Consider the following 144,179-nt stretch of genomic DNA (forward strand, 5'->3'; position numbering starts at 1 on the left):
CTTCCAACATGGCTAGAAGGTCAAGGGGAATACAAGTGGAACATGACCGATGACATGACCAGAAGATCAAGGGAAATAGACGTGTCATACAGCCAATTACAGTGTCTTTGATGGGTGGGGATCTGCCGCCCTCCCCTTTTTTAGCCTTTAAAATCTGTAATCTGTGCATAATAAAGCAGACATTCCTCACCAGCATGTCTTGTGTGGTTCTTGCGGCCAAAGGCCACCATCTGTCTCAGCCTCAGTGACCTTGGGGCCTGCTGGCAGGCCTAAACCCCAAGACCATGCAGCCCCCCTACTGTGTTCATTCCCTACCCTATGATCTCACGTGTGCTAGTTGAGCACTGTGGCCCATTCTGGCATGGTCCGTCTCACCTCAGCAGTTGCCAATGGGTACTATCACCTGGCTGGGTCAGGCCACAACCAGCTAGTTCACACTGGAGCTGGGATGGGGGGGGCTGATTGGGTCGGGATAGGCTGCTGCACCTACCAGCAGGAACTGGAACTGAGGATAGGCTGGACTGAGCCAGGCTGAAGCACCCACTGGTCAATGCTGAGATAAGGCAAACCATGCCAGTCTGGGAGTGGTGGGTGCTAGGACCATAAGCCCAGGGAGCAAGGCTACCAGCAGGGTCTGGGTCACCTAGCCCAGGTCCTTGGACCCACATGCATAATGTGTGCCAGGTCAGTGAGCCCCAGGAGTGGGTTGAGAGATATCACAGGGCCCAGGTTGTCTGGCCCAGCTCCTTGGGACCGCTTGTGCTGTGGGTGCTTGGACCGTGAGCCTTAGGGGTGGGGAAATCTGGTGGGGTCTGGGTTGCCTGGCCCGGACCCTGGGGCCTACCTGCGAGAATGGTCCTCCTCACTGGAAAAGACAGAATAGTAGATGGCTGGCCTAGATCCACATAGACGATATGGCAGCGCACTGGGGCCTTCAGAAGATATCTGTTACCATAGCAGAAGAAGGAGAACAGAACAGATTGAGCAACTACTCCAGCTCAATGAAGACAGTAAATATCTAGGTGACTAGAGACTCTAAGGTACCTTTTCAGCCAATGGACATTGAACACATTCCCTCATCCTTGGATCGGCAATTGACAACATCTCAGAATATCGAAAATACCTGGGCAGAAACCTTGGAGCATGACCCACATCAGGACCCTGGGTCGATATTGGGTGGGTCATTCCCCAACCCATTATTGGAATAGTTGGGAGGCTGGGTGTGGCTTCTCCCCTTGTCTCATCCCACCCCCACCCCCGGATACAGAAAAAGAAATGGAAAACTTGGAAACAATGAATACACCCATTTTCCCCTGACCATTGATCCTTCCTACCCTGTTCAACTATGTAATCATCATCTAAAATAAAAATTGAAAAAAATACTCCAAAATCTCCTGTACAGTTAAGTTGTTGATTAGGTTTCTATTATGTTTAGTAAGCTGTACTGAATATGAGAGCTATTCAGCAGAAAAGAGTAGGAAACAAAACTGACAAGTTCCTATCCTTTTGAAGTCTTAGTCTCAAGCGAAATCAAAACAGGCAATAATACATATATTATGTGTATATATGTATAAAGACAGATATTTAAAAACTGATAAACATAGGGAAGCAGTGAAAGAGGATGATCAGATTTAAAATCCTTGATTCAGAAGAGAAAGACAAGAAAATGTCTAAAAAGAAAATGTCATTTAAGCAGAGACCCATGGGATAAGATGAGCTTGTTGGACAAAAGAAAAATCTGGAATTGGTCAGTAGAGAAAAGGTTGTGGGCACGGCACGGTGGCCTAATGGCTAAAGTCCTCACCTTGAACTCACTGGGATCTCATAGGAGTGCGGTTCTAATCCTGGCGGCCCTGCTTCCCATCCAGCTCCCTGCCTGTGGCCTGGGAAAGAGGACAGCCCAAAGCCTTGGGTTCCTGCATTCACATGGAGGACCCAGATGAAGCTTCAGGCTCCTGGCTTCGGATCGGCTCAGCTCTAGCCATCGCAGCCACTTGGGGAGTGAATCAATGCATAGAAGATCTGTCTCTCCTTCTCTCTGTATATCTGACTATCCAATAAAAATAAATAAATCTTATCTTCCATCCACTGGTTCACTCTCCATGTGGTCACAGTGGCTGAAGCTGAGCTATTGTTGCCTTTTGGGGACTGAATCACTGAACAAAAGATCTTCCTCTCTGTCTCTTCCCCTCTCTGTATATCTGACTTTGCAATTAAAAAAAAAAGAAAGAAAGAAAAGAAAACAACAACAACAACAAAAAGGTTGCATGGACAAGACCTAAGGTTGAAAATATATTTTAACTCAGAAAGTGAAAGAAGGTGCATTTTTTGAAAATTGCTTTTTTACTTTTAATTGAAGGGCAGATTTTACAGAGAGGAGAGGGTATCATGGCCTAATCGGGGTGACCCCAATAATGCCAACAAGGCCTACCCACAACCCGGGTTTTTGTGTGTGTTACCATGTGCTGTGGCCTAACCCAATCCATCCTGCACCCTATGGGGTCACCTGCACACCCATGGGTACTATAGTTTAGCTAAGCCTGACCCACTCCCAAACCCAGCTCACATGTATGTTGACAGGTGCTTCCACCTTGACGAGCTTGGCCCACACACTTCGCTCCATAGGCCTGGTCCCAGCCCTAGATCTTGCATCTGCCAGTGGGGTACTGCATTCTAGCCTGACATGACTTACACTCAGTCCCAGCACTTGCCAGCAAGTGCAGCAACCTAGCTCAGCTTGCCTTGCATCCATTCTGACTCTCATGAGCACCAGTAGATGCTCGCACCTAACCCAGCCTTGCCTGGCCCCAGGCACAGCTCACAGCAATACTGACGAATGATGCAACCTTGCCTGACCTGGCCTGCCCCAGCTCAGGCTCTTATGCTCCCCAGCTGGAGCTGTGGCCTAGCAGGGGCGTTCCCTAAGTGTTCCTGTCAGGCCCACTCCGAACCCCAGTTGTCACTCGTATCAGTGGGATTTCAGGTTTTTGACTGCAGTTCATATTTGTTAAAGAAAATAATTCAGCCTCTGATTGCACCTGTTTCATTTCATGGATGTGAAGTCCATCAGAGGAAGAGAGTAATCTTGCTACCAGGCCATCACAAACAGACTTGGATCCCAGAGGATAATGAAGGGAAAACATACGTACACGCATCACACACACAGATACACACAACACACACCCTATGCTTCTGCAGCAAAACTGAGAGGGGGAGGGGCAGGCAGAGTCCAGCAACAGAGGCTCTTACCCAGGGGATACTCAGCAGATGGCGGCTGTGAGCTCAGGGCAGAGAACAGGAGGACAGAGGGAGGTTCCTGGAGAGACGCTCCACGTCAATACACACAGAGGCAACGCAGCGAATACAGGCTACAATGGGAGTGTGTTGGAAAAGTACAGGAAAAGCACAGGCAGGTGGCAGATTTTATGACAAGTGAAAGAACTATAGTTACAGAGTCATTAAAATACAAACCTAATTTCCAGTTAAACTAAAAAATGGACCGTAGCACATATGGGGAGGGAGGGTGGTGTAAGAGTGCTAAATGCTTAGATCAGTACTGAACTACAGTAAATGCTCTCTACATTTGATAAAACAGTAGGTAATATAATAAGCATATCGTTTAGAAATCCGGGGTTGGTGATAAGATGGCTCAGTGAGTTACCCGAGGTTGCCTTGGGAGTTGAAGCTGAGGGAAAGTGGGACACATGATATTTTTTAACAACTTTGTGCATGTTTTAGTTTGATGAAAATGTACTGAATCAGTGATTTACAAGGAGTTTCTTGTCTGTGCAGAGAGAGCTCTCGCTTACTTGGTGAGCTGGTTCGTCCTGGCCAGGGAAACCGTCCTTCCTACTCCTTGCTCCTTGTCGAGAAGGGGTACGAACGCCAAGTGACCAACTAGGGCTGATGACAGTGGCCCTGCTGGATGTATCTGAGCAGCTTGTACCTAGTCTTGGCAGCAGGTCTTTAAAATAGCGATTATCCCCATTTTACAGATAGAAATAGACACTCGGAGATGGCGATTTACCCGCCATTGATACGAACCTGACCAAATTGTTCTGCTAATTGAAGTGAAGTTGCAGTGGAACAGGGACTCGAGCTCCAGAACACAAGCAAACCAGTCTGAAGTCCTGCCAAACGTGTCCCCTGCACTGCCGTTCACCGCCTTGCACTGCCTGCGGCCCCTTCCGCACCCATTGCTTGTAGCTGAGAGAGGCTGCTTCCAGGCCTGATGCTCCTCCTCTGCCTGCCCACATCCTGCCTCTGCCAACTCCGGCACTCCGGACCAACCCTGGCATATGTTACTCCATTTATCTCTCTACAGGTACAAATCTCTCTCTTTAAATACAGGAATACAGGTGGTGTTTTTTGTTCACTTCTCATTTGTCTTGTTTTTCTACCTCAAGATCATTCCCCTCCCACCTGGCCCCCTCACTCACAGTCTGTTTTCTTCCGCAGCACAGATTGCCTTCGTTCATTGCATCACCTTTACATTTCCAGGAGATTGTCAGCATTTAACATTTGAATACTTCTTGGAACGCTTTTAGCAGAGGTATTAGCGTTTTCGCTTGTAAGGATGGATGATGGAGGCTTAAAGAATGAGCTGCTTGCCATTATCCAATAACCCTATGAGCCACTCTCCAAAAGCCATGTCCAAGACTCCAAAAAGCACAACAATCAGAACCAGTACCTGGCAGCTGTGGGGCTATAAGAGCCTGGCATTGCCTTAGTTTGGACAGCTCTGAAGGTTCCTCTCAACTGCAGCATTAAATGCATGCTAAACTGCATTTAATGTGGCTCCATTCTTTTTTTATTTTCCCTAGATTTGTTTATTTATTTAAAAGACATAGCTAAAGAGAGAGAGAGAAAGAGAGAGAGAGAGAGAGAGAGAGAGATCTTCCATCTGCCGGTTTGCTCCCCAAATAGCCTCAGTAGCTGAAGCCAGGAGCATCTTCTGGGTCTCATGTGTGGGTGCAGAAGCCCAAGCACCCAGGTCATCCCAGACACAGTAGCAGGGAGCTGGGTGGGAAGTGGAGCAGGGTGGGAAGTGGAGCAACCAGGGTTTGAACTGGCAACCATATAGGATGCTGGTGCTGCAGGCAGTGGGTTTATCTGCCATGCCAAGGCACTGGCCCCTGTGGCTCCATTTCCTTCTCTGCCCAATCCTGCCATCCTCTCCTTACAGTTGGAGTGTGTCAGCAGGCTTCCCTAACATAACGTTAGTCTGTGTGCAATTCCAGGTGCAGTGATATCTGCAGAGAACCCTGCCTGGAACACTAATGATCTGGGAACCAGTCACATTTAGCCTTTAAACGGTGCTCTCCCTAAGACGCATTCTACTTGTGCTCTAGCACTTAGGGACATGTTACGTACTTGTTTATATATTATGTGTCTTCCTTGGTCCCTAGAACATACGCTCCATGTCAATAAGGATTTCGCTTTATTCCTTTTGTGTCTCCAACATCTAAAAAGTGCTTGGCAACAGTCAGCAATAAAAAGATACTAAATTAATCAAACAAATACATCCTGTGAGAATTGTGGAGGCAGCATAAAGAAATGGATTTTACCACACTTCTTGTTGGCAGTTACACCTGCCATGGAGTTGTTGTTCAACCCCACTGCCAAACCTAATTTTGTGCTAGTTGACTGTGCTTCTTCATTACTAAAATGAAATAAATAATAGTACTGAGTTCCTGGGATCAAATGAGATAAATCATATATAGCTTTCTGAGTAGAACCTAGCCCATAGTAAACTCTCCCATCTGTGAGATGATTATGTAATTCTGAGCAGACTTCTCAATAAAGGTAATTATAGAAATCATAATTTTAAATTATGTTTCCAGACCACTGGCTTAAAATACTGGGGAAAAATACAATGAGGCAGTGATTATCTCTACCCCCTGCTGCAGCAATATTTCTCCTAATTATAATCTCAATGTTATTAGCTGGTTCTTCAACATTTAGCCCAGAACACAGGAAGTTCACCAGACAAATCATCTGCTATTCTCAGGGGACATGGAGGCTTTCACTGGGACAGCAGGAGCTCCCGGGGCGTTCACCATGGTCATCACTCCCTGGAGCAGCCTGCAGGCAGGTGTGATGGGGACACCTGGGAGTTTGGAGCACTGGTTTGCTTTATTATTATTATTATTATTATTATTATTATTATTAATTACATTGTATTATGTGACATAGTTTTATAGGCACTGGGATTCCTCCCACCCCTCCCCAGCTCTCCCCCCATGGTGGATTCCTCCACCTTGTTACATTACCACAGTTCAAGTTCAGTTGAGATTCCTTCATTGCAAGCATATACCAAGCGTAGAGTCCAGCATCTTACTGTCCAGTTAAGTTCAATGGCTTCTTAGGGGAGACCTTTTCTGGTCTGAAGTTAGAGCCAGCAGAGTATCATCCCGATCAATTAAAAGACCCAACATAACATCAACAGTTTAGGTGCAGAACATATTTTTTTTGGAGGGTTGTGCAGAGAAATCCCCGATACCCCAGTGAGCACTGGTTTTAAAGTTAGGTGACCTATTATAAAGCCAGGTGTTTGAATATGGGAAGAAGTTTTGGCTTTGGCTTCTTATGACCACACAGGCAGTGCCATGTTGAACTTCTCATCCATCTGTCTGTCCGTCCATCCATCCATCCATCCTTCCAACACTGACTAAGCACTTGTTGCATGACAAATGCTACCTTGGACCCTGTGAATACAGATAAACCATTTCAATATACATGGAAGTACCCCCTCTAGTGGAAAAGAGAGAGAGAAAAAAAATCAATTTCATATCCAACTTTGAAGTGCTGGTGTTGGAATTACAAAAATGTTACAGGATTCATTTCTGTGTTGGGAAAGGAGAAGCCAGGGAAACTTGTTGAAAAATCTGATGCTGAATTAGTTGGGAGATAAGAGCAGGGATTCAGTTCTAATTCACCAATCAGAACAAGTCTAGATTTCTCCCTTCTTGCCTAGATTAGAAGGTTGTGATGGGCTCACTAGAAAGCCTTCCTGGGTACCCTCTCCAGCCACTCCCAGGAAGCTGTGTTAGGGACTGGATCCTAGTCCATCTCAGATAACCATTTATCATTCCACACACTGACACAGAAGGCTCAGGAAATCTTCAACAGCCACAGGACACAATTTTTCTGAATATTAAGAGTTACTTATTTGTTGGTTTTTCCCATGATACAGATTTTTAAAAAAGATTTATTTATTTTTATTACAAAGTCAGATATACAGAGAGGAGGAGAGACAGGGAGGAAGATCTTCCGTCCGATGATTCACTCCCCAAGTGACCCCAACGGCCGATGCGCGCCGATCCGAAGCCGGGAACCAAGAACCTCTTCTGGGTCTCCCACATGGGTGCAGGGTCCCAAGGCCTTGGGCCGTCCTCGACTGCTTTCCCAGGCCACAGGCAGGGAACTGGATGGGAAGTGGAGCTGCTGGGATTAGAACCGGCGCCCATATGGGATCCCGGCACGTTCAAGGCGAGGACTTTAGCCGCTAGGCCACGCCACCGGGCCCCCCATGATACAGATTTACAGGCACAGGGATCATCCATCTGTCTCCCTCTCCCCTCTTTATACCCCCCTCAGAACACAAATATTTAACCAAAAAAATTAATTGTTAAAAAGTTTTAGTCCAGGAATAGAGAACCTTGTTTTTTTATATTTTATTTTGAATTTTTGAATTATGTGGTACAATTTTGTGTAGACTGGATTCTTCCCAAACTCCCACCCCCGACAGATTTTCCCCATTTTACTACAATGGTGTAGTCCTTCATAAGGAATCACAATTCCATCAGTCTCTTATTTAAGTGTACCCCGACATTGCTGGTACAGACGACGTCAGACAGTCCAGCATCCCATTGTCTACACATGTCCAACAGTTTCATTGGGAATCCATCTTTTGTTTGGAAGCAGGGATGCATGTTGCATTGTACCCTCACATCTGTATATGATAGACCCCAGTACTCTATCACTATACATTACCATAAATGAGAAGCCATGAAACAAGGTCAACAACTGGTATGAGTTAGAACAGCCACAACCTCAACAACAACAATAACAACAACAAAATACAGCACCATGAAAAAAACACGCCACTGAGTGACCAACACATGGGTGACAAAAAGGAAACACAAAAGTCTCTTTGGAAAATGATGCTACCGTGTAATCCATGAGCCAGCAATGAATTTGACAAAAGAAAAGAAAGCATTTGGAATCAATAAAACTGAAATAAGAAACATCAAAGCACATGGGATGATGGGATGCAGCTTCCCCGCCCCCCCCCAAAAAAAAAGCCAGTATGGATTGCATTATTGAAGTTACATTTTCCATGCTGGTTTTTTTATATCAGAGAGAACATGTGGTATATGTTTTTGTGATTGACTCATTTCACTGGGCCTAATTGTCTCTAGTTGGAACCGCCTAGTTGTAAATAGTATAATTTCATTCTTCTTAATAGCTGAATAATATTCCATGGAGCCTTTTTAACTTGATAAGAAATATCTAACAAGTAAATCTTAACAGTAAATATGAGGAAGCTTCAAAATGTTTATGAAAAGTGGACTTGGGCCCGGCGGTGTGGCCTAGCGGCTAAAGTCCTCACCTTGAAAGCCCCGGGATCCCATATGGGCGCCGGTTCTAATCCCGGCAGCTCCACTTCCCATCCAGCTCCCTGCTTGTGGCCTGGGAAAGCAGTTGAGGACGGCCCAAAGCTTTGGGACACTGCACCCTTGTGGGAGACCTGGAAGAGGTTCCTGGTTCCTGGCATCGGATCGGCGCGCATCGGCCCGTTGTGGCTCACTTGGGGAGTGAAACATCGGATGGAAGATCTTCCTCTCTGTCTCTCCTCCTCTCTGTATATCTGGCTGTAATAAAATGAATAAATCTTTAAAAAAAAAAAAAAAAAGAAAGAAAAGTGGACTCAAAAGACACTGTGGGGCCCGGCGGCGTGGCCTAGCGGCTAAAAAGTCCTCGCCTGGCACACCTCGGGATCCCATATGGGCGCCGGTTCTAATCCCGGCAGCTCCACTTCCCATCCAGCTCCCTGCTTCTGGCCTGGGAAAGCAGTCGAGGACGGCCCAATGCCTTGGGACACTGCACCCGCGTGGGAGACCCGGAAGAGGTTCCAGGTTCCTGGCTTCGGATCGGCGCGCACCGGCCCGTTGCGGCTCACTTGGGGAGTGAATCATTGGATGGAAGATCTTCCTCTCTGTCTCTCCTCCTCTGTGTATATCTGGCTGTAATAAAATGAATAAATCTTTTTAAAAAAAAAGACACTGTGAATTTTCTGTGAATTATCTGAATTCACGCCATCACTGTTTCTAGTGAAACACTAACGTCAGTCTTTGACATCGGGTCATCTGTTATCACCTCTTTCTCAGAATTCTATTAAAAGTCCCAGCCAGAATGGTAAGGCAAGAACAAGAAATAAGATGTATAAGGTTACAACTCAAAGTATCATTAATCTAAGATGATATGATTTTCCTAAACTCAAGAAAATATGTAAATTATTGTTTAACAAAGCGACTTATGAAACTTAATATGTAGAAAACCCATAAGTGAAAATCACTTGTGGCTCTATACATCACCATCAAGTAGTAAAATATAATAATAAAAAAAGATTTATTTATCTGAAAGGCAGAGTAACCTATAGATACAGGGAGAGAAGGAAAGAGAACATCTATCCACTGGTTCACTTCCGAGATGCCCATAACAGCAGGAGCTGGGCCAGGTCAAGGCCAGAGGTCGGGAACTCCTATAAGGTTTCCTAGTGGGACCACTACCCAGGTGACAGGAGCCCAAGTACTTGAACTGACATCTGCTGCCAACCAGGTGCATCAGAAGGAAGCTAGACTATAAGTACAGAGTATGGGGGACCCAAACCAGCCATTTTAACATGGGAGTGGGCATGTTAATTGGCATCTTCACCTGGATGATGTGGCTTTGGATAGTCCTAACTCTGGATAGGTAACAGCTCCAGCTGTTGTAGAAGCACTCTCTCTCTCTCTCTCTCTCTCTCTCTCTCTCTCTCCTTTTTCTGTGAAACCTGCCTGGGGAATAGTAACTATAAAAATGAGGGTAAGTATATGAATAGGAGTATTGCGGTGAATCATGACATTAACAAAGTTGATATTAAAATTCATATAGTAAAATAGGAACATATGCTATGATTTTAGATAATACATATTTTTAATGATTTACTTTTATTTGAAAGGAAATTTTACACAGAGAAAAAAGGTCTTCCATTTGCTGGTTCATTCCCCAAATGGCTAGAATGGTTAAAATGGCTGGAGCTGAACTGGTCCAAAGCCAGGAGCTAGGAATTTCTTCCTGGTTTCTCATGTGGGTTCAGGGACCCAAGAACTTGGGCTATCCTCTACTGCTTTCCGAGGCCCTAACCAGAGAACTGAATCGGAAGTGGAGCAATTAGGACATAAACTGGTGCCCATACGAAGATGCTGGTGCTGCAGGCAGAATTTAGCTTGGCACGCCACCTCACCCCACTCCCCTTTGTCCCAGAAGACAACACTCTAAAGCTAGCAGTTCTCCAACAGTTTGTGTAGATACAAACTCTTTGGAACCAACTCCCCAAGAGCTGGCTATGGTTGTTGTTTTAGTGAAACTTGTCAAACTGGTTCTAAAAATAGTATGGCAAGCTTAGCAAGGATAAGTGAAGTAGGCAAACTTCCTGCACCATCTCCCAGGATTTATTATAAAGCTCCAAAACTAAAGCTGTGAGGAACTGTCAGAAGAACAGACAGATCCAGGGAGGCCAACAGCCCCGAACAGACAAGCACATGGGAGAAGTTGATACATGGTAGAGGTGTGACCAGAAGTCAGAGAGAACTGGAGTGGCCTACTCAGTAAAAAGAATGAGACAATGCATTGCAAGGATGGGGGAAAGAATCTATGCAGAGAATAACTTTCTGCAGAAAATTTTACAATGTACTTTATGGACTTTCAGGCAGGAAATTGGATCTTCCCACTTAAAATCACGAAGTCACAGAAAAGAAAATAAGAAAAGTGTTTCAATTGATTCAAACTGTTAAAATGATAGATTCAATAGAACGAAACCTGGAGTGTCCTGATAATACTACCAAGAGAATAGCAATGGCCAGGAACACATGTTCCTAAGAGATCTCGTTTCCACCACCAGATGCAGGACTCCCTGGCCCCTCCACCATCTTTCCTCATTCTAAAGGTGTTTTATTACTTAATAGAAAACCAGTAAGATATGATGACAGAACACATAATCTCATTATTATGACTCACACTCAATCTCTTCTCAGTATCTGTGTTACAAAACTGGCTCAGCAAGTTCCAGATACGGTCTTCCCTAAATAGGCTCTATGTCAGCCATAGGGAAGTTTGCATGTTGATATTAGCAAGAGGCCTTGACCGTGGCTAGGTCTGGTACAGTGGTCTCAAGTGAAGCATGATTCTTTGTCCTACTCCACAAGTCTGCAGGAGAGGAGGCCATGCTGGCTGTTGCAGGTGCCTCTGGGAGCGTGCCAGGGCAGAGCAGGACTGCAGTTCCGCATGGATGGATGTCTGGACAAACTTGAAGGGGATGTCAGAAAGAACCTGCAGCAGCCACAGCAGGGCTGGGTGCTGACGTGGACAGCAGGCCCTGGTGGGAGGCACTAGGGACAGGGAGCAACACAGGGACTTAACAGCGTGCTGGAGTAGGCGAGTGTACGACTGAGGTTTATGGATAGCAGGATTTTGCTCACATGATGGTTCCTGGGATGGGGAGTGAGTCAGAGCAACTTGTGTTTGGCCCGAGTGGATGTTAAGATGTTCCGTGCCCTGCTGCTTCCCCACTGATCTCAGAATACAGTTAGAGGGACTCTTCAAGTGACTTCAGCTTTTACAGCCAGGAGACATCTGGGGCATTCGGTCAGGCCCTGGGCGATACAGTACATTGCCTTGCTCACTCTGGTAAATCCATCTTTCCCCATGTGTCTTAGCAGGTGAACACCTCCAAAGAAAGGAGTGACGTAACCAGCTGATCACCATCTGACCTGTTCCTGGTAACTGACTCCATCTCTCTGACAATGGCACTCTGTCCCCATCAGGCTAACTCACACCACCCTCCTGTCTGGCCTCTCATCTGCTTGCAGGTAGTCTCAAATTGATCTCCCAAACTCTCCATCCCCTTCCAACTCCACCAACCCTCTCCCAAGCATAAAAGATGAATACTAACCAGGGGAATTTAGAAACACTCGATGGGCTTTGGTTAGAGAGGAAAGACAACATTAACAACCCTGTCCTCCACTGCAGCCCAGCAGCGAGGTGGGAGGTTTAGCCGACAGATGCGACAGCAGGTGAAAAGTGTGTAGTGGGTCTGACTCAGCAAATCTGGAGAGTCGGGGAACAAACAGGACTCTTGCTGTTGGCAAAGTCAAGATGGGATCTGACTTGCTTTTGGACCCTCCCCAGTCTCAGAAGACCACAGCCACAGGGGGCACATGAGCGTAATAGGTTAGAGAGCTAAGCCTTAGAGTCATACGGATCTCACTCTGCGTTGTATTTGTACTTCTGGCTCTGTACCACTGTGTAAGTTTCTTAAATTCTCTTTTGTTGGTACTCAGAAAACTCTTATTGCAAGGTTGTTGGGAATGGCACTAATACTATATTTAAGATTAGTAAATATCCATACATGGAAGGTTGCTATTATTATAAATGACTTCAAAACTAAAGATGGCTAAGCCAGAGAGCAAGGAAATTCAGTTGGTACAATGTCAAAGGACTGGAAAAGGGAAATAAACCACACTGTTTGTAAATTCAGTTGCTGTGCAACCTTTTCTAATTCAGGCCAACCGCATGGCTTGGGTAGACTGATTTTCATAGGGACACACTGATGACAGACTGCCCTCTAGTGGCTGCAGACATTAACATTTTCATTAAGAAGATTGAAGAGCAAGTAGCTCTGAGCAAATGCAGACGATCTGGGAGTTCGTTAATCTTCGATAAAACTAATAAAGCTGATCTTACATAAAGCTAGTAAAGTCCCATTAATTATATCCCTTCTAATGCTAATTCCTTAGTCAATTTTTCCATAAAAGCCATTTCTGGGCACTTATAAGAAAGATCTTAGAGTTCTAAAGGAGAAAATTACGTTTTAAAATTAAAGCATAAATTACATTGAACATTTGAATTGCACATAAAACTTTCAGAGTCATTCTTTACGCCCTGTGACTGAAAATAATTTGGGATCACTCAAAAGGACAGTGCATCAGCCCGTGGGGGCGGGTGGCAGAACTGGGCTCTCCCTAGAGGTGACGGCTACAAAGTCGCTGTGTGACCTCAGCTGTTTCACATCTGTGGGCCTCCCTTTCCTCTCATAAATACAGAATGTAAGGCCTGAACACTGCTAAGGTCTTTTTTTTCCCCAGCTCTAACACTGGAGGCGGTGCTAAACCATTTATTTTGTTATACTGGGAGTTCTGGCTGATTTCAAAATACTTTTGAAAAGTAATATTTATTTATTTGAAAGACAGAGGAAAGAGAGATGCTCCGTCTCCTGTTGAAGTGGAGCAGCCTGGACTTGAACCAGCACTCTGATGTTGGATGCCAGCATGGAAAGTGATGCTTAGTCTGCAGTGCCACACCCATCACTGCGGTTTAAGACAGAAAACACTGTACTTGCCCACAATATCGCTTAGCTACATTACCCTACGCCCTGTAACCTCCGGCAGTCAGGAGGCACGTCACGCACATGGCTTCAGTACCTATTTCTTTCAGGGAACACTTCCAGAGACTAACAGTACTCTTCTCTATGTTTGGAACTAAATCTGACTATATTTTTCATATCCATATTTTTCTTTTTTTTTTTTGCTCGATGGATAACTTCCTGGAATTCTAGTATATTATAGAGAGTCTGAGGTTGATTTTAGTATTCTGTAATAACTAGCATACTCTGGTTGCCAAACCTTCCCAGGTAAGTTGTGATGCAGTAACTTTGATGTCATCACCCCTGTGCACCACGCCCTAATGTTACCGGGAACCACCTGGCGTCACGGAAGTCTAGTTTCCTGCTTTGCTTGGAAGAGTGTGAAAGGCTGTCCCCAACAGGACAACAGTGACTGCGCATGGCTTCTGACATGTGACTACAGCAACTGCTCATTCGCAGTGAGTATCTCAAACTCACACAAATCTGGTTATCAACTTAAAAAAAAAGATTTATTCTACTTTTATTGTAAAGTAAGATATATGGAGAGGAGGAAAGACAGAGAGGAAGATCTTCCGCCAGGTGATTCAGTCCCAAGTGACCGCAATGGCTGGTGCTGCACTGATCAGAAGCCAAGAGCCAAGAGCCTCCTCCAGGTCTCCCACGCGGATGCAGGGTCCCAAGGCATTGGGCCGTCCTCGACTGCTTTCCCAGGCCACAAGCAGGGAGCTGGATGGGAAGCGGGGCTGTTGGGCACCCATATGGGATCCTGGCACATTCAAGGTGAGGAATTTAGCAGCTAGACTACTGTGCTGGGCCCTGGCTATCAATTTTTCCTTCCTAGGAGGGAAAGATAAGGAAGCAGGATTTCTCCGAACCACGCTAAACCCTTCAGTGCCAACACTGATGGGAGGTATGTGGAGCAGTAGGTGTCTGCCTGGTGGTTCAATGCCTGACTCTCACACTGGAGTGCCTGGTTCTTGTCCAGCTTTCTAAGGTAGAACCTGGGAAGCAGCAGTGATGGCTCAAAAGACTGGATTCCCATCAAGCAAGTGAGACTGAACCGAGTGCCCTGTTCAGCTCAAGCCTGGCCTCTATGGACATTTGGGAAATAAACCAGCAGATGGGAGTGCTCCAGCTCAAATAAGTGTAAAAAAATATATAGTACTTGTTTTTAGTAATTTTTCACTTTTGAGACAAGTATTTCCATCTGCTGGTTCACTCTCCACAAACCTAAGAGCAGGGTCAAGACTAGAACTCAGGCACTTCACTAGGGAAGATGCCCAAAGCAGTGGCTAAACCACTGGGCCAAATGCTCACCGCAGCTGCACACCAATGTCCGAGCTACATCACTAAATCAGAAAACACTCTACCTGCAAGAGTGAGATGAGTCATTTGCACGTTGCCCAGTAACAGGGAACAGTTGTTGCCTGATGGGTACTGGGTGATAGCCAGACAAGACTAAGCTGTTCTGGCACTCTGCTGCATAGCAGAATGGCTATAAGACCAACTAAAAACTTCACATTTTCATGTCTTAACATGCCATTTCTAGAGTTAAATCTCATGAACTTATCCAAGTTAGTTTTATTCAACTTGTTTGTATAGTCTTCCTGCTGTCTTTCGACCCTCATTTATTTGGGTCTGATTTTTTTTCTTCTACTGAGTTTCACTAGGTAAATTTTGTTGCTTAGTTACTCCTGTCGTGTTGTTTACATGAGATCTTTGTTACGCAATTATTGTTCACAAACTTGTCTTACAGTTGTTCTTTAGTACATATTTTAAGTTTTAGGGTTTTGTATTTTCTTTTTCATTTTCCCATTTTATTTGTTTAGGAGCTGGAATTATTTTGACATTTTAATTAGTTGAATAGCAAGAAAATTTGATAATTACAAATAAATAGCTGTGAAGAATTTAAACGATTTATTTTCCCTTTTCTTTTTTTTTTTTAAAGATTTATTCATTTTATTACAGCCAGATATACACAGAGGAGGAGAGACAGAGAGGAAGATCTTCCGTCCGATGATTCACTCCCCAAATGAGTCGCAACGGGCCGATGCGCGCCGATCCGAAGCCGGGAACCTGGAACCTCTTTTGGGTCTCCCATGCGGGTGCAGTGTCTCAATGTATTGGGCCGTCCTCAACTGCTTTCCCAGGCCACAAGCAGGGAGCTGGATGGGAAGTGGAGCTGCCGGGATTAGAACCGGCGCCCATATGGGGATCTGGGGGCTTTCAAGGTGAGGACTTTAGCCGCTAGGCCACGCCGCCGGGCCCGTTCCCTTTTCTCTTTAAACCCCTTTCATTTAGTCCTCTGGATAGCCAAATAGTCTGTAGTCTAACACTGCTACAGGACACGTATGAGCCATTTTCACCGGTCTCACTCAACAACAGGAACAGTGCTTTTTTGTTATGCATTAGTATCCTAACAATATCACCGGCAGAACACTAAACTTGGAACTGATAGGAACACGTCCAGAAATCACCTTTATGAAAAGCTACATTTGGGCCTGGTGCAGTAGCCTAGAAGCTAAAGTCCTTGCCTTGCACGTGCCGGATCCCATAAGGGCACTGGTTCTAATCCTGTCAGCTCCACTTCCCCTCCAGCTCCCTGCTTGTGGCCTGGGAAAACAGTCAAGCACAGCCCAAGGCCTTGGGACCCTGCGCCCATGTGGGAGACCCAAAATAGGCTCTGGGTTCCTGGCTTCAAATTGGCTCAGCTCTGGATATTGTGGCCACTTGACGAGTGAATCAACGGACGGAAGATCTTTGTCTCTTCTTCTCTCTGTATATCTGACTTTTCAATAAAAATAAATAAAATCTTTTAGAAAAATATATGAAAAGGTACATTTTCACAGCCAGTACTCGTTTCGAAGTCAATTTTCAAGAACGTGGGAGTCTTGAGCACAAGAAAAGTCACCCAAGCTGCCTGTAGCAGAGACAGTTAACAAAGATTCATGTCTCCCTTCCATGGTGTCCCATCAGGAACCTACTTAGGAATCCCCAAATATCACAGGAACACGGGCGAAGCTGGTATGTCTAACTGCAAGTCAAAGCAAGTACGAAGCAGCCGGGTGAGCCTCCACTCTTCTCTCTTGACGACTCTTGGGCTGCATTGGAGCCACAAACGGTTGTGGAAAAACCTGGAGACCTGATCACTTCTTAGAGATGAGCCTGCCCAGAAGCGTCGTCCAGTCAGGATGAATGAGGAAAGACACTGAAAAGGCTTAATGATCCTAACATACTGTCCAAGTTTATGATGCTGGAATCCAATTTGGAGCATGACAAAAAAGCAAATCATTCTATCAACTGATTCATTAAAGTTTTGTGATTACAACAATATCCTGTTCTGGGAAAGGACATATGCCAAGACTTCCTAATTGGTACACAAAAGGACTCTGGTGTACACAATCTTCTAATCACATTGTGTGTGTCAGGACAGTGTAATAATCCATAATGTAGATAAAATAAGCTTGGTTTTCAACTCTTGTGTTGTACAGTGGCCTTTTCAGTGAGATGTGGGTGGATATGGGAAATCCCTATATCCAAGGTACGGGTATTGGACGTCTGAATGAGGTTTGCTTTAGATAACAGGAAAAATAGGAAAGACAAAAAAAAAAAAAGCATTCTATTTAGCCATAGTTTTCTGCAAATGAAAAAATAACACTGCACTTAATTTAGTCTTCCAGGAAGGATTTGAGGATCAGTGATGTAGAAAACATCAGCAGGAGTTAAGAAAAACCATTGCAGTGTAAACAGCATGGCTGCAGGACACACTGGCCTCGGAAGCCACGGGCTGAGCACGGTGCTGGTCGCAATCAGATCACATAACAAGTCTACAGACGAACAAGCTTTCCAATGAAAATACTGCATGAAGGAAACAGAACTTGCAAGATATCACTGTGCTTTGCCACCTAAATTATTCAATCCATGATTCAATCGGTCTGTATGTAAGATGAATCTTACTTGTACTATCATGATACTAACAGGAATTATAAACATTTCTCCATAGATACTGGCAACATTTAAAGGAATATATAGCTCCTGATCTAGCAACTAAGCTAGAAGTAGTAAGAGTGTGGAGGAAAAAGGGATCTCATTAAAAAAAAAAAAAGCAGACAAACTTACAGGAGAAACCTATAAGTTTAACTGAAAACCAGTCAAATCAGTTATGGCAAATCTGTACCATACAATATCATCTACTGCAAGAAAGAAATCAATTCATCTTGACGTCCTAAGTGAGGGATGTTGAGAAGTTGTAGGTGTAGTGTCCTTTCAAACATACAGCTTTGTATATGTTAGAAAAAGAATTATAAAGATCAGTTAATGAGTTAATACAATCATAAAGTGGGAGATCACGTCTATACTTCCCATAGCCTTAATATAGTGGATTCATAGTGTGTTATTTTCATGATTGAAATTTTCAGCTGCCCTACCTGTGACAGACTTTGACCACTGGCTAAATAAGCCTCGTTCCTTATCTTTGAGCCTGCACACAGTCGTCTTTTCTTTCTGGAACATCTTCACCAAAACAGCATTTAGCCAAATACTGCCAGGTGACCTCTTCCATGAGATGATTTCATTGAGAATTAGTCTCTTCACTAACTATCTATTACCTCAGAGTCTTATGAGGATTAGTAACTGCAGCCTGTATCAGTGTTACTGGCTATTCATGATCTGCTTTCCCAGTAGACTGCAGGCATGCTGGGAGAAGACACCATCACTATTTGCTTACCTCTGAGTCTCCTGTAGTGTTCAACAAATGTTTGTTGAATTTATGTGGGAATTTCTTTTTCCAATTCAAATATGCCCATTACTAATAACTTAAAAAGAGACCAAATATTGAGCCCAGTACAGTGGCCTAGCAGCTAAAGTCCTCACCTTCAACACACTGGGATCCCATATGGATGCCGGTTCTAATCCCGGCAGCTCCACTTCCCATCCAGCTCCCTGCTTGTGGCCTGGGAAAGCAGACGAGGACGGCCCAAGGCCTTGGGACCCTGCACCCGCGTGGGAGACCTGGAGGAAGTTCCTGGTTCCCAGCTTCGGATCGGCACAGAACTGGCCACTGCGGCCACTTGGAGAGTGAATCATCGGACGGAAGATCCTCCTCTCTGTATACCTGACTTCGCAATAAAAATAAACAAATCTTTAAAAAAAAGACCAAATATTAACTTTATTTTCACCTTAAGATAAAATTCCAAAACTTAAAATCATATATTTTTTAATATGTGACAAGTAAGTACAAGGCTGCAAGAATCCAATCACTTCAGAGGAAAACCTTTGATAACTCTACACAAACATCGATAATTCCATTATTCTTTAGTACAGATGTATACAACATGGCATTATATTTAATGTACAAAACAGTCGAATTCATGTTATAGAACATTCAAAAACTCAAATGAGAAGTAGTAACAATAGGTTTATCAACAGCCATGCAACGCTTATACATCTACAAAACTTACAATATATAATTTACAAGGCAAATTCACAAATTCAAAGATAAGACATCTTTAAGTCACACTAGAATCTAAACACTATGTTACAACTCATAGGTTGAAGTTAAATGTTTTGTAGCAACCTACGAAACAGGAATAGACAACAGCAATATATTAACAAACCTCTTAATTCTCAGAACATTGTAATTGAAAACCCCCAAAATAGCATATCTGGTATTCTCTCCCCAAATTTAATTTCTTCTATGTTCAAAAACTAGAAAGAAAACAAAAACAATACAAATAATGTATTGAGTTCCACATAGAGCCCTTGGCATAATAACACTTTCTCTATTTTTATTTCCTCCTGATTTCGTGGGGATAACACATTTATACCCTCTCTCGTTCCAGGACGGACTTCAGGTAGTTTAGAATACAGAAAGCACAATGAGAGGTTAAATGGGGAGGAGGGTTTGGAGAGAAAACAGAGATTGAGGGAACAGAACCCCGTTTAAGAAAAGGGTTAAGCTAAAATGTATTACATATTCTCCTAATAATTTTCTGGAAATATTACAAAATACATTAATTTGCAAGAAAACTGGTAAACTGGAGATACAGATCAATACTGTCACATTTTGCTATCCCTGGTGGATCACATGTTTATTAAAAAATATTTTTTCTTTGTCCTTACATGAAAGTTTTCCTAAATTCTATAACGTAAGGTATCAGATTTAGTTTCCAGCTACTGGCAAGAGTATAAATGCAAAAAAATTGTTTAGATGCTCTTATTTCTGTTGGGGTACCCGCCAATGGATGGGTGCTGATGACCTGTAGATAAGCTGGTGTAGTTCAGGCAGTTAGGTCAGGTAGGTGGCATTGGCTCTTTTTAAGCCTAAGCATCATCCTAGGACATGCTGGGCCTGTCGGTTCCTGTCACCTTCACAGACCCGCAGAAGACAGAGGAGCAGGAGGCCTGCTCAGGCTGGCACACAGACCACCATCCCTTGTGCCACCCAGGAAGCTGCCGAGCCTCACTGAGCTTCAGTTGTCACCTTACTCTCCCAGCAGCAGAGAGCTTCAGAGAAACAGTCACAGGCCCATCGCCTCGCCTCCAGGCCTAGCTTTCGACTAGCGACAGAATGACGGTGTGTCTAGATACTGTCAGCTAAAACCCAGCGAACATGAGGACGAAGGGAAGGGTGCGAGGGAAGTGGGGAGAAAAGAAAGGCGGTAGGATGTTCCTCTGAAATTAAGCACCACCACTACAACAGAATGTCTTCCTGACAACTAAAACCACCCACTATCGCCTATCTTGTTCTAAGGATGAATGGTTTTGAGCCATGCTTGTGAGTTTTGCCGAGGCAAGAAAATAATGAGGTGCAGTACTAGACACGGACCAGCAGGGTCTGCAGAGCTCCAGCCCGGCGTGCCAGGGGCTGCCCCAGAGCCTGCAGTGCTGTGGTGGACAGAGTGCTGGCTTGTTGTTCAGTGACACCCACCTGAATCACCAGCAGAGCCACTTACACGTTAGGCGCTGTGCTTCAGCCCACAACGCGCATCTGCAGGAGACCCACAGAGCGGGCAGCTCACGACCTGGTAGGTAAAGTTGCTGCCTGCGATGACTCATCCCTTGAGCAGCAGTTCAAGTCCTGGCTGCTCCACTTCTGATCATGGTCCCTGGTAGTGGACTGGGAAGAGCAGCAGATGGCCTTGGCGCAGGGGGCCGCTGCCACTCACACTCGGTGTCCCGGCTGTCTGCAAGGCGACCTAGCTCGAGCCTTTGTGGCTGCTTGAGAGTGAGGCAGAGGGTGAAGATCTCTCTGTGTAGTTCCGATTTTGGAGTCAATGAATACATCATAATGAAAACAACAACAAAAATGTTCTAATTTTTTTTTAATTTCATGAGATAAAAATAAAGTTTTTAAATTGCAATGTTTTAAAGTATAATAGTAATAAATTTATTTTATACATACACAATTATAAGATATAATCTTTAATTTTATATGAAAGAAGGAACCAGGAAGGCAAAAGTGCCTGCCTGTGGTCTGTGGAAATCATCATGCGGTCTGAAGAGAGGGGTAAGCCAGTTAAGGAAAGGAAACGGGAGATTATTCTGAAGGATCAGAAGCCAGTGACTCCAAGCTAAAACAGTGGAAGAAGAAGGGGGTCCCAACTGATCTGTTTCACTGACTTATTTTTCCTTTTTGAAAGTTACTTTGAAATCAAACTTTTTTTTAAGATTTATTTGCTTTTATTGGAAAGGCAGATATACCTTTCCAATAAAAATCAGAGTCACAGAGGAAGATCTTTCATCTGATGACCCACTCCCCAAACAGCCGCAATGGCTGGAGCTGAGCCAATCCAAAGCCAGGAGCCAGGAGCCTCCTCTGGAGCTCCCACATGGGTGCAGAGTCCCAAAGATTTGGGCCATCCTCGATTATTTTCCCAGGCCACAAGCAGGGAGCTGGATGGAAGGAGGAGCTGCCGGGGTTAGACCCAGCATCCATATGGGATCCTGGCGCGTTCAAGGCGAGGACTTTAGCTGTTATGCTATCGCACTGGGCCCGAAATTAAACTTTTAAAGAAAGTTAGATAACAGTCTCAAGTTCCATTAGCTAGTCTGGAAAAGGAAAACAAAACAAAACAAAACAATTAAGCTCTTTTAGTCACCGTGTAGTAACAGTAAGAACACAATCAGGCTCCACATTTGTGTTCTATTAGAAAAAGGTTTCTGAGCCACTGATTCCTGTGTTACTCTCACGTGGTTCTAGATATCTCTGTGTTTCTTCCAAGCCCTGCTAACTGCCTTCCATGTAGGCTGGCAGTGCCAGGAGAGTGTGTGCTTGTTATTGGGAACATAACAAAACAAAAAGCAACAGGAAGGGAGAAAAAAAATCTGATGTTGTTTACACTGTCATAAAGAAATAAGGATTAATTAATGTTGACTGTGGCTTTCTAAGTAGAATAATGGAGATATTTATATTTATTTATTTATATTTATTTATATTTATATTTATATTCTATTCAAAAATATTTTTATAAGACAAATTATAGATTACTATAATCAGAAAAAAAAAACCATCGTAAGTATTTTTAAAAATTTGTACTCTCAGGACTGATGTTGTATAGTGGACAAAGCTAGCAACTGCAATCCATCCAGCGTCTCATATGGGTGCTGGTTCAAGTCCGGGCTGCTTCACTTCTGATCCAGGTCTCTGCTGACGCACCTGGGAAAGCAGCAGAGAATGGTCCAAGAGCTTGGTTGCCTACACCCCACAGGAGATGAGGAAAAAGCTTCTGACTTTCATCTGGCCCGGCCCTGGCTATTGTAGCCATTTGGGGGGAGTGAAACAGTGGATGGAAACTCTTGTCTCTCTCTCTCTGACTTTACCTTTCCAATGAATTATGTATCTGTGTTATTGGAAAGTCAGATTTACTAAGAAGGAGAGAGAGAGAGAGACAAACAACTTCCATCTGCAGGTTCACTTCTAAAATGGCCAAAATGGCTGGAGTTGAGCTGATCTGAAGCCAGAAGCCAGGAGCCAGGAGCTTCTTCTGGGTTTCCCACATGAGTGTAGGGAACCTTTGGACCAGTCTCTGCTGCTTGCCCAGGTCACAAGCAGGGAGCTGGATGGGAGGGAAGTGCAGCAGCTGGGACATGAACCAGCACCCATATGGGATGCGGGCATTTGCAGCCAATTGAGCCATCACACCAGCCCTAACATAGATTTGACAATTTCCACTGCTCTCCATCAGTCAAACTTATCAACGTTAACAGAAATGTAAGAAAACTAATAGCAGCTAGCAGTGTTTATTTCCCACTGCACAGTGAGAAAGTAGAGCAAAAGAGGAGTAAAAGGAGTGAATTACTGCCTCCCACGTAGACATTTGGTGATGGGAAAGCAAGAAGCCACAAAATTTAGACTCTTTGATTACCAGTGAGGATCCTGACATGCAGAAAGATTCTGGGATTTGACCAAGACCACACAGGCTCAAGACAAGAATGAAGGTTTCCAGATTTTTGGTATAAAACTCTACTCTTGAGCCTCATTATTACATCGTGAGCAACTTTCCATTGCCTACCCTACATGCACACGGAGGCAGAGAATATCAGCGGTTTTCTTTAAAAATATGTTAATTAGGGGAGGCATCTGAACTATCTTAAAAAAATTTAAAGTTATGGGTGAGTAGTTCAATAATTACAATGGATTTGGAAGGATATTAGAAGATAATTTATGTCTCAGTTAAATTTAGGACCAGTGAAAGTAAACAGTATCTCTCAAAATTACGAGTTTGAGACACGAAGCAGGTCACTTAAAGCTGGGGCACTGCTTCTTTCAATACCACCTTATTTTTTCTGGTATACTGAGTGCAATTAAACAAAGCAAAACTACAGAATCCTATCAGGTTTAGATATAAGGAAACTGACAGAAATAAGAATGCATTGAGAAATGATGTAAATTAATTTAACAGAAATAAACTGCAATCTATTAAATTTCAGTGAGCCAGTAATGTGACAGCTTACTTTCATTTAAAAATGACATACAACCATGTGGCGGCTCAGGTTCATGAATCTGAGATCCACTGTCTGCAATTCCCTCGCTCTGCGGCTGGAAAATAATGACCAGGATTCTGTATCTCCTGAAGGCCCTGGGATACAAATGGCTTTCCATTTGTAAAGAGCTTCAAAAGAGTACAAAGAATATCTGACTGGACAAAAACAAATTGATTACACACTGGTCCTCTACATAAAAAGCATTTGCAGGTCCTTGCTTAGGGTCCAGGGAGTGTAATGACACTGGGCTGAGTATATACCATGTCCTGGAAGCTTCTGTTTTTAAAAAATTCAATCTGAATCATCCAAGCTTTACGGTGATTTGCCTGTTTATCTTGATAGGAATAAAACTATTTTTGAGGGTCTACTAGTTCCAGTTAAATGAGTTTTTTTTTAAATAACACCAACATATACATACAGTTCAATGTAATTATTTTATGTATGTGAAATCCATTAAAAAAGCAGATAGTTGAAAAAAATGGCATATTTTATAAAATGGAAATGAGCATCTGTGATTAAACACTGGTATTTGATTCTTTTCTCTGGGCCTGTTTTCTTTTCCTGTCCTCTGCTTTTAAGATTGCTCCACATGCTTCTCCTGCCCTCATAAAGCATGTTGTCTGATTTATTAATCTGTAGTTCTCAACCATGTTAATTTTCTCAGTGGTCAACCATCCATATCTTATTTGCAATCCCAAAAAGCAAATCTCATCAGATCATATTGGAAGAATGGAAGTGCTTCTAATAAGATACCAAAATAACCAGCACAGGGAAGAAGTAACAAAGACATATACCTCATTTGCCAATCCTAATACAACAGTGATGCACACCACCTTCCATTTTCACAGCCTTGTGTTGCATAGGAAAGGACTGGAACACTGTGGAAGACCCTGATTTACAAATATTCTAACAATCACAATATAAAACAAGTCCCCACCTCCTACTTTGTACATGATTTATGTGGCAAAGTTTAGATTTTATAAGCCAGAGAAAATATACCAAAGCTGTGCTACTTTTAGCCAAATTACAATGATTACAAGGGTATAACTTTGTAAATTAGGGTCTATCCTATTAAGATTAAGATGCCTTTTTAAAAAAAACAATCACATTGATAATTCCTTTGTACAGTTAGTTCTCTTGAGACACTCCATTTTCTTGCTTGCTTTTATAATTGGCAAGGAACAAATTTTCTATTTGAGTCAAGAATTCTTCAGCAACGAAGCAGTTGGCCACTTTGCTCAGGGTTTTCCTGAGACATTCCAAAAGCTAGTTGAAAAGAAAAGTTTTATGTTTAAACACATACAAAGTTTAAGAAGTGGGATTACATTACTACTTTCTTTTCCAAACCTCACATTATCTGAAGTGGGAGAAACAATCTCCTTAAATGTGGCTGTAGATGAACTTATGCTTAATCGTACAGCTGAAATGTTAGAAAACAGTTTGGGAAACAGTTTAGCTCCGTTACCATTTTACATAAAGAAACAAGCCTGACTTGTGCAAGGCTTCCCACTTTGTGACTCTGCTTTTGCTTACAAGTTAAACTCACAGAACAGCATAATTCTGTAAGCTAAAAAAAAGAAAAAGAAAAAAAACCACATAGATACAAACACAGGACTCCATCAGTTCAAAATGAGTCTATTTCCTAGGAAATACATCTGTTAATCATTCAACACACAAAGAAAAAGTGGATAAAGCAGAAGCAGGTGTTAAATACTAAAAAAAACACACTGAAAATTTCTATTCCCAAAGAGCTACCCACCCCTCCTAAAGAGGCAAATGTTGTGTCTCAATAGATGACAGAAGCAAAAGTAGAAGTGAAATTTAAAATTCAAAACTCCTACTACCTACTAGAAAGTTAAATAAAAGACCATTTGAATTTGCAAGATTTATATCATCATTCTTACAAATAATCAATTGCTAAGTCTAAAACAGAAACATGGTGCTTCTGAACTTAATGACAACAATGTCCTCCACTGTGTAAGAAATGTGTCAACACTGACAAATTCATTTGAACATAGTGTTATTTCTATGTGCAAGCTTGAGCAACAAAACACATTACTAATCATCTTCTGAAATTAATTTTAGAACAAAAAAAGCAATAAAGGAAATATACAGAAAATGTATCCATAAAGCACCATGGGAAAAACACACTATTCATAGCTTTGGAATCTGTGAACAATGGAACGAATTAAAGTGAAGGCAGCTTACCTTCTGCAAACACGTCAGGTCAGAATCCCGGTGAAAGATTCTATCCATGGGGACGCTGCTGTAGGAAGAAATATGAAAACAAACTGAAGAAACAAATACCATAAACCCATCAGAGGTGTAGTAAGCCATCACCAACGTTATACATCACCATTTTATATTTAAGTTGGGTTTTCTCGGAAATATAATTTAATGAAAAACACTGCAGATGTGCAACCATCTCAAAGCACAGTACATACCTATGGGATAGTCTGTATTTTTCTATTATCCATCTTGTTTTTTCAAACACTAATCCCCATCGAGGTTCTTCTAACATCTGTTGTACTTCAAATTTGTAAGGTAAACCTAGAAGGCATAAAGAAGCACATTTTCATCAGCCAGCCTTTAAATCTCTAGACTCCTTTTAATTACTTAAAACCCCTTCAGTATTTTTATATTTTGCCAGACCAGTTTGAGTAACACGGTAAGCACAGTGGGTATTCATTAAATCTTTACTGCCTGACTGCACCTAGTCTACCAGGCATACCAAGGCCAAGGTATTCATAATAATGAAGTAAAAGTATCACTTGTACGACAATTTGCAAACCATTGTGAGAGGCAGGATGATCACCTAACTCACCATTCAAACTAAGAGAGACTTTTTGAGAGGAAATGGACAATGTTGATAGTTACAACAAAATATCAGGCCCTAATTAGGACGGTCCTAGACAGAACAAGACATTTAGTCATCTTGGTGATTTATTTTTTAAAAAGTTAAACAGGCTGTTAAGCTTACAACAGTGCTATATGGTAGGCAACATTAATCCTATTTGCAATAATAAAAAAAACCTAAAGTAAAGCTAAGAGGTTTAACAATGAATTCCAGTTAAAGTATTCAAGCTCAAATGTGAAGGCCAGCAGCTCTGTGTGACTTCTGTCACTGTGCCCCTTTCACTCCCCTGCAGCTGGTGATAACTTAAGGACAAGACAGATAACAGGATTAATTTTTGAGAATCAACTGTACTTGAAGCAAAACTATCATGCTGATTGATTTTATTCTTATTGGAAAGTCAGATATACAAAGAGGAGGAGAGACAGAGGAAGGTCTTCTATCCGATGATTCACTCCCCAAGAAGCCACAACAGCCAGAGCTGAGCCAACCTGAAGCCAGGAGCCTGGAGCCTCTTCTGGGTCTTCCACCTGGATGCAGGGTCCCAAGGCCTTGGGCTGTCCTCGACTGCTTTCCAAGGCCACAGGCAGGGAGCTGGGATCCCAGAGCGTGCAAGATGAGGACTTTAGCTGCTCTGCCACCGTGCCGGGCCCAGGGCAGACATTTTTAACACATCTTTCAAGACTGCTACATAAATGCATTTGAGTGAACTAAAAGAAAAGCTCATCTGATCTATACTACAGGCCAAAATCATCTCCATCATGATACGTATATAATGCTCACCATGTCACCAAGCTTGACACAGCTGAAGTGATTTTAAAAGGAACCACCATTATTGGACTCATGGTTTGGATGAGGACACTGAACACAAAGGATTAGATAACCCATTTATGGTCATACATAAGAGGTTCAGGCAGAGCCAGAATTCAGGCAGTCTGGCTGAAGAGCTTATGTTTACCTTTTATTTAACCCTCTTTCATTTTTTTTTCTTTTGGTGGCTATGATAAAGATTTTTAAGTAGATTAAATGCTAGCAATTAAGACTATTCGAAATATTAATGAAAAAATTACAAATACACTTCCTCACAGTGAAACAAAGCACAGCTTAACAGTAATTTTTCTACACAACATTTTTGAGGTGTTCTACCCTGACTGTTAACTTGTCAGCATTTCATTTATCTACACTTATTTCCCCTGCCTTAGGTCTGATGAAGTTAATATTTGACCTTGTTTGCCGAAATTTATTTGCAGCATTTGGATTGGGAATTCTGCCATGCTCTCCCTTCCTGCCAGCTTCCCTGGCTGAGCTCTCACCCGCCTAGCCAGCCACACGAGCTCTTCCCAACCCCCGTGGCCACTGTGCCTTGGCTGTGCTTCCTGGATATGAGACAGATTATGAGGGCTGAGTTCATGGAGCTACACAATTCATCTGCTCACACCTTCTTGTTCCCAGAGTGGACACTTACTCTTTATGTGTACTTGGTTTGTACTCCGCTCTCCTGCTAAAACTTTACTTCATTCTTTGCTTTTTTCTTCTTCCCACCTTTGCAAAGTGCCTACTCCAGGTTAGACTTTATGCTAAGTATGGGGCTACAGAATAAGAAGGAAGAAGATATCATTTCTAAATCTTCTCCCTTATTTTTTGTCTCTTCTCTAACGACTTAAGAATGACACATTATAGTATATGGGCTATTAACCAAACATTGAGTGATAATTATGTACCTGACATACTCTGATCATTTACTAAGCACAGATAATCAGTTAAAATCACAACTGCTGAAAGTCTGTTCTTTGGTAAACGCTTCTTCTACATTGCCAACAATCCCTAGCATTACCTGCACGGTAAGCAAGACAGTACTGTTTTCTCAATTTACACAAGTAGAAAAAAAGAAATGAAAGGTCAATTAACCCACCTAAGCAATGATAACCAACAAATATCAGAGATATGAATCCAATTGAGCACATCCTACTCACCATGGAAACAGAAAATTTTGGAGTAAGAAAGCAGAGTGAAAAAAGTTTTAGTCTACGAATGAAGCAATCATTCTAAACTACAATTATCTACAGCTCCACTTGTTACCACTAATAGTTGAAAAAAATGAACTGAGGCATTCTTTTTGGGCAGACTCCTTTCATTCCTATGTTACAATGAAACTAATCTCAAAGTACAGTTCCAGACAATCTGACAGAAAAGACTTACTTGTTACAGGTTATTTTAGACAGGACCTGATTCAAGCTTGTGGAAGATCTTAACTCTTACACCAGAGTTTCCAAGAGGAGCCAAGAGAAGCAAAGCAAAGGATGTAGGATTCAGATCTAATATGTTAACAATGATGAATCATTTATGAGACAGCTCTGTCCAACAGAACTCTCTGCAATGACAGCAACACTGAGTACTCATGTGCGCTCCAATGATAGCTTTCTTCTTCTCGAGTGATTTATCTCCCAGCCTAGACTGTTTCTTCACTCACATGTGCTGGTGTCTACTTTGCTAAATACTTGCAAAATACTTCAGATAAACCTCTGGAATTAATTCTTTATTCAGTTTTCTGCCTTGGTCTCCTCACTCTCACACCTCATTCCTCTCTGCCAATCAAACAGATAACAATAACTTTAATTTAAAAAACACACACAGGTGACCATGAAGGCAGGAAAAAAGTGATAACAGATATACAAAGAACAGAGCAGAACAGTTATCAGTAAATGACATGGTGAGTAGTGCTGGGAAGCCTTTAACACGTAGAGTACATCAGTAAGACTAATTTTAAAAAGGAGGGGGGGCGGTGATGTTATGCCTTCAATGACATATTGGAGGCATAACGGCTCCAACCATATTGGAGAGCTGGTTCAAGACTCAGCTGCTCTACTTCCATCTAGCTCCTTGCTAAGGGAGCCTGGTAAAGCAGCAGAATATGGCTTAAGTATTTGTTCCTCTGCCACCCATATGAAGGATGCAAATGGATTTCCTGGTTATTGGATTCAACTGGCCCACCCCCAGCCATTGTGGCTATTTGGGGAGAGACCAAGCAGATGGAAGATCTTTCTTTGCCTCTGTCACTCTGCCTTTCAAATAAATAAAATATTAAGCATTCATTTAGAACCTACCTTTATGCCAGGACTTGTAAAAATAAGGTAGAAAAATGAGTTACCATTTAGTATCTAGTCTCTAACAATTCATACTTACCAGGGGAATTCAATATGGCATCCACAGTGACAGTGTTTAGAGCTGACCTGAACTACAGCAGTGCTATTACAGACGGAGTAGAAAAAAAATACCATGCTTTTGAGGAGACAACTGTTTCATTCAACCCTTTTCCTTTCTACCCTCACTCCCTCTTCCCAGTCTGCCACACTAATTCCCTATGCACATACTGTAGACTGGACCACAATGGACTAAACCTCAGAGGAATCAAATCTTGTGATAGGGCCTGGCATGGTGGCCTGGCAGCTAAAGTCCTCACCTTGAATGCGCCAGGATCCCATATGGGTGCCGGTTCTAATCCCGGCAGCTCCACTTTCCATCCAGCTCCCTGCTTGTGGCCTGGGAAAGCAGTTGAGGACGGCTCGGGGCCTTGGGACCCTGCACCCACATGGGAGACCTGGAGCAGGTTCGTGGCTCCTAGCTTCTGACTGGCTCAACACCAGCTGTATGGTCACTTGGGGAGTGAATCATCGGACAGAAGATCTTCCTCTCTGTCTCTCCTCCTCTCTGCATATCTGACTCTGAAATAAAAATAAATAAATCTTCAAAAAATATCATGTGATAAGTTGTATGAACTAAATTCTTGAGACAGAATGAGAACAAAACGGCATAAGATCACAGTTACTCATTAAGTCCGAGCAGGGAGGTGATGAGGGACCGGTGGTCACTTTGTTTTTTTCACTTGCATGCTAGTGCAGAGAAAGCCAGGTTGTATTCACAGAAAAATTATCACAAACATCCAGATTTTTGCCTGTTGTTTATCCCAGTATTGTCAGTGCTTACCACAGCCTGCTTATCAGTAACTTTTCCCAATAACTTTTTTGCTTATCAATAACTTTTCTCCACATTTTCATTCTTTTGCCTGGAGGCCAAGTGGCTACTTGAATATGTCAACACATCATGAAAGCTAAGAGGCAGCTATATAAAATAACACATAGCAAATCCCTACTAGAGGATATATTTTTTTCATCAAATAATTTCAAATTTATATATTCTTCAATTTTATAAATTCAAAGAAGTGAACAGGATGAAGTTGTCTTCAGTGGAAAAACTTACGATAGGAACCATCTGGGCTGATTTCTTCACTTATAACTAGACAGGTTATCTGAGAATATGGTAAAGGATTGTTTCGATTATAGGGACTAACAATCATTCCAATGAACTTTGCACCTCCTCTGGAGAAGTAACTCTGCAATTATAAGGAAAGTATAACAGCTTAAACTATATAAACGTATGTCAGTATTTCTCTATATAAACATTTAAAGTATGCTACAGGGTAAAAGAGAACAAAAAGCACACTAAAAACAAATCTAAGTAACCACTAAGTAAGATTCCTTATTCTCAGTACACTCACTCATTTCACATTGTAAAGACTATGTACTAGTTAGACTATCTTTTGGCTAAAACCCTTTTATATAGTAACAATTTGCAAACAGCTACTCATAGCAAAAACATTCACCTGTTAAACTGTAGAATAAATCACAACTTTCTTTTACTCAGAAATGCAAAACACATCATCCCTGATTAATTTATTTATTATTATACCTAGTCCCTGTCCACACTGCTCCTACCATTTTTAAGTTTTGAAGTATTTATCACTGTTACTTTCCTGGCTTGTCATGCTAGACAAATTCCTGACTTTCCAATATTTACATAAACACATACCACTTTTATATTAGGAAAAATCAAGTTATTTCAAAATCCTATATATAAAAAATACTAGAAATGCAATGCTAAAACCATTGCAATATGTTTATTTAATAAAAAGCAACAGGAGAAAGGATGTACAATCACAGAATATCACACACAGTGTCTATAAAATCTTTATAAACACACCTGGTATTTGGCTTGTGTGTCAATATCGCGTAAAGAAGGATTAGGATCAAATGCAGGATGTGAATGATACCATCCAATAACACTGTAGCCTCTAGCAGCCAAGGCTTCAGAGGCCTGTGTCTGTGATACTGGATCCATTTCACACTGCAGGCCTGTACTCAGACTGTTACATGGTTCTGCTGCAAAGACCTACAAAGCATTGATCAAGTGATTATACTAAAATTCTGTTAATTATCTGCAAATGAGATATATTCCAATACCATGACTGTATGCTAGAAATAAAGTATGCAATACCTTACCAAGATAAATCATAAAAAATGGTTAATTTTCCAGGTCAGTCCACATATTAACTGGACGAAGGCATTCTTTCAATGACTCCAATTTCAACAGGATGACGCATCTCTCTACTACAAGTATTAACAGGTGTTTCTGGTTTTTTAGGAGCTGTGGCTCTTTACTGATACAAGTGTTAAGAAGTGAAGGTCAGGACTGCACCATGTGGTGCAGTAGGTTAAGCCACTATCTATGACATTGGCATCCCAGATGAACACAGGTTGGAGGAACTAGTTTTTTCACTTCTGGTCTTCCATTCTAATCCAGCTCACTGCTAAAGTACCTGGGAAAGCAGCAGAACATGGTCCAGGTGCCTATGTCCCTGCCACCAAGTGGAAGACCGGGATGGGGTCCCAGCCTCCTGGCTTCAGATCAGCCCAGCCTGGGCCATTGTAGCCACCTGGGAAACGAACCAGTAGATGGCACGCATATCCACTCTCTCTGTAACTCCAACTTTTTTTTTTAAAGATGTATTTGTTTTATTACAAAGTCAGATATACAGCGAGGAGGAGACAGAGAGGAAGATCTTCCATCCAATGATTCACTCCCCAAGTGAGCCGCGACGGCCGGTGCTGCGCCGATCCACAGGGACCCATAGTTTTGGGCCGTCCTTGACTGCCCACCCAGGCCACAAGCAGGGAGCTAGATGGGAAGTGGAGCTGCCGGGATTAGAACTGGTGCCCATATGGGATCCCGGGGCATTCAAGGCGAGGACTTTAGCCACCAGGCCCGTGTGTGTGTGTGTGTGTGTGTGTGTGTGTGTTTTCAAAGATCTCCCATAGCGGGTGCAGGGTCCTAAAGCCTTAGCCCATCCTCTATCGCTCTCCGAGGCCACAGGCTGGGAGCTGGACCTGCCGGGATTAGAACAGGCACCCTTGGACCATCCTCGACAGCTTTCCCAGCTTTCCCAGGCCACAAGCAAGGAGCTGGATGGGAAGTGGAGCTGCCGGGATTAGAACCGGCGCCCATATGGGATCCTGGCGTGTTCAAGGTGAGGCCTTTAGCTGCTAGGCCACGCCGCCGGGCCCCCAACTTTCAAACAAAAAATGTTTCCTTCCTTCCTTTTCCCTTCCCCTTCCTCTCCTTTCCCTTCCCTCCCTTCCTTTCAAGTAAAAGGTAACAGGCAGTGTATTCTATTCCACGATTTCAAGGAAACAGTATTCAGTATATACAATAAGTCACTTCTGGGAATATATAACCTTCTACAATTGCATACTCTCATGTATATTTGCATTATAAATAGTTTGTATTATAGGTTGCGAATTATATTAGAATATTTGATATGACAAAAAGGAAACACAGAAGTCTCTTGGGAAAAATGATGCCACCGTGTAATCCATGAGCCAGTGATGATTTTGACAAGAGAAAAGAAATTATTTGGAATAAACAAAACTGAAATAAAAAACATTAAAACACATGGGATACAGCCAAACAAACAAAAAACAGTATGGATCGGATTATTGAAGTTACACTTTGCATGGTTTCCTTATTTCCTTTTTGTCACCCATGTGTTGGTTACTCAGTGGCACATTTTTTCATGGTGCTGTAATTTGTTGGTGATGTTGTTGTATTTGTGGCTGTTCTAACTCATACCAGTTGTTGACCTTGTTTCATGGTTTCTCAATTACGGAAATGTATAGTGATGGAGTACTGGGGTCTATCATATACAGATGTGGGGGTATAATGCAACATTCATTCCTGCTTCCAGACGAAAAATGGATTCCCAATGAAACGGTGTAGACAATGGGATACTGGACTGTCTGACATTGTCTGTACCAACAATGTCAGGGTACACTTAAATAAGAGACTGATAGAACTGTGATTCCTTATAAAGGACTACACCATTGTAGTAAAATGGGGAAAATCTGTTGGGGGTGGGAGTTTGGGGGGGGGAAATCCCAGTCTATACGAAATTGTACCACATAATTCAAAATTCAAAATAAAAATATATTAAAAAAAAGAATATTTGGTATGGTAGCAACTTTTTAGACAAAACTTACTTCAACTATCTTATCAGCTTCTGAGTATCTTCCTCCCAACAGACCGATTACTTCAGCCATTGAAACATGAGCGTGCTAAAAGAAACACAAACCAGACTCACCCAAATTCACCTGATAAAAATCAAAACATCAGTCACTTTCATACAAGAGTCATCACTCTAAGTATGTCAATATGCCATTCTAAAACAGAGTACCCCAGCAGGAGAACTAAATGCTAACCTCAGCCCACAGGCTTAGAGTTCAGGCCTGCCTTCATTCCCAGCTCAGAAGCTTTGGCCCAAACACTTGAACCCTCCAAGATACCACTTTCTCAATTGGAAAATGAAAACATCATTTGATTTCCTTTTTCAAGAGAGGATGCAAAATAAAAATTATGGAGACTTATAGAAAAATACTGCAAACACAATTATTAGAAATTATCAGTAGTTTTAGTGTAAACAAGGAACTCAAATTTCAGGAGCTGTTCCTTGTTTCAATGATTTAAAAGGGAACAGACACATCATATAAGGAAATGAAAACTAGGTTAATCATGGTAAACAATCTGCAAAAACTCACATTAATTTATTTTCTTTAAAATATGGGAAAATGCAATTGTTCGGCTTTTCTCCAAAACAAAATAAAACAAAACAAAAACAACAACAACAAAAAGACTTATTTTTAATTCCTTGTAAGAGAGGACAGTTAAGATCCAAAATACGCATCTTCCATACTCTGTCTTATGCCTGTAATAAAAATATACAAGAACAGAAATCAGAATAACTGTAGACATAATAGATTATCCTTACCAAATCCATTATTAAAAGAGCTTCTGAAGCCACTTTGACCTGAAACGGCTCCTGAAATAAAACAAAAAAACAACAAAAAAATGGGGGAGCATAGATTTTTTTCCCCACCCCAACTGGAATATCCACCCTTTTTTCTTTAATTAGCCCTTTACAATAATCCATCAATAAGCAAAGCTCAGTAGATTTTAAAAAATTATTATTCAAATCACTCTTCTGACCGTTACTATGCCTTGCCTGGTTCCAGGTTTTCAAGTATACATGCCTCACACAAACAAGAACACCTCCTGTCTCCGGGAGTCGTCATTGATGCATACCTGCTTTTCTTCACTGAAAAGATTACAAGGTATCAGCTTGAAGGGATCAAATGAGCTGAAAAAGAGTACTAAGTTTTAATATAAACTCAGCAAAATCAGAATGGCATTTACATACAGATTTTAAAATATAAATCAATATGCTAAACCCAAATTTCATCTGAATGAGAAAAAATATTCAAGTACAAAAATTTCTCAGGACACTTCACATAATTCTTTCAAAAGTAGCACATTTCAACAGACAAAAAGAGAAACTTGGGGAGAGAAAAATTAATATTGCCTTAATTTCATTTAACATCAAAAATGAACCCTACATAGGCAGACATGTGGCCACAACTGAAAACATATTCTAGTTTACTGAAACAATGAAAATTTTACATACTCAGAGAAAAAAGAATAAACAGAATATGATCACATTAATAAAGCTGTAAAGAACAGGATACCCAAGTATCAAGAGGACAAATCCTGTATTGCTTAATATTGTATCCCAACTACCCAGAACAGTGCCTGATATATAGTAGGCATAAAAAGGCATCTGCCAAATGAGGAAGAAAGAACAACAGCCAAGATGAATGAGAAGATAGAAAGTAGAGGATGAACAAGTACTCTGACTTCGCTGTGATTTGACTAAATGTTAAACAACGATGCCTCAGACTGACATTTATCACACAAGCACAACAACCAGTGATTCATGGCAGAAAAGCCAAACTGAATGAAATCTCAATGATTCATCCTTCCAACGCAAGTATGAGGAAAGTGGATCTGGCTTTAAAAAGATCTCCTTAAGCAGGAACAATGACTTGAATTCACAGTAATTATACATTTCACCTACAGATTCAGAAAATCAACTGCCTGGACACAGGATGAATCGTCCTGGTTCAAGGATGTCTGCATTTTCTATAGTTTAATTTATTTTCTCAGCAATTATGTGGCATATAGTAGATATTAAGAGGGTACTTCAAATATTTATAGAAAAATAGAATTAAAAGGCTTCTTTAGTCCAAATAATGGACTAAAGAATGGTTGAAATCCATGCATTATTTTCTCATAACAGACTTCCATGAAAATATTCTGTAACTTTGTATATTACCAAAAGTACAAATTCTTAAGTTTTAATGCTTGGACTTAGGTCACAATGTCATCACTAAACAGTAATGATTAAGTTATCAAGCCTCTGCATGCCTCTCAGTTCTCTCATCAGTAAAAAAAGAGTAGTAATATTAACCACTGCATGTTTGTCACAAGAACTAAATGAGTTAATATACATGAAGTGATTAAATTAATCACTGTTTATAAATGAGGACCCAAATTTTACCCAAAAACCCTGATTAAAAAAATAATAATCTAATGGCTTTCCTAGGTAACTTGTTTTATTTACTTATTTATTTTAAGATCTGGAAAGGCAGATTTATAGAGAGAGAGATACAGAGAGGAAGATCTTCTGTCTGCTGGTTCACTCCCCAAACGGCCACAATGGCTGGAGCTGAGCTGATCTGAAGCCAAGAGCTTCTTCCAGGTCTGCCACATGAGTGCAGGGTCCCAAGGCTTTGTGTCATTCTATGCCTCTTTCCCAGGCCATAAGCAGGGAGCTAGATGGGAGGGAGAATAGCTGGAACATGAACTGAGGCCCGTATGGGATTGCCATGCTTACAAGATGAAGATTTAGTCACCGAGACATCATGCCAAGCCCAGGTATCTTGCTTTAAGAGATAGTACTGGGCCCGGTGCAGTAGCCTAGTGGCAAAATCCTCGCCTTGCATGTGCTGGGATCCCATATTGGCACCAGTCTTCATCCCGGCGCACCCCGCTTCCCATCCAGCTCCCTGCTTGTGGCCTGGGAAAGCAGTCAAGGATGGCCCAAAGCCTTGGGACCCTGCACCCATGTGGAAAACCTGGAGGAGGTTCCTGGCTCCTGGCTTCAGATCAGTGCAATTCTGGCCCTTGCAGCACTTGGGGAACGAATAATCGGGAGGAGGATCTTCTTCTCTGTCTATCCTCTTCTCTGTATATCTGATTTTGCAATAAGAATAAAAATAAATCTTAAAAAAATAGTAGCAAAACTACAGGCTGTTTAATCGGGTGCCTGCTGAAAATGACAGGTCTGGAAACTAAAGGCCTTTGATTAATTTGGTTAATTCTTAATTTTACAAGTTACATATTTTAACTTATTATATACACACTTAAAAATTGCAAATTCCACAGCCAATCATTTTATGAGGTTACCCTGCCCCAATACCTAAACTGTAATAATCACGGCCCCTTTCCAACATGTTTAACTTTATGTTCACTGAACCTGAATAAATTTTTTAAAATTAATTACTGCATTATGTGACACAGTTTTATAGGCACTGGGATTCCCCCCACCCCTCCCCAAATCCTCCCCCACTGGTGGATTCCTCCACCTTGTTGCATTACCACAGTTCAAGATCAGTTGAGATTCTTTCATTGCAAGCATATACCAAGCATAGAGTCCAGCATTTTATTGTCCAGATAAGTTCAACGGCTTCTTGGGGAGACCATCTCTGGTCTGAAGGTACAGCCAGCAGAGTATCATCCCAATCAATTAAAAGCCCCAACATAACATCAGCCACAATTTACATCATTATGGAATTAATTGACATAGTATTGAGTAACCAATATGTTAAAAGAAGAAAGAAAAGAAAGAATAGGAAAAAAAAAGCAAGTTCTTAACTACATCCTATGCCTTCTTCATTGACATTTCGATTTTAGTTTATATACAACCGGGTTCTATACACCTTAAAAAGGTTATAGATTATTATTCAGCTGTCTCGTGTCTGTTTTCATTGTAGTATTTAGCATTTTATAGCGTTGAAGCATAATTTTGCTGAACCTGGCTGTTTTTCGGGTAGTCTAGACTGGCTTATAACTCTAACAAGACCTATGTCAACAGTTTAGGTGCAGAACAGTTTTAGGAGGGGTGTGCAGAGAAATCTTCAGTACCCTAGTGAGGAGTAACTAATCTTTGTGTCCCACCTAGTAAGGTATAAGTGAATCCACACTGCCCGTTTCCTGTCTGATTCTAAGTTTTCCTTGTTGTTCTCTATCTATTCTAGATATTTGTTTGTTTGTTTATTTGTTTTGAGGGTCCTGATGGTCATTGCTAGAGAGGGTGGGGACCCAAAGTTGGAACCAAGCAAGGACCAGAGAAAGCTCCCTTCCCTAGTCCCGAAGGAAGTTTACTGTTCTTCTGTTAAGAGTTTTTCGCAGAAGGGCTCACAAACATGATCAGTACAGTACAATAAAAAAATTATAAAACTTTGAGCAGTGTTTTTTCTCATTATTCAGGATTTTTAAAAACTCATACTTATAGAAGACATCACTGTACCTTTTGGCTGCCCTTGACACTTTTGAAGATTTAACAGGTTTGTATTTCTCCTCTTCTCTTTTTTTTGCCAGTTCGTCAGCAGAGAGATGCTGAAACAAAACACCACTTGATCAAAGAATTCATTAACTACCACGGGGCAGAATCAATAAAAACAAGCCTTAAAACCAAATTGAAAAGCATGTAAGGACACATTAAAATGATAAACTTTTGTCTTCTTTCTGCTACTAACAAAAGAAATATTTGATAATATTAAAAAAAAAATTGTTAGTAGCTGGTCTTGAGGTACAGTAGGTACATGCTGCTGCCAGAGACACTGCCATTCCCTATGGGCACATGGGTGCTGTTTTGAGTTACCTCAGCTCCAGCTCCCTGCTAACTGCCTGGGAAAGGAGAAGAGGATGGCCCAAATGCTTGAACACCTGCCACCCACTTGGGAAACCTAGATGAAGCTCCTGGCTTTGGCTTGGCCCAGTCCTGGTCACTGTAGCCCTCTGAGGACTGAACCAGTGAATGGAAGATTTCTCTCCCTCTAACTCTGTCAAATATATATACATACATAATCATTATGGGAAGAAAAAAAAACTGTTTCAAATTACAGAGCCATATCAACTAGAATGCTATGTCCAGAGATATGGCTAAGTGGGTTAAGCTACTGGTTTTGATGCCAGCATCCCATGTCAGAGCACAGATTTAAGCTTTATCTTCTCTGCTTCTGATCCAGCTACCTGCTAATGCACTGCAGAAAGGTGTGGAAGTGGCCTAACTACCTGAGACCCTATCATCCATGTGGGAAACTCACATGGAATTCCTGACTTTTGGCTTCAACCTGACCCAGCCCTGGTGCTGCAGCCCTTAGGGGAGTGAACCAATGGATGGAACTTGGTTCTCTGTCTCTCTTCCCTCCCTCTGCCAATTTGTCTTTCAAATAAATAAACAAAGAAACAACGAAACAAACTAAAATGCTTGGCTCTGCTAGTTACTACCTGGGAAACGTGAGCAAGTGCTGAAGCTTCTGTGCTTCAATTTCTTCAGCTCTAAAAACAGGAACAGTAACAATAACAATGTCACAGTGTTACTGTACACATTAAATGAGCTATGTTTAGAAAGTACTGGCAACAATATCTGACACATAGTAAACTCTACATAAACATTATAAAATACATTTTTCAGTTCATTCGACTACATACCAGTTATGCAGCTCTTCTAGCCTACGTGTAATACTTCTCCATGTCTGCACTTTTATTCATTAGTCCTTTAGCCTGCAACGCTTTCACACACTTTAAGACTCAGACTGATCCTTCAGCTCAAATAGAACATCTTCTGGGAAACCTTTCACCGCATATTTAGGAGGACCTTCTAATTCTTGGAACCACCTTTACAGAATTTAGAAGAGGTTCTTTCTGTCCTACTGCACATATGAATTCCATATTGTTCCTAGAGTAGGGCACAATACTTTCCCTGAAGGCAGGAAAAGGGGAGGGAGTCAGAGACTTAACCTTCACTGATCACTTTGTACACATAAGGCTAAGTATCAAACTGTTGACTCTATAATATTACTTCATTTCTTCCCTTGTGAAAATCATTTATTTATTTGAAACGTAGAGTGACAGAGAGGAAGAAATAGAGACCTCTCATGTGCTGATTCAGTCCCCAAATGGCCACTACAGCTGGGGCTGGGTCAGCTCAAAGCCAGGAACCAGGTGGCAGAGGCACTTGGACCATAATGACTGCCTTGGCAGCTGCACTAGTAGGAAGCAGAATCAGAAGGAACAGCCTGGCTTCAAGCTAGCTCTTCAATGCACCACGTTAGTGCTGCCATTTGGGTACTAACCTTCTGTGCCTTCAACCCTGGACCTCTCAATTATTTCTTACAACAACCCTTTGAGGGAGCTTTATACTTCATAAATTTAAAAACAGCTATGAGATTCAGTGTGGTTAAGTACAGTACACATTTACACAGCTTTCATATTCTGCTACTGTGGTTGTCTGCAAGTAAGCTATATGTTTAGAATACACATACACATGTTCACCAACTGTTTTCTTTTAGAACCATAGTTTTTATTGGTAAACTTAAACTCCAGTTATAATTTATGTTTAATGCTTAGAATAATACTTTAACTGGGAAATCAACTTCTTTGCACCTATCATACACATACACATTTATATGAAGATTTATTTATTTGAAAGAACAGTGACAGAGAGGGAGAGATCTTCCACTCCCAAGTTCACTCCCTAGATGGTCACAACAGCCAAGTCAGGGCCAGGCTGAACACAGAAGACAATTATTCCATCCTGACCTTCCATCTGGGGGGCAGAATTCCAAGTACATGGAGACACCTGCCAGTGCCTTCTCAGGTACATCAGCAGGAAACTTGATCAGAAAGGGAGCTGAAGGAACTTAACTTAAATGACACACCAGTAAGGGATGTCCACATCACAAACAGTAGCTTAACCCTCTGTACCACAAAGCCATCCCCTGCCAGACAGCTTGAGAAAGAAAACAATAGTAACAGGGCAAGCATTTGCCCTAGCAGTCAGGAGACAGCTGCCTGTATCCTCCATTGCCGTGCTTACGTTCAGCCCTTCACTCTACCTCTGATTTCTAGCTTTCTGCTAATGGGATAAGCCAAACAGCTGGGTTCCTGCCACTCATGTGAGAGATGTGGACTGGGTTCCTGGTTCCCAGCCTGCATCCCTCAGCCCTTACAGATATTTGGGAAGTGAACCAATGGATAACAACTCTGTCCCTCAAAAAAATAAAATAAATATGAAAATACAAAATGAAAGCTGTGGGCCCAGCATGATAACTCAGTGGCTAAATCCTTGCCTTAAGCATCCAGGATTCCATATGGGCATTGGTTTGTGTCCCAGCTGCTCCACTTCCTTATCCAGCTCCCTGCCTGTGGCCTAGAAAAGCAGCCGAGAATGGCCCAAAACCTTGGGATCCTACACCCACAAGGGAGACCCAGAAGAAGCTCCTGGCTTCAGATTGGCTCAGCTCTGGCCATTGTAGCCACTTGGGGAGTGAACCAGCAGACAGAAGATCTTCCTCTTCGTATCTCCTTCTCTCTGCAAATCTGCCTTTCAATGAAAATGAGAGCAAATCTTAAAAGAAAAAAAAAGTTATGTCAGCATGAGTCAAACTCCTAGTTAATTATACCACCAGTGCCTTCTAATTGGTTTATTGTAACTTATAAACAAAAAAAATTACTAAGGAAATGAAGACACAAAAATGAAAATGTATGAAACATGAGATCTTAAGATGCTCAAACATGGGCCCGGTGCACTGGCTCAGTGGCTAAATCCTTGCCTTGCATGCGCCACGATCCCATGTGGGAGCCACTTTGTGTCCCGGTAGCTCCACTTCTCATCCAGCTCCTTGCTTGTGCTCAGAGAACGTAGTGGCCATCCTCCACTGCTTTCCCAGGCCTTAGGACCCTGATCCCATGTAGGAGACCCAGAAGCTCTTAGCTCCTTCAGGTTGGCTCAGCTCCAACTGCAGTGGCCATTTGGGTAGTGAAGCAGTGGAAGAAGGATCTTTCTTTCTGACTTTTCTTCTCTCTGTATATCTGACTTTCCAATAAAAATAAAAAGGTCTTTAAAAAAAATCCAAACCCATAAAGACAGAAGTCTTCAGGGATGAGCCACATGGAAAGTCAGTTACCTCAAATGTCTGTCCTTCCAAGTCCTTCGCATCACACCAGTTTCCCCATGGATCTCGAACCCTGCGTCTTCTTGTGCGCTGAAAAACGATTAAAATAAAGCAGAAGGTAAGACTAACTTGAAAGAAGTGACATAACCTTAATATGTAAAATAAAAAGATAATCACATAAAATATATTATTTATTAACACTTTTAAATACGGCAATCTGCTCAACAATGACCAAGTTTTATACATTTTTGTTCAAAAATTAGCACTCTGCCACTAGAGATGGCAAGCTAAGTACAGAAATAGCAGTGGACTCGCGGTGGTATGGAAGGTTATTGTTAAAAAAATCAGCCATGATTTTCCTGTATTTTACTTGTATTTCACATGTATTTTCATGTGTTTTTACCATTTAGGAGCTTAAAAAAAAACCTAGGAAAAAAATTTCTAAGATAAAAAAACTGGTCTTAAGAAAATCTATTCTTGGGCTTGGTGCAGTACCCTAGTGGCTAAATCCTCACCCTGCATGTGTCAGGATCCCATATGGGAGCCAGTTCGTGTCCTGGCTGCCCCACTTCCCATCCAGTTTCCTGCCTGTGGCCTGGGAAAGCAGGAGAGGAGAGCCTTGGGACTCTGTACCCGCATGGGAGACCTAGAAGAAGTTCCTGTCTCCTGACTTCAGATCAGCATAGCTCTGGCCAATGCGGCCACTTGGGGAGTGAATCAGTGGATGGAAGATCTTTATATATCTCCTTCTCTGTATAGCTGCCTTTCCAATAAAAAAAAAATACATATTAAATAAATAAATAATGTTAAAAAAAAAAAAAGCAAAACAAAACAAAACAAAACAAAACTTTTTTAGTCACCTGTAGTGAAAATCTACAAGGAGACAAAGCAAAGGATAGGAACTTGGCACAGTGTTAAGATACCACTTGGGACGCCTGCACCCTATCTCAAAGTACCTGGGTTTGAATTGCAGCTGTGCTCCTGTGCTCCTGATTCCAGCTTCCTGTTTATCCATACCCTGAGAGGCAGCAGGTGACAGCCCTAGTGACTGGCTTCTGGCCTTTATGGTCAGACTCATTTCTTAGCCCTGGCTTCCTCCTGCTCTAGGCCGAGACCTAGCTGTTGAAGGCATCTGAGGAGTGAACAGTGGATGGAAATGGGTATCTGTCTCCTTTCCGAATACAGGAAAATAAAACGCAATACACACACACACACACACACACACACAGAGCAAGATATCTCAGCTTTAGAAAGGAGATTATTAAACTTGGTGCCATAGCCTAGTGGTTAAAGTCCTCACCTTGCAAGTGCAGGGATCCCATATCGGCACCAGTCTTCATCCCGGCGCACCCCGCTTCCCATCCAGCTCCCTGCTTGTGGCCTGGGAAAACAGTCGAGGATGGCCCAAAGCCTTGGGACCCTGCACCCATGCAGGAAACTCAGAAAAGGCTCCAGGTTCCTGGCTTTGGATTGGCTCAGCTCTGGCCATTGTGGTCACTTGGGGAGTGAATCAATAGACAGAAAATCTTCCTCTTTGTCTCTCCTCCTCTCTGTATATCTGACTTTTCAATAAAAATAAATATTAAAAAAAAGAAAAGATTATCCAACTAACAAACAGCTGCATCACTAACATGTAGCTCTGCATTTCAGCAATGAAGCTGTTAGTAAGATTGTATACACAACACAATCTCTAACACCTCCATATGAAAGAGCCTTTTCAAAATGAGTTATAGGAAAAGAGGGAGAGAGAAACAGAGATAGAGCTCTTCCATCTGCTGGTTCACTGCTCAAAAGGCTTAAATAGCTTGAGCCAGGCAAGGTCAAAGTGAGAGGCCAAGAGATTCTCTTCTATGTGGATGGCAGTGGACAAAACACTCCACCGATTTCTGTTGCTCGTTCCGGGCAATTAGCACGGAGAGGGGACACAAGTGGAGTAGTGGGGACACAAACCAGTGCCTGTGTGCAATGTGGGTGTCACAGGTGAAGGCTTTACCTGATGTGCCACAATGTCAGCCCTGAAAGATCCTTTCTTAAGACGACAGTCTAGGGAGAATTAGTTTATGTCCTAAATAGTCTGAGAGAAACAACTAATACGTCACCAATACTTTTGTCTGATTCTCCACTATCAATTCAATCCACCAGTAAAACTAGCAAGACTGTATTCTGACTTCGCCTTACACTTATCAGATCATTTTATCATTATTTATTCACTTTTTAAAAGATTTATTTTTATTAGAAAGATTTTTTTTTTTTACAGATTTTTATTATTATTGGAAAGCCGGATATACAGAGAGGAGGAGAGACAGAGAGGAAGATCTTCCGTCCGATGTTTCACTCCCCAAGTGAGCCGCAACGGGCCGGTACGCGCCAATCCGATGCCGGGAACCTGGAACCTCTTCCGGGACTCCCACGCGGGTGCAGGGTCCCAAAGTATTGGGCCGTCCTCAACTGCTTTCCCAGGCCACAAGCAGGGAGCTGCATGGGAAGTGAAGCTGCCGGGATTAGAACCGGCGCCCATACGGGATCCCGGGGCTTTCAAGGTGAGGACTTTAGCTGCTAGGCCACGCCGCCGGGCCCTTTTATTAGAAAGATTTACAGAGAGGAGAGACAGAGAGAAAAATTTTCCATCTTCTGGTTCACTCCTCAAGTGGCCGCAACGGCTGGAGCTAAGTTGATCCCATCCAATCCGAAGCCAGGAGCCTCTTCCAGGTCTCCCATGTGGGTGCAAGGCCCCAAGGCTTTGAGCCATCCTTGACTGCCTTACCAGGCCTCAGGCAGAGCTAGAAGGGAAGTGGAATAGCTGGGATATGAACCAGCTCCCATACGGGATCTCGGCACATGCAAGGTTAGAATTCAGACACAAGGCCCAGACCACTTTATTTATTTTTTATTTATTATTTTTAATTCATTAATTACATTGTATTATGTGACACAGTTTCATAGGTACTTGGATTCTCCCCACCCCTCGCCAAGACCACTTTATTTTAAAAATAAGATTCCCAGATTTAAAATACAGTATTAGAAAACTCAGTGACTACAAAAATTAAAAAATAAAGGCTGGGAATTCTAAAAAGCTATCTCTCAAATAAGAATATAAGGAGAAAAATCAAAAATAAAAGAGAGAGAAAAAAGAACCATGATAGTTTAGAAAAACACATTGGATTTATAAATCAAAAGCAAGCAGCCCAAACCAAACTTCCACCAACCAGGCTACTGCACATTCAGGTAAACAAGAGAGCTGATAGCAGGTGGTTTAGAGGGCAACTAGTAGACCTTCTAGGGCCAAACCAAAACACCCAACCATGTGGGAGAGCTGAGCTGGGCTAGTTGGTATTGACCCCTGTCTGCCAGCACACAAGAAAGCCACGGCCGGGCAGCCTGCCTGGCAGGGTTCAACCACAGTACCCACCAGTGAGCGTGGATCATATCAGGCTGGGCTCCGACACTAAAGAGCTCACAAGAAAACTGGGTCTGGGAACAGATTCTGTGGGAGATAGGCAGGATCAGTCCTGTGGAACTTCCATACCAGCTGGTTTGCTTGAGGGTTGGTAGTGGTGATGGGTCAAGCTAGGCATGACCATGGAACTCACCAACACTCGTGGGTACTAGGGATGGGAACAAGCTGGGCTGGTCCAGGTTGTAACACCAACAGGTATATACAAGAATTGGGTGCAGGGTCAACTGGGCTGCAACATCCATCAGCACGCACAAAGGCCAAGACGCGAGGGCAGACTGTGCTGGGTAAGGGCGTAGCACCCACTGGCACATGACAAATCTGGGAATGAGCCAGGTGGGGGAACTTAGGAAATTTCTCTGTTGAGCCAAGCTACCGCTGGTGAGCACATGAATCACAGTTAGGTTTTGGTCAGGCTGGGCAGGCTGGTTCACTTGTTGGAACCTCTGTGGGTTGCTCTGAGGGGACAGATTGGGCAGAGCCAGGCCAAACCTTACCATACAGGCATGCACAAAAGCCAGGATGGGGTGTGGGCCATACCAGGCTATGTTATCACACCTACCAGTTGGCATAAAAGCAAGGGATAGGGGCCCCCAGCAAGGTATCCTAGTGATTAAAGTTCTCACCTTGCTTTTGCAGGGATCCCATATGGGCGCCAGATTCCAGCTCCCTGATTGCAGCCAGGGAAAGCAGTAGAGGACGGCCCAAAGTCTTGGAACCCTGCATCTACGTGGGAGACAAGAAGCATCTGGCTCTTGGCTTTGGATTGGCTCAGCTCCAGCTGCTGTGGCCACTTGAATCGATGGATGGAAGATCTTTGTCTCTACTTCTCTCTATAAATCTGACTTTCCAATAAAAATAAACAAAACTGGGGGAAAAAAGGGCAGGGATGGGGGCAAGCTGGGCAGGACTATGCTGCAGCATTCACCAGCAAGAGCTGGGACTGGGAGCAGGCCAGCACAGGCCAGAATGCAGCATCTGATGGTAAAGGCCAAGCTGCAGGATGGGTTATGCTGGCCTGGGTTAGAGCAACCACCAGCACATGCAAGATCTGTGATTAGGAGCAGGTATTTTTGGGGAGCTAAATGGATGCCCTTGCTTGAGCTGCGGTCCCCATTTGTGAGCTCAAGAGCTGCAACAGAGGTGGCAAACTGGGCTGGACATGGTTGTAGCATTGTTTGGCATGGGTGTGGATTGGGTCTGGGGTATGCCAGACTGGACTAGGTACCAGCATCCGCTGGTGTTCGCAGAGCCAGGGTGGGAACAGGATGGGCCGGACTAGGTTTCAGCACTTGCTGAAGCACATGAGACTTGGGTCCAGAGGTAGACCAGGCAGGTCTAGGCTGTAGCACCCAATGGTAAAAGCCAGAGTGGGTATGGCCAGTTGGGTAAGGCCACTGTTCCTGTCAGAACAAGAGGTGGGCCAAGCCAGGCTAGGCCAAGCACCATTTCTGCCACAGGGAGGTGACCTGACAGAAGAGCTTGGAAAACTCCTCTGTCAGAAGGCAGTACCTGCAGGTGAGTGCAAGAACCAAGGCTAGGAGCAGCCCAGAGCAGGCCAGGTTACAGTACCTGCCAGAATACATGTGGATCAGGTCTGGGGGCGGGCCAGGCTGGGCTAATTTGTAGCACTCACTGGCAGATCTGAGAACGAGGATGGGGTGTAGGACAGGTCAGGTTGGGCCGTAATGCCAGCTAATTCACATTAGGGCTGGGATTGGGGACTGAGTGGCTGCCCTAGGCTCTACCACCCACCAGCATGAGCTGGAACTGGGGCCAGGCCAGACCAAACCAGGCTGCAGCACCCATTTGAATGCTGAGGTGAGGCAAACCATGCCAGGCTGGGTCACAGCTCAATTTAGCACATGAAAGACCCAGTGAGTGGAGGAAGAGCAAGACCAATAGGGGAGCCCCTTGCTGGGCCACTGCTACTCCTGGTGAACAGGAAAACTGGGACTGGGGGCAGACCAGGCTGGGCAGGACTACAACATTTGTTGGCTTGCATGCTGGCTTAGACAGAGCACCAGGCTGGGCTAAATAACCTTATTCTTTGATGTATGCATAAATGAGATTAAGTGCAGGCTGGCTAAGCTTTGCTTTAGCATCAGTTAGCAGGTGCTGGGACTGGGGACAAGTCCTATCAGGCTAGACTACAGAACTACTTGGGAAGCACAAAATCTGGGGCTCGGAGTGGTTCCAATAGGGAAATTGTAAGCACCCCTCTGATAATGCTGTAGTTGCCACTGAAAAGCATGAAAACCAGGGCTGGGCGCAGGCCACAGGCAGTGGCACTTACCAGCATGAGTGTTGGCTGCATAGTGGGGTCAGTGGGCTGAGCTAGGTTCCAATGCCCACTGTTGTGTAGGAGAGCCAAATATGATGCAGGACAGACTGGGCTTGTCTGGAGTACATGTTGACATGTGTAGCAACCAGGGCTTGGGGTGGGCCTGGTAGGGGTTCTTAGGGGTCACTCCAAATGGGCTGCAGGCCCCACTGGTATATGTTGAGGGTCGATTGTGTGGTGGGCAGGGTGATGCTGGGCCGTAGCATCCACTGGTTTGCGTAAGAGATGGGGCAGAGGACAGAACTGACCAGGTGACTACAACCACCAGTGTTTGTGTAGGCTGATGTGTGTGATGGACTGAGCTGGATCCCGCACTGGCTGGCACACACAAGAGTTAGGTTGGGGTCACCTCTAGTGAGGTTCCTCTGGGGATCCCCCTAAACTGGATCACTGGACTCAGAACACCAACCATGGGCAAAATCACAGAATCTGTGGTTTGACCATGGATTGCATGTGTCAGAATTATGTCTTCACAGTTGTTGAAGCCTGTGTTAACAGATGGCATGCTCACACGCTAATGGGGAACACCACAGCTCATTGAGGCTTACAGAGGATGTCTAGTACCATGGAAGGCAGAACAAATTGGACATCTCTCCCAGTTAAGCTTTGACAGTGAGTATCTGGCCAAACAGACTCAAAGGTGGACTCTGTCAGCCAATGGACTTTGGAAGGATTTCTTCAACCTTGAAACAATGACATCAACAGCATTTCAGAACTATAGAAACCACTTAAACAATATGCTCAGAACATGCTCCATCAGGTGGCCGCTCCCCATCCCGGGTACTGGTGCAGCTGGGCTGCTGGGAGTGGCCTTCTCCCCATTTTCCCCACACAAAGAGGAGATTGGAGGCAGGTGTCTCATCCATTTACCCCTTCCTTTACCCTCCCTACCCTAAACTAGTGGTCCACATGGGTGTGTATCCCTCTCAAGTAAGTAAACATCATCAAAACTAAATGAATTAATTATTAAAAAAATAAAAAGCAAACACTCCAACATTCTTTAAAGCAAAAATATTATACTTTTATATAAAACTGGCTAGTGAGTTTTGAGTTTTCAAATTTGATTTCACCTCATAAACCAATATGAAATTGAACGGAAACTCAGAAAGTGAGAGGCCAAGGTGAAATACACTAGAAGACTTCCATGAATCTGCCATTATTTATGCAGAACAGTACGTAAATCTTACAGCGAGGTAAACAGCAATGTACGGAAATCACGTAGTAAGAGAAATGACTACTCACCATAGACTGCAGACGTTGAGCAAGCTGGTACGCTTCCACTGCATCTTTTCTGTCTCTGTTTCGTGCTTTCTCAACTGGCTGCGGCCTATTATAAACAGCCTGTTCTATTGGAGTTTAGGAAAATGAAAACAATCTATTATTTCTGAAACTCACGTAACATAGGAAGACACATCTACACAACTGAACATGTCTATGATTTTCTTAGTCTACAATACTTTGGATGTGCTACCTGGCAGTTCCTAATACCATAAGCAAATCTCAGTAAATGGAATTATTTAAGAAATTGGTAACTTCTTTACTTTCTTACTAAATAAGCGCTAAGCCCACTTGCTGATTTCAGTAGTCTAATACAGAAAACATGATTTCACTTCTCTTTTAGTAGCTAAGGAATCTAAAACATCCAATTTTCCTGAAAAGCTTAGCCTTAGCATACAAGGCTCTGGGAAATCAAATATAATAAAATAAAGGACAGCCTGTAAATTGTATCTCTATAGGAAATGGAATCATCTATGATAGGATGTTTTTTGGTTATGTCCCTTTCTCAAATAACACAGAATCTACTCCTCTGAAACCATTAGTAATAAATCTCTCATTATCCTATCATTTGTAATTTATACCTATTAGCATCGTTCGGAAGCTTGTGGCAAGTTAACTCAATATAAAAGGATAGAATGCATTTTAAAATATGCATATTCACCACCCTTAAATCTGAAAAAAAAGTGAAAGACATTTTAATGAAAAACATTTCAATGTCTTCATTAAAACATAATCACAAATTATCTGTTTTAAACACTGCTAGACAGAATTTCTAGCACCAATACACTATCTGCCAAATAAATGGACTGCTGGACTTTTTTCATAAAATGATTTTACATCGACCTGATAAGGAATTGTGATCATAACTTAGTTTGAATATTTTTCCTTTAAAATTTTGTTTTTGATTTTCATTGTAGATCGTATGGGAAAACTTATGTAACAAATGTCTATTGTGTAGCAAAATCTTCATAACTTTTTTTTTTTATAATATTACACATCTCTCTGAATTCTACATATCATAATCTACTTGATTCTAACCATCATAGAAACTAACGGGTGCTGTAAGTATAAAAAAATGTTGAGTAAAAGATGTTGTTGGGTTTTTATTTTTACCACATCCAAAATTGATTGCTCCTATCAATTCGAGGTATGTATGAATCCGTCCAATACAATTAACATCCCCACAGTTCTTCAGGCCAGGACGTACTGAAGTCTTATTTAAGTATTTCGGTTTGCATATCTCCCTAATTAAGAGATGGAAGTACAATTATTTTGGATAAATTAAAACATAAAAAAGATCCTGGGGAAAACTTTAGCATTAGCTTAAAATTTTACCCCCTCTAAAGGTATAGATGTGTAATAAATATAGTATTAATACATTATACAAGTAAATTTTTCCAAAATATTTTTAAGTGTTGCAATAACTTATAAGTGCCTGCGTACTTTTACAAGTATCAATTGCTCTCCAAAATTAAATTTAACAAAATACCAAATTACAGTTCTCAAGGACTTTAATTTCAAAGTTTATGTACACACAGATCTAAATTCAAGTATTAATCTTCAGCTAGCAGGTAACTTTGCTAATATAGCAAAAAGATTTAACATTAAGACTTTCCCAGTGTTTAATACAATACGAAGTTCACTACCCTCACTTTGCTGGACAATGTCTTTTAACTATCAGCTATCTTATCAATGCTAAAAATTTTTATACTTATTTTTAATCATAATTCTAAAAGATGTTACATGCTTACACTCAATGGAAAACTGAAATTGAAACAGGAGAGTTCAAAGGAGTCAAGAAATTCCCAAAGATTAAGAAAGAAATATGAGGCTTACAGTAAATCTCATATCAATTGAATATAAAGTATTTCACGAGATGGCACAATAAAATATTTAACTGTAAAATCTTCACCTTCACAACTCTATAAGGTAGTTTATTATTTCTACTTCAAAATGAGGAAACAAAAGGGTCAAGTGATTAAAGCACGTAAGTGATAAATTCAGAATTTAAGTATAGATCATAGGGGTATGCCACATTATAAAGATATAAATTATGTCATAATTTTAACCTAGAAATAGTGTTCTACTTTCTATAAACCAGGTATCTTTTTAGGCTTTACGGACAAGAAGTAATACAAGGCTTCTGACCCCACAGTGAGGGAAATCATCAATATACATACACTGTGTTGTCAGGCAGCACTAGTGTTAAGGAAAAGAATTATGGAACACTGTGTGTCACAAAACAGGCACTGACTGTTTTAGATAGTGTCTAAGAGCCTTTCTAAGCAGAGAACAGAGAACAAATCATTAATTCCATAGAAGTTCTGGGCAGGTATTAATTAGGAATATGGGAGGGTATCAAAACCTCCATAATGAAGTTGAGATTTCAATGTGTCTTGAAAGAGAAGGAAACAAAAGGCACACCGAAACAAGCAGGAAAAACAGAACACTAAAAAAACCGCATGAGCATGAAAACTGGCTTGATCTAACTGATCACCCAAATGAAAAGGCTTCCAACAGAACTCTGTAATCTAAGCATAGCACTGAACCCATGTCAGGATTGTACATAAAGTTATTCATGAGGATTCAAATGTTCAGTCTTCTAAATCTTACAAATTGAGTGTCTTCTACAGTTCAAGCATTGTTCTAAGCACTAGATATTTAACAAACAAAAATCTGCCTTCACGTTGCCTGTGTTATCACAATGCAAGAGGAGAAATGACTGTATTTTCAGTGGTGATAAATTCTGACTAAAATAAAACACAGGCTGAGAGAACAGCGAGGGAAGAGCTATGTGAACTATTACAGGTAGGGTGGTCAAAGAAAGCTTCTTCCCTTGAGCAGGTATGAATGGAAAGGAAACAATACTTGTCAAGATAGGAGTAGAAAAGAACATCCACAATATTGTGAAAAGTCAGGATCAGACCCTGATCTGAGTATGAAAATATCGACTCCAGACTACAGACTCTGAACTATCCTTACCTAGCCTGACTGGGAACAAGATTCAAATCCTCCGTGAACCTCATCTTTCTAATCTGCAGAATGAGGACGGAGTTGTCTGAAGAACTGGAAATGATTTAAATACAACAAATACAAGACATGACACCTGGCAGCCATTCAACCATGGAACCGGTTACTTATTTAAAAAAGAGAAACTCCATTAAGCAATGAGTCAAGTGCATCTGCTTTTACCTACTGATAAATCCAGCAGGCATAGTTTTATTTTTAAAACTTCAACCACTCTCCTTTTTTCTGGACAGATCTGACTTATTGTTCAAAACATTTATTTTTGCACCCACACCATTTTGCAAATCATATTTAAACAGCAGAAATATACTGATTTCACCAATTAAAAGCATACTGCTTAGGACATTACTGCCATTTAATTTATAATATCTGTACAAATTATCCTATCTCATTGGGAATACGAAACTCAAAGTAACAGAGCTGATTAAAATACATGTTGTTGTTGAATTATTCTGAAATGCTTTAATTTTGGTTGTCCTTCTAGTTATTTCTAAAAAGGAAAGCATATTTTGTTAAGAGAGATAATTGTATTAGTCTTTGTAACAGTGTGATTTATGAATAATCAACTGATTACAGTCAAGACCAGTGCTGAAATTTTACAGGAGTCAGTGCATGATTGCAGAAACTAAGAAAAATTCTGGGCTTGGCATGACGACTCAGTGGCTATATGCTTGCCTTGAATGCCCAGGATCCCATATGGACACCAGTTTGTGTCCCACATGGCTCCACTTCCCATCCAGCTCCCTGCTTGTGGCCTGGGAAAGTAGTAGAGGATGGCCAAAAGCCTTGGGACCCTGCACCCCCGTGGGAGACCCAGAAGAAGCTCCTGGCTCCTGGCTTCAGATTGATTCAGCTCTAGCCGTTGTGGCTACATGGGCAATGAAGCAGCAGATGGAAGAATTTTCTGTATCTCCTCTCTGTAAATCTGACTTATCGATAAAAAATAAATCTTAAAAAAAAAAGAAAAAGAAAAATAGACTCCTTAAACCTTTCCTGTTGTCAGATTCTTTATCAAAGACTATCTGCCTCTGTCCGAGGATTGTGGTGAGACTAAAGCAAAGGTTTCTGTAAACTGCAAAGGCCATGTAAGTTACAGCACTTACTCCTTTAGGTGGCCTTTACTATGCTGCCAGCTTTGCTCAGAGCTGTGACTGTAGTGTCTCAATCATCTGCAAGAGATCCAAGTATCAGGAACAAAAATTTGACAGTTTAAAAACCTGACAGTATTGTGTGAGTAAAATGAAGACTACTAATTTAGCAAGTTACTAATTTTTCTTCAGGTAATCTCCTTAGGTTATAGAAGAAAGTTGCTGCAAAGGAAAGGAAGACAGAACAGAACAGAAAAACGAGGGACAAAGCAGAATCTCTACGCAAGGACTGTGAAGCTTTCTGTAAAGATGACCCTATATGAATAAATAGTTCATGAAGTAGTAATGAGTGCTTAATGACAGCTTAATTAAGCTTTCATGATTACTTCAAATTACCTTTAGAATGTTCAGCTTAATGAATGTGAGACATTTTTTTGGTTTGTTCCCTAGCCCTGGCTAAATAATTCAAGTAAAAAGTAGCATCAATTGAGAGAGTAATTTCACATTTTAGAAAATTGATGAGGCTGGGAGAAGGGATTATTAGCATATTCCACCACAAAATTTAAAGTTGAAGTCATTTAAGAATATTGTTTAGGTGGAGACTTTGTGCAAAGTGATCACATTTAACGATACTATTCCCTGTCACCAATCTTTCCTTGAATTTAAGAACAAACCTAGGAAAATCTCTACTTCCAATACAATTATGCTTTATATCTACATCTTTCTGTCCCAAGAAATTGCTTCTTAAAGCAATCATCCACCCCTTTCCTTTCCAGGCACAAACATTATGATGGACAGGTAGGTGTGATAGCAATACCTGACCATGTTTATCACAATTTCAGAAAAGTTTTGTCTGAGAAGTTTTAATCTTTCTTAGTGAAATGATAACATATTAAAACTCTTATCTCCAGCAAAACGCTAAATCCCATAAAGGCCTAAAAAAACTTATAGTATTAGATTTTTAAAACAGTACTTGAACTTTAAAAATAAATTCACTGTATTTATTTTAATACATAGTAGTATAAATTCTTAAATGTCATTCTTTCTTACCACTGATCCAAAATATAATTTCTAATTTTCAAATAACGTTCTGGTGTTTTAGCTGGGCGTCCCTCAAAAAACTCGGGAATTGCTTGTTTTTCTTCTTCTTGAATGGTATTTCTATCTATTTCTATTTCCTGTTCTGGTGGCTTCAGTTCTTCTTCCTCTGGGCTTTCCTCCACAACATGGCAAGAATGATGAAAAAGCGTTTCACTGTCACTCCAATCTTTCTGAATTGCACATGGCTCGGGACAAGGCCACTGACCAGCACCATCTGTTATTCCATTTTTTTTGTGCTTGTTACAGCTTTTACATTTCTGATCATCTAGTTCAACTGATTCTTTGTCATTGTTGTTCTGTGTTTCGGGACATAACATAATCTGTGAGCTTGAAGGTGTTTCCACTTCCTCTTGCTTTCTGTTCTGAACATATTCACCAAAAGATTCAGAAAAGGCCTCTCCCCGGCTATCAGAAGCAATGCATTTTCCCTGATTGGTTACACGTGTTTTACCGCCAGGACTGTCTAATAACATAGCACTGCTAGAATTCTTCTGGGGTGTTTCAGAAACAAATTCATCCACTTCATCTGTGATGTCTACTTCTTCATCATCAGATAATTTTTCAATTTTCACAGCATTTAAGTTGGGGTCAGTACGTCCCCTGAAACATGATGTCCATGCCTCAGTCCCTTTATCTTCACTTTTAAACCGAAGATCACTGTTGCTTTTCTGATGGGGTGCTTCTTTCTCTGGCTTCCATTTTATCTTTTTTAAAAAATCAGAATAAAATTTCTAAAATAAGATTTTAAATTTAATCCCAAACACACAAATATAAAATACACACAACAGAATTCAACTGAGTATATGCTCACAATACGTTATAGTTTTCCTCTGCTTCTCTTTGAAGGATTTACAACTTTATTTATTCATTTAATATATTTTTATTTTGGATTTTTGAATTATGTTGTACAATTTCATATAGACAGGGATTTCCCCCCCCAAACTCCCACCCCCAACAGATTTTCCCCATTTTACTACAATGGTGTAGTCCCTCATAAGGAATCACAATTCCATCAGTCTCTTATTTAAGTGTACCCCGACATTGCTGCTACAGACAACGTCAGACAGTCCAGCATCCCACTGTCTATACATTTCCAACAGTTTCATTGGGAATCATTTTTCGTTTGGAAACAGGAATGAATGTTGCAGTATACCCCACATCTGTATATGATAGACCCCAGTACTCCATTACTATATACATTTCCGTAATTGAGAAGGCATGAAACAAGGTCAACAACTGGTATGAGCAACTTTATTTTTAAAGTAAAAAAATTCACCATTTAAAATTTCTCTATATATGATTCATTTGTGGTATGGTGATTTCCATTAATTATGGTCTACACAGAACTACTATTTATCTGTCAGTATTAAATTTAAAATAGGAGTCTGGCTTAGATTAGTCAAGAGAATCAGTAACTATCATGCTAAGATAGTCTATAAAATATTAAAATATTTATAAAGGTTCCATTTCTTAATTGCCTCATAGCTGATGATTTCAAATTTTTTTCCTAAAAGAATACAACATAGTAAATAAAACAATCTTTCCCTTAGATACAATAAAAACAGTTTTTTACAGGATCATTTAATGCAGTTCCAATGTTACAAAGCCTATATTTTAAGTCATGTAATTATTTTCCATATCTGTTACCATAGAAATAAGTATTATTATAACAAGAGAAAGATATTACAAGTTAATGGCCTGGAAAAAGCAACGGAAGATGGCCCACGTCCTTGGGTCCCTGCCACACCCCTGGGAGACCCAAGTAGCTCCTAGTTCCTGTCTTCAGTCTGGCTGTTGTGGCCACCTGGGGAGTGAATCAGCGGACAGGAGACCTCTGTCTCTCCATACCTCTCTGTATTTCTGACTTTCAAACAAATCATCTTTAAAGCAGAACAAAGGACACACACGAGTTGATACCTGGGGGACTAAGGAATTAGAAAATGATAGCATTTTTCTGAATATTGCAATTTATTAAAATCTTCAATTTTCCCAAACTATAAAATTTTTCTTGCTACTTAGATTTCAAATTTTTATTAACATTTATGTTCCCAAAGCTCTGATCATTCTTAGAAGTTGTTATAATGCAAATATTTTTTTTTTCAAATATTTCTTTTAAAAAGATACCTTCAAAGGGAATAAACAAGGCATCTAGGTTTTTCTCTTTGGGATTAATATTTGCTTTATTGGATATTTTAAGCAAACAGTATCTTGTCCTTCTGCTTAGCTATATGAAATTAATGCTAATATTACTAAATTGAAGAACACTTCTGCTTATTAATTTTGCTCATTTCAAATATTATTAGTTAATAGGATATTTATATTCTACTTACCTTATTTTTAAAGTACTGTCTGGCGTAACTCTTCACTTGTAAAACAGTGCGACTTCCAATTAGCTTTGCAATTTTGGTCCACCTTCGGCCAAATTTAGCCTACATTACCAAAATGAATAAAATAATTTCTGATTAACTTATTATGGCAAGTATCAGATTTTAAAACAATCAACTGGAATAACAATTTATTTTCTGAAGCACACATGAAGACTACTACGTAGACTATGTCTTAAAATGAAAGCTATGCTCTTCTCTTGGAAGCTGAACACTTTTGAAAAGCCGCCAAAAGGATTTAGAAATTAGCTTTTCATACAGCTAACCGAATAAAATGTATCACGTCCACTATCTATATATTTATATTACACATCACAACAGTTTAAATCAAAAGATAACATCTTAAAATATGTAAGATAACATCTTAAAAGATCTAAGTGCCTAAAGGAAACAGATTAGTTATTTATTTATAGTATTAACTAAACATCTTCTGCATTAACTTCAAAATAGTATTTTTACCCAGATGCCATATTTTGCAGTATTCACTACGTGCCCCACAGCAGTTACCTGTAATGCTGCACCACATGCATCACAGAATATATTTATGTCATCCTATACGGGATTGAATCATAGAACAGATCCATGACCAACACCTCCCCGTCTCTAGCGTCATAGGCTTTGCTCTAACACTGAAGCTGTAGTGAGAAAACACTGAGAACAGCAAACTAGACAGTTCTGAACAAGACAGTTCTGAAGCACAAACAAACAAGCAAAAAACCAGAACTTAAAAGTAGAAAGGGGCCCAGCGTGGTAACCTAGTAGCTAAAGTCCTCGCCTTGCACGCATTGGGATCCCACAGGGGCACGGATTCGTGTCCTGGCTGCTCTACTTCCCTTCCAGCTCCTTGCTTGTGGCCTGGGAGGGCAGTCAAGGACGGCCAGAAGTCTTGGGAGACTCAGAAGAAGCTCCTGGCTCCTAGGCTTGGATCAGCTCAGTTCTGGCCATAGTGGCCACTTGGGGAATGAACCAGCAGACGGAAGAGCTTTATCTCTGTATCTCCTTCTCTTTGTGTACCTGCCTTTCAATAAAACTAAATAAATAAAAATAAAAGAGAAAGCCTCTACAAAATCCATAACATAACTACTGGGTTTCCCATGATCAATCAATATAACTCTTGTTTTTTTTTTTAGGGTTCTTAAAAATATCAAAAACAAAAATCTAGTCACAAATCAAAAGAGCTGTTCCTAGACAGACTGGGTCATCATGCCTTAGAACAGCAGAGCATGTTTGAAGAACTAACTCAAATGATAAGCCGTAATTTACAAATTTCTGGAATTTACAAGAAAACGTTAACATGAACAACTTCTTACAACTCAAAGTACTTCCATGAAAATTACCAGTTAAGTATAAAATACTTAAAATTTCTCTTAAGCGCCATCTAGCTGAGATGAACTAAATGAAACTCGGTTATTTTTATCATAGGACGAAGGCAAATAAACAACTTAGTAGCATGAAGCATTTTTGGAGTCAGGAATGATTCGAATAAAGTATGATAAATTTGAACATTAGGGGCTTGGGTACTGAAAGAAAACGGGGGAGGAAATACTAACAAGGGAAACAAAGAAAATATTGGCCAATTTCAAACTACCCTGAAGAGGTAATCCTATGCTTCAAAAAGGAAGGAAAAATCTTTCCTCAACAGTTAGAACCCTCTTCCAGGCCCGAAAAAAGTTATAATCAAACAATATTAATGGGTTTTGGAATGCAAAGAGTATAATCACTAATTCAATATTTTTTCTATGTGGAAAAAAATTCTAAGTTTACATATTTCTTAATGTGGATAGGCAAATTTTTGCATATCTCTAAACGGACATACATTTTTTTGTACAGACAAGAGAGGATACTGGCTACCTTAAGCAGGAGAACTGTAGATTGTGCTGAGGGTGATAAGTTTAGGTACCTTCTGATTTTGAACTATGCAAATGTAGTACTTGTAACTACCACCAATGGTGACAAAACACACAGCTTACTTGCATATGTATTGTAAGGAAATGACAGGTGGTCCGCTGCGAACACAGAATGGAAAACTACTATTGACTTGCAGATTTAGCGAAAGTCAGTAGGCAAACAGGATATTATGAAGTAGCTAACTCACAAGAGGAAATTAAATGAACTGGTGAAACAAGTTTTAAAAATCCTCTTCCATCAGAAGTGGCTGTAGTTCATGCAAATGGGCATTAAAACGAAAGTTCTATGGAAATTAAAGGAGATGGTTCCAAAGGAAGTTAAAGGTGAAACTGCTAAGCAAGCCTCCCTACAAGAAATTATCCAATCTACCCCTACACATCCTAGAGTAACAATTATCAGGGTCCATTCAAATGGAAGTTGGAAAATGGGTACTTCTCAATGGGAAAGAAATGGTAAATCAACAGAAAAAGAATTAACGTTCATGTTACATAAACGGGCCATCGGGGTCTCCAAGCTATGTGCAATGCAACATGTAGATACTACGGATGTGTGGGAAGCTGTATCATTGCTAAGCAGGTGTGTGGCACTTGTATAACATATCAGAGGATAAATAAAAACACAATTAGAAAACCACAGGAGTTAGACTTCCTGGGTTAAGGTCATTTCAAAGTGTTCATGTAGACTACATATGTGGGGGACTTAAAAAGAAAAATAGTTGCTGATGAAACAAGATCATGTTTCTGGTTGGCTGGTTGGGAGCTTTCTCACAATTGCCACGGCCAAAATATCATCAAAATAATATAACAAATTGTATCTGGATTTGGATTTGTAGAGAATTCTGGTTCAGACACTCAGAATCATTTTACAGCAATGATACTGAGGGGGTTAGGAAAAGTTTGGACGTTAAGTGGGACTACCACATTTCCTGGCATTGTCCCTCTTTCAGAAAGATAGAACAGATGAATCAAATTCTTAAAAAGCAGACTGCTTCTCTTGGAAACTAAACTACTTTGGGCTAAGTACCTCCCACAGCACTCTCTTGGATTAGCATGGCACCAAAAACAGGGCTCCAAGAAGAGAGGTAGGATTGGTCCCCTATGAATTGCTATATGGGCTCCCTTATTTAGGTACGACTGTAGACCCCCCACCATGGAAACCAAAGTTCAGTTCCTAAGGCACTATGTACTGTCCATATTCTCTATCACCCCTAAGGTTAGGACTCTACGCCCAGAATCCATCTCCTGGGTGGGTGGTTCATTGCTTTCAACCCAGCGACTTGGTGCTGGGTTAAGACATGGAAGGAAAACAAGTTGCAACTTAACTGAGAGTCCACAACAAAGTGATTTTGACTAGTCAGCTGTATGAACAGCAAAGGATGGATTCATTATACTTAGGTAAAAGTATTAGTAAATGAAATCCTGGGACAGAGACAAGGGAACTAAAGAAAAGTAAGTCATCTAAAAGTAACTCTAAAAAGAATTCCAATTCCTCCTTCCTGAGCTTCTACCCTGATTAAGGCCATGGAATTTGGTCGGGAAAGTGGGGTGGGCTGCTGAAGGAGGAAGCTGGAAAGGAATGTCTCAATATGGATATTTGCTACACTGAAGGAGGCTCCACAGGGGAAGGCTGGTCAGTCAGCTCAATCACACTACGAAAACAATCAAAATAGGTATGATTTAGAATATTGGAAATGAATGAAATTGTTATGGGTTGGCTAGAAAGGTATTTTGGAAGATGGAAGGGTAATGATTTTAGAAAAAAAGAGCTAAAATGGGACAAAAAGTGTAAAAATGAAGAGATTTGCAAGAAAATAAATGGTGATTCACTGCTAACACAGAATGGAAAACTATTATTAGCTGATTTGCAGATGTAGCAAAACTCACTAGCCAAACAGAATGTTACCGAATAGCCAACTCACAGGAGGAAATTACAAAGAAGGTAACTCTTGTCATTCAGACAAGGTGGGAAGACTGTACACCCCATAGTACTCAGCCCATGAGAAACCTGCGAAGGACTTGTGTTCTAGGAGAAAGTGCTTGCTGTAACTGCTTCAGCAGTTGCCCAGTCTTCCTTTTACTATACTTCCTGAGTTCAAGTCCATCTCTTCAGTGAACAAAGATATTTCCCACATGCATACATATGTATTTTTTGATAGGAGGCAAGACACCAAAACTGTTAGTAATTGTAAAAAAAAATGGTTGAAGTTAATTATAAAGATGGTAATCATGCAACAATATATAACTAAGTACCAATAGAAAAAACAGTACCAGTACAGAGGATAACCTCAGAGAAAAATTCAAGACAGCTAATGCAAAATGGTATCATACGGTCATGTTGCTGACTAGAAAAATACACATTTATTTCTTCTTATTTTATAAAAGTGTTAACAATTACATTTCAATTAGTATTCATGAGTTTTACAGGTTACACAAATATTCTACATATAATACATAAAAATACGTAATTTCAAATTAACTAGTATAATGTTGGGTAACATGTACCTTAAAGGAAAATATACCACCTACTCTTGATAGTTAAAATAAACAAATTAGTTCCTGAATATTTTGTTACAGATTTTTCATATTAAGAATTTTCAAAATTAGTAACTAGTATACATGTAATAGATTATGCATTTTTTCCATTATGTAACCTCCTATAAAAACTTTAATAGATCTCAGTGACATATTCCTATCAAAAATACCCTGCTGTATTTACACTATGCAAACTAATGCCAAATATCTAAAATTTTAAAATTCACTTGGGGTGGATATTGTGGTATAGCAGGGTAAGCCAGCACCTGTGAGGCTGCCAAACCCTACTGGAATGCCAATATACATCCCAGGTGCTTCACTTCCAATCCAGCTCCCTGCGACGTATTTGGGACAGTAGCAGACAATGGCCCACGTCCTTGGACCCCTGCCAGCCATGTGGGAGACTGAGCTCCTGGCTTCAGCCTAGTCCAGCCCTGGTCATTGAGGCATTTGGGAAATGAACCAGAGGATGCAAAGTCTGTCTTTCCCTTTCTTTTTCTTTCAAATAAATAAAAAATAAAATCTTAGACAATTTAGATAATAACTCAGTTTTAAAAAAATTTTTTGAGAGAAAACATCAAAGAAATAAATAGCTTTTTGTCTTTTACCCAGGTAGTTGGCATCACGCATACAATTTACCTCAATCTCTTGGGTTATTATCAAAATAACTGTGGTAACTATTTAAAAGATTGATCCAGTTCTATTTTTGGATGTTCATACCCTGGATATTAAAACAAGTTCCTTGTACTACACTAGAAACCTCAGTAATCTAACTACAGAAGAGCTAAAAGTGTTATGACTGTAATTAAAAAGAAAATTCTGGTTGCTACAAATTAATCTTATAACTTTATCAATATTGTCTTCTAGAATTATTTTACTATAAATTAAAAATTGCTCTATTTACCAGCCCTTGTTCAAACAGCTCTTTTTCTTCTATCGTCCACTTTATTGAGTAACTGGCTGGTTTAGTAGGAGAGTGTACCCTGAAGGGAAAAAAAGGAATTGCAAAAAAATCTCTGAAATGGAACATTCCATACTTATGCAGCTAAAGGTTATAGAGAACCCTGGGCTAATTAAATTCAAAATTGTGAATCTTAAGAATTAGAAAGCACAAGAAGAAAGGCTGCAGCCTCTACCTGAGGGAAGCAGTTTACCCTGCCAGTTCTCTAGCTCAGAAGGATAAGAGCCCCAGAAGACATAATCCTTGGGTCTGAGTGAGAGTAACACAAAAAGACATCAAAGGAAGTCAAGATTCCACACAGGCTTCCTTAGACTGCACACAAAGTACTGGTGTTAAAATCCTGTAAGGCATGTGGCAAGCTTAAACTGGTTCCAGAAATATTATCTTTAATTCTTTCATATAAATCCATGTAAATACTGAGCCAGGAAAGGAGTCACAAAACTATGGCTTTACATTTATTGCTTTTATATAAGCTCACAATCTTAAGACATTAAGTTTATTAATCAAACAAGAGATTAATCTTTCCATCACTTCATTTTGCTTATTCAGCAAAAGAAAAAGCCAAAATGTATTCCGTTCTCAAGATGTTGGACAACTGTCAACATGCAATTACACCTTGTAAGGCACCAGACTTGCAAATTTATATATGTTAAACAATATCAATTCTCTACTATAAGGAAAGGACAGTGAATTTATCTAGATAAAAGCTGCTAATCCACTAAATTTTTGTTCAAGATAACTGAAAATGAACTGACAAAAAAAGAGATCAGTTAATATATACTGATATATTAGATAGCAGCTTCTTAAAACTTTCCTATAAACTTTAAGGAAACCATCTTTTCCATAATCTTATGGAATTTACCAGACAGACCATGAAAGAAATTCTGGCTAAAAAGTAAAATAAAAACAAATAGTCTTGTGACATCCCAACATTTGTTCAAAACTTTTGGTTTTATTCTTAATTTCTTTGTATATCTCAAGAGTCAAGAAGGATTTTCCACGGGCCAACTAGAACTTTGTTATTCTCCTATAATTCACAACTAATTAAAAATTAAAAAAATACATACATGATTTTTGTTGTTTTCTGTAGACTGCACCACATGAAAAAAGAAAATAAGGAAGCTTATGAAGAAGTTTCTAAAAATATAATTTATATTTTGAAAGACTTTACAAGCAGACTTTACCTTTTTATGTATTTTTTATCATCCTTCTGATCAAGCCAGAATTTTTCTGGAAGTGATTTTTTAGACAAATAATATCTTTGCAATATTAAGGAAACCTCTAGGTTATATTAAAGTCATACTTTTACATGAATTATATAAAATAATCAGACTCCAGGACATCACACTAGAATTCAAGCTAAAATTAAACCTCTTCAAAATTCTTTTCATTATAAAAATCCCTTTATAAAAATGTTTATACTTCACAGGAGTTCTAAATTTGTTACGTCTGAAATCACGTAACATAAATTGCTTGCTATGTAAATGGTAGTTTCTCTTACACTTCCCTTTTTGAAACAGCTAAAAGAAATACACTTAATGTTGAAATCTTTTTTTCTAAATTATGAAAATAATAATAGATAAATGTGATTGGTGTTCCAAAGTAATTTGATTATATTTCCATATTTCTCAAGATAATAGGGAAAAAGAGTTGGAGGCAGGGCCGGAGTCCCACAGCAACCTCCAGGGGCTAAAGTCCAGGATTTAGCTGCTTCACTTCCATCCCAGCTCCCTGCTGATGGCCTGGGGAAAGCAGCACCAAACAGCACAACTGCTGGGGACCCCAACACCCAGAAGATACTGGCTTCCGGCTTCAGGCTAGCCAAGCAAGACAGACGGTCTCCCGTGCTGTGTGATCCTTTCAAATAACTAAATCTTTCTTTCCAAAGAGTTGTTTATTTTTATTGGAAAGTCAAATTCACAGAAGTCAGAGAAAAAGATATTCTGTCCGATGCTTCGCCTTCCAAATGGTCACAATGGCCAGAGCTAAGCCAATCTGAAGCCAGGAGCCAGGAGCCTCTTCTGGGTGTCCCATGTGGGCACAGGATTTCAAGGCTTTGGGCGCATCCTCTACTGCCTTCCTAGGCCACAAGCAGGCAACTGGATGGGAAAGGGAGCAGCTGGGACACGAGCTGGTGTCCGTATGGGATCCTGGCTACTCCAGGCCCAAAAAGTAAATCTTTTTTTTTTTTTTCGCAAAGTCAGATACACAGAGAGGAGAAGAGACAGAGAGAAAGATCTTCTGTTCGATGATTCACTCCTCAAGTGACCACAATGGCCAGTGCTGCAATCTGAAGCCAGGAGCCAGGAGCTTCTTTCGGGTCTCCCACATGGGTGCAGGGTCCCAAGGCTTTGGGCCATCCTCCACAAACAGAGAGCTGGATAGGAAGCGGGGATACTGGGATTAGAACCGGCGCCCATATGGGATCCCAGTGCGTTCAAGAAGAGGACTTAGCTGCTAGGCCCCCGTGCCAGGCCCCCAATAAGTAAATCTTAAAAAACAAAAACAAAAATAAAAACAAAAGTTCAGGGCTCTTCTCTAATCTAATAAAAATACAAACACTTGGATTAAATGTCTTAAGGAACCTCCTACTCAGTTTTTGAAATTAGCCAACTGTAATACTTTTAAATTAGTTTAGAATATTCATGGTTTAGCAAATATTTACTGACTGTACATAGTATATATGTCAAGTGCTATGCTAAGTGCTGGATACTACAGAAAAAGTTACAAAACAACTGTATTTTCTAAATGGTGAAATGTTAACTCTTCTCCTCATTGTTTCTACATGTGAAAGTGAGATCATTTTGTTCAATCATCTTTCATTGTACATACTGAAAACTGTATTCCAAAGAAGTAAAACTGGGTGCCCCACGCAGTAGCCTAGTGGCTAAAGTCCTCGCCTTGCACACCCAGGATCCCATGTGGATGCCGGTTCATATCCCGGCTGTTCCACTTCCCATCTAGCTCCCTGTTTGTGGTCTGAGAGAGCAGCTGAGGATGGTCCAAAACCTTGGGACTCTGTACCTGCATGGGAGACTAGAAAGAAGCTCCTGGCTCCTGGTTTCAGATATACTCAGCTCCTGCGGTTGCAGCTACTTTGGGAGTGAACCAGCAGATGGAAGACCTTTCTGTTTCTCCTTCACTCTGTAAAAATCTGACTTTCCAATAAAAATCAATAAATCTTAAAAAAACACCCCCCTTTGTTTTCCTCCCTGGCTGCATGAGGGTCTACCACCATAATTAATGACACAGTCACCGTCCAAACCAGGAAGTTCATGACTAACCGACTACTTCAGAGGAAACAAACGGTCAACCATCACCCTGGGAAGGCAACTGTGCCCAACACAGAAATCCGGTAGAAGCTAGCCAAAAAGTACAAGACCACACCCAATGTCATCTTCATGTTGGATTTCTAACTCACTTCAGTGGTGGCAAGGCAACAGGCTTTGACATGATGTAGGATTCCTTGGATTATGCCAAGAAAAATGAACCCAAACACAGACTCCCAAGACATGGCCTGTATAAGAAGAAAAAGATCTCAAGGAAACAGCAGGAGTGGAAAAACAGGAGGAAAAAGTTCCTGGGAACTGCCAAGGCCAACGGTGGTGCTGGCAAAAAGCTGAAGGAGCAAAGACTTTGCAGTGATTATCTGCAGAGATTTGTGGGTTTTTCGTGGGAATGAATAAACTGTAATAAAAAAAAAAAAAACAAAAAAAAAAAAAAAAAAAAAAAAAAGAGAGAGAGAGAGAACTTATGCATACTCTAATTCTGTATCCTTGTGCAAATTAACATCTCTGGGTTTCAGTTTATACAACTTAAAAATGGAAGCCTAAACTTAAGGTTCTGAGTTAAAAGTTCCGTAATTTCTACTAAAAATTCAGTACTACAGAAAGTTGGCTGACAACAGAAAACTTAAAAATAGTGAATCAGATTTTAGGCTTAGAAGTGAAACAGAATGATAATCTTTTTTGCACAGACATATGCGTATGGTATAATATGACAGTTACTAGCAAATAACAACAACCTCTTTTTTAATTTTATATAAAAATTTATATTTTTAATCATGAAAACTCCAGTTTCTCGTAACATTAAAGGATACTCTTCTTCCAATAACATTTTCTCAATGACAGCTCTGTTCTCTTCACTGATGGTACTATCCAGAGTCCAAGGCTATTAACAAAAGGAACATATTATTTACTCAATGCTTTTGAAATTCTTTTATGTTCTACTAAATAAAAACAGAAAATATGATATAAATAAGAACAGCAACCGTTTTGCTAAGCACAGACATCTCTGATTTCCTAACACCCACAGCTAGGCAGTAACACTTCACAGATGCCAGCACTGCTAGTATTTTAAGACAAGGAGCAGAGACCACTCATTCTACTGGACTGTAACTCTCTCACTCCAACTCACCATGAAGTAACAATGATTAGCATATTTGAGAAACTACTGGATGTCAGGTGTTTCACTAAATAGCTACCTATTTCTAAAGCTTATCACAATTCTCCCACCCACCGTCACCTCACCCTCGGTCTCAGCCACAATCTTTCTGTTAGAGGATATACTGATTTTCAACTCAATTTTCAGCTCATGTCTCATCTCCATGCTCTAAATCATTATATTCTACCATCCTTTCAAGAGTTCCACTGGCTTCTTAAATTTAATATGAAGAAAACTAACAATAACATAGCTCAACCAACTCTCTCTGCTTTTCCAACTTGATACAAGGCACTATTGGTCATTATGTCACTATATCTATAAATCCGGGAATTACTGTAGGTTCCTTCCATTTTCTTCAGCCTCCATACCCAAGCTACCAACAGTTCTACTTTCAAAGTACAATTCAAATCTGTTCATTTCTATTTCTTCTGTTACACCTCAAGCCAAGTCACCATCATCAAATCTTGCTTAGGACTGCAAATGTTTCCAATCTTGTCTCTTTGATTCGAATCTAATCTTCATCACAGCATCCAACACAAAAATTCCGTAAGAATGAAGTAATTCATCTGTATTAAACTTCTCAAACAATATTTCGATGAGCTGCCAATGAACTTACAATAAATTTAAACTCTTTAACATGATCCAACCTATAAGCATTTACAGTAGAGCTCTTACTTTTCCTTTCTCCATCCTTGACACATGTTGTCACTCTCCTCTTTCTACAGTACCCTAGACACAGGCCTTCAAACACAGCTTTTACACTTGCTGTTCCTTCTTCCTAGAATCCTTTTTCTGATCTCTTCACATACCTGCCCTTGCTTCCCAGCATTTTTCAACTTCGCTGTTATCTCCACTGACAACTCCACCTAAGGCATTTTCCCACCCTGGGTTTCTCAGCCAGCATCATGCTTACTTCCCCCAAAACTATCATCAGTTTGTCCTACTGACTCAACCAGAACATGAACTCCTTTAGGGCAAGACTATGTCTGTCTTCATTATACTTGCATCCCTAGCCTGGTTGTCAGTCTGGCACACTGCAGTACTCAATATGTAACTGCTAGAACTGTGATAAATCTCTACTTTGATGTGAAGACACTGAAACTCATGAATCCGAGACGTGCTACAGTACAGATTTGTGCCTAAATCCAGGTAGCTCCAAAGTTGTTTCTTAACAGCCATTTTTCAAAGTCAAAAGAAGAGAATTCTGCTTTTAAAGTAAGAAATACATTCCAACACGTAAGTGTAAGGACTTCTGAGAAATAGCACTAAGTAAAAAGAAAGAAGAGGCACTCTTGGCAATGAGTAACAACTTAGAGCGGGTGACACTTTCACAAAGTACTTACAATAAGGCCGTTTTCATTTCTCCACGATGAATCAAGAAAGTGATCTTGTTGTACAGCCAATGCTGTATTTTCTTCACTTCTGTGACAATTAAGAAAACAGGCATAAAGGCGGTATTGTGTCAGCTAACGAACATAGTTCACACAGCATGAGGACTGGCAGACTGTAGATGTGAGACAGATATTTGGTCCCTTTCTCTCCTTAGCAAGCACATTTAGCACTGCAGAAATGTCTGCTCCATATCTTTGGCCTGTGAAATATGTAGCAGCTTTACATACACTAACGAAACTGCAAAACATCAAGACTGACTACTTACAATTTCTTGAGAAGAATATTTCAGAGTAGCAAACCACAATATGTTTATTGAACCAATACTCTAGTTTTGACTAAGGAGTATCCATACATACTAGGAGCTTGTTTAGTTTTATGTATTCATGAGGAATCAAGCTCTGTTCATTCTCTTACTCCTTTTACTGAATAAGAAAATGGGCTGGCTGGTCATGTGTGTGTGGGCCCAACCTATGCTACAATCCAATGTAGCATTCTGTTTTTGTGTGCTTCAGGTCATACATTTCCTAATTACCCAGTTATCTAGACTTAGTCTAGTAGAGTAATATTATACCTAAGACTGTGAAAACCTATCAATAGATTTATACATTTGAATTTTAAATAGTCCGAGAGCAGCTATGATGACTGTATGGTCAGTGGTTTACTTGCCACGACGAACTGTCAGCAGTAATTTCTCTAAATTACTGACAGCAGAAAGATTTAAATTGAACTGTAAACTCTGATCTGAGAAAGGCTAACTGGAAGGCAAAATCAAGGAGTCTAAGACTCACATCAGCAGAAGGAAGCCTCTGCTCAAAGAACCAAGTCTGCCAAGTAGAGGTGCAACTACTATAATTGTACATTCATTACAAAAATATTTTCATATACTATTCTTCAGTAAAAATGATTAGCAACTTCCATATTCTGGTATATGCATACAAACACTGACATGAATCCTCAATTATCACACACTGACACCTACGGCCTGTAATCATCTTTCCTCACAAATCTGCTATTCTTGCACTGTTCTAATGTTCTCAGGTAATGAATGGCACTTCCATCTCCAGTCAGAGGCCCAAGTCAGAGAGCCAAGCCTGCTCCTTTCTTCTTCATGATTCACAGTTGGCTGCTAATTCTGCCGTTTCTCCCTTTCAAATCCTACCACCTCCCTACTCACCTCCGAGGTCCCATCACTTCAGACCTTATGATTTCCCTGCATGAGTGTAAGACAGTTGACCATTCACCTTCCCTCCTTTTTTACCTCTCTACTTCCTGCCGCTAACACACTTACACACAGTGTACTGTCACATCCAACATGAACACAAGTTCTAGTAAAGCAGCAACTGGGTTCTGACTTTATATACCCAGGGCTTGGCAGCCAAATTTTTTATACTGTTCTTTTATTCTCAGTCATTTGAGAGATAGCGAGGGAATAAGGGAAAGACAGAGAGGAGGAAAGAAGGAAAGGGAAGGGACTGTTAAAGGGAGAGAGGAAGAGAAAAACAATAGGGTTCACCCATTAATTCACTCTCTGACAGTTGCAAGAGCTAGGCGTAGGTCAGGCTGAAGTCAGGAGCAAGGAGCCTCATCCAGATCTTGCACGTGGGTGGCCATGACCTAGTACCTGAACCATCCTCTGCGGCCTCCTAGAGTACACACTAGAAGGAAGCTGGGTCACAAAAGCAGGAGTGATGTGACCCCATTCACATTCACACTGAGATGAGATGTGGCCATCCTAGGTGGCAGATTAAAGTGAGGACATGTTTAATGACGTGAACCAGGTAGGAAAGGCATGAGCACATAGTTCTCCAGCATTTAAGGAACGAGGACTCCATCTATTTATATTAAACAACTGGCGAATAGAGGAAATAATACGAGATTTATATAAAACAAATTGCAAGAGGGTCAAAGTAATTGAGGAGTAAAGGGAAAACAATTACAAAAACACTGTAGAGAGGTGACAGTAACTTAGCCCTAGGGAATGAGCGATATAACAAGATGAGTGAATATACATAAAAGGATATGCAGACAGAATCAACAGGCCCCTAATCATCAACAGGATGAGGGATGAAGCTTGGATCTGTCCTAGGTGACTAGCTGGATGCTGGTAGGACATAAGGAATCAAGGAAGCACAGACATGTTTGGTGAGCAAAGTTGAGAGCTGAGATGCTCGTGTGAAGTCCAAGTGCACACAGATTCAGAAAACTGGGCAAATGAATCTGAAGCTAAGAAGAAAGATATGGGTTGGTGCAAGATCAGGGAAATACCAGCACATATTACACAGAACTTAGGAAAATTATCAGTTTCATTGGCAAAAAAAAAAAAAAAAAAAAAAAAAAAGAAGAATAAAAGAAAAAAAAAGGGGGGGGCACTCACCAGCAAAATTTCAATGGCTCAATCTAACAGAATGGTTTCACCAGGAATTGTGTGGGCAGTAGACACAACTCCTACAGAAGGCCCCTTGCAATGCCCTGAATTTTAAGAACAAGCCAAAGGAAAGAGGATGGGATTGGTAGTAGCAAGACACTCAAAGTTCAAATGCTATATTAAGATTTCTTTATTTTTACTGGAAAGGCAGATTTGTGGAGAGGAGAGAAACAAAGATCTTCCATTTGCTGGTTCACTCCCTAAATGGTCACAACAGTTGGAGCTGAGCTCATCTGATGCCAGAAGGCAGGGGCTGTTTCTGAGTCTCCCACATGGGTACAGGATCCCAGGGCTTTGGGCCATCCTCTGCTGCTTTCCCAGGCTACAAGAATGGAGCTGAATGGGAAGTGGAGCACTGGGACATGAACCAGAGCCTTTATGGGATGCCAGTGTTCACATGTGGACAATTAGCAATTGAGCCATTGTGCTGGCCCCTAAAATGCTATTTTTTAGTCACTGATATCTAGCATTTAGCAAGTATGTAGAGGAAGCATGTTATAAATCAATCCTCATAGGTTCCAAAGACACTATCACCAGCTATAACTATACACTTCACCGGGACCACTCACACTAAATTCCATAGGATTGGAGTCCCAACACTTTGAGCACCATTCATCAGAACATAATCTCATTGATACTCCTGGGAGCTGCTTAGGCAATGGGTATACTCATCAGAACTATAATCATCTTTGTATGACACTAAGATGACCACTGCCACCATAAAACAAAAAAATGAAAAAGGGAGAGAAAAATTAAATAAACCCCAGAAGAGGCAAGCAGCCAGCATCCTAAGATAATCTTTAGAATTTTTTTTAAGATTTTTATTTGAAAAGCAGATTTACAGAGAAGGAGTGACAAGAATGAGCAGTCAATATTCTAGGTTCCAGTTCACTCTCCAGATGGTTTCAAGGTCCAAAGCTGAGCTTCTCCCCGGTCTCCCAGGGAGGTGTCTGGGCCCAAGCACTTGATCCATTCTCCACTGCTTTCCCAAGCCATAAGCAGGGAGCTGGATCAGAAATGGGACAGCCAGGACCCAAATCAGTGTCCATACAGGATGCTTACGTTGCCAATGGAGGATTAGCCTATTACGCCACTGTGCCAACCCCAACCTTTAGAAATTTTAAGAAGAGAACTCACTTGTTTTCTGAACTGCAGATAAATATCCTGCCTGCCATAGCTTGTTGATTAGTTGTGAAATATAAATTATATGAAACATGCAAAAACATTTAATCACAATTTAAACACTATATTATATGAACAATTATTCTTATTAGAGGCTTGGATTCTTTTGCCTGAAGATTTGAGGGAGGGACCCAGCACGGTAGCTTACTAGCTAAAGTCCTTGCCTTATATATGCCAGGATCCCATATGGGCGCCAGTCTAATCCCGGCAGCCTCACTTCCCATCCAGCTCCCTGCCTGTGGCCTGGGAAAGCAGCAGAGGACGGTCCAAAATCTTGGGATCCTGCATCCACCTGGGAGACCCAGATGAAGCTCCTGGTCCCTGGCATCAGATCGGCTCAACTCCAGCCATTGAGGCCGCTAGGGGAGTGAATCAATGGATGGAAGATCTTCCTCTCCTCCTCTCTGAATATGACTTTCCAATAAAGTTAATCTTAAAAGAAAAAAAAAAAAGAAATCTCAGTGAGATTTACAGATGGCTGTAAGAGTTTAATTACTTTCCTAATACAATGCTTTGGCACTGCAGACACTTTTTGCTCCTTGGAGCACTTAGAGTACTCCTAATCAGAGACGCAGAAATCTGGCTGTGTTATAGGAAGCTGCCTCTTTAAACCTCAAAAATGGCCTAATACTGGGCAACTTCATATGGTTCACAGTTCCAACAAGTTGATAATTTTATAAGCAACATAGCTGGCAGCACTTAGACGCTGTTTTACGATGCCCACCTAGTGCAAGTTCATTAATGAAAACAACTCATTGCTTACAGAAGCAAACAAAGAGTTGTTTTAAACTGCATGAGCCTACTTAGCAGGGATCGGCGGCGTTCAGCACATTGTGGTTCCTAACTGGGCCTTCACCTCCCTTACTGGTAACGTGTTGGAAATGCACACAGAGTGCCTGCCGCCTGTTAATTACTTCATTTGGTCAACAACAACATTCTGGGATACGTTTTCCTCTCAATGTCAATGCATGGTCCTGAACTCTGACAAAGTAGATTCCTTGTCCAAGGTCACGCCGTTAAGCCCAGCACAGACAGAGGCAAAATCCTGAAACGTCAAACTCTTCAAAGCCGGTTCTCTCTCTTTTAAGCAGCGTCTCACAAAGTTTCTAACAGCTCTCTCAGTGGAAGAAGGAAGAAACGACTCGTCCAAGATCACAGGGGTTGTCAACCGCGGAACAAGAACCGCTGAGCTAGCTCCCGTGCGGTGGCCGGCCTCGCTGCACGGATTAGGGGCGCTTCTGGGGAGATGCTGAGGCAGAGGGAGCCAGTGCAATGCGCTAAACTGCACGCTCACCCCACTGCGGCTCAAGTTCAGAGCTGTCCCGATAGTTGGGTGCGCCAGGCCCCCGGTGACCAGGCACCGGACAAACCCGATGGCACAGGCGGCGCGGCTCCGTACGGCCGCCAGGAGACCCTGGCCCTGCACTGTGTTCTGTTTCCCTCTCTCTTGCCGGACCTGTGGCTCCCAGGGCCCTCGCCTCCGCGCCCAGCCCAGCCCCGGCGAGACCCAGGCTTGACGCCTTACCCCAGGTGTGTCGCCGCGGCCGCGACATCCCCTTCCACATCCACATCCGCCTCCTCGGCCGCCATGTTGAGCCCTGACCCCGTCAGTCCTCCCCAGTAATCTCGCGAGAGGTGGAGAGCCGGGGGGGCGGGGGGGACAGGGCCGAAGGCGTCACGGGGCGGGGCGGAAGCCGCTTGGGAGGCGGGCTTCCGCAGGAAGGGCGGTCTCCTTGGTGGGCGGGGGCGCAGTCCTGCCGGGATCGTTGACGTTGTGAATTCTCTGCTGAATTTAGAGTAGGGTTAACGATCGTTAGAAACATGTAGAAAGGCCAGCTTCGCGAGATAAAGGTAGAATGAAAGTGCCTGTGACTGAGCTTGACAGCAGGGTGAGGAACCTGACAGGGCCGCCAGGGTAGACCGAGGGAGAGCGGTGCCTGAGCCGGAAAGGTGTACCGCCATCGGGACGCTGTCCTGCAGTGCAACTCGGAGACTGCCCAGGTCCACTGCTGGGCATCACTGCGCATAGAATTCAAGATGCCCCGAGTCACTTGTTTGTCCACGGAGAGGATAGTTTGAAGTACTCCCGAACCCAACCTGCCCCCTGCCTCCCCGCACACCCATGTATACCCCACACCATGCTCTGGGCTAGTTAGCTTGATGTGAAACCGGCTCCCTCAGTGTTTGGCTAACCTCACGCTGCAGGGTGATGATAGAACCTCAAATTCTAGTACACTCCAGAGGCTTAGAATGGTACATTAAATGTTCTGTTCTGCAGAACTGCAACCCTGGATTTTGCTGCAAGACCCATTTTTATCCTCAGGCAGTTTGGAAGCAGAATCAGTTACTGTGTTAGAAATACTTGTTGCGAGCCCGGCAGCGTGGCCTAGTGGCTAAAGTCCTAGCCTTGAACACACTGGGATCCCATATGGGCGCCGGTTCTAATCCTGACAGTCCTGCTTCCCATCCAGCTCCCTGCTTGTGGCCTGAAAAAGCAGTCGAGGATGGCCCAAAGCCTTGGGACCCTGTACCCACGTGGAAGACCCATAAGAGCCCCTGGCTTCTGGCTTCAGATTGGCTCAGCTTCAGCGGATGTGGCCACTTAGGGAGTGAATCATCAAACAGAAGATCTTTCTGTCTCTCCTTCTCTCTATATATGTATATATCTGACTGCAATAAAAGTAAAATAAATCTTTTTTAGAAATAAACAAAACCAAAAATAAATTTTAAAAAACACAAAATTTTGAAGTTGGAACCTCTACATACTGAGAAAAAAAGGAAGTGATCTCGGGCCTGGAGCAAGAGCCTAGCAGCTGAAGTATTCACCTTGAATACGCACTGGGATCCCATGTGAGTGCTGGTTCTAATCCCAGTGGCCCCACTTCCCATCCAGCTCCCTGCTTGTGGCCTGGGAAAGCAGTCGAGGACAGCCCAAAGCCTTGGGATCCTGCACCCGCATGGGAGACCCAGGAGAGCTCCGGGCTCCTGGCTTCAGACTGGCTCAGTTTCCACTGTTGTGGTCACTTGCGGAGTGAATCAATGGATGAAAAATCTTCCTCTCTGTCTCTCTTCTCTCCGTATATCTGACTTTGTAATAAAAATAAATAAATATTAAAAAAGGAAAGTGATCTTGACTGGAAAATCATGCTCATTGAAATAAGACAACCTCAATCTTTCTAACATTTATTTAAAAATTAGAGCTAGAGAGGCAGAGGTTGAGAGGGAGAGAATATCCATTCTTGGCTTCACTGTCCCAGTGGTCACAACTGCAGACATGGTTCCAGAACAAAGCCAGGAGCCAAGAGCATCCTCCCAGATCCCCTTAGGGATGCAGGGACCAAGGACTTTGGACTGCTCTCTGATGCTTTTCCAGCCTACCATCAGGAGCTAGATTGTTATGTGCAGGGATTGGAAGTGGAGCAAACAGGTCACCATTCCACAGTCCCAACTCCTGTAAGTTTCCTAAGTGTGCTTCAAGTAGCCCATGTCACCCTTTTTTTTTTTGAGAAAAAGATGAACTGACAGGCCCAGTGCGGTAGCCTCGCGGCTAAAGTCTTCAACTTGCACACGCTGGGATCCCATATGGACACCAGTTCTAAGCCCAGCAGCCTCGCTTCCCATTCAGTTTCCTGCTTTTGGCCCACATGCACAGGTAAGATCCGCAGGGCGGGGAGCAGGAGAGCCTGATAGGGGAGCAGTAAGGACTCCCCTGCTGGGCCACTGTTCTTGAGCGTGAGAACTGGGGCTGGTAGTGGACCAGGCTGGAAATGGGCTAAAATACTCATTGGTCTGCATGTGAGCTAGGAGGGCTGGGCTGAGCAGCTGTGTTCACTGGTGCATCCATGAGCCAGAGTGAATTAGGCTAGTAGAGCTTTAACATAGCAGTAGCTGGCAAGTGCTGGGGATGGGGGCAGGTCTTGTCAAGCTAAACTGCAGAATCACCTGGAAAGTGCAAGATCCAGGACTGGGAGTAGACCTTGTAGGGAAACTATTGGTACCTCTCTAATGGGCTGCAGCTGTTACGGTGAACATGAGAACCAGGGCTGGGGTGAACCTGGCTGGATAAGTGGTGGCACCTGCCAGCATAAGTGTGGGTTGGATAGTGGGGTTGGTAGGCTGAGTGAGGTGAGGCTGCAACACCCACTGCTGTGTATAAAAGCTGAACAGGATGCAGGACAGACTAAGCCAGTCTGCTGCATATACCAGCATGTGTAGGAACCAGGGCTAGGGGCGGGTCTGGTGGGTATTATTGGGGGGTTCTCTGGGATGCAGTTCACACTGGTAAACATGAGGACTGAGTGTGTGGTGGGTGGGATTGGACTCAGCAGCAGTATCCATAGGTTTGTGTAAGAGATGGAGCTGGAGATAGAACTGATCTAGCAACCGCAACCACCTGTGATGTATAGGCTGATGTGGGTGATGGACTGAGTCAGACCCTGTATTGGGTAGCATTCATGCAAGTCAGGTTTTGGGTCACCTTAGATGAGGTTCATTTGGGAATTCCGTCCCCTCCTCAACTGAACTGCTGGATTCAGAACTCCAACCACGGAGAGAATCGCAGGATCTATTGTGACTGTGGAGTGCATGTGTGAACTGGGCCTCCTTAGTTGCTAAAGATGGTGCAGTGGACAGCCTGTCCAAATGCACATGGGGGATAAGGCAGTCCACTGGGGACTGCAGAGGTCATCTAGTACCATAGCAGATGGTGGAGGACAACTCTCCCACACAAGTGTTGACAGCAGGTAACTAGGCAAATGGAGACTCTAAGGTGGACTGTGTCAGTCAATGGACCTTGGAAGCATTTCCTCGTTCTTGGAGCAATGAAATCAATAGTGTTTCAGAACCATCTAAACCACTCGAGTAGAACCCTTGGAGCATGCTTCACCTCAGGGACCTTGGGAAGACACCGGGTGGACATTTCCCATTCCTGGATACAGTTAGAACACTTGTCGTGGCTTCTCCCCTTCCTCCCTCCCTTCTGAAGATTCAGGAAGAAAAGGGAAATTAGAAACAATGATCTCATCTAATTTCCTTTATTCCTTGACTCTTCCCACCCTAATCAGTGGCTCACATGGGCATGTATATTTCTTAACTATGTAAATATCATTAAAAATAATAATAAGTAGTAATTGAAATTCTGGTTTCTTTGGGATTTTTAAAAAAAAATCTTATTTACTTTTATTGAAAAGTCAGATGTACAGAGAGGAGGAAAGACAGAAAGGAACATCTGTTTGATGATTCACTCCCCAACTGACCACAATGAATGAAGCTGCGCCAATTTGAAGGCAGGAACTAGGAGCCAGGAATCTGGAGCCTCTTCTGGGTCTCCCACATAATTCAGGATCCCAGGGCTTTGGGCCGTGCTCAGCTGCTTTCCCAGGCCACAAGCAGGGAGCTGAATGGGAAGTGGAGCTGCTGGGATTAGATCCGGTGCCCATATAACATCCCAGCATATGCAAGGCAATGACATAAGCTGCTAGGCTATTGTACCAGGCCCCCCTTTAAAGTCTGAACAGAGTAGAAATTATGCCTTGAAGGTAAACTTTTGTGTGGGAGTCACCAATTCCTTTCCTGTCACTTTCAGTACATGCTCTGTCCCCTGTTGATCCTAATCAAATCATCTGGAGATGCCTTACTTGTAAATCCTCATGGATGCTGGAAGGGAAGCATTCCATGAATAAGATATCTGCCTCCTAATATTTCAACTACATTCTATTTGAATCCATTGGGGAGACAGCTTACTCATTTTTGTTCTCAATTTCTAGTGAAAAAAAGATCACTTCATTTTTATTGAAAAAAGTACAATGTCAATATTAATCCATAATAGGCTGTCATGTTAGCATCCATGCTAATTTGCTCAGATTTGTAAAGTGCTTTAAAAGCAGGAAGTGTCAAACAACAACTCCTAATGTTATTATGTTATGATCTGAACTGTCAGCTAAATGATTGCCAGGGATTCGAAAGATTTTCCATTTAAAAAATACAATAGCCGAAGAAGAGTCTGAGGAAAATCACTTTAAGTAGGTAGAGGTGAGATAATAGATGAACGCAGACGTAGACTTACAGGCTAAACTTGGCAGGCTTTGAGCATGGCCTGAATTGTTCCAGGAAAGCAAGCTGCATTTTATTCTTTTTTCCTTTCCCAATTCCCTGAAATCACATAAGGTAGCTACTGAAAAAGCTGTTCTCAATATGTAGTAAGGAAAGTCTGCCAATGTGCTTCTTACATTTTAATTACACTAATGCAACATCCATCTGACATTATTTGGAAGGGAAAGAAAAGATGCCAGCATTAATGGGTTCCCACTGTGTGCCAGACATTTTACATACATTATTTCTCCACAGCTAGGCAACATCCCTTTGAAATAAGAACTGATAGTAACCAAGGCTCAGAAAAGTTAAGTGGTTTACAGAATGAAGCATCTTTTCATTGTGCAATGCTTTCTAAGATTGGGTACCAATAGCATAGTCATTCAGAGCACGTCTTTTCCTTTCAGCAGTAGTTGTCGTGTTTCTCTTCCAATGCTGCAAATAGATGGACAGACCTGGATAGCATGCCATCCATGAAGCCAAATAAAATTATTTGATCATTGAACATTGCTATTGCAAAACAGGGGAATGAGATTATTGGGGCTTAAATGAGTTTTTGTAGGACTGACTGGCTAGTTAAGTAAATATCACAATTAAAATATTCCCTCTTTTTGAAGTCTATACCCCGCTCTCACTCTCAGCCCAACAACCTTCTTAGGTGTATTCAATCTTCCTCATTCCCTCTTGAAGGGCCAATTGTGATTCATCCCTCCTACTGTCGTCTTTCTGGAACTCTGGCTCAGAGAGGCTATAAGCTTTTCTTTTAAAGGAAGCCAGAAATCAAGATTAACTTGTGACAGCCAGTTCAATTTTAAAAAATGCCGTTGAATCAAATGCACGCTAGACAGCTTAGCTCGTGACTGTTGGCTGACATTCTTCTCCTTAACCACAGGTAATGCTTCAGTGCTCTTATCTAATGATGTGCCTGTCCTATTATTAGGAGCTTCTTAAGCTGTTCTGGAGCTGGCATTGTGGCACAGCACATAAAGTCACTGCTTGTGTGATGCCAGCATCCCATATGGTACTGGTTTGTGTCCTGGCTGCTCCACTTCCAACCCAGCTCCCTGCTATTGCCTGGGGAAAGCAGCAGAAGATAATCCAGGATTTTGGGCGTCTGCTACCCATGTGGGAGATAGGGATGATGCTGCTGGCTCCTGGCTTTGACCTGCCCAGCCCTGCTGTTGCAGCTTTTCTCCCACTCTTTAATTCTAACTTTCAAATAATTATCTCTCTCTGTCTTTTTGTTTAAAGTGGGTTGTCTTTTCTTGGACTTCCTAGAATCTAACACAGTATCTGTAATGGAAGAGAGATCTAATAATTTTAAAATTTTATAACTTATTTTTAAATTTCATGATACAATTGGATAGGGTCTGGGATTTCCCTACCCACTCCTCAAATTCCCAACCCTAGACTGATTTTCCCCATGTTATCACTTTAGCATAGTCCTTCATAAGCAGTCATAGGATCCATCAGTCTGTTATTTAAGTGTGTCTTAACATTGCTAGTACAAACAATGCCAGACAGTCCAGCATCCTATTGTCAAGATGCATCCAAATTCATTTGAAGTCTATCGTTGATTTGGAAGTAGAGGTGCATTTTGCATTGTATCTTCACATCTGGGTACAGATAAATAATTTTTAACAGTTTTTATGAATGAATCAGCTAGAAGGAATAGGGTAGGGTTTTTAAAAATTGGACACAGAAAGACTATTTTATAAACAAAGAATTGATTGATACTTTCAGTGAGTAAAAATATAAAGGTAGACAGATTTGATAAGTTATTGACATCCATTAGGATGATACCAGAAAATATGTGGAAAAATTAGAACTCTTGTATGTTGGCAGTGGTTAGAATGTGAAATGATGCAGTTGCTATGGAAAATAATATACTTCTTCCTCACAAAAATTAAAAATAGATCTACCATATGATCAGAAATTCCACTTCTGGGTATGAATCCCAAAGAATAAAAACCAGAAACTCAAAGATATTTGTGCACCAATTTCCACAGTGGCATTACTACAATTGCAAAACAATAAAAACAATACAAATACCTCTTAACACTTGTATGAAAAAACAGAATGTAGGATATACATACAATGAAAAATTATTCAGACTTGAACTAAATTTTGATAAATTCCACAGCAGGAATAAGCCTAGGGGACTAAGTGCAAAAAAGCCAGTCACCAAAGGAAACATGCTGTGTGATTTCCCCCCCAACCCCTTTAAAAAAAAAAGATTTATTTCTATTGGAAAGTCATATATGCAGAGAGGAGAGACAGAGAAAAAGATCTCCCGTCCAATGATTCAGCAATGGCTAGAGCTGCACTGATCTGAAGCCAGGAGCCCAGAGCCTCTTCTGGGTCTCCCATGTGAGTGCAGGGTCCCAAGGCTTTGGGCCATCCTCGACTGCTTTCCGAGGCCACAGGCAGAGAGCTAGTTGGGAAGTGGGGATGCCGGGATTAGAACTGGTGCCCTTATGAGATCCTGGTATATTCGAGGTGAGGACTTTAGCCACTAGGCTACCACGCCAGGCCCTATGATTTCCCCTTTTGTTAAATTCCTAGGGAATGAAAGCCAAATTGTGATTGTCAGGGATTAAGGGAAGAAGACATGGGGGATTGTTATTTAATGATACAATGTTAGAGTTATATGACAGCATTCAATGTGAATGCACTTAAAGCCACTGAACTGTATACTTAAAAATGATTAAGGTGTGTTTATGATTAGGATATGTTTGAAGCTTATTTCCGCATCCATACAGTGATGTGATTTGGAGGTGGGATCTTTGAAACGGAATTGAGGTCAGATGAGATCATCAGAGTGGCTTGTCCACTACTGTGGCTTACATTGTAAGAGGAAGAGACACGAACTGGTGCACTGTCTCACCGTAGGATACCTTCTAGCATGTCATGATGCAGCAAGGAGGTCCTATTAGATGCAACCCTTGACCTTGGACTCCCCAGTCTGTAGAGCTGTAAGAAGTAAATTCACTTTTTTAACATACAGATTATCCAGGCCATGGTGTTGTGTTATAACAACATAATATGAAGTAAGACAGTTTTATGTTGTGTGTATTTCACCATAACTTCTTTTAAAAAAAAAGACTAAAACCAAGCAATTGAAATATGGCTTTGATTAAAAATAAAAGAAAAAAACACAAAACCTTGCAGAGAAGGAAGATTTGTAAACTTAAGCTGAATTCCAAGGTTCCTTTCCATTGCTGACAGAAAGACACAGGAAGTTCTACTGCCTAGTTGTTTAGAATCCATTCTATTGAGGAGAAATAAAGAAATGCAGAAGAAAAAATGCTAAATTTATGGAAAGAGTTCATCCTTTGTTGATTCTAAAGGATGTTTTGGAGCTCAAATGTAACTAGTGGTGAACTTCATTCCTATAGCTGATGCACAACAGACCATGTAAACACAAAATCTAGCTCAATGACTATCCGTTTGTTGTTCAGCTTCCTTTCCAAATGAAAATCCAGCTTTAGTATCGTCACCTTGAACTATCCATGCATCTCTTTACAGCCTGGGACGTTGCATGCTCATGTCAGTGTGCCCCCCCGTCTGCACTGTAATTGTCTGGGGGTGCACTAGCCTGGGAGCTCCCTCAGGAGAGCTATGTATCAGTTAATCATGCCTAGCTCTTAAAAGCTTCCATGATCAATGTTAAGTAATGGATGAATGATAAGTCCTTCACATTGTGAATTGCATCGTGCTCTCCAGGGCTTCAAGAGGCTTAATTCAAGAAGTATCTATTGAATACCTGTTATGTACAAAGCACTGTTCTGTATGCTTGAGGTACACACATGAATGATAAAGTTCTTTATGCTAGTTGGACTCACATCCTGGCAAAGGAGGGGGAGAAAATAAACAAAAGATATACGTAAAGTGTAATAATGTATTTCTAAGAGATGATTGAAAGAGAAAAAGAAGTAAGGTAGGAGAAAGAGACTGGGAGTTCAGAGTGGCAGGGGTTGCTGATTTAAAATAGAATGTTTAACAAAGGAGGAACTAGAGTGGGGTCTCGCTGCGGGACAAAGCATACCAGGGAGAAGGGCCCGGCAAGATAACCTAGTGGTTAAGGTCCTTGCCTCAAATACACCAGAATCCCATACGGGCGCCGGCTCTAATCCTGGCGGCCCTGCTTCCCATCCAGTTCCCTGCTTGTGGCCTGGGAAAGCAGTTGAGGACGGCCCAAAGCCTTGGGACCCTGCACCCATGTGGGAGACCTGGCAAAGTCTCCTGGCTTCAGATTGGCTCAGCTTCAGTCATTGCGGCCACTTGGAGAGTGAACCATTGGACAGAAGATCTTTTTCTCTGTCTCCTCTCTTCTCTGAATATCAGCCTTTCCAACTTAAATAAATCAATCTTAAAAAAAAATACCAGGGAGAAGATATAGTCTGTTGAACAGCTTGCAACTAAAGTGTACCTTGACAGAGGCCAATACATGGAGGAAGTGACTGAATAAGAGGAAAGGAGAGGAGGAAGTCAGGTAACACAACCCCATTTTGTAGGACATTAGGTGTCATCCTAAGGGCACTTACTTTCATTGTGAGTGAATCAGGGAGTTGTCACAGGAATATAATGAGATTAAAGAGAGACTTTAGCAATATTCACTGAAATATACTTAGGATTATATACTGAATTACAAGATGATCATACGTATATAGATGTGTATATATATATGTATATATATATATATATAATTTGTATTTTATCAAATTTCTTAAGAAAAATTTCACCAAATTATTTTGTTAAATAATTGCCTTCCCTCATGGTCACGCATGATTACATCTTTCTCTGTGTCAACTTCATTTTTGATCCACTTAGCTTTCTCTTCTTTTGCATTATATTTCTTTCCATCATAAAATTTTCATTGAACATTCAACTGAATAAGGAACAGACTGGTCTCCATAAAGTTACTCATTAATTCAAAACCTGTAACTTTATTTTGTTGAGAGGGCTTCTATGACCTAAAGACAGCCAGAAACAATAAGGACATGAATAGTGCAGGATGCAGCTGATTATCAATGGAAAGCAACAGCCGGTGGGTAAGCGCTCCCCTTTCCCTCCCCACAGACAACAGCTCTGGGGTGTTTCCTATATAGAATCTCAAATGCTCCTGGCATGAAACTTCTGGAAGGAGCAAAACAATACTTAGATCTTAAATGGACTATTTTCGCTTCGCTGTTTCCAGTCTTCCAAACAAGTTACTTTCTGCATGTGCTGGCTCAGGCTCTACTTTGCTGAGAAGCCCACACTAAGCCAGTGATGTTTACCTGGGCTTTGAAAGTTGAGTGTGAGTTTCCCAAGTGGAAAGATAGAAAAAGAATATCATAGGCAATGGGAAAAGAATAATCAATGGGAGGTGAGTTAGGATACAGAGGCTTGGGTGCTCGGCCCTCCCGGCCGCATAGTGGCTACTAGGGGGACCTGGGCTAGGTCAGGCTCAAGGCTTGGGGCCCTAGCCCCGGCTACCACTGCCAGGCAGGGAAAAATCCTGGGCAGGCATGAGACCTTGCCTGCTCCCACCACCACCATCTTGGTGGGGGGAATTCATGAGAGTTTGGACCCAGAGGCACAGGCACTTGGCCCTCCTTGCCACATGGGGGCTGCTGGAGGGACCTGGGTCCATTGGTGCCCCAGAGCAGCCCTGGGCCACCCAGCAATGTACTCTGGGATCTCGGGGGTGTGGGTTTACAGGGAGTCTGAGAAATGGCACAGGTGGGCATTAGCAAGAACCTTAGGGTCAGGCCCAGATGAGAAATGACTTCTCTGGAACTTCCATGGACAAGGTCACTCTACTTGAAGGGCTATATCATGGATCCCATCAGAGAGTATCATCAGAAAAGGTAACAAGCTCTGTAAGACTGGCCATGAAGTTGACAAATGCATGAGTCAATCAAGTCTGGGGGTAGAATCTGCAGGGAATATGTGGGCTTACCCATGTAGAATAGCAATCTTCGTTGGCACACGCAAGAACTGTCGCTGGGAATAGGCCTGGTCAGGGAGCTAAGGAGATGCCTCAGCTGGGCTGGAATTCCCGTCAGTGAATGTGAGTGCCAGAATCAGTGCATTGTTCTGGGCTGAACATGGCTGCAATCTCCTTCCACACAGGGTGGGCTGGGTCTGGGGAGGGCTGGGTTGGGCTAGACTCCAACACCCACTGGTACTCGTGAAAATCAGGATGGGTATAAAACAGGCTGGGCTAGATCACAGCTCCTGCTGAACCATGTGAGAACTGTGTCTGGGTACGGACCAAGTGTGGATGGATGGGTTGCAACACCCAGCAGTAAGAACCAGAAAGGGTACGGAATGACTGAGCAAGGACACCGTTTCTGCCAGGACAACAGGTGGTCAAAGTCAACTAGGGCCAGGGAGCCATCAGTATGTGCAAGATCTGCCACTGGGAGCAGACCAGATAGAGGAGTTTGGGGAATTCCTTTGTTAGGTTGTATTCCCTGCAAATATGTATAAGAACCAAGGCAAGGAGCAGCCTAAACCAGACCAGATTAGGGTACCTGCCAGCATAAATGTGGGTCAGGTCAGGGGGTGGGCAAGGCCAGATGAGTTCATAGAATCCACTGACAGATTTGAGAACTAGGATGAGTGCAGAAGGGGACAAGTTGGGCTGCATCACCAGCTGGCTCACACTGGAGCCGAGACTGAGGTCTGACTGGGCAAGGATAGGCTGCAGCAGCAACCAGCACAAGCTGGAACTGGGGGGAGGTTGTCAAACTAGGCTGAAGTACCCACTGGTAGATGCCAAGGAAGAAGAGCCATAAATCAGTCTGGACGTGGTGGATATCGGGTCCAGGAGCCCTAAAGGTGAGGGGTCTGGAGTGCATTGGGTCTCCAGGCCTCCATTTCAGGGTCTACCTACATGGTGGGTGACTGGTCCATGAACCCTGGGGGCGGGTGGGGGTCTAGCGAGTCCCAGGTCACATGGCCTGGGACCTTAGGCCTGCCTATGTGATGGGAACTTGGATCCATGAGCCCTGGTAGGGATAGGGGAGCCTGGAGGGACCTAGGTCTCCTGGTCCAGGTCACCGAGCCTGCCTGCCTGGTGGGGGCCGGGTATGAGCCCCAGGGGAGCGGGGTGTCTGGCGGGTCCTGGGTTGTATGGCTCAGGGCCTTGGGCCTGCCTGAACAGTGGGTGCTGGACCCATGAGCCTCAAGGTGGGGGGGTCCAGTTTGAGGCCTGGGTCTCCCTGGTACGGGATCTAGGGCCTACCTACATAGTAGGTGTCAGGTCTGTGAGCCCTGGCAGTGGAGGTTCCAGTGGGACCTGGGTCTCCTGCCAAGGTCCTTGGGCCTGCCTGTGCTGGATCTGTGAACCTTAGGGGTGGGGTTCCCAGAGGGGTCTGGCTCTCCTTGTCGAGGTCACCAGACCTGCCTGTGTGGTGGAGGCAAGGTCCGTGAGTCCTGGGGGTTGGGGGCCAGCACGTCCTGGATCACATGGTCTGGAGACATGAGGTGGTTGCTAGATCCATGAGCCCCATGGGTGGGGGATCTGGTATGGCCTAGGTCGCCAGGCTCAGATCCATGAGCTCATCTAGGAGAACCCATCCTCCTCAGCGTAGAGGATAGAGTACTGGACAACAGACCATGGTGTGCATGGAGAACATGGTGGCTCATTCGGGCCTGCAGAGAACATCTGGTACCATAGCAGAGAACGGACAATGACAGCAAATATCTGAGCAAATGGAGACCGTAAGGTTGATGGTGTCAACCAATGCACATGGGAAGGGATTCCTCATCCATAGATTGGCAAGATCAACTGCGCTTCAAAACTATTGCATTCATCTGGGAAGAACTTTTGGAACATGCGCCATTGTCACTCTTGGTTGATAGCAGGTGGCCTTTCCCCATCCTTGGGCACTGGGATGGTAGAGAGGCTGGGTATGTCCTCTCCCCTTATCTCTCCACTCCCCCCCCCAGAAATGGGAAGAAGAAATAGAAAGCTTGGAAACAATGATCACACTTCTCCCTAACCCTAGATCCTTCCCTGTTTGGCTATGTAAACATTACCTGAAACTAAAAAAGCAGAATAAGCAAAGACCAAGAGGCATGAAGTGTACCAGATGTACTGGGGGAGCAGCAGTACACTGGTGTGGCCGAAGCATGGGTTATTAAAGAGAAGAGGAGGAGAAATCAGCAGGAGGGAAGGTTTGCTGATGGAGAAACATCTCTCAGCAATGCATTGAGCTGAGTATATTGAAAACATATTCACCCCAAGTGACGTTTCTTTGTTCTTCATCTCAAGTTTCTATTTTGTTTTTATGTCTGGGAAGTCAGTGTCTCCCATACTGGATGATAATTTTGAGCCATAAAATTCAGACAAAATTGAATGTAAGTATGCAACTTCAGGTCATGGAAAACAAAACATGTTTTGTTCGTATGTAAACAAAACATGTATGTATGGTGTGTATTGTCTATAAGTGATTAAAATGAATTTAGATTCATCTCATTGTGACCAAAAAAAAAAAAAAGAGGGAAAATGGAAATCTACAAAAAGTGGCAGTATATTTTTATGGTTTTATTGTCATGAAAAAATTTTAAGTGCTTTTGTGCGATTGCTTTTTACTTACAACCCTATTTGACTGTTAAGACTTAGGTTCTTCAACTTCAACAGTGAGAGATGGCACTGCAAGGTTTGAAAACATTTGAACCTATGCGTTTCAGCATTGCCCATGTTCAGTTCTATGTAATAATGTCACATGTCATCAAGCTGAACCACTTTAGTAAGTTACTCTAGTGTTTTATGGGCCTCTCACAAACAAAGAGCTTTGTCAATTACATTTTGACAGGGTGTCAGTGTTAATACATGTCCTGATTTCGAAGACTTGAATTGTAACTTACATTTGATGCCTGCAGTTACATTTTCCCCATTTGGTGGAGTTCTAGTGGCAGAGCCCTAAATAGTTTCACCGCTTCTAATATTTGGTGCAATTTTTGGCACATGTACAGTTCATACACAGATATTTGTTGAGTTACAATGAGCAAGTTTTTATTTTTAACCATTTTGTCATAACTTCTGATATCTTATCTCAAATATAGAATGTTTCATGTTTGAGAATTTCATCATCCATCTCAGAACCCTTCCTAGTATAATGAAATATATTGACTAATCAACAAACTCAACAAAAATATCACATTACCATCTTTTTTGCCTGTACTAACTTGGTAAAATATTGTGTTATATTTGATGAATATTTATCTCTGTGTCATAGGTTGGATTCTTGTACCTTTATTTTTTAAAAAAATGTCCGTCCCTTTTGAAAAAAAAAACATTGTTTAGGTAAACTTAATAGTACAAATAATTTAAAAGTGCAAACACTGTGTTAATTATTTACATGTGAGGGTGTGACTGGAAAACCACATGCTGTTCCTAACTGCTCAAACCCTTTGAAAGGATTAACTTTAGAAGAAAAAAAAATTGACGTCAAGGGGTTATCCATATTATTTTCTGCGGTTTTCATTTAAGACTGGAAGAGGTATTTCAGGGTTTTTCCATGCCTTTATTGATTTAATTTCATGCTCACTGAAGCCCATTTCCATCACAGTCACCAATACCTTGAACTGGCTTTGATTTTCTTCTGTTAAGCAGCCCAGATGATATTCAGTAAGATTCTTGGCTTTTAAGCCTTATGTCTTGGAAACAGACCTAACTGCATTATTGAAGATTCTGAGGCATTTTTCTTATGGCTCCAACCAAGCATTAAAATATATACTATGGCCACTAGGATTTTTCAAACTTAAGCTACAGCTGGCACATAAAAAAACTGGAGACCTTATGTGACTCCAACACGTGGAATGCAGGAGTGACATCCTATTGACCCTAGGACAGGGGCTCCATTCCATCTTTCTCTTGGGTTCTGCATTTTCTGGACCTTGTCTGGGACCCAGAAGGCTTGTGTCCAAGAAGGCAGCAGAGGATCATTGGAGGTGCTTCTCATGAGGTTGCTGATGCACAGTTACTCCCACACTCTTGCAGGGATTTTTGTCTTGAGTTTTATTGTGTTTGCTCATGGTTTGTCCTAATTTATGAGCAGTGGTAGAAACTTCACATGGAAAAGGAGATGTGGTTGGAATCAGTTGTGAGTGGTACTAGAGTAGAAAGTGAATAGACTGGGCAAGCATTTTGACATATGCTGTTGCTTGCAGTGCCAGAAGCCCATCTGAAGGCCGGTTAGAGCCCCAGCTGTTCCATTTCTGATTCAGCTCCCTGCTAACATGCCTGGGAAGGCAACAGAAGATAGTCCACATACGTGGATTACTACTGCTCATGTGGGAGACCTGGAGGGTGTTGGCCCAAGTCTAGCACCTGCCATTGAAACTATTTGGAGATTGAACCAGCAGATAGAGGAGCTCTATCTTTTCCTCTCTGTAACTCTACTTTTAAAATAAATTAAATACTTTGTTTTTACAATAAAGAAAATGAACAGACAACAATTCTGGCTTCTCCACTTACTAGCAGTATGCCTTTGGCAACACAGGATTTCCCTCTTATGCCTGGGGAATACATTCAAGGCTACCTACTGGATGCCTGAAGCCATAGATAAAACTGAACCTCATATATACCACGTTTCTTCCTATGCATGCATAGCTATGGTAAGCTGTCATCTTTTCTCATACAGGTATCTTTTGCAAGCTTCTCTTTGGCAAATTTGAATTGCTAGTATCTCTACGCCTGCACTTTGGGGTCAGTACACAGCAAAAGCAAGGTTATTTCTACACAGCATTGTGTTACCTTGACAGTGGCATAACCACAACAACCACTCAGGAGCCCATGGGCAGACCAGAGAAACGGCTTGGAACCTTTGGACAAAGAGAGAATTCATGTCCAAGGCAGGACAGAATAGAATGGCGCAAGATTTCATCATACTACTAATGATACTCAATTCAAAAGTTACAAATTGTTTACTTCTAGAACTTTCCACGTGACAGTTTTGAATAGTATTGATTGCTGGTTCTAAAACTGCAGACTAGCCAGGGATACAACGGTCCTTATCCTCACTGAATTTTCAGTTTTCATACTTTTAATATCAGGAACGAATCTTCCTCAGAAGACTGTTGGAAGGCTGCACTGATGAGACAATATGCTGGGTACTTAACACACTGCACTGCCCCCAGACAGCAGTCTTTGTTGACTGCACTTCATACACACTGCATCAGGTTCTTAACATTGACTATACATCTGTGTTCACAACAGCCCTTCCCTAACTGGTACAAACTCTGCCTGCGGTGGGGGCGAGGGGGTCACTAAGGAGAGCCCAGGAGCTCACACCTCTGTTGTTACTCAAGGAAGGAGAGCTCTGAGATTCCTGGTTGCAGGGTCATTTGGCTGTCAGTTGTTGCCTGAAAGTAGAAGGTTTTGTCCCTTCTCTCCTTCTCTCCTTTCTCTCTCTCGACTTGAAAAGGAGAAAGATTATTTTCTATTTACTAGTTCACTCCATAAATGGCTGTAACAGCAGGGGCTGGAGCAGATTGGAGCCAGGAGAGGACAGGTTCATCTGGGTTTCCCACGTGGCTGCAGGGACACAAGCATTTGGACCATCTTCTGCTGCTATCCAGTTGCATTATTCAGGATCTGGATCAGAAACGGATCAGCCAGAACATGAACACCTGCCCTTATTAAATACTGGGGTTGCAGGCTTAACCCATTACGCCACAATGCTGGACTCTGTTGCTTTATTATTTTTCTTTTTAAACTGGTTTGAAATCTACATAGAATTTCTTCATAATATTGTCCATGAATAATTTTAAGTATTTGTTTTTATTTGAAAGGCAGATTTACAGAGAGGAGAGAGAGAGAGAAAGAGAGAGAGAGAGAGAGAGATCTTCCATTTGCTGATTCACCCCAACTGTCAACAAGGGCTGGAGCAGGGCCCAAAGACTTGCCATCCTCCACTGCCTTCCTGGATCTTTTAAGCAGGAAGCTGGATTGGAAGTGGAGCAGCAGGGACATGAACTTGCACCCATATGGGTACCAGTGCCACAGGTATAGGATTAGCCTGATATGCTAGCACTCCATGACCCCTGATGCCTTTTGTTTTAAAGATTTATTTATTTTATTGCAAACTCAGATATACAGAGAGGAGGAGAGAGAGGAAGGTCTTCCATCCGTTGATTCACTCAACTTGGGGATTCACTCCCCAAGTGACTGCAACTACCGGAACTGTGCCGATCAGAAGCCAGGAGCCAGGAGCTCTTGCAGGTCTCCCATGCAGGTGCAGGGTCCTGAGGCTTTGGGCTGTCCTTGATTGCTTTCCCAGACCACAGGCAGGGAGCTTGACGGGAAATGGGGCTGCCAGGATTAGAACCAGTGCCCCTATGGGATCCTGGTATATTCAAGGCAAGGATTTTAGCCACTAGGCCACCGCACTGGGCCCCCTTGCTGCTTTTTTTTTAGAGCTAAGATTACCTGGCCCAGTCTACATCTTCCCTTGCTAAGTGAGTAGGGCAGACTCTAAAGCTTCAGACTGCTTAAACAAAGTATAATAAATAATTAATAATCCCCCTTTAGTCTGTGCAAGCAAGAAGGTTTGAAATCATACAAGCATGATTTGAGGGAGCAAAAACACAGTTTCTGCTCCAAAAACAAGTATAGGCTCCATAGTCTCTCTTCTGTATTTTAAATGATTTTAACTTATAAAAACATTGTTGATGCAGAAAGAATAAAGGGTCTGGAATCTGTCAGGAGTTGGTGACTGGCAGCAGCTCTTTGCTCCCTGAAAAAAAATTTTTTTTGGCCTTCTTGTTCACTGACACATTAGAACATAGACTAGGATCTGGTGTACAACAGATAGCAAGTGTGTGTTGAATATTAGATTGATTGAAGAGAGGAAGCCACGGCCAGTTCAGATGACATGATTTGGGTGATGAATTCATTGTCCGTGAAGCAAGACTAATTCTGTTTTTCACATCTTATTAAAATATAGTGTAGGTTTATACTAAGAAATGCACTAAGGTGGGAAGATTAATGAGCCTCTTTGTCATTTAATCACACTCATAACCAATAGCAAAATTAAGAACAAAGCATTGCCATATCCCCAAAGTCCTCACGAATTTCCTCGTTCCATTTTTTGTTCAAATGTCTGACATAATTGTTTGTTTCTTTGCACAGTATGATTCAGTGAAGTCAATATTTGTGATTATATAATGAATGATTTGACATCCATCCCACTTTTGTCCTCTCTCTTTATTAATTATCACAAGCAAGAGAAAACCTATCTGTCTTTTGAGTATGGCTTATTTAACTTACACTGATCTCCAGTTGCATCCATTTTGGTGCAAATTTCAGCGTTTCATTCTTTTTTTGTGACTGAGTAAAATTCCATCTATCTGCATATATTTTTTCCACATTTTCCTTATTAAGTCACAGCTGATGGATATCTAGATTGCTTCCATATCTTAGCTATTATGAATTGAGATGCTCTAAACTTGAGAGTGCAGGTAACATACTGCTTTAATTTCCTTTGGAGAGAGATAACCGGGTCATAGGGTAGATCTATTTTAAGTTTTCTGAGGCATATCCATACAGCCTTCATAGAGATTGTAACAGTTTATATTGTCACTGTCAATGTACTACAGTACCTTTTTCTCCACATCCTTACCAATGTTTGTTATTTTTAAGTTTTTAGATGGTAGCCATTCTAACTGGGGTGAGGTGATACTTCGTGGTTTTAGCTGACATTTCGCAGATAGGTAGTGGTCCTGAGAATTTTTTCTTGTGTCTGCTGCCTATTTGAATCACCTACTATGGAAAATGCATGTTCATGTTCTTTGTCCACTTTTTAAATAGATTGTGTGTTTTGTTGTTGTTGAATTTCTTTTTCAAGATTTTTTTTTTAATTTGAAAGGCAGATTTTATAGAAGGAAAGAAGACACAGAGAGAGGAGTCTTCTACTTGCTTGTTTACGCTCCAAATGGCTGCAATGATCAGAGCTAAGCTGATCCAAAGCTAGAAGCCAGGAGCTTTTTCCAAGTCTCCCCTGTAGGTTCAGGGTTCCAAGGACTTGGGCTATATTCTACTGCATTTCCAGGTCACAAGCAGAGAGCCAGATTGAAAGCAGAGCAGCCAGGACATGACCCAGTGCCAGGTGGGATGCTGGCACTGCAGGGCAAAACTTTAGCATGCTGAGCCACCACACTGCCCGTTGTTCAATTTTTGAGTTCCTCGTGTATTCTGAGTAATAATCCTTTATCAAATGCATGGTTTTCAAATATTTGCTCCAAGTCTGTTGACTGCCCATTTACTTTGTTGATTGCTTCTTCTGATATGCAGAATCCTATTAGTTTGATGTAATCCCATTTATTCATTCTTGCCTTAATGCCTGTTCTTCTGGTGTATTATGCAAGAAGCCTTTGCATAGGACAATGTCTTATCATTTTTCTTATATTTTCCTCTAGTAAATTGTTGGTTTTAGAGCTTACATTGAACAATAATGGTGAAAGTTACATTCTTATTTAGTTCCAGAACATACTAGAAATATTTGCAGATTTTCCTCATTCAGTATGCAGCTGGCTGTGGATTTATTACATATTGCCTCAATTTTATTGAGGTATGTTACTTCTATATAGATTTTTTGAAAGATTTATTTATTTTTATTACAAAGTCAGATATACAGAGAGGAGGAGAGACAGAGAGGAAGATCTTCCATCCGATGATTCACTCCCCAAGTGAGCCGCAACGGCCGGTGCTCTGCCATCCCGAAGCCAGGAACCAGTGCATTGGGCCGTCCTCGACTGCCTTCCCAGGCCACAAGCAGGGAGCTGGATGGGAAGGTGAGCCGCCGGGATTAGAACCAGCGCCCATATGGGATCCCAGTGCATTTAAGGCGAGGACTTTAGTCGCTAGACCATGGCGCCGGGCCCCTCTATATAGATTTTTTAAAAAAGATTTTATTTATTTTTATTGGAAAGTCAGATATACAGAGACAATGAGAGACAGAGAGGAAAATATTCCATCCTCTGATTCACTGCCTTAGTTGCCGCAATGGCTGAAACTGAGCCAATTCGAAGTTAGGATCCCGGATCCTCTTCCAGGTTTCCCATGCAGGAGCAGGGTCCCAAGGCTTTGGGTAATCCTCAATTACTTTTCTGGGCCACAAGCAGGGAGCTGGATGGGAAGCTGAGCTGCTGGGATTAGAACCAGCACCCATATGGGATCCTAGCACGTTCAGAGCAAGGACTTTTGCTGCTATACTATTGTGCTAGGCCCTATATTGAATTTTTAAAAACAGATTTATTTATTTTTATTACAAAGGCAGATTTACAGGTAGAAGGAGAGTCAGACAGAAAGGTTACCATCTTCTAGTTCACTCCCCCAATGGCTGCAATGACTGGAGCTGAGCCGATTGGAAGCCAGGAGCCAGGATCCAGGACCCAGAAGCTTCTTCCTCTGAATTTCCCATGCTGGTGAAGGATCCCAAGCTTTAGTCTGTCCTTGACTGCTTTCTCAGACCACAAGCAAGGAGCTGGATGAAAGTGGAGCAGCCGGGACTCGAACCGGTTCCCATGTGGGATCCCAGCACATACAAGGTAAGGATTTAGCCATTAGGCTAAGGTGCCAGACCCATTTTCATTAACTTCAATGAATTTTTAAATTTTGCTTGTGATTTCTTCAAGTGACCAGCTGTTCATTCAGGAGTATGTTATTTAGTGGCCATGTATTTACCTGTTTCATAGAATTTCTTTTGTTGTTAGTTTCCAGCTTCATTCCATTATTACTAGAAAAGATACATAATACAATTACAATTTATTTGAATCTATTGAGACATGATTTATGCTCTAGCATTAGAGAATTAGGTTTTATGAGAGAATGTTCTGTGCAGTAATGAACAGAATGTGTGTATTTCAGCTGTAGGATGAAATGTTCTGTAGATATCTTTTTTTAAAAGATTGATTTATTTTATTACAAAGTCAGATATACAGAGAGGAGGAGAGACAGAGAGGAAGATCTTCCATCCGATGTTTCACTCCCCAAGTGAGCACAATGGCCAGTGCTGCATTGATCCGATGCCGGGAATCTGGAACCTCTTCCAGGTCTCCCACGTGGGTGCAGGGTCCCAAAGCTTTGGGCCGTCCTCGACTGCTTTCTCAGGCCACAGGCAGGGAGCTGGATGGGAAGTGGAGCTGCCGGGATCAGAACCGGCGCCCATATGGGATCCTGGTGCGTTCAAGGCGAGGACTTTAGTCGCTAGGCCACTGTGCCGGGCCTGAAATGTTCTGTAGATATCTTCAAGTGCAGATTAGTTCCATTGTTTCTTTATTCATTTTATGTCTAGTTGATCTGTTCATTGATCAAAGTAAGATGCTAATAAAGTCCTCCTTTATTTTTGCATTGGAATTTATGTTTCCATTCGTATCCATTGGCGTTGATTTTACATAACTGGGTTCCCTTGGAGGCTGGCATGGTGCCATAGCAAGATAATCTTCTGCCTATGATACTGGCATTTCATATGGGTGCTGCTTTGTGTCCCATCTGTTCCACTTCTGATTCAGCTCCCTGATAATGGCTGGATAACACTGGAGCACAGACCAAGCCCGTGGGGCCCTGCACCCATGTGGGCTGTCCTGAGAAGCTTCTCGTTCCTGGCTTCTGATTGGTCCAGTGGTGGCTGTTGCAGTCATTTAGGGACTGAATCAGCAGATGGAAGATCTTTCTCTCTGTATCTCCTGCTCTTTTCAATAAACAAGTGAATCTTTTAAAAATATTTTTATAAAAGCAGACCATATTTACAGACAGAAGGAGAGACACAAAGATCTTCCATCTGCTGGTTCACTCCCAAAATGGCCACAATGACTGGAGCTGAGCTGATCTGAAGCCAGGAGCCAGGATCTTCTGCCAGGTCATTCATACAGGTACAGTTTCCCAAAGCTTTGGACCATTCTCCTCTGCTTTCCTAGGTTAATACGAAGAGAGCTGGATGGGAGCATACAAGACACACACTGGTACCCATATGGGATCCTGGTGCTTGCAAAGTGCAGATTTAGCCAATTGTACAAAACCAAAAGCTGGTTTTGTAAAAATGTATATGCATCTCTGGCATTGGGTGTATATATATTTCAATAATAGTCTTGTTGAGGGCCCGGCGGCGTGGCCTAGCGGCTAAAGTCCTCGCCTTGAAAACCCCGGGATCCCATATGGGCGCCGGTTCTAATCCCAGAAGCTCCACTTCCCATCCAGCTCCCTGCTTGTGGCCTGGGAAAGCAGTCGAGGACAGCCCAATGCATTGGGACACTGCACCCGCGTGGGAGACCTGGAAGAGGTTCCTGGTTCCTGGCATCGGATCGGCGCGGATCGGCGCACATCGGCCCGTTGTGGCTCACTTGGGGAGTGAAACATTGGATGGAAAATCTTCCTCTCTGTCTCTCCTCCTCTGTGTATATCTGGCTGTAATAAAATAAATAAATCTTTAAAAAAAATAGTCTTGTTGAACTGATTCATTTATCATCACATAATGATCTGCTTACTCTCTTTTATTTATTTATTTTTCATTTTTATTTTTATTGGAAAGTCAGATATACAGAGAGGAGGAGAGACAGAGAGAAAGAACTTCTGTCCGCTGATTCATTCCCCAAGTGAGCGCAACGGCCGGTGCTATAATGATCCAAAGCTAGGAGCCAGGAACCTCTTCTGGGTCTCCCACATGGGTGCAGGGTCCCAAACCTTTGGACCGTCCTCAACTGCCTTCCCAGGCCACAAGCAGGGAGCTGGATGGGAAGTGGAGCTGCCGGGATTAGAACCGGCGCCCATATGGGATCCCAGTGCATTCAAGGCGAGAACTTTAGCCACTAGGCCATTCTGCTGGGCCCTGCTTACTCTCTTTTAATAGTTTTTTTCTTAAGGTCTATTTTATTGATTTGAAAATAGGTCTCTTTCTTCTTTTTTTCTTAAAGATTTATTTATTTTTCTGTTGGAAAGGCAGATACACAGAGAGGTTGACAGACAGAGAGGAAGATCTTCCGACTATTGATTCACTCCCCAAAAGGCTGCCACAGCTGGAGCTGAGCCAGTCCGAAGCCAGGATTCCCCTATGGGCCTCCCATGCACAGTCCCAAGGCTTTGGGCTATCCTCTATTGCTTTCCCAGGCCACAAGCAGGGAGCTAGATGCGAAGCGGGGTTGCTGGGATTAAAACTGGTGCCCATATGGGATTCCGGAGCATTCAAGGTGATGACTTTAGCCACTAAGCCATTGCACTGGGCCCTGGTATCCTGCTTCTTTTTGATTTCCATTTGCATGGTATATTTTTCTACATCTTTTCAGTTTCATCAGTGTATGCCTGTATTAGTGAAGTGCATTTCTTGCAGGCTATATATAGATAGATCTTACTTCTTTTTGAACAGTCACAAAGTTTATATCTTTTCGTTGCAGAATTTATTACATTAATATTCATCATTACTATTGATAATGAGTTGGTCTTGTCATTATTTCATGAATATTTCTATTGTTTGTTTCAAATCTTTGCTCTTTTACTAGGAAATTTTCTGCTGCAGCAAGACTGCTTCTAAACCTTTCAGTTACATAAGCTAGCAAATTTGTTTTTTTTTAACTTAATTTTAAAAACTACTTAACGAAAATCATTCAAGTTAGATTTCTGATAACCACAAGAAAAGGTTTCTAGCTTCCATAAGGAGGTAAGGTAGATTAACTAACCATTTTTGAAGAGGTGACATTTAAGCTGATGGCTGAAGGAAGAAGTGAAGCTGGCCCAGGGAGGCTAGGCAATACAAGGTAGTATGTGGCAGGCGCCGTAAATGTGCATGAAATGAAAGCTGGAGGAGAGCTGAAATTCAGTAAAAGAGGGGAGACCAGAATAGAATGAAGCCGAGAGACAGGCTGAGGTTAGACCACAGGATCTGTGGAGGCAGCAGGGAAGGTTGCTAATGATACCCTGCTGGCAGTGCAAAACTACATCTGATTTTAAACAGGATCATGGCATGGTCTAGCACAATTTTCTAAAGGATCGCTTTTGGTAATGATGTTTAGTGAATTATGGTTTGTGTGTGTGTTTGGGTGAAACTATTGTGTAAATGTGGAGGCCCAGATACATACGTGAATGGTGCAATGAAATGGAGATCTGTTTTAGAGGCATAGTCAGCAGGAGCGGTGACAGATTGGATGTGAGGCTGAGGAAGAGACAGACAACAAGAATAGCTCTTAGGCTTTTGGCTTGAGCAATGCAAGAGGTGGAGATGCCATTCACTGAGACCCAGAAGAGTGGCCGGCAGCAGGTGGAGGTAGAGTCCCTGGATAGAGGCCAACTGCCCTGATACAAGATGAGGCCCTTAGACAGCTTGAACAGGTTGGATGAACACTTTGTTACAGAACATTAAAATTCCTTTTCCATGAGAGAAATGCAAACACAGCACTTTTTGTTGCAGATGATTTTGTGGTAGTGTGTTCTCTCAGAGTTGGAACAAACCCTGTTAACAATAGTTAACTGGGATGAGGGCAAGGAAAAACAGGGAGGTTTTTATTTTGTCTGTAGAGTCCAACAGGCCTGAAATCTGAATTGTTGTTCTGCCGTACACCAGCTGGGTGGTTATTAACAGGCTACTCAGCTTTTTCAGGTTCCATTTTCTCTCATGTAAAATATGGAATTGATAATTCCTATCTCATGGGCTTGTTTGAAGACCCAGTAAAACTCTGGATCCTGGTACGGATTAAGTGCTCAATAGATGTTAGCTACTAATAGCTGTTGATAAACATTACAAAGTTAAGGACATTAAAATATTTTCAGCACTTAATGAGAATGGCATCAGTATTTTAGTCTTTTATCCACATGCTTTTGTTATGGACATTTATACTATATAGTTATGATTGGGTTTTATTGTGTAACCTGCTCCATCTGTCTGCTTGAGTGACTGTACAAGCTACCAGAAAGTGGGGGAGTTAAACAACAGATGTAAACTTCACAGTTACAGAGACTGGGAAATCAAAGATGAAGATGCTGGCAGGTTCAGTGCTTGGTGGAGACGTGCCTCCTGGGTCATGGACAGCACCATCTTGCTGTGTCTTCTCTGGGACCTGTTTTATAAGGTCATTGATACCACTGACGATGACTCTACTCTTATGATCTGACCACCTCCCAATGGCTCCACCTCTCCATTGCATCACCCTGGGGGTTAGGGCTGTGACATATGGATGAGTGCTTGAGGGACAGGGAGGGAGACACATGAACATTCAGACCACACACCTGTTTTTTTACTTAATATTATTAGCAGTTCTCCATCTCCCTATGTTTTGCTCTTTCCTCTTAAGAACTTTACATTTAGAAATGTTGTTAAACTATTATCTATCATAAAATTCACCATTTACAGTATACATTTCATTTGCTTTTATAATATTCACAAAATTGTGTAACCATCACTACTATCTAATTTTGGAACATTGTCTTTACCTGGGAAAGAGACTTTAGCAAATATTCCCCTATTTTTCTCCTCCTCCGAATCTCTAGCAACCACTCGTGAGCTTTCCATCTTTTTAGATTTTCCTAGTTATAGCAGTTTATATAAATGGACTGATACAATGTGTGGTTCTTTGTATCTTCTCTCACTAAATGTAATGTCTATAGGGTTCCTTAATATTGATGTAAGTATAAATTCCCCTTTCCTTTTCGTTGGAAAATAGTGTTCAGTTGATTTATTTGTCCACTCATCAGATGGACAGACATTAGCGTTGTTTTTATTTTGCTTACGATGATGAATAGTGTTGCTATGCTCATCAGTGTACATGTTGATCCCTATTATTTCAAATGCTTTGTAAACATTTTTTCGTGGTTGTGTAATACTTGTAAACAATACAAACTAAACTGGACTAATACTTTTGTGGCTAGATTTGTATTTTTACTGCTCCCATGATTGATAGAGCTACAACAATTTATTCGCTTTGTCTTACAAGTTAATCTTGCCAATCACATTTTATTTTTCTGCTGCAAAATTTACTTTCATATGCCTCTTTTTCTTGAGTTAAATCATCAGCCTATATCTATAATCCAAGCAAAACTCGTCATTTCACTCCCTTTCTTTGATCACAACCACCTGAAGTAGGTCATTGAAAACCCTTCTCTGAGACTTCTTGAAATTTTCTCTTGGGCAGGAGCCCACCAGTCTATGGTTGTGTAGATACCAGGTTATTTATTGATTTCTGCTTGTAGGTCATTCTTACTGGAGTTAGATGGAATTTCATTGTGGGTTTTATTTGTATTTTTCTAATTGCCAGAAAAACCTGAGCATTTTTCAAGTGTCTATTAGCCCTTTGAAGTTCATCGTTTGAAAAATATCTGTTCATGCTATTATCCTGTTTTGCTGTTGTTGAGTTTATGGAGTTCCTTGTAAATTCTGGATATTAGTCCTCCATCTGTTGTGTAATTTCTGGATGTTTTCTCCCACTCTGTTGGTTGACTCTTCATTTTAAAAGCTGTTTCGCTTGCAATAAAAAGCTTCTTAGCTTGATGCAGTCCCACTTGTGTATTTTGCTTTAATTGCCTGTGCTTTGGGGATTTTCTCTAGAAAGTCTTTGCCTACGCCTATGTCTTGCAGAATGTTCTGACCTTTTCTCTAACAGTTTGATGGTTACAGGTCTTACATTTAAATCTTTGCTCCATTTAAAGTTGATAAGGTGAAGGTAGAGGTCTTGTATCTTACTTCTGCAGGCATATACCCAATCTTCTCAGCACCATTTATTAAAGTGACAATCTTTACTACCTGGGTTAACTTAGGTTTGTTTGCCAAACGTTGATTATAGATGTGTGAGTTCTCGAATGTCTACTCTGTACCATTGATCTTCATGTCTGTTTTTGTACAGGTACCAGGCTGTTTTGATTACCACTCCCCTGTTGTATGTCTTAAAGTTTGGTATTACAATACTTCCAACTTTGTTTTTATTATTAAATTGCTTTAGATATTCTGTATTTTTTGTATTTCTGTATGAGTTTTAGCATAAACTTTTTGTTAGCTCCGAGAAAAATGTCATGCAATTTTGGTTGGAATCGTATTGAATCTGCAGGTTACTTTTGACAATATGGATGTTTTGATGCCATTGACCCCATCAATTCAAGAACATGGCAGATTTTCTCATGATTTGATGGCTTCTCTTTGTTTCTTTAATGTCCTTGCAATTTTCATCATAGAGATCTTCCACATCCTTGGATGGGTTTGTCCTAAAGCATTTGAGATCTATTTTTTTCTCTCTGCTGTTATGAATGGGAATGATCTTGCAAGCTCTTTCTCCACCATGGACTTATTTGTAAACACCAAAGCCATTGATTTATGTATTAGTTTTGTATCCTGAGACCTTTTCAAACTTTCCAATAAATTGCAGCAATCCCTCAATTGAGTGCTCTGATTTCCCTCCACAAAGAATCATGCTATCTACAAACAGGGACATTCTGACCTTTCCAACCTGAATTCTCCCAATTTCTTTTTCTTGCCTGATAGCTCTGGTAAAGATAGCTCTGATAGCTCAGTGAAAATGCCTCCAGCTTTTCCTGTTCAATATGATGCTGACATTGGGCTTTCCATACATTGCCTCAACGAATGGTCCCTCCGTATCCAACCTGCTCAAGGTTTCGAACATGAAGAGATATTGACTTTTATCAAATGTTTTCTCTGCATCTATCAAAATAGTCACATTGTTTTTATCTTTCAGTTTATTGCACTGCTTTGTCTTTTTCACTCGCAGGCAGGTCTAAGGACTAGGGTCAGGCTACCTGAGCTCCTCCAGATCCCCTGCCCTTGGAGCTCACAAACCCAGCACCCACCTCACCTGGGGGCCGCAGGACCCACTCCAGGTGACCCAAGTCCCGCCAGATCCCCCATCTCTGGGGTTCATGAACCCAGCACTCATCAAACAGGTGGGTTCCAGGACCCAGGCCAGGTCACCCGAGTCCCACCAGATCCCCCATGCTTGGGGCTTATGAACCCAGAACCCGCCTCACAGGCAGGCTCCAGGGCTCAGGCCAGATGACCTGAACCTCACCAGATCTCTTGCTCCTGGAGCTCACGAACCTGGCTCCCACTGACCCCAAGCTGACATGGCTTGCCTCACCTCAGCATCCCCAGTATGAGCTGGCTGGCGTTGCAACCTCACCTGGCCCTTCCTGCACCTAGTCCTGGTTCTCAGATCTGCTAGTAGATATTATAAACTGGCCCAGCTTGGTCTGTCCTCAGACTTGATCCACATGTATGCTGGTGGGTACTGTAATTTGGAATGGTCAGGGCTGCTCACCTACATGAACTGTTTCCCTATGAAGGAGTTCCTCAAGCTCCTCTGTCAGGACTTCTCCCAGCATCAGATCTCACACACACCAGTGGGTCCTTGGTCTGTTGATTTTGTCCACTTCTTGTCCTGGCAGAAACGGTGGCCTTGCTCAACTGGTCCACATCCATTCTGGTTCTTACTATTGGGTGTCACAGCCCAGTCACACCTGGTCTGTGCCGAGACACAGCTTTTGCATGGCTTAGCAGCAGTCAATACCTAGTCTAACCTGTTCTATATACACCTTGGCCCTTATGAGTACCAGTGGGTGCTGGAGTATAGTCCAGTCTGTCTCCATGTCCAGTCTGTACCAAGTCCAGCCCAGCTTGCTGCGTTCAACCCAGCTCTCGTGCTCACTAGTGGGAATCTCAACCCAGTTGGGGTATCCCCTTAGTTCCCCAGACAGGCCTGTTCCCATCCACAGTTCTTGAGCGTGCCAGCAGAGACTGCAGTTCCACAGGGGTGAACCCACACATCCCCCACAGATTCTGCCACAAGACCTGATTCTCTCACATGCTAGTTATTATCATGGCCCATCCTAACTTCACCCTTCCCCCGATCCAAGGCTCACTGGTAGTTACTGTGATCTTGTCCTGTCTGGTAGGCCCCAGTCTTAACTTTAGTGTGTGGCAGTGAGTGGTGCTCAGTGATGGTCAATGCTAACTACCACAGCTCAGGTCTCCCGGTGTGTTGATGCTTCAGATTCATCTTTAAAGGTCTTTCTGTTTCCCCCTCCAAACCACTCAGACTCAACTCCCTTGCTAAGCTGAAACTGCAGTGGCCTTGTCCATTGATGTCCCACAGTAGTCATTCCTCTCCTCGACATGAACCCTGAGGTCCTGCTCAGCCTCACTTGTGATAGCCCATATCCCATGTAAGTCCACATGCCCAAGTCCCCACAGCGTATCGCTGCTGGGCAGCCTGAGGGTTTCACCCAGCATTGTTGGTACCCAGGGTGCCCAATCTGGAGCCACCTCTGCCACTGCCAGCTGGATGGGGGCAAGAAGACTCTGAGCAGGGACCCTGAAGCCACCCATTGCTCCTGTGGAGCAAGTAGGATCAAGGTGACTCCAGGCAGGCCCAATCTGGAGTCACCTCTGCTACTGCCAGCTGGGCAAGGGCAAGAAGACTCCAAGCAGGACCCCAAAGCTGCCTACTGCTACTGCGGAGCAAGTGGGATCAAAGTGTGGAGTCTATTCTTGAAATGTTTGGCATAATTCAGCAGTGAAGCTGTCCCATGCTGAGACTTTTCTCACTGGAAGAGTCCTCATTACTGATTCAATTTCTGTCCTAGTTATTGGTTTATCCAGTTTCTCAATAGTCTCAAATCCATTTTTGGCAAAGTGTGTGTGTCCAGAAATTTCTCCATTTTTCCGGATTTTGCAATTTGTTGGCATAATCGTTTGTAGTAATATCCAATGATTCTTCGTGTATCCATAGTATCTGCCATCATATTTCCCTCCTCATTTCCAATTCTGTTGACTTGGTCTTCTTTCTCTTCCCTTTTGTCAACTGGGCTGATAGTGTATAATAACGTCAATTTTTTGGATGCAAAATAATTACAGATTTATTTTATTTCTTCTTCATATGTTTTTTAAAATTTATTTTATTTTTTTAAATTTTTATTTATTTTATTATTGTGTAATACAGTTCTATAGGCTCCAGGATTTCCCTTCTCCCCTCCCCAAATACCCACTCCCCTACTGATTAACCTCCTGTCATTGCAACTAGTATAGTCTTTCACAATCAGTCACAAGTCCATCTTTCTGCTATTTAAGTGTATTCTGATATTGTAGGCATGGACAATGGCAGAGTCCAGCATTTTATTGTCAAGATACATTCAACAGTTTCATTGGGAGTCCATCTTTGATTTGGAAGTAGAGATGCACACAGGATTGTATCTGCACATCTGTATGTGATAGTCTCTATTACATAGTTTCTATACATCCATGTAAATGAAAAGCCATAAACAAAACCAACAATAGAGAGAAAAATAGAAAATTTACAATAACATAAAGTTAAATAACATGCTGCCGAATGACTAATACGTTGCTGAAGGAATGAAAAAGAAAAAGACCTTCCTGAAGTAAATTATGCTGTTGTGTGACCTATGAGTCTTGCCAGTTTTTTGAACAATCAGCTCTTTGATTTATTGAACCAATCTATCATTTTTGTTTCAATTTTAAAAGAGCTTTATTTATTTAAAAGGCAGAGTGACAGAAAGAGGGATACACACACACACACACACGCACACACAATGAGAGCAAGAGCAAAAACCTCGCATCCACTGGTTCAGTCTTAAATGGTCCTAACAGAAGCCAGGAACTCCATCTGGGTCTCCCACATGAGTGACAAGGGCCCGAGTACTTGAATCATCTCCTACTACCTTCCCAGGCACATTAGTAGGATACTAGATTGAAAGCAGAGTATCCAGGATTGGAATTGGATCTATAATATAGGGTGCCGATGTTGCAAGTGGCAATTTAACGCACTGTGCCACAATGCCTGTCTCTGGAACTGCTCTTCCTGTAGCTATTTTCCTTTACGTTATGGAACATAGAGCAAATGGAGTTGGCCGTATAATACCTATTTTCATATATCGTTCCTGTTTACTAGCTGTGCAAAGTTAAATACGATTCCCAACATATACGGGTTTCAGCTTCTTTTTCTGCAAAACAGATGATAGATCTCCACACAAGGAATTATTATGGGATTAACTGAGACAATGTGTCAATATATTGTATGCTGTATAAATATCTGTTAATGCCTTTCATTTGAGATTTCTTCTTCATATTCAGCCATCTGTTGTCCAAGGCTTTGTAAACAATATTAATGAGGAACACCAAATGTGATGGCAAGCTTATCTATGACATGGATCACAAAAGATTTTCAAAGTTTGAATTTAAACTTGAATGTTCAAAGGAGATGAGTATCAGAACCTCTTCTTTCTGCAAAAACCTTATGTAGTTCCTTGCAGTAGGACCCAATCCTAGCATTACAGATGTTCATTCAACTGTCCAATCCATTTACAGGTGCATTTCTGATGAGGGGAAGATCTGTTGGCCTTATTTAAAATCATATGCCCAAGATCTAGCATAGATCCTAGATTAGAGAAGATTCCCAATTAAGGCTCATTGAATGAATGGGTGAATAAATAAATGAGCTCAAATTGTTATGGAGAATAGGCAAAAAAAGCCATTTAAAATTTTCCATTCCCCATTCATATCCCAAACAGCAAAAGTAATTAGTAGTAGGACAACAGCAGTTTAAAAATATAATAGTAAAGACTAAGTAGAATCCAATAAAGCAGATGCACACTGTCAGTTTCATAGTAGCCAAGGAAATTAGAAGCTGTGTACAGGACATGTTGGCAGTCTCTGATTGTATATCAGTTGGGCTTTGCTGGAAAGTTTTTGTCTTATTCTTTACAAAAAACAATGTAAGCAATCCATCAAATGTGTCAAGAGAAACCTAGTAAACCTACAAACCTTAATTATACTAGTCTTAGATAATTTGTTATCTTGGGAAAATTAAGTACATTCTTGCGTTCCAGGCAAGAAATACATGTAAGGAAGGCCACAGTGCAATAAAGGAACCTGCCCAACACCTGACCATTTACTCTGTTATGTGTCCGAGAGTTTGAGCATCTCGTAGAGACGCCAGTTTCTTACTCCCCACTGTGGTTTCTGAATCAAGTGAATCCAAGGGAAGGAAATGGAAATATCAGGTCTGGACTGGAGAATGTAGCTTCAACTGAAAGAAAAATTGGTTTACTGAAATGTACCCACTCAGTCCTAGGCCAGGTCAGCTGGACAAGCCACTCTGCCCCAAGGAACTGGCACTAGCCACACAAAGTTGAGACAGGAAGAGACTCATAGGTCACGAAATGGGAAGGGAGAATGGGTCGGATCTGAGCAGCTATCTTGAATATCTTAATCCTGGTAGAAATGGCCTTATAGACTAATGGAGGTTAGACTATTGACAGACCACCATTCACTAGTAAATTAATAAGGGGTAGAATGACTGAAAACTTCAGTCTAACAAAATTTTCAGGCTATATCCCATCGCTTAACAAACCAACCCAAAGCATGGTGGCTAAAGCCAACCAGTGGCTGAAACAGTCGTGTGTTATACTACAACTTTGCAGTCTACAATAGACCATGTTTATGATGGTGGTCCTATACGATTATATCTGCTAGTGACCTTGTAGCTATCACAGTTACTATGAACAAACTCTGTGACATTCACATGATGAAATTGCTTGGCAACATATTTCTCAGAATTATTTCCATCCTTAAATGATGCATTAAATATACATATTATATGCATACATGTATATGTTTATAGCCATACAGGTACACATACATGTACACACATATACACATATATGAATATAATTTTCTTTCACAGATCTCACTCAGGGTCTTTTGCATGGTTACAACTAGTGGTGGCAGCTGGCTCTGGAGTTTTCTGCAGACTTTCTCACTCCTGTCTGGTGTGTGGGCTGGAATAATCAATACATCTGAAGACTGGATGGACATCTTTTATTATATTGGCTTGAAGACTTCTCTAGTTTGGGCTTCCTTATAGCATATAGGGCTTCAAATAATCCCATGTGGCAGCGGGTTTCTCTGTAACTAATTTTCCAAGATGTCCAGATGCAGAGTTTCTTATGACTAGCTTTGCACGTGTTAAAGAAATGATTTCTGCTGCATGCTGTTGGTGCAGGAAGTCACTAACATCAGATCAGAATGAATGAGAGGAACGGTAAAGTACTTGATGCTATCTCTAATTTACTTCACAGAGCTTCTCTCGTGGAAAAACAATGGGAAGCAGTTGCTGACAGTAACTGCAATGCAATGTGTTGGGGCACATGTCAAGTATCCTGCTGATTTTCACAAAAATCCAAGGTGTTTTGTGTCATTGTCTTTATTTTACAGTCAAGAAATCCGAGGCTCAGAGATTCAGTGACTTGATGGTCAGTTAGTAGCAGCATCAAAAAATTAAATTCAGGCATGTCTTTGAAGAATGTTGTTCTCTGCTACATCAACACAATCATTCATTTATGACAAATCTCTCCTTTTTTGTGGAAGAGAAAATAAAGGTCCTTTAAATGTCAGTGAACTAACAGATTTGAAAATAATTACATTCATAACAATTTCCCTAGTGCAGTATTTGCTCTGGTTCAATATTGAATGAGTTGATGCTGAGTGAAAGTCAGCGAGTGGAATGTTCTGATTGGGGAAAGGCTGCTTTCCACCATGCTGTCATCACAGGAGCGTTTCCTATAGCTAACCCTAGGGGGAGTGCCAGAAGCCCCTCCCTCTCCAGGATTCATCGTCTAAGACTGTGTGCTTAAGAAAACCAACCTTCAGGTGTCCCAACTATACAACACCCATTTCTAGTAACAAACATTGTAACTACTCATACCTGCTTTAAAATTTCTGCAATGAAAATTGTGCTATTGACACTCAAAGCTCAAATACCAAATACAATAAGAGAAATATTTAAGGTAAAACACTACACGTTTTACTAGATGTGGGAGCACATCTGTTTCAGAACATGGGCTATTATTCATTCTAAAACTGATGAAGCAGCATGTTTTGAAAGTTGTTGATCTGTTACAGATTGACACTTCCATAATACATTAAAGCTGCTATGATCACTAGTAAGTCTCATGAAAGAAATACTCACTGTCTGTTGGTAACCAATAAGGAACTATTGACAGCTTATAGGCCAGCTCTGATCTGAAACCTCACTTTGAGTTAGCACAGCAAAAGATCAATTGTAATGGGCGTCTCCCCATTATCAGTGAGGGAATCAAGGCAGTGAGAAGCTAAATAACTAGGCCTAAGGTCAGATTCATATCAGGCACTTTGGTACATGACCAGTGCCAGACTTTGCTGACCTACATAATAAGATTTGGTATCTCCTGAGGCATGCATAGTCACTGGAAGAAAGTAACAAAAATAATAGGGTAGTCATTTTCTTTTATATTGTTAAAATGTTTATCATCAAGTAAAAATTAAGGGACAGGCCATCTTCTTAGCAAAACTAGCCTAGTCTTCAAAAGCTCCCAACAGTTAGCTTTTTAGAAAATTCTCTCTTTTCACGCAATATAAATAGCACAAATCTTGGAGTCATTTCAGTCTCCAGTTCCTCTTTCTGACTCTTAACTAGCCAGTGGTTTGAAAAGGCCTAAGGGTTCAGAGAAATGACACTCATCATTCCCAAGTTCAACATAGACTTGAACAAACTTCACATGTTAAGTTAATTGGTGCATTGGTTCCTGTGCCTGCTTATGAGCAGCCTGCGATCACAAACCACTCATTCAAGGGCATTGTCACTCTCTCCCTTGAGGTACCACCCCCACATCACTTGCAGACTGAGCATTCTGGTGTGTGAATCACTTCCTAGAGTGAGTGGCTATTGACTCATGGCTTTGGGAAGCTTCTTTTTTTCACTATATTTAATATATTTTTCTGAATTAACATTATTTTTTAAAATATTATTTTAACATGATATGGTTTAGTAGCTTCTTACTGAGCCAGTCATTGCCCGAAGCCTTCAAAAGAGAACAAAACAAGGTTTGAACGAAGTGAATACACCCCTTCACCAACCACGAGTCTGTTACAGCCGGAAAGGGGCCTCACTTGCAGCCTCCACCTTCCTGAATGCCACCTAGGGGCCCTGAGAACGAAATTATTTGGAAGAGGTTTTATTGGTCACTTAATAAATGCTAGACAGTATATAAAGTAAACCCTATGTACTATTTCATTTGATCCTTGAATTTAAAACAGTAGTCCTCTCTTATCTTCAGGGAGTACATTCAAGACCTTCAGTGGAAGTCTGAATCTATGGATAGTGCCAACTTTTCTATATACACCTGTTTAGTTTATATGCACTAATGCTTATAATTAAGTTATGACAAAATTTAATTTATAAATTAATCACAGTAAGAGAAAAAACAATAACAATAAAAACAAAACAATTATAAAAATAAACTGTGATAAGGGTTATTTAAAGTCTGTAAACTCTTCAGTTGTGGATTTTTCCATCTAATAATTTCAGACCATGGTGACTACATGCAACTAAAACCACAGAAGGTAAAACTTCAGGTGGGTGAGAGCTGATATTGAGTAGAGGCCATTGTCATTTCCATCTTACTATTGATTTAGTCTGACACATGAAGTGATCAGGAGCTTGTCACTTGGGGAGTGAATCATCGGACGGAAGCTCTTCCTCTCTGTCTCTCCTCTTCTCTGTATATCTGACTTTGCAATAGAAATGAAATAAATCTTCAAAAAAACCAAAAAACCCAGGGTCTTATTCAATCATTTTTCACTTGGATTATTGCAAAGCCTTCTGTCAGATATCCCCGTCTCACACTTGCTTCCATACAGCAGCACAGCGAGGCAAATAGATGCATTTCACTTTGCCTTTCCAAACCATTCATTGTCTCCATGTTGCCTTCTGTTATGCTTTTCCACTGTGGTTAGTGATGGGGTTCTACACAGCACTCAAAGGCACGGGACAAACATGGCATCAAATTTTTTTTTAAGATTTGATTATGTATTTGAAAGTCAGAGAGAGAGTGCAAGACTCCATCCCATCCGCTGGTTCACCTTCAAGATGGCTGCAATAGCCAGGGCTCGAACAGGCTGAAGTCTGGAGACAGGATTTGCTTCTGGGTCTCCTATGTGGGTGTAGAAGCTCAAGTACTGATTTAAAAGTGGAGCATATAGGACATGAACTCATGCCCATATGAGATACTGGCATCATAGCTGGTATCTTTACCCACTACACCAGAACACTAGACTCAGAGCTTCAATGTAGAATGTTAATCTAACCTATTGGTCGGTTAGTTGTTAAACACGTAATTTTAAAGGAAATAGATAGATGAATACATTAAAACCAAGATGAAATTTTACATGGATTGAAAGATTTCAAACAATTTTCTTACTTGTAGAGTTGATACCATAACCTTGGAAGTACATACATATTCTTTCCTATCATTAGAGATATTTCAGTGGGAAAAGAATATAATGTTGTAGACCATTGGATAGATTCTAAGTCCTTAGTTCACAACTCAGTTTCTCCAGATCTATTTGTACACAATGTCCCAGCCTCTTCTGTACAATGGCTCCCTGGAAACTGCTTGTTGATTGTCACCACTTAAAATACAAACAACTTGGGCCTGGCGGTGTGGCCTAGCGGCTAAAGTCCTCGCCTTGAAAGCCCCGGGATCCCATGTGGGCGCCGGTTCTAATCCCGGCAGCTCCACTTCCCATCCAGCTCCCTGCTTGTGGCCTGGGAAAGCAGTCGAGGACGGCCCAATGCATTGGGACCCTGTACCCGTGTGGGAGACCCGGAGGAGGTTCCTGGTTCCCGGCATCGGATCGGCGCGCATCGGCCAGTTGTGGCTCACTTGGGGAGTGAATCATCGGACGGAAGATCTTTCTCTCTGTCTCTCCTCCTCTGTGTATATCTGGCTGTAATAAAATGAACAAATCTTTAAAAAAAAATACAAACAACTTGGAGAAGCCTGACAGGACACTGGTTGGGACACCTGCACTCCATAGCAGAATGCCTGTGCTAGCCCCACTCCCAATTCAACTTCCAACTTATGAAGACCATGTGAATTTGTGGGGATGGATCAGCTGATTGGATTCTTGTCACCCACATGAGAGACCTGAATTAAGTTTCCAGTTCCCGCTTTAGTTTAGGCCTAGGATTGCTTGTTGTCGGGCATTTGGGGAATGAGCCACAGAAAGGAATTCTCTGACTCTCCCATTCAGTGTGTCTCTCAAATCTAAATATTTAAAAAGCTACCCTAGCCTCCAGGGTTTGGTCAAAAACAAAAATCATAGATCTGCTCTAATGGCACAGCAGGGTTAAATAAACGCTTGCAATGCTGGCATCTCGTATCAGTGTTGGTTTGTATCCTGGCTGCTCTGTTTCTTTTTCTTTTTAATTTTTTATTTTTTTTTCATAGTTGAGAGAGATGCATGCCCATGTGGGCCTCCAGATAGGATGGGAAGGGTCAACGTATGGAGGAAGGTGGGTGGGACAAATGTTTCAGTTTTAATTTTTTCTGTTTTTCCACCTTTCTCCTATGTTCACAGAAGAAGAAGGGAAGGGAGCTTCTCTTGCTGTCAGAAGAGCCAGGGATCAACACCCAGGGATTCGGGACGGTCATCTGATGAGGCTTTAGAGACCCTATCACATGGAAGCATGTTCTGAGGGTATTACTTGAGTGATTTTGATAGTTCTGAGATGTTGTTGGCTTTATTGCATCAGCATTGAGAAAATCTTTCCAACGTCTATTGGCTGATCAAGTTTACCTTAATGCATCCATAGACCCAGGTACTTGCTGTGAATCTTGGTCAGGAGAGTTGTCCAACCTGTTCTACTTTCCATTCTCTGATAAGGTACTTAGTATCTTCTGCTGGCCTAAATGAACTGGCTGTCACATTCAGTATGCTGTCCACTGCACAGGTGTCAACAACTGAAAAGGCACAGTTGCAATACAAGCACTCCAAGGTCAGACCGCATATATTGTGACTTTTCTTGTGGTCACATTTTGAGTCCAGTGATCTAGTTGGGGAGTCCCTCAAAAAACTCACCTGGAGTGACCTCAGACTTGACCCTTGTGTGTGCCACTCAGTGCTGGGTCGGATTTTGTCTACCACCTGTGCCAGTCACTGCACATAACTGGTGGATGTTGCTGCCTGGTCAGTTCCACCCATAGCTCCATCTCTCACATGAATCGACAGGTGCTGCATCCTAACCCAGCCAGCACACCATAGGCCCAGTCCTTGGGTATGCCAGTGGGTACTGTGGCCTAGTCAAGGTGACCCCAGTAACCTCCACCAGTCCTGCCTCCAGACCTGGCACACATGTATGACAGTGGGGACTGCTGTCTAATGCAGCCAGCCTACCACCAGTGCTGGCTCTTATGTTCACCACCAGGAACTACAGCCAAGCAAGGGAGTGTCCCTACCATCCATACTCCAGCCCTTGCTCTTGAGCTTGCCAGGGGATACTGCAGTCCAGCATGATATGACTCACACCCAGTCCCAGCACTTGCCAGCCATTGCTGGGGTCTAGTCTGGCTGGCTTGTACCCATTTGGGTCTTGCACACACCAGTGGGTATGACAGCCAAACCCAGTCTGACCTGCCCCCAGACCCAGCCCACATGCTAGTTGAGAGGTGTTATAGCCCTGCCTAGACTAGTCCACAGCCTGTCCTGACTCACACTCTCACCAGTGGAAGCAACAGCCCAGCAGGGAAGTCCCTGAAATTCGCCCACCAGGCCTACCCCAGCCTTGGGTCTTGCACATGCTGCAGGGTGCAGTGACCCTGTCTGGCATTGCCTGTTCAGCCTCAGCATTCACTAGAAGGATATGGGGTAGTGTGTCATACCCCAGTGTCCCCATCCTTCCCTGCATATCTTAAAAAGAAAATAGGCTATGTAACTGTTTTGGCACACTGGCATAGTTAACACAGGTTTGGTATTAGCCAAATACGCAATGCTCACCAGCTATTGGCTGCTTTTCTCTCAGAAGTGTTAACACTTGCTTGGGTAGAAGACAACCTAGACAGGTGCCTACAGCTAGGGTGCTTCACTTCTGATCCAGTTTTCCTGCTAATGTACTAGGGAAAGAAGAGGGAGATGGCCCAAGTGCTTGGGCCCCTGTGGGAGAACTGAGTGGAATTCCAGTTCCTGGCTTTGGGTTGGCCCAACCCTAGCCATTGTGGTGATTTAGGGAATGAAACAGCTTCTGCAATGTCTCTGTAACTCTGACCTTCAAATAAATAAATAAATCTTTAAAAAGAATCACAGGTATCTTGAAAAGGAGAAAAATTTATATAGGAATGGGAAGCTAACAAAGCAATATTCCAATAGTAGAGTCCTTCAGCAACAGTTGCAAGTTCAGGTGATTTTTAAGAAGAAATCCAGAAGTTGTAGCCACTAGAAAAATATGACATTTGTCAACTGCAATATATCAAAATAATGTCTTTCCTTCTGCTTTTCATGAGTTGCAGGTATGGCTTTAGCCCAGAAACTATATGTTTCAAAAATCCATTCATTGTGGTCTTAACCCTCAGGACTTCAGAGTTGATTGTAATAAATAAGCGTATGGTAACTTTAAGCAAAGATTTATTTTTAATAATCTTGAGTGAAATAGCAGGATTTGGTGTGATCATATATACTTAAAAAGTAGAACAAAACTGTGAAAAGAAGTTAAACTAGTGGAAGGAAACAGCTATGGTTATCCTTGGGTGAATTTCCCCCTTATTATTGATTATTTTGTGCTTCCAAATTATCTATAAACATAAATTTATTTTACATTGGAATTTTGAAGAGCTCATGCCTTTTCTTAAAGACTTTTCTCTGGTGGTCTCTTCAAGCTCTGTGGTTGAGTGACATTGTTCAGAATTTTCTGGAACCAGGACAGAATAGGCCAAAGTATCACTAAAACACCACAAAGACAGAGGTTCAAGACGATGTCCGTAGATCGAGAGGGTCCTTGTTGCTCTTCCCCAGCTCAGTGTGGTAGGACATGGCATCTTAGAGACCTTTGCTGAGTGGACGGGCCAACATGAATACATCCTTCAGGATGAGGTTTACAGGGAACTAACAGAGCAAATGCTTCCCCAGCTCAGTTGCATTTTGATTCTCCTCTAACACCTTCCTGTGGTCCCCTACATCATCTCAGATACTCCTAGAAACAAATCATCCACACATGAGCCTTCCTCCTCTAGCCAGTATAAGAAATCTGCCCAAATCTACTTCTCTTGTGGTTTGTGGCCACGTTCTATCACCCACAAAATGCCTGGCCCTACATTTGACATGACTCTGGATTAGTTCCATTGATCAGTACACACCGTAGCATACCCCCAAGTAAACACTCAGTCAGTGTAAAGTGAATGACAAACAGATGAATGAATCCACAAAGCTCCCGTGTCTTCCTGCTTCCAGGCCAAAGGCCCTTGTCTTCTTCCACAGTTCTTCTCTGATGCACTCCCTGCACGTCTCACTAACTTCCTTCTGGCTCTCATCCAACACAATAGTGTTCCTAATACAAGATGGGACTTATGAATATACACAATAGTTGTCAAATGGTGTGAATTGCAAGCAAGTCAGAGGGACCATAATATCCCTTGTTCAGAACAACCTGTGTTTATGATCAACCTAAAATCATAGTGATTGTTGGCAGTCACTGAAGTTCAAAAGCACCTAGATCATACTTTTACGATTTGGTACCCCACGTGTCAATGCCAAATACATTATGGTCCTTTCTTAGACCACTCAAAACACTTCGCAACATAGAGAAAAGGCACAAGAGAACCCAAAAGCACAGGGCTCTCGGCATCACTGTGGGTGACAGCTCAATTCTGGACTGAGTTTTGTACTCACTCATGTATCCTCATGTAACCTTGTTGCCAGGTGGATACCATTGTTAAACTGTAGCTTTAGGAGCTGAGCAACCTGCCTAAGCTCGTCTCTATCATCTAATTGACACAAAATCCTGAGTTAGTCACTTAAACTCTCTGGGCTTAATATTATTTGTCAAATGAAAATAATATCAGAATCTGCCTTAGAAAGTTATTGGGATGATTTAGTAAAACCGTTCAGTGGAAGTAACTATTAAAGCCCATAAACTTGCAATACGTTATGACAAAAGCGTCCAGCACAGTCTGGAGACCTAGACTCCAATTTCCTGTCTTTGTCTTCCATTCCAGATTGCTGTCAGTCCATGTAACAAATGTTTGCTTCCTTTCTCTAATCCCGGACTTAAAAAAATATATATAAATTAAGAGTAATTACTCCCAAATGGATACATGAAAGCCCAATTTCTGCCCAACATACATCAAACCATCCGTAAGTATGCATTTCTATCTTATTTATTATTCTTCATTAAATCTATTTCAAGTAAAAACAAACAAATGCACTCCTTCCAAGTATTAAATCATGTCAGTGCCAAAGGCATGTTTGTACATCACTGCTCCAGCAGAGGGCACTGTTCCTCTACAAAGTAAGAGTTCATTTCTTTTCAAGATTGGATTGTCAGATTTTGGAGAGATGTGCATGTTCCCAGAAACTCCGGAACTAAGTGTGTACCAACACATGAGAACTGCGAGTAAGGATGAACCCATGTGTGCTTAATTCCTGAAGAGGATTTTTTTCTGTTGCTGTAGAAATGCCATTTTTGTTTTGGTGTGTTCCAAATTATTGTTAGATATGCCTTTATTAAAAAATCACAAAATGTCAGGGGATTTTATAGACCATTTAGTTCACAGACTACAAAGAAGCAGACTGCAGCCAAATACAATTTATAGTCATGCTTTTTATCCTCATACAAATTGTTATTTTTAAAAGATTTTTTTTGAAAGGGCAACAGACAGAGATAAAGAGATCTTCCACCTGCTGATTTCACTCACCAAATGGTCACAACAGCTAGGATGGGACCAGACCGAAGCTAGGATCCTGGCATTTCACTCTGGTCCGAGTGGCAGGGGCCAAGAACTTGGGCTGTCTTACACTGCTTTCCCAGGCGCATTAGCAGGAGCGTTGTATTGGAGGTAGAGCAGTTGAGATTTGAACTGCTGCCATATAGGATACAGGTGTCATAGTTGATGGTTAACCTGCGTACCGCAACTCCAGACCTGCAAGTTATTGTTATCACTAGCAGACCAACATTAGTTAAGAGGTTGCTTTAAAATACAGGTTTATGTACATGTCTTTGCAAACAAACTCTGACAATGCTGAACCCTCATGCTTCCCTGGTGACAAGTGGCTGGGTTCAGTAAATTGTCTCATTTTGGACAGGGCATGTGCTGGTTCGTTCCCAACTGGCCTCTGTGTATGCTTTCCACTTGGACTGAATAGCATGTGAGTTCTGACCCATAAACTGGCCCAACTTCTTCATGCTACAGATGAGGAAATCCAAGGCCAGAAATAATTTGCTCAAAGTCATGCCACTAGGTAGATGCTGACACCAGGCTAGATCACAGGCCTTTCAAGTCACAGGTCATGGTTCTTTCCCATCTCATTATGTTTCTCTGAAGTGAAGGTTGGCCCTGACTCTCGCCCTTGCCTCAGTCCTGAAGTTTTGGCTCTTTCCTCCTCTGGCAGGAGATGTGTGTTCCTGGGTCTGTGGGAGATGCCGAGGGAGGTCCTGGACTGAGTTAGATTCAAGGAGAGGCTTTTGAGGGCAGCAAGTGGGGGGACCACCAGTCTTTCCAGGGCTCAGTTTTTGGCTCCTGTTCTCCTGGACCCAGTTTTACTTCTCAGACTCCTGATTTACAGAGTATGAAAGCAGAGAGACCTGGCTCCTTAATTTCTAGGCCTTGGTTTCTTCATCTGTAACATGATTACTTTCTGGGAATGCTGGGCAATGATCTGTGTAATGAGTGAAGAACCCGATTCATTCCATTTTTGGCTGTCTATAAATGTCAAGTGTTGGAGGCATAGTTGTGTCTGGAACATGGCGAGCCCTCGGGAGATGGTAACGATTATTGGGGAGAAGGAGAAGGCAGGCTCCTTAGCTTCCTTGGTACCTAGTCATGTCTCTGCCTTTGGCCTCAGTCTTTCACGTTTCCATAGCTCTCCTTTGAACCTAGTGATTTTGAACTTCACTGTGTGTTAAAATTTTATGGGGAGTCTTTGAAAGATCTTGCTCAAGCTGCACCATCGACCAAGTAATTAGAATCTCTGGGGCTGAGATCTGGTCATCAACGCTCTTCCAAGGGACTCATCTCACTCACGAGAGAGCACAGGTGAGAATCACAGAACCACTGCCTTGAATCCCCTCACTAATCCACCACTGCCTCGGCCACTGTCACACTTGAGAAACACCTTGGCTACGTACTTCCTTTCTTGCAATCCGACCTCTAGCCTTGGACTCAGGACACATTATGTAAACCTCTCTGGATCCTGGTTTTATTATTTGAAAAAAACAAAGGCACAAAAGCAATAGTTAGCATCCAGCATCCATTACCTTCATTTTCCTTTCAGAGAAAGCTGATCCATCCAGAAGGTCTGCTGCTCTGAGCATTAACCATACCATCCCTTTTTGCCCCAGTGATTGGTTTAGGAATGAGGTCGTGAACCCAGATCCTCATGAGCAGAGGCTCCTAGGAAGCATTTTCTTGTGTCCAAGTAAGAGCGAGAAGGCATCTTGATTTGACATTTATACTGAAGTTACTGTCCTGTGACCAGCCTGAGAATGAAGGCAACACAGGAGCTCCAAATTTAAAGATGAGTATGAGCTCATTGAAGGTAATGGTGGGCTAAAATCACCAGGATGGTGAGCAGAAGAGAGCCAATACTCAGTAAATTTCTACTATGTGCCTTCTGGTAAGTCTGGTATGACACATGTTAACTCTGGGCATAATGCAGACAGCTGTGGTCTAGCATTATAAAGCAATCGGCCTACTGACTTAGAGTCTAATTGATTTTAATGTTAGGGCCAACATTAGAAAATTGTTTTGTTCTCTCTGAATCTCAGTTTCCTTACCTGTGAAATCAAAATAACAAGCGTACACATGATGTGTCACTGGAAGTATTAAATGAAACAATGTGTACAAACAACCCAGCACATTCTTAAAACTACCAAAAAAAAGTAACTTTTTTTAACACCAACTCTCTGAGGTAGTATACCATTATTGTTATTGTCTTCTTCTATTTCTTATTATTATTGTTTATGATACAATTCCATGGGCTCTGAGATTTCCCTTCCCCCTTGCCAAGCCCCATCCTCCCCCCACTATATTATTACAATAGTATAGCCCTTCTAATCAATCATATGTTCATCACTCTGCTATTTAAGTATATCCTGACATTGTGGGTACAGACAATGGTAGACAGTCCAGCATCCTATTGTCAAGATATATTTAGCAGTTTCATTGAGAGTCCATCTTTGATTTGAAGGTAGAGATGCATACTGCATTGTATCTTCACATCTGGATATGATAGTCTCTGTTACACAGTTACTATATATTTCCTTAAATGAAAAGCCATAAAACAAAATCAACAACAGGAATAAAGTTAAAAAGTTTACAATGCCATGAAGTTAAATAACATTCTACTGAATGAGCAATGTGTCGCTAAAGAATTGAAAAAGAAAAATCAAGAACCTTATGATGCTACTGATCTTAAATTTTGCATAAAGGTTGCCTTATATCGGAGAGAACATACGACATTTGTCCTTTTGGGATTGACTTATTTTACTGAGCATAACGGTCTCTAGTTGGGACCGTTTGGTTGCGTCCATTTCTTGCATGTGACATGCCTGAGAGCCCGCAGTGTGTAAGTAGCAGAGCCAGATGTAAGCTCAGGAACTTGCATTGTTGATCTACTGTGCTTTCCTTATTCTGTCTGGTTGGCTGCACTCAAGACGAGAAAATCCCAGACTCTGCTGCAGTTGGGCCTGGGGATTTCTCCCACAGGTGCAAGTTTGAAAGGAAACTAAGCAAAAAATGGGTGCTGAAACAAAATGGGCTTGCAAGAGCAAATGCGCAGGACCCTGGACTCACAGGGTGCAGAGAGAGGCTTCAGCCATCATGGAGCCCAGCACCATCCGGCAGCCCTGTTTGCTCACTTCCTGAGATACAGGGTTTCCAACTTCGCAGCGTGAGATGCTTCTGGTTGTTAAAAAGCTCCACCAGCTGTTGAGATGACATTCGCCTGCTTTGAAGTTCCGCCCATTGGTTCTAGTGACTGCCTCCTGGGAAAGAGAACAACTTTCCTTTCTCTACTCCCTGGTAGCAGCCCTTTAGAAGCATGGTGATGACAGCGCATTTCATCCCAGAGTCGTTATTTTTCCTCTCAGCTAGTCTTGCTTCCAGCTTTCTCAACTGATCCACGAGCCATACAGCTTCAATTCCACTACTATTCTGACCTGGTTGGACACAGATGGAAGTGGAATCAATGCTGTGGAGGGATTTAAAAAAAAAAAAACATTTACAGCAGCTTAGCAATGGATCAAAAGGTCAGTTCAAAATATTATGATTTGCATGTAAATCATACATTAAAAATGTAGGATAAAAGCTATTATCTAATATGGAGGGCATCTGTTTTTTCTATCTGTCCAATATCCATTTCATTTCCTTTGGGAGTTAGATTATAACTCATTTGGGTGAGAAACCAAGGCCATAAGGATCAAGTCTGCTTGAGACAGCAAGATGCCCTATTCTCCCGTAGCCATGGGCAGGCCCTTGCTGACCAGACCATCACTTTCTAATCAGATGGAGTTAGACTGGGTGATTTGAACTCTTTGGTGGTCAAACTGGAACCTGGATGAACCTGTCCGTCATTCCCATGGATCCTAGTGCAACCTGGTTCCTTTTCCCATCTTTCTAACCCTGCCTCCCAGCTCTTCTTTTGACATGTGAATTTTCCTCATGTATTTCCCCCCAAAATTACTTTTTGGTATGTGTTAGCTAGATGCAATTTCTATTGATTGCAGCTAAATATCCCTGATTTATTTGTTAATACAATGAAAAGCAAAAAAAAAAAAAAAAGCTTATAGCATATCAATAGTCTCAAAACAAAGAGAATACAGAATGTACTTTAAACTCTACATTTATTGCATATATTATATTTGCTTTAAATGATATATATTTATGATGACTATTTTAAGTGTTTTTTTAAAAATTGGTATTTTATTATAAAACAGAATGTGTTCACTATAGAAGGAAAATTCAGAAAACAGCATATTAAATATGTAATATTATTACTTAATTTCCAAGAATGTGACTGTGCAGAGTGTAGAATTTGTGCCTTTCCACCCTAGCCTGGCTTCCTGGTTACCTTTTGATCTGTTTTCACTTCACTGAGAAAATGGGCCAGTGCTGATTTTTACAGCCAAATTAATTAATGAGAAAATCCTCAGACTACCCATTTATCACTTTCAAACACCTACTTTTGATGAGTCAGTTGCCATTTGAACAATATAGGATAATTTTCAAATTAATTAAAACAGGACAACAAAACAGCCCATTTCTTATTCAAGTACCTCCAAGGGATTCTGACTTCATTAATCTTTGGAGCGCCACTCTCAACAATGAAAGGACATCAATCATGTTTCTCCAGTGAGGGGGTGAGACAGAGCCCAGAGAAAGTGAGTGGTTTGTTGAATATAGCAAGGTGCTAAAGTAACAATTGCTGTAACACCCAGTTTGAGTCTTTCTCAGAATTTTCTTATTTGATGCCACTTGGGAATCAAGCAGTCACATACAGCCAGTGGATATCTATTTGTATTGTTACAGGTACTGAGGGGACTGAGAAATACGACCAAGCATGAAAACTAGTTCCTGTCTCTTACAGTGCAGTTAGCCAGTGGAGACAGCTCTGTGGGAAATAGAGGCCCAGGGAAGACATTGTGCCATCCATCCAGGATTTCTAACCACAGTAGAGAATCTTGTTTGGTACCTCTTGTTTGTGCAGTAAGTCCTTGTTAGTGGGGACCATGCACAAGGCACGCTTATACCTCTTATCTCCTCTTTCACCATGCACAACCTCCTAGGGAAGGAAGCACTGTCATTTTCACACTGTCCACGAGGGGGTGGTGGTCATTGAGCAGTAAGCCCTTTCCTTCTTGCTCTTCACACTCTTCTTGGACCCTCCCGTGTATGGTCATGGCCTCACTGCCACTGTGTTTATGTGCCCTATGCCTGCTTCTTAACCCCAGCTGTCTTTCCTTCTCCCAGGCTCACCAATTCAATGTTTCTCAGACAAAGCTGTCTCTTTGCTCCCCCAAACTTATTCTTGTATTTCTTATTTTGGCAAAAGAGAACCATCAACTGTCACCCTAGCTAGAATCCAGAGAATCAGCCTGGATGCCTCCCTCTGCTGGCCATCCGCTGCCATCCAGTCATCCTCTCTACTCCGACTTCTGGACTGTCGCCTTCTCTCCAGCTCCTTGACTTAAGTCCTGACCCAGTCTTTTACCCTTTATCTGTTGTTTCCTGTATCCGCATTTCTCTTATCCTGCATTCACCTCTTTCCAATCCATCCTTTATGCTACGGCCACAGGATCTTCCCTAAGTGCAAATTTCATCATATTGTTCTCCTGGATTAAAGTCATTTGACTGTTCCCAGTGTCCAAGATACAAAAATCAAATTGTTATCCATGGTGTTTGAAGTCCTTTAGGATCTATTTTCAGTTCTACTGCTGCTTCCTTATGCTGGCTTTATTTTTTTCCCCCTTCCTGAATTTGTTTTTACTGTTTTCATCACTTAACAAACTCCTATCCACCTATCAAGGCCCAACTTAGGTGCCATACCCTACAGGAAGCTCTACATGACTCCCAAGCTGAGAAAAGTCTCAGGAAGAAGGGGAGTCAGTCTGGGTATTTATTCTCCTGCCACCTTCTCTGCATGATTGCCCTGGTCCAGCTGTGATCCTCAGCTATCAGTCACTGCTCCTCTTCAGATGATATTGCATACTCCTCTCTGTAGCCAACATCCTCTCTTATCCATTAAGACATCACTTATCTTGGGTTCTTGAATAACCTTGTAAGTTTCCTACATCCCACCCACATTTTGGGAAACGTTTCTTTTGTAAAGAAACTCAGTTGGAATTGCCCTCACTTGAGTCCTATAAGGTCCCCGTCTGGTTCATCAGTATTTTACAAATAGAATCACAGTTTTCTTTGTGACCATTTCAAAGCTACATTACCTCTATTTCTGACTGAGGCTTCACTGGCCATGATTTGCAACTTTGTCTGGGGGGTGGGAAGGTAAAGCAACTTTAAAACCTTACTTGCTAAGGGAGAAAACTGAACTTAATCTTTGTTTTAATTTCCAGGACATTGATATTATGACAAGAATCATACAACAAAGTCCTCACATGTCCACATGTAACGGTATGTTCATCTTGAGAGCAAAAACTGGGCTTTCTTTACTATTATATTTCCAAACACAGCCCAGTGCCTGGAATACAAAAGACAATTAGCAACATGTTAATGAATAAATAAACCACTATTAAGCCTTAAAAATGTCTGTAGAACAAATGACTCAATAAATGAATGGGAAAAGAGTTGATGCCTTAATTCTGTCTTAAGGACCACAAAATCAAGTCTTATCTCTTTTGCCCGCATCCCAGGATACTGGAGTGTTATTTTGGCAGGCTTGGGGATTCCTGAAGGGAGTTGCAAACATCTTTCTTACCCAAAATACTTTTAGAACTCACATCTGGAGATATAACACTGCTGGAGTAAAACCACTAGCCAAGCTCTCATTCTGATCCTCATCATCCCCCTACTCAGCCCACAACTTCAGTCCTGACAACTCAGTAGGAAACCAATCTACTGTTTTTTTTTGTTTTTTTTTTTTTTATAATCCATTTTATTGTATTGTTGTTGACAATCTTTACATAGTTAACTATAGTTGAAGGAAAATCAAGAAAGAGAAGAAAAAAAAAAAGGTTCAGGGGGATAGGGAGGTGGGCAATGCTATTATGTCCATATTGTTTCCATCATGTATCTGAGGTAAAAGGGGATATTGAGGGAGAAGCCCCACCCGGTTTCCCGCCCACCCCAAGTCCCGGATGTGGGGCATGCTCTGAGATATGTGCTCAAGTGGAGTTAATAGTTCTCCAGTTATGAGTCACTGCCAGTTTCGCTCGATGAGGTGGTCCACTGATTGATATGGTCCATCATGAAGTCTCCATTTGTCCCATATTTCGCTGCCAACATGTAGCTGAGATGAATGATTGTCCTATTCTGTCTTCTGTCTTTTCTTGGTTAGAATTCTGAGTCCAGCAGTTCAAGTGGGGAGATCTCCAAAGATACTTTGAGGTATTCCCAGACCAGATTCTTGTATGTTCTAGCAAGCACAGGGCCCAGCACAGTCCATCACCCTGATCAGCTGGTGGTTGCAATTGCTGTGTTGGTTCTGTTTTCAGTCCCGAGTTGCACTGGAACCAATGGGTGTTGCAGTCCAGTCTGGTTCGGCCCTTACATCAACCAGTGGGAGCTGTAGCCTAGTTGGGGCGACCCACAATAATCCCCACCAGACCGCCCCCTACCCTGGTTTGCCAGTATGTGTAGCAGAAGACCAATCTGTCCCCCATCCCATTTGGCTCTGGTACTTGTCAATGGGTATTAAAGCTTGGTTTTATCTAACCAACTCAACCATCCAGCCCTCACAGATATTGTTGAGTACCTCTCTATCTAGCCATCCCAGCCCCCGTCCTAGTTTTCATGCCCTCCCACGGGAATAGTGACCCAATCTACTGTTAATCACAAGGGAGCTTTGTTTACTCTGCTGAAATAATTGAAAAGCAGTAATTTTTATTAATGCCAAGCTGGTCTTCTATGATGGAAGAAATACAGTTATGCATTTTCCTGTGACTAAATGCAGACAGCTTCAACCTCATTATTCACTCTGGTAGGTAGCAGACCTTTCTAAATGAGCACAGTGAAAAAAAAAGGCATCAAATTTTCGTTTATAAAGAGAACAAATCTTAGTTTTAAGAATGATATTGTCACAGTTATCACGGGGGATGGGAAGGAGGCTTTTTATTGGTTCTGGTTATATAACAGGGTCTGATAGCAGAAGAGGCAAAACCAAAGGCATTCATTATGATATAGTTAAAAGAGTGTGGGCTTTCGCATTAATTAGCCCATCCTGGTTTTAACCCTGGCTCTGCTTCTTAACAACTGTGGATGGGGGCATGGTCCTCTTCTGAGCCTTCATCTTTCATGTTGCTTTTCTTTTTTAAGCTTTATTTTATTTTTGATTAACACTCAGTAATTGTACATATGTGTAAGGTCTAATCTGATGTTTCAGTACATGTATGTGATGTGTAATGACCAATTAGAATAAATAACATATCTAATCATCTCAAATATGTATCTTTTCTTTATGGTGAGACCACTCTAAATTTTCTCTTCATACAATACTGAAACACACATTTTTGCTTACAACAGTCACCTGGCAGTTCAATAATGCACGAGGACTCATCCTCCCAGCAACACTGCACTTGTTGACCAAATCTATCCATCTCCGGACTCCGCGGTCTCTGGAAACCACTATTCTGCTTTATATTGGATCAAATTAGGAGATTATGAATATGAGTGAGATCTTGAGGAGCTTTCCTTTCTGTGTCTGACTTATTTAATACAGTGTTCTCCATGTTCATTCACATTGTTGCAAAGAAAACAGTCCATCCACTTTTATGGCCAACTAAGTATTCCATTGTGTATATATGTGGCATTTTCTTTAACCATTCATCTTTTATTTTTTTAATCTTTATATTTTTCATGGTGTATAGGCTCAGAAATTTCCCCTTCATTCATCTTTTTTTTTCATGGTGCATGAATGGTTTAGAAATTTCCCCTTCATTCATTTGTTAAAAGAGTTATTTTTACTTGAAAGTCAGAGTTCCAGAGAAAGAAGGAGAGAGAGATATTCCATCTACTGGTTCACTTCCCAAAGGGCTGCAATGGTTAGAGCTGTGCCAGTTTGAAGCTGGGAGCCAGGAGTTTCTTCTGAGTCACCCACATGGGTGGAGGGGCCCAAAGCCTTGGTCCATCCTCCACTGCTTTCCCAAGCCACCAGCAAGGAGCTGGATGGCAAGTGGAGCAGCCAGGACACTGGTGTCCCTATGGGATCTCAGAGACACAGGTAACCAGCCCCAACCATTCATCTTTTCATGGACACTTACTAAACATCTATTTTCTTGCTCTTAGTAGACTAGGTTCCCAGGGTGGTGGCAATATCTACAAATTAAATTCTTCCACGTGGCAAAAATGCCCATTGTAATGTGAATTTCCTCTGCCAGCCTCTGCAATTCATCTCTACCTGCCCAGGCTGCTCTCTCTGCTGTAGCCATACTGAGCTACAAACAATTCTCCACTGTTTGCTGGCTTTCCCTGACCTTGTCCATGCTGACTTCTCTGCCAGAGTCTCAAAAGCAACAGTTCCTCAGCCCTTCTTCTAGACAGGCATTAGCACCCTCCTCTCTTGTTTCTATCACTGTCAGGATATGCCTCACTGCAGGAAGTGGCAACGGATTTGTCTACTTATGTGTCCATTCCAAAATCACTCTGTCAGTTTCTTGGAGTAAGAATCACCTGCTTTCACTTCCATGTGCCTAGAGTTGGTATGGTCACATGCACACTTAGTGATCAATAAATGTTTATTGGATAAGTGAATGTAGACTTTGGTCAAGCATCAATTACACTGCATGAATGTGGTAAGGCGTTGTTGATTGTGTGTTAAACCATCCTCCACCCTTTCCCCTTGCAAGTTTCCATTGCAGAGGCACCCCTGCTGGTATGCCTGTGAGATGTATGGGAGATCTCTTTTACCTAATTTTGGGCACTGAGACATTTGAAGAAGTTATTGAGGGGGTCCTTGGGCTTCTATTAGTTATTTTCAGATGGCCTATCTGGATTTTGGTAGAGTTGTCGACACTAAAAGCTGATTTATTTTCATCCAGTATCAGTCATTGATAAAATGAGCCAAGTATGATCTTGGATATTAGGCAAACAAGGTTTCAATTTAAGCTCTATCACTTTGTTTCCAATAATGGCGTAATGTGGTTTGATTGCCATTCCGTCATTCATGAATCTGAGCTGGGGGCCAGACTGCCTGGATTTCAAGTACTTTCTACCTCTGTGGAAATAAGGATACAAATAGTATCTGCCTCATAGGGTTAAATAGACTGATAATACAAAATACTCAGAATAGAGTCTAATGTCCTTATAGTGTAACCATACATAGGTAATTTCATTTGCTCTCTGAGCTCTGATTTGCATACATTTAAGATTGGGGTCAAAATGCCTACCTTGCAGGATTGTTAGGCAGATGGGGGTACCAGGCATGACATCAATACAAATCCACCGCTGTGTGAAGGGGAAAGAAATACTCCAACAATCTGGGGACCAACTTTCTCCATCTGAGGGTGTCTGGCAGGCTGTGCTCTTGCCTTCGAGTTCCTTTACTCCCTCCTCTCTCACCATCGTGGCATGGAGGTCCTTCTTGGACAAGGCCACCTGCTGTCCCCAAGCTTGAATCCTCTCCTTTAATAGGGCCTTTATCAGGCCTTTATCAGGGACCTTGTGCTATCGCTCCAGCCCCTGTTCCTCCTGCCTTTTCCTCCATAATCACGCCTTCCAAGAAATATTTGTACAGGCCCTTATGTCTTCAACCTTCCCCCCGACCCCTCTTACAAATAAAAGAATAAAGAAAACAGCTGACTTTAATATCAACCCTCTGCCAGTATCATTTGTTGTCAATTTTTTCACAGCCAAACTACCTAACAATAGTTGTCTGCACAACCTGTTTCTACTTCCTCACCTCCCACTCACTCCACCTGATGGAAGAGTCCTTAAACTGTGGATGGAGGGGTGAGCATGAAATACAATTATTTCAGCTACTGCTTGGGATGCCTGTACCCCATATCAGAGTGCCAGTTGGAGTCCGGACTGCCCCACTTCTGATCCAGCCACCTGTTGATGTGCCTTGGAGGGTAACATGATAGCTCATATACTTTGGTCCTTATTATCTATATGGGAGACCCACATGGAGTTCTGAGTTTCTGGCTTCATGCTGATCAAGCTCCAAATGTGGTAGACCGTTGGGAAGTGAACAAGTGGATAGAAGATAACTCTCACCCTCTCTCGTGATTTGTTTAAGTGGCTGAAAATGCATATCTCAGTAAATAAATAGTGAAAAATATTACTCTGAGTCTGAAAGAAGCAAGGTAAAAGAAGGAAGGATTATTTTCCCTGGCTCCTCTGGACTGTCAATGCCTGATTTGCAACCCAGGCTCATGGCAAATCCCACAGTTCTCAAAACTTATGCCATGCACACTGCATGTGTCCTGCCCTAATTATTAGCCCTTTGCCTGGCAACATCAAACTTTCAACCAAATCTAGTACAGTCAGAGCCAAAACAACATGCCCTTCCAAGAGAGAGTCTTTCTTGCAATAAAGAGAGTCCCATAATTTCATTGGGATCCAAGCAGTGTCAAGAAGAAAGCTTAGAAGCAAGTTTTTAGGGTCTTCCTTTGTCTGTTGTGTTTTTTGTAACATTTCATCATGATTATAGGCCAGGGGCATTCATTCTGCTGTTGTCCACTGAAACTTCATTTAGAAGCCACACCTGACACCCCCAGAAGATCCTTGGTGACACTTGTGAAGTGAATACTTCAAAGTGTAGCCCCATCCAAGACTTCATTTGATTTTCTCAATAAATAGCGGCAAGGGCTATTGCAAGCCCTATTTCCAGACCATGAGAGTGAGGTTCAGGCAGGACAAGAACCAGCAGCATTTGCTGTGGCAGGGCTGGCCATGTATCAGGCTGAGCATTTTGAAAACACTGCCTCCTTTTGTCTTCACAGCCACAGCTTACAGGCAGGTGCCATCGCCTTTTGTTTTCTTTTACTTTTTCCCAGTTAAGACCATAGACTTTGGCAGCAGGCAAGGCTGGCTTTCCACATAGTGATTAGCTAGGTGACCTTAGGTGATCTTCTTAAGTTTCCTGGGTTTTAGTTTACCATTTATAAAACATCAGGGCTTAGATTGGGAGGACTGAAAATTACATTGCAATTGAACTTTCTTTGACCTAGTGACTACCCAGCATCTCCTTGTCACTCCAAACAGGTAATGCCAGCTCATGGATTGGAGTAACACAAAAACAAATTATTTATTTCAGCTTTAGAAGTGTAAATAAAGTGAGTGGGCATAATACTGGATAGTCTGAAACTGCCACTGTGTTCTCATTTCATTGAGTTGTTCTTAGTATAGCTTTTAGAATGCCTTCTAGATTTTTAAAAATTTTAGAACTTAGCATGTTGGGATCAGATAACTGGCCCCATCTCAGTACTGGTTGCAGCATTTGCTAGTTACGTGATTTAGAAAAAGTAATCAGATTTCTGAGCCTCAGTTACTTCATCTGTAAAGTTAAATGTCCACAGTGTTGCAGAAAAGATTAAGCAGGGAAGAATATGTCAAACTGCTCAACATACTAGGTACTTAATAAATGACAGTGACTATTTCTCTTTTGTAAAAACATTTTGCTTAATCCATTGCACAGCAAAGTGTCCTATGGAATATTTCAGGAAGTAATTACAAGGGCTTGGATTTAGCATGTGCGTGAATTGAAAAATATCCATCCCATCCCCCACCATAATACACCCGTGCTCCTGTTAAAATACATCATTACAGGAGTTGGATACAGTGGTTAAGAGACTGCTTGGGACACCACTGGAATCCTGTGTTGGAGTACCTGGGCTCAAGTCCTGGTTCTAGTTCCAGATCTAGCATCTTGCTAATGCTTGCCTTGGTAGGCAACACATGATGGTCCAAGTTCTTGGGTTCCTGCTATTTGTGAGGGAGACAGAGATGTATCTAGGATCTTGGCTTATGCCTAGCCCAACTCTGGCTGTTGTAGACATTGTCTTGGGAGGGGGGGTCGGTATGTGTGAGCTAGCAGCTGAAAGCTCTTTATCTTTCAAATAAACATAATAACAAAACCACTGTTTGTGGGTGCATTTTCTCCTGTGGCCCTTCACAGCTATACCAGTGAGTTTTAGGAAGGTAGGTGGAATGAGGGACACAGGAAGGAGGGGAACTGAGTGAGTGGTTCTGAGCAGGAGAAGCGGAGGAGTGACAGCAGAGGGAGAGTGATGCTGAAGCAGTAATATTAGAGTATATAGAATAATTCATAGCTGCCAGGTCATGAAACCTGCGAACTGCCTCAGAACAGCCAACCTTTCCATGCTGTTGCCAAGACAGGGGATGTACTCATCCCATTGTGAAAGTGAGGGGAAAACCCAGAGACCAACTTTGGATTTCACAGACACCTGTTCTCCACATGTCAGTCAAGTAGAAGGTGATTCATGGGTTAAAGAACCATAGACTGGGTCTGTCTTGTGTGCCACCCTTGAGTCCAGGCCCTAGGAAGACAGCAGTAGACAAAGTTCCTGCCGTCAAGGAGATGTTGTTAGATTCAATCTTATTATTTGATTGTTTGGGTCACAAGAAGGAAAGATTCTACTTGAGATCTCCAGGACACCCTGTGCAAAATTAGTCTTAGACTCCTGCCCTCCGAAGTTCAAAACCAAGAGTTTTCTCATGTACTACTACCTAAGTCCTTTGGGTGCTGCTGTACTCAAATCCTGTAGTCTCAGGTAGTTACAATGTAAAAAGAGCTACTGGTTCATAGTTCTGGGGGATGGCAAGTCTAAGACTGCAGAATGAGACTTCTTGCTGCCTCATCCCATGGTGAAAGATTGAAAAGTAGATGGGAGGGGGGAGAGAAAGAGAGAGAGAGAGAACTCACTCCCAAGATAACAGCATAATCCGCTCATGAGTGCCCTCATGACAGGATGCCCTGCTCTGGGCCACACCTCCCAATATTGCTGCAATGGGAATTGAGTTTCTGAAACATGAATTTTGAGTGACTCATTTCAAACACAGCAGTCACATTTTACCAGAGACTCACATACAGCAGATCTTGCCAGCTGAGACTATAAAATCTTGGTTAGACAAATCAAAGTCTTCACTTGGAAGATTTTTGGAAATGAATTAAGAGTGAATTGAAAAAAAACAAACTTAAAAACCCACATTGTTTCTTAAATTTCTTTTTTTTTTATAAAGATTTATTTATTTTATTACAAAGTCAGATATACAGAGAGGAGGAGAGACAGAGAGAAAGATCTTCTGTCCGATGATTCACTCCCCAAGTGAGCTGCAACGGGCCGGTGCGCACCGATCCGATGCTGGGAACCAGGAACCTCTTCCGGGTCTCCCACGCGGGTGCAGGGTCCCAATGCATTGGGCCGCCCTCGACTGCCCTCCCAGGCCACAAGCAGGGAGCTGGATGGGAAGTGGAGCTGCCGGGATTAGAACCGGCGCCCATATGGGATCCCAGGGCATTCAAGGCAAGGACTTTAGCCACTAGGCCACGCCGCCGGGCCCTGTTTCTTTTTCTTTTGTGTGTGTGTGTGTGTGTGTGTGTGTGTTTTAATATATCTTTTTATTGTATTTTTGTTGACAATCTTTACATAGTTAATTACGATAAAAAAAAAGGTTCAGGGGGTACAGGGAACGGGGTAACAGTATTATGTCCATATTGTTTCCATCATGTATCTGAGGTAAAGGGGGATATTGAGGGATAAGCCCCACCCAGTTTCCCACCCACCCCAAGTCCCGGATGTGGGGCACGCTCCGAGATCCTTGCTCAAATTGTCTTAATAGTTCTCCAATTATGAATCGCTGCCAGTTTCACTCGATGAGGTTGTCCACTGATTGACACAGTCCATCATAGAGTCCTCATTTGCCCAGTATTTCGCTGCCAACATATAGCTGAGGTGGTTGATTGACTTGCTCTGTCCCCTGTCTTTTCCTGGGTAGGGCTCTGAGTCCAGCAGTTTGATTGGGATGATCTCCAAAGAAACTTTGAGGTATTCCCAGACCAGATTCTTGTATGCTCCAGAAAGCAAAGGCGGGCCCTGTTTCTTAAATTTCAATGAGGAACTGCACTTATTTAGAGTCCCCGTCTCGCATGTTTGCACTCAGCTGAATGAGACTGTAGAGTACAAATGGAGAGAGTAGGATCATATCAGGCAGATCGGGGTAGCTCCTCAATTGTGAACATTAGTAAGACATGGGAGTCTAGATATCTAGGTCCAGAACCAACTTCTGTTCCACCTGATCTGTGGCCTTCACCTTTCTGTGCCTCATTCCCCACCCCATAAAGTGAATCCCCATAGAATGAGAGATCGAATTAGAATCATCTCAAAACTCTCCAGCTCCAGATTCTATGATAAAGCACTCAATAATGTTGCACAATGAAAAGCCCAAAAGATTTAAGATGTAACTCCAGTGACGGAAGCTGGAGTGGTGAGGTTCCTCTTGCCCTATGCTTCTGTGGTTCAGGCCATGGTGCTGCTGTGGCACACGTCCCAGTATTCGTATTGGACAACAGGTTCAGTACCTGTACCTCCAGAATGTGTGAGTTCCTGAAAGCACTAGTAGACCGTGTGACTCCTCTGATGTCAGGGGCTATATCTTACTGATTCCTTTGTGCCAAAGCTAGTCACTGAATCGTCAGCCAGTAAGTATTTACAGAGGGAAGGAATAAATAAATAACAGCTTAATCAGAACACTGTATTTTTTTCAGGATCAGTAAGGGAAGTGGAATACAGGAGTTTCTGCTAACAAACTTGGCAAAGGGATCCTAGAACTAAGCACTGAAGCCAGAGAGGTTGCCAATGGCTTGCTGAAGGTCACACAATTAAAAGCAACAAACCCAGAACTACTTCTGTGTTTGCTTTGTTCAGTACCCCTACAAAACTGAATGTCTCTAAGCCAGTCACTTGCAGTGAAAAATTTTTCAGAACAACGAATTTTCAAAAATACATTTTTACTTATTTTCATTTTATGTGGAAGGGAGAGGAACAGAATCCTAGACAGATCTTCCATCTACCAGTTCACTTCCCAGTTTCCTGTAGCAGTTTTGTCTGGGCCTGATCAAAATCAGGAGCCCAGAATTCAATTCAGTTCTCACAACTGATGGCAGGAACCCAAGTGGTTGAGTCTTGCTGCCTCCTAACGTGTGTGTTAGTGGAAAGCTAGACTTGGAAGAGGAGCCAGAACCTGAACCCAGGCACTCTACTATGGAGTACAGGTGCCTCAGGTGGCATCCTCACCCCTGTACAAAGTGCCCACTACAGAACAAAATTGATTTTGAAATAGCTAAGGTCATGGACTTTGGAGTCTGACAGATATAGGCTCAAATCCCACTGGGTCACTGGTTGTTGATATGATCTGTGGCAACTCAACCCCTCTGACACTGTCTCTTCACATATACATCAAATACCATCTTTACAGGGTACTTCTGTGGGCTCAGTAGACAGTATATGAGTCACCAAAATCAGAGGTACAGGGCAAAGTCTAACACACCAAATCCACAGTGCCATTGCTGGCTTCTGTTTGCACAGTGCAGCTTCTCCACCCAACCTACTGGTATGTATTTTCCAGCCTGCTGAAGTGCTCCTAGCCCATTCATTATATAAATTCATTTGTGCCATTTTCTGTTGTGACCTTTCTGAAGCTGTAGCCTAAGCTAAGGCTTGGTTTCTACCATAGCTGCTGCCTGCCAGCAACACAGGTCCCTCTTGGGACTGGCACACATTTCAGCTCAGAGAGGCTGCACTGAGACATGTGGAGATTTCCGGTGTGAGTTTGCTGTGAGTCACAGTCAGCCAGAGATGCACTGGATAGAGAACTGGCAGATGCATTCAGCACACGCCTCTTTGAAACTCTGGTTGGTTTGTGCCCTGGAAAGGAGCCTGGAGTAGCTGAGAGTCAACACTCTGCTTTCTGAAAAGGAAGCTGTCTGCCCCGGGCCTGCCCTCATGCACAGTGGCAACATCCAGACCTTAAAGCTCCTCGCATTGCTCACCGACAGTGAGCTCTGTGCACTCCTCACAGGAAGCTGACTCGCCTCTCCAACAGGAACAAAAAGCCTCTCCAAGGAAAGAATCTGCAGAGTTTCAATATTCCATTTCTCAGCCTGCCTTTCCTCTGTCAGATTCTTCAATGTGAATGGAAGCTTTTATATCCAAAGTGATCAGGCTGTAGCACACCTTGTACACTCCGGTGGGCTTCTAGCTTGTTTCTCTGCCAGGGATACTTCTTTATTTGCAGTTCTGCTCCCATTCTCCTCCTTCAGGGCTGCTGTCAGGAGGACGGGCTTACAGCAGCATTTGAGAAATAATGCGTTCAGTCTGCTGCAATTGAAGTTGGACAATACATAATAAAAAATGGTGCACATTTATTATGGTCAAGCTTGAGGCTATGATATTAAAGGTGGTTGGCATAACCAAGCCAGTTGAGGAGGAGGAAAGCTTAGGAGACTCAATGTAGCAACCAAGAGAATGGGTTGGTCTGGTACTACTTACAGATACATGTGTCTAAACTGGCAATTGCTGTTTACATTCTCTAGAACCAAGTAGGCATGTGTTACCTCTTACATTAATCTCTCCATGTACAACTGGTGTATCCCACCAGTAAGACAGGCCATGGAACTCAGTCCCCAGGGAAAGGAAATGCAAAAGGTTAGATATGGATCAAGACCACCAGCCAACAGGTTGGGGACAACAGGAGGCTCTGGGATAAGCAAAGGGACAGTAAGCAGAAACTCTTCTTATGAAATTGGAGAAGAAAATATAGTATCATGTATATAGCATGATGGAGACATATTGTGATCACAGTTTGAACATCTCTGAGTTGTTCTGTCTTGAATATGTCGTGCTGCTTTTTTGGAGTTAATTCCCAGAAAGGCAGCCGAGTGACCAGACCACAATGATCCAGTCTTGGTTTGGAGCTCAGTCCATGCATTAATGAACACAAGTCAATTAATTGCTGTACTTATGTTCTGTAAGCCCCTGCTTACTCATGAAGGACATAAGAATACTTACAGATTTCAAGTGAGGATTAATTGAAACAGGTCAAACTCTTAGCCTAAGGTCAAGAAACATAGCAAGCAATCCACAAACAATAGGTATTTATCAGTCCTGGGATGGCAGGTGCTATCCATTCACATAGATAAGAGAGCCATGTGATGTGTGTGGGATGTGGTGGTAGGCTAACTTTCCAGAGTTGCCAGGTAGTTACGGCCTGGAGTCAGGTACTGGGCAATGCACTAGTGAGACCTGACTCGCCCACCAGATTTCAGGTCTTAGAACATCTTCAGTGAACCATGCAATGGGCTGAGGAGGCTAAGAAGATACTCTGAAGTGATCTTCCGGGGCTAGGTTTATCTCAAGGACTGTGACCTTCAAACACAATTCAAACTGAAGTTCCCAGATTATCTGCCAAGCATGCTCTCATGTATATCTTTAATTAACATCACCTGCTTCTCTCTACCAGGAAAAAGAGGTCCTGGGATGCTATCTACTGCAAAGTCAGTGCTGCTGAAAGCTCTTGAACCCAGGCACAAGTACAGAGCCTTGCTCCTTCCATGGCATCATCATGCAGCAATGGCTGCTGCCAGCTTGGGAGCCAGTTCAGGACCCATGCTGTGCTGAGACTTGTACAGGAGGCCAGCAGGGTCCACTCACCCTGTTCCTTCCCTAACCCTGCTTGTGACAGTAACTCTGGGACTGTAACTAGTGGATGTCATTCATTGATCACTAACTAAGCATGACAGCTGCCACACACCGTCTTATTTTTCCCAAAGAAAAATACCATAAAGGTCTCTGGCTCCCATTCTATAGAACAGAAAACAAAAGTTTATCAAGTTTGTCCACAAACATACAAGTAGAGGAAAATCTGGGATTTTTTTTTCAGTATTTTTCTCATTCTTGATTCTGTTCTGTTTGCTTTTCTGCTATGGTTTATTATGTAGCCAGCTTATGCTTAGTTATAAGCAATCAATTATAAATTATGCACAAATGGATTCTGGTGTGATCTTCCTATCCCTCTCCCACTGAGTAACTGACTAAACCGTAGATAGTTAAATGTGACTAATGGGATTTTTTCCAGCGTATTTTGACCTGAATTTCTATCTTGATCATTATATAAACATGCTCATGATCAGAGTGTCCCCTCCTAAATGTTTCTGTAACTAGGATTCATTCTCTTGTTCTTTTTCTCCTGTTAGTTTTTTTTAACAGTCATACATTTTCTTTGCCAATTTTTAAGAACACTTAACATATTAAGCAAATTGGTATTATTTATTTGTCAATTATGTTGGAAATATTCCTCCCCCTTAGCAGTGGCCAAACATAGTGTACTATTTAGTGTTTTGTTTAGTCATCAATAGCTTTGTATTATTGCACGACAAAAGTCAATTATGCATTCAAATCTATGGATCTTTTATTTTAGTTCTCATTCTTTTGCTTTGAATTTTCAGTTGACCACTTCTCAATTCCAAGTTGCTGCAATAGTTTCAGCTTTATCATTTGAGTTACTATCTGTCATTTTTAAGCTTTTCCCTGGCTTCTCTTGCATGTTTATTCTTTCATTTCTCTAAAAAATTATACAAATATGTTTTTTACTTATGGAAAAATTAACAGATAATTATAAAATATGTAAAAGAAGAAGTGAACTATAGTAATCTCATCCAGTGTCAGCCTTTCTTTCTTGGTTTTTTGAGTACCTCATTCTAGTCTTTATCCTATAGCTAACCACATGCATACATACATTTTTTTCCTAACAAAGTCAAATCATGCTATACTAGCAAATATCATGTCTAAAATCTGTATGTCTAACACCTGATCAGTATGTCCATCGCCTAACATACTATAGTTCATTTAGCCGTTAACTTATTGTTGTGACTACAGATTATCTCCAATAATTCATGTAAGCTGTTTATTTCACTTTGGGTGTGAAGGAATCCTTTTCACATTTCTCCAGCAATTGTTTAGCACCTGATCTATGATATTGGGTTTGTGAGGTCCTTATCAGCTTACTAATATCTGCTCAAAGATTGTTTCTCCTCAAGAGTGCCATTCAGACTAGCACTGGTGTCAGGAAGCCCAGCTCGCCATAAACTTACCATTAAGGGCGAGAACGTGAACTTTGAAATCGGAGATAACTGTGTGAATCTGGCCTAAATTTTGTGTGTTTCATTATTTGTAAAATGTAAGTAACAATAGCTGCTCATAGGGCCCTGTAGGGATTAAATATGGTTATACCTACAAAGTCCTTACTATTATGTCCTTCATGTGGTAAGAAATGAAAGTTAAATGTTTTGTCCCCTCTCACTCTTTAACTTCAGCTGCACTTTCTCTTCCTTACAGACTGTTTGGAGCTGGAGCTGCTGAAAACTGAGTCATGCTTTAGGAAGCCATGCTGCACAGGTGTGGACACAGTGCCAGATGCACTTGTATCGCCTGAGAATCACAGAATTTGCAGAATCTCAGAACTAAGCAGATTGATACACTCAGAGATTTCAGCATGTGAAGATCTGCAGGTAATCTATATGCACAGTAAAGTTGAAGTGGCATTGGTATACGGAGGATGGGAGTCTTGGAGCAGATGACATCTCCAGTCTAGAATTCTCTAAAGCATTTTGTGTTGTTTTTGTTTGAAGGCCTCTTGGCAGCAATGTGCTCTCCGCAAAGCTTGGGTGACTTTTACCGTCATGATAAGAAAAGGTGGTAGAAGATCTACCTTGAGAATCTCCAATCCCAGCATTGTTAGCCAGACAACTTCTCAGCCAGCCAGGAGCCCTTGAGACAAACCATTTCTGCTTTCTGAACTAAGCTTCTTCACTCACAGAATTTGGATGATACACCTTTCTGAGGGGTTATTAGAGATAGTGATACATTTTTTAAGATGTATGGCACATCATAGGGGTATAATGAGTAAATGATTCAGCTCCAAAGGCTTCAGTTTGGTTCTGAACTCCACAACTTGCTTGGCTAGTCCTCTCTCTGGATTCAAGTTTCATCATCTGTAAAATAGGTTTTTAGACTAAATATCCTCAGAGTTTTCATCCTCCATTAAAACTCAGTCTCAAAGGTGTATTTCAGTACACATTCAAAACTTAATCATATTCATGATTACAAAAGACCTGAAATTCCAACATCTCAGCCAAATTAACATGACTCTGCATCAGGAGACTTGTAAAGAAGGATGAATCTTTCATATTCTACTTGATGTTTCTAATTTATTAGCAGAAGAGACTCAAGGAAAACGTTGACAGTGTTAAATTGCATTTCTATGTGATAAGTGCATATACTGAAGCAATAGATGGCGAATATTGAAATTCTCAAGCTGATTTTTTTGTTGTTGTTACAAAGTCAGATATAGAGAGGAGGAGAGACAGAGAGGAAGATCTTCCATCAAATGATTCACTCCCCAACCGGCCACAATGGATGGAGCTGCGCCAATCCGAAGCCAGAAGCCAAGAGCCTCTTCTGGGTCTCCCACGCGGGTGCAGGGTCCTAAGATTTGGTCTGTCCTAACCTGCTTTCCCAGGCCACAATCAGGGAACTGGATGGGAAGCAGGGCCACTGGGATTAGAACCGGCGCCCATATGGGATCCTGGTGCCTTCAAGGTAAGGACTTTAGCCACTGAACTATCATGCCGGGCCCCTCAAGCTGAATTTTAAAACTCTGGAAGATTTGGGGGTATATATTTAGTAATAAATGTTCTCTGATTTCAATCAGAGACCTGTCAAATAGCATTTGGACTTGAGATTCCCTTGAATTTTTTGAAGGAAATGTAGATATTAAGTAATAGCTACAATAATCTTAGTTAATTAATTATTTAATAGAGAGCTGATTTTTTTAAAAAACAACTTATTTTTATTATTATCATTTTATGATGCAGTTCCATAGGCCTTGGGATTTTCCTTATCCCCTAACTAATTCCCCTCCTCACTGAGTTTGCCTCTATCATTACTATAGTATAGTTCTTAAGAAACAGTCATATGTCCATCATTATGAACATGGACAATGGCAGAGAGTCCAGCATCCTATTTTCAAGATATAGTAAACAGTTTCTATGGGAATCCATCTTTGTCTGGAAGTAGAGATGCATACTGCATTGTATCCTCATATCTGGATATGACAGTCTCCCTTACACAGTTACTATACAATCCCTTAAATGAAAAGCCACAATACTAAATCAACAGCAGGAATAAAAATAGAAATTTACAATGCCATGAAGTTAAATAACATGCTACTAGATATGATAGTCTCCATCACACAGTAACAATACATCCCCTTAAGTGAAAAGCCACAAAACAAAATTAACAACAGGAAGAAAAAAAAAGAAATTAACAACACCATGAGGTTAAATAACATGTTACTGAATGACTAATGTGTCGCTGAAGAAATGAAAAAGAAAATCAAGAACCTTCCTGAAGAAAATAACTCTACTGTATGATCTATGAGTCATTGAAAAATTTAATCAGGAGAAAATGTTTTGAAGAGATGAAACTAACAAAACAAATAAACAAAAAAAAATCAAAATCCATAAGATACAGTTTCCACTGATCTTTCTTGTTGAAATGTGTCTCCTGTAGGCAACAAATAGATGGGTTTTGTTCTTTAATCCAGTCTACTAATCCATGACATTTGATTGATGAGTTTAAGTCGTTCACATTCAGGGTTAATACAAATAGGTAGTAATTTGGTCCTGTCAGTTTAGCAATGGGTTGTTTATTGATTTAGTCTTCTGTTTTTATTTTACTGAGATGCTCTTCATATTTGCCTTTGGTTTTGGTGGGCACGACTCCTTTTCTCTGTCAAGAGATCATATTTAAGTATCATTTTTAGGGCAGGTTTGGAAGAGGCAAATTCTTTTAACTTTTTTTACTGTGGAATAATTTTATTTCATTTTCAAAGACAAAGGAAAGTTTTGCTGGATATGTTATCCTGGGCTGACAATTTTTTTCTGTTAGAATCTGGAATATGTCATTCCATTCTCTTCTGGCCTATGGAGTTTCCTGTAAGAGGTCTCCTGTGAGTTTAATTGGCATTCCTTTATATGTCAGTGATTTTTTTCACATACAAATTTAAGGATCTTTTCCTTATGTCCAATTGAAGAGAGCTTGGTGATCATTTGTGTTGGTGAAGATCACTTTTGATCAATCCTGTTGGGAGTTCTGTGCCTCTCCTGGATGTTGTTTTCTAATTCTTTCTCTAGATTAGGGAAAATTTTCCCTTATTATTTCACTAAATATATTTTTAAACCCAGCTTCTCTTTCTGCACCTTCTGGGACTCCCATAACTCTTATATTTAACCTTTTAATAGTGTTTTTCAATTCTTGGATATTTTTTTAGTTTGATCCAGCTCTGCCTCCAGCTTTTTGTTTGTTTCCCCCTGGTGACAGGAAATATCTTGTAATTTTGAGTTTCTTTTTTCTGCCTCCTGCATTTTATTTTGGAACTCTCCACCGTACTTTTAATTTGCTCCACTGTGTTATTCATTTCTGATATATCAGCTTTCATTTGATTCATTTCCAGTGTGACATATTCCTAATATTCCTTGAATGTTTGCTTTACATGTTTCTCATTGTTAAGAAGCTTTATAACAAGTGTATTGAATTCTGTATCCCCCATTTTTTTGATGTCTTCCTCAATGAACTCTAAGGTTGGCAAAGGAGTTGCTCCTTTGTAGGGAGTCTTCAGTAATATTCATTGAGCCTCTGTCTCTTCTTTTGCTCTTGATCATTGTATTTCTGGTTATCAGATTCTTCACCTTAAGGCAAGTTTCTAAGCTGTGTCACCCACAGGTCTACAGTTCGATTTTACTTATTACAGTTGGTACATGGCTCTTTGTTTGCAGTCACTTGTGCCACTCCCTCCAGTGAGTTCCAGGTCTGGGTTTTTATGTTAGATTTCCATCACGCTCTCCATAGCCCTAGCTCCTGGCTCACCAGTCTTTACCTCCTGTGATACCGTGCTGAGGCTGCACCATTGTCTGTACAACCTTTCTCCCACTTCTGGTTGGAGCAGGTCTCAGGATTGGGGAGACACCAGGTGTCCCATATAGCTAGGTTGTTGTGGTGCTGATCTTTCCAGAACCTGTTGACCATTAGGCCTGAGGGCCACACAGACCTATTTTGACCCATACAATGGCACAGTCAGTATTATTTCCCTGTGGGACCAGTGTAATCCACTGAGCTCAGTGAGTTCTTGCCGAGCTCAGCACATGCGCAGCTCACTGTTGTCCCCTGCAGCCGTAAAGCCTTTGCTACACTGTACAAAATGGTACATTATGTGCCACTACTAGAGTTCTTGATCTGCTGTTCCTCAGGTCTGAGGGCTACCTGGACCTCTCCTGGGTGGAACCTGTAGGATGCCACATTGTTGCAGTTCACTGAGTCGAAAATGAGTTCACTCCCAGCTCAGTGCATGTGCAGTAGTGTCCATAGCCCTTGCCTCCTTAAACAAAATGGCACCTGATTTTGGCTCTAGGGGTTGGGCTGGGCTGTGAAATCCACCCTGTACTTGCACTGCCCATCTGGGAACGGCTGCTCTGTGTCTTCTCCTGGTCAAATCAAACAGACCAGCAGGATGGACAGTTCTTTGTCTGGGTTCACCTCCTGAGCTCCCAGTTAATGTCCCTTCCCACCTTGTTGCTGGTGTAGCTCCAGCTGCCAGTGTATTTCAGATCGCCATTCGCTGAATGGTGCTGGGATATCAGTCACTGCAACATCACCCTGTTGTTTTCACTGCTTTCCTGTTTTTGTAAGTCTCTAGGTACCCCTTCTCTATTGTTCTATCCTCTCCTGTTTCCTGGAATGTGCCCTCTCTGCTTCACACTGGCTAATACTTCTCCACAGTCTAAACGTGTCCTTGCCCTATTCTGCCATCTTGATTCTCTCTAATAAAGAGCTGATTTAAGCATCATTCACTATTCAACTATACATTGATTCATTCACTCACCAAATCGCGAGTACTTACATGAGAGTCAAAGTAGGAACAAACAGGTTAGATGATGACAACATGCTTTAGAAGATTGTTATATACCTACAAGGATAACACAAGCTTAAAATGATCATTAGAGGGGAATTAAAAATTTCTTTATTATATGAAAAAATTTTCAATATTTAGATGGCATGAGGATTATTTCTTGAGGCTGGTATACAAGAGAAATGGCTTCCTAGTAAATGCGGCATCTAATAAGGGTCCTAAATATTTGGCTTTGTCCATTGATTCAGCAACTATTGAACAGCACTTAGCTACAAAGTCCTAGAGAAGAGATATTCAAATGGCTGAATATGAAAAAGCCGTCAACTACTAGTTTTTTATGATTTGCTTGTCTTCCTCGGCCCCCTGTTTTTTTTAAAGAGAGAGAGAGAGAGAGAGAGAGAGAGAGAGAGAGAGAGAGAGAGAGAGAAAGAAAGAAAGAGAGAGAAAAGTGACAGAGAGAAAGGGAGAGAGACAGAGAGAAAGATTGATCATGTATTTTGTGGTTTATTCCACAAATGCTATGAATGCTTGGGGTTAAATCAGTTTGAAGCCAGGATCCTGGAATCCCATCTAGGTCTTGCACTTAGTGGTTGGAACCCCAGTATTTGTCTATCCTCAGCTGCTTTTCTGGGCACATTAGCTTGGTGCTGGATCAGAAGTAGAACAGCTGGGACCCAGGACTCAAACTTGTCCTTTGTTCTGGGATGCCTACACTGCAGAAAGCAGCTCAACACATAAAACCACAAGTTTGGTGTCTCCTTCCTTTTTTGTCCCAAGTTTGGGAAAGTTAAACTTGCAGATCATTTGAGGGAATTGTCAGAGTGGGTTTTATTAAGTACTAGTTTCTCTAAGCCATACAAACTAACATTCATTCAGCATGTATTTATGAAGAATGACCTATATGCTAGACACTGTGGCAGGAACTGGAAGTAGATTGCATGCAACTTACATCCCAGTTGGATAGAGATACAATCCAAATGATCTCACAGAAATACATGTAGAAGTGTAACTCTGATGAGAACATGCAAGAGAGGCCTTGATGCTGGTAGACACAGGAAAAGGAAATGACTTGCTGAGGTGAGGTGTACCACCTGAGCCTTGCATACTCAAAATGTGAACAAATTGTTACCAAGCAGGAGGGTTCTAGTTGAGGGAATAGCATGTGCCTGAACTTCTCTCCGAAGGAGCTAGAAAGAAGACAGTGGAAAAGGCAAGTGATACAAGAGGCAGCGGGAGGAGTAGCAGGGCCTGATGGTATGGGAGGACCAGTCAGAGTACTCTCTCCTAAGAGCCATGAGCCAGTCTGTGCACCTGAAGCAGGAAAGGAGAATGGTCATGGATTTTGAAACGATGTTCAAATTTGCTAACTTCCTGATGTTGAATTAGTTAAACTCTACACCTTATGGCCATGGTGGTGGGAATGAACAAAAGGCAGAGTGGATGGATGGGAGGAAGTCAGGTCGAAAGCTGGTCCTTAATTCAGAGGAAAAGATGGCACTCTTTTGACTACAGTGATGGTGATGACAGATCAAATCTGAAAGAGCATAAAGAAACAAATCAACAGAAAATGGGCTGAAATTGGAGGTGAAAAGAATGTCAAATATATATTGTGGGTTCCTAAATGATGGCTGTTGTCGGATGGCTAGAATACCATTTGCTGAAATGAGTTACCAATTGGTTTCATCCCAGGTCTGCCACAAACAGTAGTGTGAGATGTGCACTACCCCAGGATACCTGACTCAAAGCAATGTCCGAAGAGAAAAGTCAGCCCATGCTGTTTGCCAAATCACATTTCCAATGTGGGGCCATGCCTGTCCAGCTTGGAGGAGCACATTTTTTTTTTAATTTGCCAAAAGGAGTGCATGACGTATCTAGCTAAAACCAACAATGATGACAACAGTAACATCTTTTAGTACTATGAGAATGTAGGCAGGCCCAGAAGAACTGCAGGATGAAGGAGGTGGAGTCTGAACAAGGTAAGGTAGGATCAGGGCATCTAGATGGTGGAAGCAGGAGCTGGACAAGGTGATGAGAAAATGATAATATACAATGACCACCAGGCCGAGTTTATTTATCCTGCTGTGACCGTCTCTGGTCTTTCCTGGTCTCTCCCAGGGAGAGATCCTGTCTGTGGCTCACCCTTCCTGTTATTTTGATTCTTTTGATGGATGCCTTTGATGAAAGCAGATGTGGAAGCCCAGATTGTCAGAGAGTACTTTAAATACTATGGAAGTCTACTCGCTTATTTCATGAATGAGAACATGGAGCACCAGGGATGTGGCATGTTTGGTTCCTGTTATCCCATGCCAAGACCAGACCCCTTGTTTACCAACTCTCCTTACATACTATGCTGATCTTACTTCTAACAATCAGGCACTGAGGTTTCACAGGTAGAAAGGCACATGTCAAAGAGCAAAGAGGTTGAGGCAAATCACTGAGTCTGGACCCTTGCTTGCCATTTTTGGTTGTAGTTGTTGTGAGATTTTGGGCAGGATATCGAATCTCACTGAGTTCCACTTTTCTTGCCAAAATCTGCAGATAGGAACACTTACTTTGAAGGGAGCTGCCAAGATTGATGGAAAGTCCCTGGCCAGTGTCTGATCCATACAAGTTGGGATGCAAACCCTTTTGTCTGCTTATATTGCACCACCCCTTTCTTTTATCTTTGCAAGTAGCATAAATTTGATGAAAAATAATTTCCTTAGAAGTTCTTTTGTTGTGTGTGTGTGTTTGTGTGTGTGTAGCACAACATAAGTTGGCATATCAAACACAGTACTGGGAAATGACTTTATATTTCTTCCTAACTTGGGATTCTGATCTCTAAGATCCAACTGACAACTAGACTCTGGCCCTCAAACCAGGCCTCTACCTTCCCCCATTGCAATAGCTCTGCAAAGGTCTCAGGGAGCTTCTTGAGAAAATAATGCCTCACAATGAGAAGATGACTATGAGGGGCTAGTGTTGTGGCATGGCAGGTGGGGCTGCCACTTGCAATGCTAGCATTCCATATGGGTGTCAGATTCCTCCTTGTAGCCTGGAAAAGGAAGTGGGATATGGGTCAAATACTTAGGCACTTGCTACCCTCGTGGGAGACCTGGAGGGGGTTCCTGACTCCAACCTAGCTCAGTGCTGGCCATCTGGGGGATAGGTCAGTGGATGGAAGATCTCTCTCTGTCTTACCCTGTATCTTGTAACTCTACCTTTCAAATAAATAAGTAAATAAACAAATCTTTTTTAAAAAAAGATGAACAAAGACTTTTGAACAGGAAACACAGTGTAAGAGCCAATTTGGTGAAGGTAGAGGGTAGAAGATCAACAAAACCAAGCAATTGCAGGAGAGTTTCTGTTGTTTTCCTTTCAAAATACTTTTTGGTGACACGTGGTGACTCTCCTCCCCCTTCCCCCAGCCAACTTTGAATGGCTGGCAAACAGCAGTTTATTTTGAATGTCTATTGTTCCTCTTCAGGTTTTATACAGAATAGAAGAGATTGTTGTGCTTCTTATGAATAAGTGGAAGCTGTTCTCTTGCTACCAATGATTCCTCTGGGATACATGATACACAAACAAGATGGCCTGCTTAAAAAGTGAGGGAGGTGTAGTTATTTCAGAAGGGCTTTTCACTTCCTGAGAGAAGGTAGCCCTCAACACTAGCAGGAGTGCTATGGGATGAACACTTTAGAAAGTTTTGCCTCTTACATCTCCTAGTTAATATAAAAAAGTGTGATTTCTGAGATTTCTGACTTCAGGCCAGTTACTTTCTCACAGTGATAATGGAGCCATAGATTGAATCGATCTTAGGCCTTCTATCAATGTGATGTGGCTGGAATAACTTGGGCTCAGAAGCTATCTCAGCTGACTGGAGTAGAGGAAGCGAGGTGTTCAGGTACAAAATCTAAGAAGGTACCCATTCTTAGGAAGCAAGCTGACATTGCTTTCACAACCCTGGAAAAGAATACCTCCTTACATTTTGTACTCTAAGTTTCTCTCTGGTCTCACTCTGGGCCCTGGGACTGAGCTGGAATCAGGGCTCTATCACTTAGTGGTGGTTTAACGTTCGAGAATCAGAATTAAGCATGATTGTAATGGGAAAATCACAAATAAAAGAGTGCCTTATTTCCCTGTTACACAAAAACCAAGAACAGTTAGGGTCCTGTTCATTAAAGTCTGCAGATTCCAGGTTTCCTTTTGAGTGCTATGCTGTCATCCCATGAAATTTCATTGCATGATCTCAAATAGAAGCATCTGTGAGCCAACTAGCCATCAACGCTTCAAGGAACAGGATCAAAGAAGTTTCATGAAAAAGAAACAATGCAGTTATCACTGCAAAAATTAGAATCAAGCTGTAAGGCAATCTCAAAGAGCATAAAATAAAACCTTTTAATATTTTGGATTGTTATATCTCCTGTAATTGTTACTGCTGTTAATTCTACTCCAAATGCTCAACTTGAGAATCCAGTTTATAATTAATCTGAGAACTGAACCACAGTCTTAGCCCTCACAATCGACACTGCTTTTAAAAGGAAGAACTGCAGACTTTCAAAATATGTGCCTAATGGCAAAGGTTTGGGAAGGAGAGTGAAATGACAGGCATATTGGGTGTGACCTGCCTAGAACTCACTTCTCATTCAGGGAGTCACAACCCCAGTTTTGCTTTGGGGAGCTACTGGCATCCACATCACTTAGAGACTTTGTTGTCTCCTGGGCTTTCAGTAGGGACAGGTAAAAATCTGACTCTATCTGGGACAATAACTTCCCTCCCTCCCAGGAACTCACCTCTTGGAGAGAGAGGAAAAGTGTGGAAATAAAATTAGGGACCACATTCTAACAAGAAAGTAGAGTTCAGACAACTTCCTTAAGCTGCTTGGGACCCCGTTTGATTCTTCAGTTTTTCCTTCGAATCT

General features: G+C 41.8%; 1 protein-coding gene and 1 pseudogene across 2 annotated transcripts; one reads left to right on the forward strand and one right to left on the reverse strand.

Annotated features, from left to right (window-relative positions):
• Positions 1 to 24,100: 24,100 nt before the first annotated feature.
• On the reverse strand, positions 24,101 to 73,142 carry MYSM1 (Myb like, SWIRM and MPN domains 1). 2 transcript variants are annotated; one of them, XM_012928003.3, is made up of 20 exons: positions 73,033 to 73,142; positions 67,852 to 67,930; positions 66,165 to 66,235; positions 63,250 to 63,324; positions 63,133 to 63,156; positions 62,009 to 62,087; positions 56,612 to 56,710; positions 54,231 to 54,985; positions 50,179 to 50,309; positions 49,030 to 49,133; positions 42,002 to 42,079; positions 38,338 to 38,426; positions 34,995 to 35,049; positions 34,681 to 34,731; positions 33,896 to 33,970; positions 31,563 to 31,751; positions 30,783 to 30,915; positions 26,116 to 26,221; positions 25,880 to 25,937; positions 24,101 to 24,937 (listed from the first exon to the last, which is right to left on the reverse strand). In XM_012928003.3, the coding sequence occupies exons 1-20, from the start codon at positions 73,095 to 73,097 to the stop codon at positions 24,800 to 24,802; spliced, it is 2,454 nt and encodes an 817-aa protein (XP_012783457.2). In that variant the 5' UTR covers positions 73,098 to 73,142; the 3' UTR covers positions 24,101 to 24,799. The 2 variants fall into 2 exon arrangements, with proteins under 2 accessions (XP_012783457.2, XP_058512796.1); XM_058656813.1 differs by lacking the exon at positions 63,133 to 63,156.
• Positions 65,293 to 65,757, forward strand: LOC131478278 (small ribosomal subunit protein eS24-like; annotated as a pseudogene).
• Positions 73,143 to 144,179: the final 71,037 nt, after the last annotated feature.

The sequence above is a fragment of the Ochotona princeps genome, chromosome 2 (genome assembly GCF_030435755.1).
Source record: "Ochotona princeps isolate mOchPri1 chromosome 2, mOchPri1.hap1, whole genome shotgun sequence".
Classification (NCBI taxonomy): Eukaryota; Metazoa; Chordata; class Mammalia; order Lagomorpha; family Ochotonidae; genus Ochotona; species Ochotona princeps.

Coding starts and splice junctions, on each gene's coding strand:
- MYSM1 (XM_012928003.3), bottom strand. CDS start 73,097: ATGGCGGCCGAGGAGGCGGATGTGGATGTGGAAGGGGATGTCGCGGCC. Junction 49,134..50,178: donor AGCAATCAATTTTGGATGTG/GTAAAAATAAAA, acceptor AAACTCCAATAG/AACAGGCTGTTTATAATAGG. Junction 34,732..34,994: donor TTTTCAGTGAAGAAAAGCAG/GTATGCATCAAT, acceptor GTTTTATTTCAG/GAGCCGTTTCAGGTCAAAGT.